The sequence below is a fragment of the Aquarana catesbeiana genome, linkage group LG01 (genome assembly GCF_042186555.1).
Source record: "Aquarana catesbeiana isolate 2022-GZ linkage group LG01, ASM4218655v1, whole genome shotgun sequence".
NCBI lineage: Eukaryota > Metazoa > Chordata > Amphibia > Anura > Ranidae > Aquarana > Aquarana catesbeiana.
In genome coordinates this window covers 978,403,779-978,547,957 of record NC_133324.1, presented here as the reverse complement: position 1 = coordinate 978,547,957, position 144,179 = coordinate 978,403,779, and the positions used below count along the sequence as shown (strand labels likewise).

Sequence of the window (144,179 nt, the reverse complement as noted above, 5' to 3'; positions counted from 1 at the left end):
CTGATTTTCATCCATATTGCCAGGACCCGACATTACATTAAAGCCGCAAGCAGTTTTAAATTACTTTTATTCCTTTAAAAATGTCATTTTGTGCAGGGACTGTTCTAAACACGGGAAACACACGCCAGTCATACTATAGACACCCCCCAGGTACGATATTCAAAGGAATATTTCACTTTTTTTTTTCACTTCAAGCATCATTAAAATCACTGCTCCCGAAAAAACAGCCGTTTTCAAAAACTTTTTTTTGCATTGATACATGTCCCCTGGGGCAGGACCCGGGTCCCCAAACCCTGTTTAGGACAATACCATGCAAATTAGCCTTTAAAATTAGCACGTTTGATTTTGAACATTTGAGTCCCATAGACTTTAATGGGGTTTGCACGAACTTTCGGTTTGTTTGCAGGTTCTGGTGAAAACCGAACCAGGGGGTGTTCGGCTCATCCCTAGTCTTTCTGCATCAGATCTTATAAAATGTTTCCTAAGAAAAGAGAAATCGTGCTTCATTTTTGTCACATTTCTTGGTAAGTAAAAGTCTGTTATCTGGTTTGCAGAAATTCATCTCAGTGTGTTATGAATTATTAATATTGATCAATCACTTCATATTTGGGCACACATTGATCGCCTGGAGAAGACCACTACTCTCAGCAGAGGGATATTTTTTCAACAAACAATGATTAAGATTCAGATTTGGGGTCAAGCATGAATTCAAGTTGAATTTTCAGGACTCAAATGGGCAAAATTTTGGTAAAATTGTCCTCACGTCCATAATGTCCTGCACAAATTTTAACGTGAATTTGATATTTAGGATTAATAATTTTGGCAGCTTTGTAAAAGTTTCCCTCTCTCCTCCTCTCTGGTTGCATAGACCCTTGGGAGTTGTAGTTTTTTCCCAGCAGAGCTCAGTCCCATTTGGAGCTGATGTACCTACATATTTCATGATCCTTTTTTTCAACACCCTTCTCCCCTTAGCATGGGGTCTGAGCCAATCAAAGGGATACAATAGACGTCAATATGGACTTAATGTGTGGACATGCTGAGACTTGCTGTCCCCAGTGCTTAATGTAAACATTTAGTCTGTACTAAAAGGTCCTGATTCCTCTATATAGATCTTTATATCACTAGAGGGGTCACCAGCAGGAGGACGAAGGTCCTAAATCCTCTATATAGATCTTTATATCACTAGGAGGTCCTGATTCCCCTGATATTAATCTTTATATGAAGTCTCTGTGCTGAAATCAGTTGGACTCATTTCATGGGGAATTTCCTCCTTTCTTCAGAATGTCTGTTGGCTCATTTCTATATTTGTGCCCACTATTATGGTGCTATGAATTTACATACAGTACTTATAAGTCAACATTTTTTTTTCCTAGTTCTGGGTTATTATCAGTAAAGGATTTTGGTTTTATAGACTTTGAAATCTTTCCTAAGAAAAGAGAAATGGTGCTTGGTACATCACGTGACACAGAGCCATAATAATTACTACATGGGTTATAGGCCACCTTAGGTGATGGACACTGGCACACCCAAGACAGGAAGTCCCCTTCCCTATATAACCCCTCCCATTACAGGGAGTTTTTTGCCAGTGTCTAAGGTGTTGGTCACGGTAAGGAAGTTCTAAAGAAAAAAGCTCCACTAGGCTCCTCACTGGGTCAAGGAATTATGCACCAGATCCATTCAAAGTGCCTTGAAGAGGAAGAGAAATGGTACCCGGGCCTCGTGAAAGAAGACACAGGGTTTTGCCCGTAATTTTCTCCCTGGAGAGCTGGAACCTGGGATCCAGCATTTTGGTCTTTCTTCCGAATATCTAACAGTTTTTCTATCATGACTTGGCCCACCGTGATAGGTGAAGGTTGGGTCTGTCTGATCTTCAGCAGTATCCTGTGGCGAGGATAAGGTAAGTGAAGATAATCCTAAGGGAAACCTATGGATTTCTTCTATTTTTAAGTAAATGGTGTCATGCCTATATTTCTCCACTAGAGGGTGTGAAAGTCTAAAAACACTTGTCTGATATCCTTATCTTGCCTCACAGTGTGGATGCTCAGTACAGCTGCAGCTCTGTTCATAGTCAGCTGTCCTCCTCCACTCTCTAGGCCATCAGGGGAATTAGGCAGGGGGATCGCCCATCTGCCAGGCAATCCCTCTAAATGGATCCTCTTACTCCTTCAACGCTCCCCCCCGCCCACCAGCTGTCTCAGAGGCGCGCGCGTGCACTTGTATCTTATAGATAGATACAATCAGATGGCGGGGAAAGAGGGGGCGGGGTCAAATCTGAAGCTGACGTGCATGTGGATTCGGCGTGCATGTTCGTAACGGCGCAGGCGCAGAGCGGCTGAAAGTTTTAAAAGCCCTCACGCTTTCTGTCTGAGCAGTCGGTGGTACACAGGAGCATCGGGGGCTTGTAAGGTGGTGGAACCAGGCACTTTTCTAAAAGGGACACATTTACTTAAAGCATCAGGCTGAGTAGATAGACATGTGCACACTGAAATATTTTGTTTCGGAATTTCGTTTTCGTCTGAAAAATAAATTTATTTAGTAACTCCCGAAATTCGTTTTTATTTATTTTGTTTTGTTAAAAAAATGCATTCGTCCGAAAATCCAAAATAATTAAGGTCGAATCTGTCATTGAAGGCTTATGGTGTCTGTCGAATGTTCTAAGAAGATTCGACGGAGTAGCTAAACTGTACGACGCCGCAATCGTACATTTCCGGTCGAATGTTCCGCCTACAAGCTATAGTAGAATTCTAATGTTGTATGACACTAGTAATAATTATATTTATTCATTATTATTACTAGTCGACCAACATTAGAATTCTTCTATAGCCTATGGGCGGAGCATTTGACCATAAATGTCCGCTCGCGGCGACTGCTTCGTCGAATCTTCATGTCGAATCTTTTCTCTCTATGTCGGATAATCTTGGACTAATAGAGTTAGGTGAGGCACATTCGACCTTTTGGCTATTGTCTCTATAATGTTGAATCTGTTCTCTCTATGTCGAATCTTTTCTCTCTTTGTAGAATAATCTTGGACTAATAGAGCTAAGGTTAGGCACATTCAACCACAGGTTCCGTGGACACAGATCGCTATTGTCAGCGTCATGCCGAATCTCCACCTATATCGAACTGTTGTCGCAACGAAAATAAAAATAAAGCATTTGGTTATGTCGGATCTTTCCGTTTTCGGATCCTGCACGTTCGTTATCATTTGTTAAAATGATAACGAAAATACCCAAAATTCAGACGAAAATGCATTTGGATGAAACCGAATGCACATGTCTAGTAGATAATAGCAGCATTTGGATATTACTGGACTAGCACTCAGCAGGTGATGCATTTGGGTTAGTACCTCTGCATTTGTGCTTAGGACTATGCGTTCCCGCAGAGGGGGCTCGGTTGCAGAAAAAGGGGGCGCAAAGGCATCACCTTCAGAGTCTGAGGATCCTGTTCATGCATCCGCAGTTCCTTCCTCTCCGGAAAGACCCAATGTAGCCAGTCAGGATGAGCCATTGGCGCTATCAGATATTGCTGCCTCTCCTAACATCTCAGCCCCTGCATACGTCACTAAGGATGTTTTTGCTTCGGCTTTGGTTGGCTTAGAAGAGAGGTTAGCCTCATTAATCGCTAAATCTTCCCAAAAAGGGGAAAAAAGCGTGTCAGATCCCCTTCTCGTCAGATCTGCAACAAATAGGGCAAAGAATAGACTCTATTGAAAAGAAAGCGGACCAGGCAGTGTCACGCATAAATCAAAACTCAGCAAGGATTCAGGATATGCAGGAACAACTGGAAACAGCGTTTGCGAAAATCGATGACCTCGAGAATAGGTCGAGACGCTATAACTTTCGCATCCGCGGGCTCCCTGAATCCGAAAAAGAGGTTCACAATTGTGTGAAAACCCTGCTGTGGAACCTCATTCCTGATATTACAGAGCACAGCCTGGAACTCGATAGAGCTCACAGGGCCCTGCAACCCCCTCGCTCGGATGGTCTCCCCAGAGACATTATCGTTAAGCCCCATTTCTACTCTGTGAAGGAGGAAGTAATGAGGAGATCCAGGGGCGCAGACAACCTTAACTTGATGGGTCATAGGATTCAGATCTTCGCGGACTTATCACCATACACAGTTCAAAAACGACGCTCCCTCAGACCATTGCTACAACTACTGATGGAAAAGGAAATATCGTACCGATGGTCCTTCCCTCTACGTCTGAATTTCTCCTACAGAAACAAAAACTATGGCTTCTCTTCCTTCGCAGAGGGAGAACACCTTCTTCTTCGTTTGGGCATGATCCCCCTGGAACCATCGCCCTCCCAGAACAGCAGGAGCTCCACTTCGTCTACGACACGACCCCCGCCTGCAAGCCCGTTACAACCTACTTGGCTGAAGCAAAGCTCTAAGCGTTCGAAAGAAAATCTTCCCCCATGATGTTCTGCAATAGCTAAGGATCAGGGCTCTGATCCGGACTTCTCTTTTTGTCATTCTCGGAACTGCAGAGTCTCTCCTGGCTCTACATTGGCCCCACTTTGGAGTTCTCCCGCATTGAGGGTTTGACTGTTTTGGTATTAGTTAAAGTTCATACCCTTTTTCATGTTTACTTAGGTCAGAGATATACAGCTCCCACATCTGCGTTGGACTGGGTTAGAGACAAAGGAATTATTTTGCCTAAATACCTATGGTTTTTGTTGAAGGGTTTGTTTATGTTACATTTTTCATCTCTGGGAGCTTTAAGGCTCTCTATATGACCTCACCAGCACTTATACTATGTGGACATTTTTTTTTTTTTTGATATCCTGATTAGTTTTAAGTAAGGGTTAGGCTTATTATCCCAGCTCTCGGTTTACACTGGACCGCCCTGCAGGCCCAGGGCCCAGGCGATGCAGTGTATCCTCCCACTTTCTCATCAAGGCTGGCAGACCTTATAACTCTTTAGTATGAGCTCACCCCGAAGATATGTGTTTATCTGTCCTCCAGGACCCCAGGGTTTGGGGGGAAGGGGGTCCCAGGAAGAGAGTGGGATTTAGGGAGCAGCGCCCAGCTATTGGCAGTCTGCTTCAGTTTTCTTTTATAATAGTGGGAATGCTCGGTTCTTATATGCAATGTTAGACTATTTTACAGTCTCCAATTGAGTTACTCTTTAGGTGGCGGGGCCGCGGTGTTACAAATGCACCTCAAGTAGAAACCTAGTGCACTGCTAGTGCATTCGGTTTCTTGATCGGCAGTCCTACTGATTGGATTAGGGTACGGTATGGCAAAACCATCCTGCCCTGGGGTATGGAGGGGGTCTGGGGATCCCTGGGTTAGTTTCATATGGTTAACTTACATGCAGAAATGTTTATAGTTTCAGTATAATGTAATCAATCTTTTCTCTTCTTTTCTCCCTTTCATCCTTTTTTTCTCCCTCCCTCTTTATCTCCATATGGGTTGGTCCGGTTGCGGCTTCCGTCTCTGGCCTTCACTCCCAGGTCACGCGTTCTCGGCATTCTCTAGTCTCAGGAACCTTCGAGTATCTTCATCTCACTGGCCAGGTAAGGTCACTCACACAAATAGGATCTCACCTCACTTACGGTATGCCTGAACAACCAGCAATTTCCCCCACCCTGAAAATTATATTGCATAACACACAGGGTCTGAACTCCCCCATTTAAAGGAGAAAAGTATTCCAACTCTATCAGTCTATGCATGCAGATATTCTCCTCTTGCAAGAGACGCACTTCCCCATTTCCTTTAAGACCACTTTCCTTCACCGACGTTTTCCCCAATTTTTTTTATCCTCAGCACCCAATAAAACAAAAGGGGTTGCAATCTGTTTTGCTAAACATATTAACCTATCCCAACCAGTGACGGTGGTAGATCCTCACGGCCGTTATTTATTGGTCTCTAGGAATATAGATGGGGAACTATATACCTTTGTATCCTATTATACACCTAACAAGCGTCAGAGGGCTTTTTTGAAACACTATTCCACAAACTTGGGCCACACCTAAAGGGCACAATTTTTGTGGGATGGGATTCTAACATAGCCTTTGACTTTTCCCTGGACAAATCCGGACCGGGTGCATCAAAACCTAAACGTCCTTCCAAACAAAGTCTCCGAATAGCGAAGCTTATCCAGGGGGCGGGTTTGATAGACATCTGGAGGGAATTGAACCCTCGGGCTAGAGACTTCACACACTTCTCAGCTCCCCATGGAACATATGCCAGGATAGACCACGTCTTCACGCGCTCCAATATAGTCCCTCTACTTGTAAAATCCCAGATAGTAGATACTCCTTTATCTGACCACTCTATGGTCACTTTGTTAGCTCGGAGACCCTCGGATCACAGTGATCTGCCACGCTGGCATTTACAGGAATCAATTCTTCGTGACCCCATACTAGCCTCTATCCTAGAGGATGCCATTAAGGAATACTTCAGTCTAAACACTACGCCGGATGTTTCCCCTTCAACGGTTTGGGCGGCGCATAAGTCTGTGATACGGGGTAAACTAATTCAATTGTCAGCTCAACTTAAAGCAGAACACAGAGCAGACACGATAAAGTTAACAGCAGAATTTCAATCCCTCTCAAAAGCACACAAACTTCATCCCACTTCTGTTTCACTAGCCAACCTAGACACAGTTAGGGCTCTTCTCAATTTGTCCTTAACTACAGCAGCAGAAAATCACCTTAGGTGGACTGGGGCGCGCTTTTACTCTCAGAAAGACAGGATGGGGTCAAAACTGGCGGTCAAACTTAACCCTAAACTTCGCCAACTAGCCTTCCCCAAAATTAAGCTGCAATTGGGAGACCTATCTCAGAACCCTACAAAAATTATGGAGGAGTTTCATCGGTTCTATTCGGATCTCTACCAACCGCATGGCCCCTCATCTGGGGAATCAAGAAACAGTTTCTTTGATTCATTGAATTTACCCGCAGTGTCCACAGAACATAAGGACCTGTTAGATAGCCCGTTCTCACCATCAGAGGTACTTGACACAATCAAGTCTTTGAAATCTGGTTCCTCTCCTGATATATGGGGTAAATCTGTGCAGTGGTTGAGTGTAGTTAGGATATGGGGCTGCTGCCTCTACAGATACAATACAACCTAAGTGGAGTGTATTCGAATTTGGTAAAAAGTAGGAGTAGTTATGGCGCTGCCCTTGTGGGGTTAGAATTTTTTTTTTCTATTAGTGGACAATTCCACTATATATTACCTGGTGTACATAACTCCTATAGATCTAGAGTATTATTCTTAAAAATTATATTTATGAGCAAAAAAAAAAAAAAAAAACTATATGTACCAAAATAACGTGAGTGTTTTAGATCTGGAATCTGTGACTGGTACTCGGTTACTAATAATCACATTGTAATAAAAGTGAAATATCAACATGAAATTATTTCCACAAAGTGCATTTGTGCTAAACCAGTGCTATAAATGTCATAAAGTGACTGCTGCTAAATCATACAGAATCATACAAAATGTCCAGTGCTATGAATTCCATAAAGTGACTGGTGCTAGATCATACAAAATCATACTAAATATCCAATATAAAAGGTGACTGATGTGTTTTTAACCAGTAATCTTGGATAGGAAAAGTTCCATTAATGAAAAAAGCCAGCACCTGGATAAGAAGTTTTCCCACAGAAATCTGTTTCTCAGAGATTGAACATCCTAAATTACTCCAAAAATAACTTTTTTTTTTTTTCATTAATGGAACTTTTCCTATCCAAGATTACTGGTTAAAAACACATCAGTCACCTTTTATATTGGATATTTAGTATGATTTTGTATGATCTAGCACCAGTCATTTTATGGAATTCATAGCACTGGACATTTTGTATGATTCTGTATGATTTAGCAGCAGTCACTTTATGACATTTATAGCACTGGTTTAGCACAAATGCACTTTGTGGAAATAATTTCATGTTGATATTTCACTTTTATTACAATGTGATTATTAGTAACCGAGTACCAGTCACAGATTCCAGATCTAAAACACTCACGTTATTTTGGTACATATAGTTTTTTTTTTTTTTTTTTGCTCATAAATATAATTTTTAAGAATAATACTCTAGATCTATAGGAGTTATGTACACCAGGTAATATATAGTGGAATTGTCCACTAATAGAAAAAAAAAATTCTAACCCCACAAGGGCAGCGCCATAACTACTCCTGGTTCCTCTCCTGGCCCAGATGGGTTCTCTACCGGATATTATAAAAAAATTTGGTGCTACATTGGCACCTCACCTCTCTAAGTTTTTTAACTTTCTCAGGAAAGGTTCCCCCATTGATCACAAAGTGTAAGGGAGATCTTCAACATTCGTTAAGATGTGGTCTATCCTGGCTGGGAAGGGTGAATGCCGTAAAGATGACTCTCCTACCTCGCCTCCTATATTTATTTCGTTTGCTTCCAATCCCCCTCCCGAAGAGCTTCTTGGGGAAATTCCAATCTGAGATAATCTTTGTTTGGGGAAACAAGGGGTATAGATGTCCATCCAAAATATTTATACGCCTGAAATCACAAGGTGGCCTGGATTTGCCAGACCTCTGGGGATACTATCAGGCAGCACAGTATCCCAAATATGGATAGTTTTCTCTAAAGGCCCGAAACTGGAATGGCTCTCTATGGAAAGGTGGGCAACACCCCTCAACACCATCGATTTCCTTTTATGGTGTGACCCCAAACAAAGGCCGGCTATAATGGCTCCTACCCTCTCACACTCTATCTCCTTAAGCACTAAGTTATTCAAACACCCCTCTCTCATATCCCCTCTAAAACCATTATCACACATTTTCCATAACCCTAAATTCCTCCCAGGATTAAATATCCAGGCCTTCTGATGGTGGACAGATAAAGGTCTCTACCAGATAGGCCACTTCTTTTCCCAAACTGGCCCCCTTACATTATCCCACTGTATACACAAGCTTGACATGCCCAAATCGGAACAATTTAGATACACACAAATCTCTCACTTCCTAAATGCCATTTGGATCACTAGACCAGAACCTCCCTCATTTACCCCCTATGAGTATTGGGTCTCCAACTTTTCAAAACTGAAGGGAGGCATCTCCTTAATATACAATGCATTACAGACGAGACTCGACAGGCCGAGCTACGCGAAGGCATGGGAGGAAGACATGGGTGGATCGTGGCCGCCAACAGTCTGGTTCAGGTTCTGGACATGTTCCTTTACAGGTATTTGCAACATCTCCCTTATTGAGGCTAATATAAAGGTTATGTCCAGATGGTACTATGTTCCCTCTAAATTAGCCTTGATCTATCCTGGGACTTCTCCTTTGTGCTTTAAGGGTTGCGGGCTAGTGGGGTCTATGATACATATTTGGTGGACCTGTCCCCGCATTAGAACTTTCTGGCGGAAAATCTTCCAAATAATTAGCAAATTAGTAAAGACACCAGTTGGACCCAGCCCCTACATAGCCTTATTTAACCACACCATCCCCGATTTAACTAAAGATCTACAGGACCTCGCTTTCTTTGTATTGTTAGGAGCAAAAATCACTATAGCTATGGCCTGGAAGAAAACTACGGTGGCTCTTCAGCCTTGTAAGAGGAAGGTGTCTTGGATAATGGCCCAGGAACAAATAGTAGCTAAGCTGAATGACAACATGGATAAATTATATGCAATATGGGAACCTTGGGCCATGTTCTCTAATATAGCTTTAATACCGGGGATGGGACCTGCTGCTGGACCTGCCCATACTCTAAACTGATCAACTCTCTACTCTTCCTTTTCTCTGTCCTCCCCTCTCCTACATTCTTTCTTTCCTCTCTCTGGTTCTTCTTAGCCTCTCAGACTCTTTTTGAAGTACTTAGTTCTCTCAATCCCATTGGATGGGGAGATCTTGGATAAGGCAGGATGGGACGTCGGGGGGACTCCATCACCGCTAGTATATTTTAGTTTTCTCTTACATATGGATCTGGAGGAAAAGGGCACCACCATTTTGTCCTCCCTTTTGGAACTTCCATTACTGGAGACAGCGAGGGATGCTGGGAGGACCCTTATCACACCTACAGGAAGATCCCATAGGGGTAGTGTGTGTGGGCCCCAGCAGGTCTTGGCGGGCTATCCTTATAAACAAAAATATACTTTTACATGGTATTCTTCTAGGGCGGTGAGGGGTCCCATCTGACTACCCTGACCTGAATACTAGGTCCAGATGTATGATCCCTAGGATTATTTTCCGGTAATGTTCTAATATTTTCCTTAGTAATTATTTCGGTTTATTAGTACCCTTATATAGCCTTTAAGTGTCCTTCTCTTTTACCTAATCTTCAGCCTTATCCTTTTGGATCTGATTGACTGTAAAGTTTTAGCTAGCAATCGCATGTAGATTTTTCAGGAATTTATTGTATTCTGCATTACGCAACTGTATGTTTTTATGTGAAATATTTCAATAAAAATCTTTAAAATTTAAAACAGTAAACTTGAGTGTGTCACCAGGACGTCGAACTAACATATGGGAACAAGAGGTTAAAACATACTATGTAAGGACCATTGATATGTATTAGTTGTGGCAACCAAGTGTGGCCGTGCTCGCAGTGTTGTTCGGAAATGTCAGCAAGTAAATCGTCAGTGCAATGAATTGGTATGATCTTGGGTGATAAGGAACATTGCGATTGTAAAATTGCTTGAGGCAGACATATTGTGTATGCATACTTATTGGCCGTATTGTGGACCTCTTTTAGTAATATCGCTATGTATAGTAGTGTCAATAAACTTTCTTTACCACTAGATGACGCCCATAGACAGTGTTTAGGATTTATAATCTCCAATAACTAACACTTATAGAGTATCAGGTATAGAGGTAAATGAGAAAAAGTTTTAGCCAACATGCTGAACAATATGTCTGCTCACCTATCCTATATCTAAAACCTTAACACTTTTAAAAAGGATGGTATAGATTAGCATATTATATAGTTGTTATTACATTGAATAAAGATACCGGGTAAAGTAGAGGAGTATTCTCCGTTCTGGGCTAAATTGATCAAGACTGCAATTATGTTCACGTCGTCCTAGTCTGGATTTCAACACATGGGGAAGTTTCACCAGTCAGCATGTATATGTGCAGGTTCCCAGTTGGGAGGGAGCCAAGACGGATTTCTTGAATCTACGTGGGGTGGAGATGGACTCTGTATTAGCGGTGGTCTGTTCGCTTTATGTTGAAAGAGTCATTGCTTTCAGTGTCGCATGTCTCTTGCGAGTGCAGCTGGCTTCGGAGCCCAGAACCTGCTTCCTGATAGGGGGTTCAGCATGCAGTTTCGTGCATTTCGGTGGTTGTATGGGTGACAAAATTGTAAAGGTATTTCTGTGCATTAGTCTATTACGGATGTGCTGGTCCAGAGTGTGAATAGAGCTATGAACAGCGGTAATTTTGCTTTTGCCCAGGACAGCTACTGTAATGTTCACCCGGAATGTGGTACTGCTGTACATGTAGTGCAAGAGGCCAAGACCAATTTAAAGATCTCTTGTGGTGTCATAGATTCCCATCTTATTGAAGGGGCCCTCGGTGTTATCAGTGATTTGGGTGTAGCTCAAGGTGGTAACTGGGTAATGTAAGGATATTAACAGATCGGTAAAACGTTTTTGAACTTATTTGACCATGTGGTATTATCCTCCTCACCTTAACGATCTCGGCATGGCCTGCAAGGTAATAGAGCTGCTGTAGGGCTGTGAAGTTGAGGCATCAGAGCTGGGATCATTTGTGTAACTGAGGGGGATCGGCGCTGTCGGAAGTGTGTAGTTTGCGTCTCCATTGGATCCTCTCTGGGTAACCTGGTGGGTGAGCTTGAAATAGTGAAATCAGCATACCAATTCGGTACCTCTACGTAAGGTATGTCAAGGGTGTGACAGAAGGCTTCCAGCTCTTCATGTACTCTGAGCAATGCTGAGCATCCTTGATAGGTTGCTGACAGCCTGCATGGGAATTTCCACCGGTATTGGATTCCTTTGTTCTTCAGGACCTCCAATAAAGGGCGCAGGTCTCTCCTGTGTCCGAGGGTGATGGCCAAGAGATCCTATTAAATGTGGATGTAATGTCCATCATGTCCCAGCTATATTTTGTTCCGTGCCTTCTTTAGGATTTCTTCTTTGAGCTTGTAGTCAGTCAGGCAACAGACAATATTCCTTGGGGGCTCTGTTTCTCTTCCTCGCGGTCTGAATGCCCTGTGAATGCTCTCCATGTCTATGGGCATTTGGCGGGCTTTTTCTAGGAGCTGATTAAACAAGGCCGTCACTGCCAGGAGTATCTGGTTGGTATCAACGCTTTCGGGGAGACCTCTCACCTGCAGGTTATGTCTTCTCCCACGATTATAAAGGTCCTCAACATGTCTCTGGATATCCTGGAGTTGCATCGGGTCTGTGTCCACTATTTGCTGGATATTCCTCATCATGGTCTGCTGATGGATGGCCTTCTTCTCCACATCCTGCACTCTTCCCGCGATTGCTTGTATTTTGTGACGGAGATCCGTGATGGCGGCAAAAGTGTGTCCTTTATGTCTGCCGCTACTGTGCGAAGATCATTCAGGCTTGGCTGCTGGTGTGTCACTTGACTGGCCGCCATAGGAGGGGAATGCGAATCAGCTGGCGATAAGACAATCTCATCCTGTTCTTGTGAGGGAAATGAAGAGGGCGCCGCCATATTAGCTCTCTGATTCCGGAATATCTCCGGGATGTTCTGGGTTACTCGTCTGCTGTTTTCTTTCTGTTTTCAGATGCTAAATCACAGTGCTTGTCCCCAGGGAGAGCTGAATAAAGGCTGTAGGCTGACGGAGCTTGAGAGTTAAGCATCCATCTTCTCTTCAAGGCAAGCCACGCCCCCAGATAGACTTTTTATTCCTCCTAAAAAGTTTTCTTTACTTTATCCTATGGAGGAAAAATTCACCAAGAAGTGGAAGGTGCCAGCAGTTGATGTGAATAAAAACCTAACTTGTTCAGTGGACAATGTCCAGGTATTTTGGGACCCAGTGGATAAAAAACTGGAATCTTTGCTTAAATCCTCCTTTGTTATGGCCGGTGCGGTGACTCAGCCTGCAGTAGCAGCAATTGGCATTTGTCAATCCTTAAAGGACCAAATGAATCAGGTCATAAGGTATGTGCCGGCTCAACAGGCCCGGGACTTAGCTGACCTACCCAGGGCCTTATGTTTTCCAGCTGATGCAATTAAAGACTCTATTCATCAAGCATCTCGCCTTGCTCTCTTGCTAGCCCAGATGCATAGAAGCCTATGGCCAAAGCACTGGTCAGCCAAATCACCGTGCAAAAGGCTGTTGACTAGTTTCCCTTTTCATGGAGAAAGGTTGTTTGGGGAAGATTTGGACAAATACATCCAAAAAATTTCAAGTGGTAAAAGTACTCTTTTACCAGTGAAAAAGAAAACTAAACGTCCTTCCTTTGAACGTTCATCCTCTCCAGGTACAGAGACAACTGCCTCCAGGCAGTCGCGACGGCCTCCGCCATCGAGTTTTCTAGGTAAGCCTCAAGCTCAAGCCCAGGGGCCGAAAAAACCCTGGGGACAAAAGCCTACAAAGCAGGGTCCGAAGGCCTCCCTTTAAAGGGATGCCCCGCTCGATCGGGTAGGGGGAAGGCTTCTGCAGTTCTCAGAGACTTGGCAGGAAGAGATCCAGGACAACTGGGTCATCTGCATAGTATCCCTAGGCTACAAACTGGAGTTTCGGGAGTTTCCACCATCAAGCATGCTCAAAGACAAGGTAAAAGGGGAAGTGGGGTAAATACCCAGGGACTTTAAAGGTGCTTTTTAAATATAGTAGATAGAGTATGTAGACATGTTTAATTTATCAATAAAAAAGATTTTTATTACAATTAATACAAATTACACAAATATGGTTAAAAATATCTCAATAAATACACAGCCAATACAAGTAAGTAATGGAGAGGATACCACTCAGTAACCATCACTCAACATGTTTCGCTCATGAGTTTTGGTATATTTTGTGGTATACTGGAAACAATAATATATATATATATATATATATATATATATATATATATATATATATATATATATATATATAAATATATATGACAACATATTTACACAATAGAGTATATAACCACCAAGTTAAAAGTATTTTATAGAGACGTGGATAAACATGTCAAAAAGCTTATGAAAAAAGTTAGCAAAAATCAATTAATTACTCAGATCATCAAATAATACTGATAATGATCTCACAAGGCTGCCAGATATTGAATAGAAATGGAATTAATAGATAGATATTCCCAGTGACTAAATATAGAAACTGTAAGTAGGTCCCATAGGTGCAAGTAAACGTCCGTTTTGGCCAACAGAAGAACTGAGAATTGATATATTTTTTTAAAGAAAAAATGAAAACAGAAAAAATACCTTATCAATCCAAAGATGCCAACAAGGTATGAAAAATGAATCCCAGGTTGACATAAAGATTACCTTGGGTAGAATCAAAAATTCTATTGTTGAAGGCACAAAAACCTCATTGCAAGCAGAGACAAGCAGATTAGAATCTCCATAATAAGGAGATACACAGCCAGCAACCTTGAAAGTGTCAGGGAGTTCATGAAAAGAAGTGACTGCATAAAAAATGCTACTGAGGAAAGATAGAGAAATAAATCAAATGAGGATAAAGTCAATATGTGTGAGCCAATCACGAATCGATCGGGATCACATATAAGACACTTACCTATACTGAAGGTTTGAACAGGCATAGAGTGGGAAGGAGATAACCTCCCCTTTGGAATACGGAGCCTACGACAGAGGAATTGCGGCGTGCCACCGCATTCTTATAGCCCTTCCATCCCAGTGGCATCTGACGTCACAACCGGGATGCGGACGTCTAGTGAAGAAACCCAGGGGTGAGCGTATGGATACGAACGGGGGCGGGGGCAACATGTCATGACACTGAGCACGTTCTTGCCCACAGTGCACATGCGCCGAGTGGAAACCCAAGGATGGGCGAACGGAGGCGGGGGCTCCACGGCATGACACTTAGCGTGTCATTGCCTACAGTGCACATGCGCCAAGTTGGTAGACTATACAGATTATGCATCATTGCATTCAATCGAGGCTGGCAATGCCATCATGGAAAACGGAATGAATCTGGGCGCAGTGAGATGAGTCAAGCACATCAAAAATCATAACAAAAGATAGCGAATACCATCTTGGAGAAGAAAAAACTATTTCTTGTGAATAATGATGTTTGGGACATATAGATTTAAAAAAAATATACATAAACAGTAGTCGGAATGCCCTATCCACAAAGAGAACCACCACAGGGATAAAACTTCTAGGGCTCCCAAGTAGGGGTGATTGATTACTCACACACTAAATGAGTGCCCTGGGCGTCCGTGTAAGCCAAAACTTCAAAAGGACGGGAGCCTGAACGAATGGGAACTGACAAAGATTCATAATAAAATATCAACAATGGTAAATATTTTAATCCACAGGCAGCCTGGAGGGAGCATAGAACGTACCAAACAAATAGGGGAAAAAGCATATATAAATACAAGAAAATTATAACATTGAAATAAAACAATTTAATATATATGTGAAATAAGAAGAAGAATAAAGTGAAAATGAAAAAACAAAAAGAGAAGGGGTTTAGAGAAATGGTTTGAAGCTAAAGGCATCATTGAGGCCAAGGTGTTTTAAGGCTGATAGGTCATGTATCCAACGTGCCTCTTGCTGTAGGAGTAATTTGTCATATTCACCTCCTCTGTCCCCAGGAGGGTTATGTTCCAAGGCAAAAAAATGCATTTTGCTACTGTCAAAGTTATGATATAAACCAATATGCCGACTTATCGGAGTTTCCATTTTCTTTTTGTGCATCAGAGATACATGATCTCTGATTCGACAAAAGAAGGGGCGTTTTGTCTTTCCAATATAAAACATTTGACATTCGCATTGCATAATATACACGATACCTATCGATTGGAAAGTTACCGAAAAATTGGGCTTAAATACACAACCATTAGGAAGCAGGATGCCTCGTGCTGCATAAATAAACCTACAAAAATTGCATTTATGGCAGGGTCTGCAGCCTTTGTTGGATTCACCAGATTTAATGGTAGAGACATTGTAATGACTGTGCACCAAGGAGTCCCTGAGGGACCGGGATCGCCTGAAAGTTATTTCAGGGTAGGGATGAGCCAAACACCCCCCTGTTCGGTTCGCACCAGAACTTAAGAACAGGCAAAAAATTTGTTCGAACACGCGAACACCGTTAAAGTCTATGGGACACGAACATGAATAATCAAAAGTGCTAATTTTAAAGGCTTATATGCAAGTTATTGTCATAAAAAGTGTCTGGGGACCTGAGTCCTGCCCCAGGGGACAAGGATCAATGCAAAAAAAATTTGAAAAACGGCCGTTTTTTTGGGAGCAGTGATTTTAATAATGCTTAAAGTCAAACAATAAATGTGTAATATCCCTTTAAATTTAAATTTCCTACCTGGGGGGTGTCTATAGTATGCCTGTAAACGTGCGCATGTTTCCCGAATAGTCTGACAGCAAAATGACATTTCAAAGGAAAAAAAGTCATTTAAAACTACTCGTGGCTATTAATGAATTGCCGGTCCAACAATACACATAAAAGTTCATTGATAAAAATGGCATGGGAATTCCCCACAGGGGAACCCCGAACCAAAATAAAAAAAAATGGCGTGGGGGGTCCCCCTAAATTCCATACCAGGCCCTTCAGGTCTGGTATGGATATTAAGGGGAACCCCGGGCAAATTTTTTTTAAAAAATGGAGTGGGATCCCCCTCAAAATCTATACCAGACCCTTCAGGGCTGGTATGGATTTTAAGGGGAACCCCGCGCCAATTCTTTTTTTTTAAATGGCGTGGGGTCCTCCCAAAAATCCATACCAGACCCTAATCCGAGCATGCAACCTAGCAAGCCGCAGGAAAAGAGGGGGGATGAGAGAGCGCCCCTCCTGAACCGTACCAGGCCACATGCCCTCAACATTGGGAGGGTGCTTTGGGGTAGCCCCCCAAAACACCTTGTCCCCATGTTGATGGGGACAAGGGCCTCATCCCCACAACCCTTGCCCAGTGATTGTGGGGGTCTGCGGGCAGGGGGCTTATCGGAATCTGGAAGCCCCCTTTAACAAGGGGACCCCCAGATCCCGGCCCTCCCCCCTGTGTGAAATGGTAAGGGGTACCCTACCATTTAAAAAAAAGTGTCAAAAATGTTAAAAATGACAAGAGACAGTTTTTGACAATTCCTTTATTTAAATGATTCTTCTTTCTTCTATCTTCTATCTTCCTTCATCTTCTTCTTCTTCTGGTACTTCTGGTTCTTCTTCGGGTGTTCTCGTCCAGCATCTCCTCTGCGGCGTCTTCTTCCCTTCTTCTCCTCTGGCCGCTCCACATCCATGGCATGGAGGGAGGCTCCCGTTCTTCTCTTCATCTTCTTCTCTTAATCTTCTTCTCTTCATCTTCTTGTCTTCATCTTCTTTTCGGGCCGCTCTGCATCCATGCTGGCATGGAGGGAGGCTCCCGCTGTGTGACGCTTCTCCTCTTCTGATGGTTCTTAAATAACGGGGGTGGGGCCACCCGGTGACCCTGCCCCCCTCTGACGCACAGGGACATGACGGGACTTCCCTGTGGCATTCCCCGTGGATGCGGAGCGGCCCAAAAAGAAGATGAAGAGAAGAAGATGAAGAGAAGAGCAGGAGCCTCCCTCCATGCCATGGATGCGGAGCGGCCCGAGGAGAAGAAGGGAAGAAGACGCCGCGGAGGAGATGCTGGACGAGAACACCGGAGGAAGAACCAGAAGAAGAAAAAGATGAAGGAAGATAGAAGATAGAAAAAAGAAGAAGCATTTAAATAAAGGAATTGTCAAAAACTTGTCATTTTTAACATTTTTGACAGTTTTTTAGTGAAATGGTAGGGGCACTTTTGTACCCCCTTACCATTTCACACAGGGGGGAGGGCCGGGATCTGGGGGTCCCCTTGTTAAAGGGGGCTTCCAGATTCCAATAAGCCCCCCGCTCGCAGACCCCCACAACCACCGGCCAGGGTTGTGGGGATGAGGCCCTTGTCCTTATCAACATGGGGACAAGGTGTTTTGGGGGGCTACCCCAAAGCACCCTCCCAATGTTGAGGGCATGTGGCCTGGTACAGTTCAGGAGGGGGGGCGCTCTCTCATCCCCCCTCTTTTCCTGCGGCCTGCAAGGTTGCGTGCTCGGATAAGGGTCTGGTGTGGATTTTTGGGAGGACCCCACGCCGTTTTTTTTTTTTATTTTGGCGTGGGGTTCCCCTTAATATCCATACCAGACCTGAAGGGCCTGGTATGGAATTTAGGGGGACCACCCACATCATTTTTTTTTTTTTAAATTTTGGCCGGGGTTCCCCTTAATATCCATACTAGACCTGAAGGGCCTGGTATGGAATTTAGGTGGACCCCCACGTCATTTTTTTTTAAATTTTGGTTCGGGGTTCCCCTGTGGGGAATTCCCATGCTGTTTTTATCAATGAACTTTTATGTGTATTGTCGGACCGGCAATGCATTAATAGCCGCAAGTAGTTTTAAATGACTTTTTTTCCTTTGGAATGTCATTTTGCTGTCAGACTGTTCTAAACATGGGAAACATGCGCACGTTTACAGGCATACTATAAACACCCCCCAGGTACGAAATTTAAAGGGATATTATACTTTTATTGTTTCACTTTAAGCATTATTAAAATCACTGCTCCCGAAAAAACAGCTGTTTTTAAAACTTTTTTTTGCATTGATCCATGTCCCCTGGGGCAGGACCCAGGTCCCCAAACACTTTTTATGACAATAACTTGCATATAAGCCTGTAAAATTAGCACTTTTGATTATTCATGTTCGTGTCCCATAGACTTTAATGGTGTTCGCGTGTTCGAACAAATTTTTTGCCTGTTCGCATGTTCTGGTGCGAACCGAACAGGGGGGTGTTCAGCTCATCCCTAATTGTGACGACGGATGCCAGTCTGTCAGGCTGGGGATCAGTCCTGGAGGAGGCTACGGTCCAAGGGAAATGGTCCAAGGGAAATGGTCCAAGGTCGAGAAGACCTTGCCCATCAATATCCTAGAGATTCGGGCAGCACGTCTGGCTCTATGGGCCTGGACGTCCAGGCTACATGATTGGCCCGTCAGGATTCAATCCGACAATGTGACAACAATAGCGTACATCAATCACCAAGGGGGCTGTCAGGAAAGGTCCCCTCCGCTGTTAATATCGATCATTTGGCGTGCAGTACTGAGGTCCCCCAGCAGGTGTCTCCTGGCAGTTTGGAGCTGTCGGAAGAGCTTTTTCCTGCTGGTATTTTGTCGCCTTTGGGCCGCAGTACTGGCGTCCACCAGCGGAGGGATCCTGGCAGTATGGAGCAGGTATTATCCTTTGCAGACAGGCGTCACCTGACTTTAATTAGCAGCTGCAGTATAAATACCCGCCAAGTGCACACACATCTTGCCTTGGTATTGTCCTTGAGCCCTGACCTGCAGCCTGCATCCCTGATCCTGAAAACCTGATTTCTGAACCTCAAACCTGATTCCTGGAACCTGTTATCCTGTTCCCTGTCTGTTTCTTGAACCCTGGACCCTGAGAGCCCATTCACACAGGGGCAACTTTGGATCCGACTTCAAGTCGCCCCAAGTCGCCCCTAGTCGCCTCAAGTCGCGCTACATGAAAAAATCAATGTAAGTGAATGGACACTACTGCAGTCGCTCCGACTTCAGAAAAGGTTCCTGTACTACTTCAATCCGACTTGAAAGCAACTTGTACCCATTGATTTCAATGGAAGTTGCCTCCAAGTCTGATCACTGTTCATACTGAGGCAACTTTACAGGAAGCAGAAAGGAAACAGAAAGTAATTTCCTCCACTAAACAGCCAGCCCCCTCCTTCTCACACACAGCTGATAAGCTCTGATTGGCCACTTGTAAAGTTCCCTGTCCTGCAGGCGACTTCAAGTTGTGTTGTAAGTTGCTCCAAGTCGTGCTGTGATTCATACTCAAGTCGTGTCCAAGTTGCCTCCCAAAGTCGCGTTGGAAGTCGTGTTGCCACTGTGTGAATGGGCTCTAAGCCTTGTATCTGACCCATTCCTCCTGTAATCCATCCATCCTCTCATTGTCCTGTTTGTTTCCCTTCCCCAGCTGCTGACCTCCCATTGACGACCCTGGCCTGGCTCTGTTTATGATCTCGGTACTCCCCTTTACTTGTTTATATTTATCTGTTACTATTTCTATTTGTGGGTTTCTGTCTGGTATTGGTTGTTGTGCACTGAGTGATATAGGAGGTGGTTGTATTTATATTTATTCATTTATCTTTAATAAATCACATATTTTCACCTTACCTATGTTTGTTCCTCTGTTGCTGTCCACACAGCTCTGGTCACACCTGTTACATGACAGAATACCAAGGCCATTCCTGACCAGAAGTGGCTGCATCTTGGTTCTGTTTACTTCAGGTGAAATTAATTTGGATGTGATTAGTTACTATGCTCTGCTGGCGTCTGAGTGGGGAATATCTCTGCCAGACACTTAAGGAGTGGACGAGTGACCAGTTGTTTGAAATCATGCGTTTAGCTCCCTCTCTGCTGGATCAGGGTTGCTTGCTGTTTGGGGATGTGCAGCCTTTAATTCACATATGTACAGAGCTGGCCCTGCCCAGTATTCCCAAAGGCCGTGATGACTTTTCTCCACCTTTTAATATTAATCAAGTTGTATCCCTGGTATGGCTTTTGGAGGATGATCCCACATACTTTTGTGAACACTATTCAGCCTGCTCACAACAAATGATCACAGAGTGCGTTGAGTCTGTTCAGTCTCTGGTCAGACAAGCAGAATGTAAACTACAATTTGTGCTACCAATACTTCTAACATGGTCTGATATGCTGCAATCAAACCCAGCCAATTCACTACCAACCACCTCTGCCATCAGACACCTGCCAACCCAAATGTCTTCTACTTCACCCATGGTAACCTCAGTCGCAGCTCAGTACACCTTGCTTCCAACCAAATATCAATACCCAGTTTCTACTCCCTGCACCTATCCTGCTTTTAACCCACCTGCCTCTTCTCCGCTGCCTGCAATCCCTCAAGAACTTCTCCCAGCTACTGTTACCTCCTCCCTGCCATATTCCAACCCTCCTTTCCAGTCTGCTTCATTCCCTACCTACAGTCCTGCAGTTACCTATAGGACTCCAGTAGCTAAATCTAAAAAGACAGAAATTCTTTCCTACCCATTTGATCGTGCCAGTAACCCAACCTGCCTCCAGCTAATCCAATCCAGTCTGACATCCCAGTGCTTGCTACCCAGTCTGACGTCCCTGTGCTTGCTACCCAGTCTGACGTCCCAGTGTCTGTTATCCAGTCTGATGTCCTGATGTCCACTTTCCAGCCTGATGTCCTGGTACCCGCCTTCCAGCCTGAGGTGCCAGTGTTCCAGCCTGAGGTGTCAGTGTTCCAGCCTGAGGTGCCAGTGCCTACCTTCCAGTCTGATGTGCCCGCTTTCCAGACTGATGTGCCTGCTTTCCAGTCTGATGTGCCCGCTTTCCAGCCTGATGTGCCTGCTTCCCAACCTGATGTGCCCGCTTCCCAACCTGATGTGCCCGCTTCCCAGTCTGATGTGCCCGATTTCCAGCCTGATGTGCCGCTTTCCAGCCTGATGTGCCCGCTTTCCAGTCTGATGTCTCATTGCCTGCTGCCCAGCTCGACGACCTGGAACCTGCTGCCCAGCCTGATGTATTCCTGTCCGCTGCCCAGCCTGATGTGTTCCTGTCCACTGCCCAGCCTGATGTATTCCTGTCCGCTGCCTGGCTTGGTGTGTTCCTGTCCGTTGCCCAGCTTGGTGTGTTCCTGTCCGTTGCGCAGCCTGATGTGTTCCTGTCCATTGCCTAGCCTGATGTGTTACTGTCTGCTACCCAGCCTGATGTGTTCCTGTCTGCTGCCCAGCCTGATGTGTTCCTGTCCGTTGCCCATCCTGACGTGTTCCTGTCCATTGCCCAGCCTGACGTGTTCTTGTCTGCTGCCCAGCCTGATGTGTTCCTGTCTGCTGCCCAGCCTGATGTGTTGCTGTCCACTGCCCAGCTTGGTGTGTTCCTGTCTGTAGCACAGCCTGACGTGTTCCTGTCCGTTGCCCAGCCTGATGTGTTCTTGTCTGCTGCCCAGCCTGATGTGTTCCTGTCTGCTGCCCAGCCTGATGTGTTCCTGTCTGCTGTCCAGCCTGATGTGTTCCTGTCTGCTGCCCAGCTTGGTGTGTTCCTGTCCATTGCCCAGTCTGACGTGTTCCTGTCTGTTGCCCAGCCTGACGTGTTCTTGTCTGCTGCCCAGCCTGATGTGTTCCTGTCTGCTACCCAGCCTGATGTGTTCCTGTCCACTGCCCAGCTTGGTGTGTTCCTGTCCGTTGCCCAGCCTGACATGTTCCTGTCCGTTGCCCAGCCTGATGTGTTCTTGTCTGCTGCCCAGCCTGATGTGTTCCTGTCTGCTGTCCAGCCTGATGTGTTCCTGTCCGCTGCCCAGCTTGGTGTGTTCCTGTCCATTGCCCAGCCTGATGTGTTCCTGTCTGCTGCCCAGCCTGATGTGTTCCTGTCCACTGCCCAGCTTGGTGTGTTCCTGTCCGTTGCCCAGCCTGACATGTTCCTGTCCGTTGCCCCGCCTGACGTGTTCTTGTCTGCTGCCCAGCCTAATGTGTTCCTGTTTGCTGCCCAGCCTGATGTGTTCCTGTCTGCTGCCCAGCCTGATGTGTTCCTGTCTGCTGCCCAGCCTGATGTGTTACTGTCTGCTGCCCAGCCTGATGTGTTCCTGTCTGCTGCCCAGCCTGATGTGTTCCTGTCTGCTGCCCAGCCTGATGTGTTCCTGTCCGTTGCCCAGCCTGATGTGTTCCTGTCCGCTGCCCAGCCTGATGTGTTCCTGTCTGCTGCCCAGCCTGATGTGTTCCTGTCTGCTGCCCAGCCTGATGTGTTCCTGTCCACTGCCCAGCCTGATGTGTTCCTGTCCGTTGCCCAGCCTGATGTGTTCTTGTCTGCTGCCCAGCCTGATGTGTTACTGTCTGATGCCCAGCTTGGTGTGTTCCTGTCCGTTGCCCAGCCTGACGTGTTCCTGTTTGTTGCCCAGCTTGACGTGTTCCTGTCCGTTGCCCAGCCTGACGTGTTCTTGTCTGCTGCCCAGCCTGATGTGTTCCTGTCTGCTGCCCAGCCTGATGTGTTCCTGTCCGTTGCCCAGCCTGATGTGTTCTTGTCTGCTGCCCAGCCTGATGTGTTCCTGTCTGCTGTCCAGCCTGATGTGTTCCTGTCCGCTGCCCAGCTTGGTGTGTTCCTGTCCATTGCCCAGCCTGATGTGTTCCTGTCTGCTGCCCAGCCTGATGTGTTCCTGTCCACTGCCCAGCTTGGTGTGTTCCTGTCCGTTGCCCAGCCTGACATGTTCCTGTCCGTTGCCCCGCCTGACGTGTTCTTGTCTGCTGCCCAGCCTAATGTGTTCCTGTTTGCTGCCCAGCCTGATGTGTTCCTGTCTGCTGCCCAGCCTGATGTGTTCCTGTCTGCTGCCCAGCCTGATGTGTTACTGTCTGCTGCCCAGCCTGATGTGTTCCTGTCTGCTGCCCAGCCTGATGTGTTCCTGTCTGCTGCCCAGCCTGATGTGTTAGTGTCCGTTGCCCAGCCTCATGTGTTCCTGTCCACTGCCCAGCCTGATGTGTTCCTGTCTGCTGCCCAGCCTGATGTGTTCCTGTCTGCTGCCCAGCCTGATGTGTTCCTGTCCACTGCCCAGCCTGATGTGTTCCTGTCCGTTGCCCAGCCTGGTGTGTTCTTGTCTGCTGCCCAGCCTGATGTGTTACTGTCTGATGCCCAGCTTGGTGTGTTCCTGTCCGTTGCCCAGCCTGACGTGTTCCTGTTTGTTGCCCAGCTTGACGTGTTCCTGTCCGTTGCCCAGCCTGACGTGTTCTTGTCTGCTGCCCAGCCTGATGTGTTCCTGTCTGCTGCCCAGCCTGATGTGTTCCTGTCCGTTGCCCAGCCTGATGTGTTCCTGTCTGCTGCCCAGCCTGATGTGTTCCTGTCTGCTGCCCAGCCCGATGTGTTCCTGTCCGTTGCCCAGCCTGATGTGTTCCTGTCTGCTGCCCAACCTGATGTGTTCCTGTCCATTGCCCAGCCTGATGTGTTCCTGTCTGTTGCCCAGCCCGTTGTGCTCCTGTCTGCTACCCAGCCTGATGTGCCACTGTCTGCTGCCCAGCTTGAAGTACCCGTTGCCCAGCTTGAAGTGCCCACTGCCCGGCTGGACGCCATGGACTTTCCCCAGCAAAGGCTAGTTGGAGAGTCCGGAGGTCGCTCCTTCGAGGGGGAGCACTGTCAGGAAAAGTCCCATCCGCTGTTAATATCGATCATTTGGCGTGCAGTACTGAGGTCCACCAGCAAGTGTATCCTGGCAGTTTGGAGCTGTCAGAAGAGCTTTTTCCTGCTGGTATTTTGTCACCTTTGGGCTGCAGTACTGGCGTCCACCAGCGGAGGGATCCTGGTAGTATGGAACAGGTATTACCCTTTGCAGACAGGCGTCACCTGACTTTAATTGGCAGCTGAAGTATAAATACCCAGAAAGTGCACACACATCTTGCCTTGGTATTGTCCTTGAGCTCTGACCTGCAGCCTGCATCCCTGATCCTGAAAACCTGATTTCTGAACCTGAAACCTGATTCCTGGAACCTGTTATCCTGTTCCCTGTCTGTTTCCTGGACCCTGAGCCTTGTATTTGACCCGTCCCTCCTGTGATCCATCCATGCACTCATTGTCCTGTTTGTTTCCCTTCCCCAGCTGCTGACCTCCCGTTGACGACCCTGGCCTGGCTCTGTTTATGATCTCGGTACTCCCCTTTACTTGTATATATTTATCTGTTACTATTACTATTTGTGGGTTTTCTGTCTGGTATTGGTTGTTGTGCACTGAGTGATATAGGAGGTGGTTGTATTTATATGTATTCATTTATCTTTAATAAATCACATATTTTCACCTTACCTGTTTGTTCCTCTGTTGCTGTCCACACAGCTCTGGTCACACCTGTTACATGACAGGGGCACCAGAAGTCACGCAACCCAGAGTGAAGTGAACCATATTCTGATTTAGACAGAGAAGCATGTACCTTGCCTATCTGCAGTTTTCATTCCGGGCATAGAGAATTGGCAGGCGGATTTCTTAAGCCGCCAGCAGCTGTTTCCAGGGGAATGGTCTCTACACCCCGATGTCTTTCAGTCGATTTGGGGTAATGGGGTACCCCAGATGTGGACCTATTAGCGTCCAGGTTCAACAAGAAGTTGATCAACTTTGTGTCAAGGTCAAGGGACCCACCAGCATGCAGAACAGATGCGTTAGTGGTCCTGTGGGATCAGTTTTCACTGATTTATGCATTTCCTCCAGTTTAGTTGATACCGCGACTTCTTCGCAGAATCAAGAAGGAGGGGAAGTCAGTAATATTAGTAGTCCCGGTGTGGCCCAGAAGATCCTGGTATACAGAGTTCGTAAAGATGGCAGTAGGGGACCCATGGTCTCTTCCACTGTGCCCAGACCTGCTTTCTCAAGGACCAGTATTCCATCCTACCTTACGAATGCTAAATTTAACGGTTTGGCTATTGAAGCTCATATTCTAAAAAATTGAGGGCTTTCAGGTTCAGTGGTTTCTACCCTGATTAATGCTAGGAAACCAGCCTCCAGAGTCATTTATTATAGAATATGGAAATCTTATGTCTCTTGGTGTGAATCTAAGAGATGGCATCCCTGGAAGTATGTCATAGGTAGGATGCTTGCTTTTCTACAGCTAGGGGTAGAAATGAAACCGGCCTTGAGTACTATCAAGGGTCAAATCTCAGCCTTGTCAGTGTTATTTCAAAGGCCGCTTGCTTCACATTCTCTAATCCGGGCCTTTATACAAGGGGTAATGCATATAAATCCCTCCGTTAGATCCCCTTTGTGCCCATGGGATTTGAATCTACATATACATATACATAATATTCCTTTGGTCCTTTTGACAAGGAAATTGTTTACTTTTTGGTAGCTATCTCTTCGGCTAGAAGAGTATCAGAGTTGGTTGCCTTTTCTTGTAAGGAGCCATATTTGATTGTTCATAAGGACAGGGTAGTGTTGCGACCTCACCCATCCTTTCTTCCTAAGGTGGTATCAGGATTTCATTTGAATCAAGATGTTATCCTACCTTCTTTTTTTTCCAGAACCTAGTTCTGCGCAGGAGAAATCTTTGCACTCACTTGATGTAGTGAGAGCAGTCAGAGTCTATCTGAAAGCAACAGCTCAGATACGGAAAACTGATGTTTTGTTTGTGTTACCAGAAGGTCCCAGGAAGGGGCAAGCAGCATCAAAATCTACTATTTCTAAGTGGATTTGGCAAGTTATTATCCAGGCTTATGGTTTGAAAGGAAGGGTTCCACCCTTTCAAGTCAGAGCACACTCTACCAGAGCCATAAGTGCTTCTTGGGCAATGCATCACCAAGCATCCATGACTCAGATCTGCAAGGCTGCAACTTGGTCTTCGGTCCATACATTCACCAAATTCTATCGGGTGGATGTAAAAGGACATGAGGATGCCGCCTTCGGGTGCAGTGTTCTGCGGGCAGCAGTATAGAACCTCGTGTCTGATGGCAGCCTGTTTTTTTCTGTGTCTCCCTCCCCTCAGATTGCTTTGGGACATCCCATGTAGTAATTACTATGGCTCCATGTCCCGTGATGTACGATTTAGGAAATAGGATTTTTATAACAGCTTACCTGTAAAATCCTTTTCTTGAAGTACATCACGGGACACAGAGGTCCCTCCCCTCTTTTTGGGATATATGTATATTGCTTTGCTACAAAACTGAGGTACTCCCTGTAATGGGAGGGGTTATATAGGAAGGGGGACCTCCTGTCTTTGGTGTGCCAGTGTCCATCACCTGAAGGTGGCCTATAACCCATGTGGTAATTGCTATGACTCTGTGTCCCATGATGTTCTTCAAGCAAAGGATTTTACAGGTAAGCTGTTAAAAAAATCATATTTTTTCCTAGTTCTGGGTTATTATCAGTAAAGGATTTTGGTTTTATAGACTTTGAAATCTTTCCTAAGAAAAGAGAAATGGTGCTTTACCTTTGTCACTTTTCTTGGTAAATAAAAGTCTATTATTAGTGCCTCAGTCTATGTTTGGGGTCATTAAAGTGGATGTAAACTTGATTCATAAAATTTGAACTGGGCACATATATCTGCAGTGTTGTCTTATCTCTCTTCAAAGCACTGTGTCCCGTAGCTGTCTTCTGCTCAGTTCTTCTGTTATCAGCCTGATAACTCCGGACAAGTTCTCTATCACATATGATAAAAGCAGTTTTGTGTTGGGGAGGGTGCTATAAATCGATTAGTAGAGCCCTGAACTATTCAACAAACAGATCGGAAAATCTCTACCTATGAGGAGTTGGGGGTGTGTGCCTTTCCTCCAATCAGCTGTCTTGGTTGTATGCCCAGACTTTACTGCAGTTTTGAACAGGAAGAGCAAATCTCAATGTGCACTTTCTAAACAGTATATAAAGGAGAAGACAGCAGATATACATGTGAAACTTATGTAGGGAGATTTCTTTAATGCCTGTGTATCATCTGAGGCTGTTCATTTCACTGGGTACATGTGAAAGTTTACATCCACTTTAAATTCTTTGCGACCGTGCTATAGCCGAATGATGGCTACAACGCGGACGCATTTTGCAAGAAGGCCTTCTAATGATATCCTCCCGTGCTTGCACTGCCTGAGCACCCCCTGTGGCTCGCATCAGCAGTGATCTGTGATCGAGGCATCCTTCTGACGCAGCTGGTACAGATCGGGGTAAAAAGCCGATCACTGCGGCTCTTTACTATGTGATCAGCTGTGTATAATCACAGCTGATCATGGATGTAAACAGGATTTGCTGGTTATCGGCAATCCTCCCCTAATGCTGACAACGCATGAGGAGAGAAGAGCCAAAAACCAGCAAATCCACACAGGGACATCCTGATGATCAATGCAGCCCCAATAGTGCCCACCAGTGCTGCCAATCAGTGCCCATCAGTGATGCCTGTCCACTGATGGGCACTTTGTCACCATCTTTCCTCCGAATATAATGCCATTTTAATATCTCTATCCCACAAATCACCCCTTCAGCTATGTAAATCAACTAACCAACTAACATCTAGGCAGGCTTCCAGACACCAACAAGGGAATCGCAGAACTAGAAAATAGAAATAGACATCTTTCACCCTCCTATCCTGCTATTGGATTATCAACATCTACACATTCCATGGTGGTTGACTTATGGTTCCCTAAGATGTGAATTGAAATGTTGGGGTGTCTTCCCAACACTCTAGGAACTGAAGAAGTTGCTTAGATAATCTACAAAATATCTTTAATGTTACAGAACAAGTCCAGTTGAATGTAGCCAGCTACTACTAGATATACCATGACCTGAACAAACGAGAACATACAGAGAAAGGTTTAATAACTTTGTATCCTTTATTTATTGTAACATTAGGGACTCTATTCAGCTAAAACAAGGATTCTTTAAACCCTTCAGATCTTCTATTGGTACACCCCAAATAATTTTTACATTTTGGTCACAAGCCTGTTTATTTTGTGATACCCGTGTCATTACCTATCATATCAAAGTTACATTGTTTTGCAATCATTTATTATATCTTCTTACAAACAGAAACGATGTAAAAAACATGCCTTTTTTATTCTATTTTGACCAGCATTAGATTTTTTTTAAAGGAGTTCAACTGTAATTAAAATGTTTACATTGTATTCTATAATATTTAAAATTACACAGACAATATGTTTCTGTCACACAACATTTCAAAGTTATTTGAAAATTTATAAGAGACAATTTTTAAAATATTTTGTGCATTTTCCTGTTGCCTGATAATGAAAAAAGTAACAAATAAAAACAAATGAAATAAAAAAAAAAAAGATAGTAATGGAAAAAAGCAAATAAAACATCTGTAGAAAAATAGTAGCAAAGGGGAGAAGTGGGAAAGGAGTTAATTAGGGTTGATTAAGATTGATTAGGATTACCTAAAAGGTAATAAGAGCTTATAGCTCATTGGAGTGCATTTTACGTTCAAAATTATCCAGTGGGGGCCCATCCATTAGGGGCGCACAGGCACCTCCCCCCCTATCCATGCGGCCGACCCCTAATCTACATGTGGAGTGCTGGATGCATGGATTCCAACCAAGGTTTTTTTTTTAAGCACATGATTAGAGCCAGAGGCTATAATTGTCTTAAAAAAAAGGGTGGGTTCGGGGCACAGAGCATGGCGCCCTGAGCCCACGCAGTTGTGTTACAATAGCGAATTAATATTTGCTATTGTAGCACTGAGTCTCCTCCTGGACAATCAGGAAGCTGGTCTTGAGACCCATCACCTGATTGGCCGAAAGGAGATCCGATCGGATTGGCCCGGAGAGAAGCCGCTGCTGCCTGGAGCACTGCCAGTAAGATGGGGTAAGTGCGGGGCCCCGACTACTGACTGACCAACTGGGGGGGGGGGGGCAGAGAACAATTTTTGTCTGCTATCTGCATGAGTCACTTCTGACAAGGTTATGCTGACACCACAGAATCCTGAGGGATGGCCTGGCCGCCCTCCAGCAGACAGAAGATGATTGACAGACTGAGATGTGTACATTTCCCTTGGAGCCTTTGTAGATAGAGGGGGGTATTTCAATTCCCCTCCACTCAGGTCTCAGATTACATTCAGCTCTCTGCTCTATACTGTGCAGTGTGTAACATCATATCCCCACCTCTTGCCTGCTGGAGCTGAGAAATAGCATTTAACCTGTGTTCTTTAGAAGTCTGTGGAGGAGACAGGGCTGAAAATAAACAGCTACAACTTATGTAGGAGGATTTGTTTAATCTCTGTGTATCACCTGAGGCCAGTCACTTCACTGGAGATATGGAAGGGTTTACATCCACTTTAAAGTGATGTCATACACAGATGGGAGGTCTCACCTTTGATCTACATATGAATCAAATATTAGATACAATTAAAAAATACAACAAACATTGTTACATTATGTTAACTCTGCCACTCTTGCTGGAAATATCAGTGGGGGAAGTAATTGCTTGTAATATCAGTGGGGGAAGTAATTGCTTGTAATATCAGTGGGGGAAGTAATTGCTTGTAATATCAGTGGGGGAAGTAATTGCTTGTAATATCAGTGGGGGAAGTAATTGCTTGTAATATCAGCGGGGGAAGGGGAAGCCGCAGCATGGGGAGAGGAGTCGGGCATAGGAGATACATCCTGAAAGCTTTGTTGAATTTTTTTAGGACATATCTCTTATGTTTAATGTCCTCAAATGGTCATGAGGGAAAAACAGAGGGTGTTATTGCTGAGCTTTGAGAATAACTTGTGTTAGCTTGTCCTAATGGTTGTCTATAAAACTTTATGGTCCTCATCGTATGTTATCCAAGTTGCAGACATTTTTATTCGTCCTCGCCTGTTATGTCTGAGACATTCCCCTACTTGTTACCCTTCTGAACACATTGTTGTATTATGTCTTGGATCTGCTCCAGGCTGCTCTCCACATTTTTCTTAGCGATGTCTAGCAGGTCATTTATCGAAGATTCACTATAGGAATCAATATATGTGGCATACTTCTGGCTCAAGTGCTTTATTGTGTCGGCATCTGAAAGAAACATGTGTATCAGAATGTATAATTAAATAATAATAATGAATGAATGATCAATTAGATTATTTTTATAAAACAACTTCTCCAGTATCTTTCAAACATGTCTGTGTGTAGTTTCCAAAAAGCATATGGAACATTTAAAGTTTATTCCCAAGAAAAAAAAAAGTCAAAATTTCTGTGCTTCAGTTCAGTTCATGCCAAAGAGATCAAAATGGTCATGTTGCACTAGTAGTTATGACAACAACGCATATCAGGGGCATGTCCCCCTTTATCAAGACTTGTTAAAAGGGGGGCATGCCCCTGAAACATGTTGTCGTCATTGTTGATTATAGAAACTGAGCTTTTCTCCATGGCGGCCAGCAGATCTGTGTTTGTTCTCGTAGTAGCCGCTTGCTTCCCCCTAGCCACCAGCAGAGCCGATCTGTCTAATCCATCCCAAGGTGAGAGGGGCTCTCCACTCGAGCTTTATCTTGTCATAGATCTTCTGCCTATGCATAGTTTTGGCCCCTCTCTGTGCACTTTGTTATCCCAGTGGAAAGCATGCACAGGTGTGAGCAGTGGTGGCCCGTCCATTAGGGGAGCATGGACACCCCCTATCTATGCATTCGGCCCCCTGATCTACGCATGGATTCCAATCAGGGGGTTGTTGTTGTTTTTTTAAGCACATATATGCTATATGTATATAGGCTTCAAAAAAGGTTGGGCTCGGGGCGCAGAGTTGTATTGTGTGACAATAGTGAATTAATATTTGCTATTGTCACACTGATTCTCCTCCCGGTCAGGAAACCAAGATCCGTCACCCAATTGGCTGAAAGGAGATCTGATTGGATTGGCCACCAGGAGGAGGAGGTAGGAGATGCAGGGGAATTGAGAAAACAGCTGCCTGCAGCCTGGAGAGAAGCTGCTGCTGTCACCGCCAGGCACATGGAGAGCTGCCTGCAAGATGGGGTAAGTGCGGGTCCCCAACTACTGACTGACCGACTGAGGGGGTGCCGCCCCTGACCCCTGTGACCCGGCAGGGTGGGGGTGTGTCGACCTCAGTTATGGAAATAAACCTTGAGAATGAGAACTTTATTTTCTTCCCATATAGGAATGTATTAAAGGTTTGTTCATGTTTTTAACCACTTGACCTCTGGAAGGTGTTATCCACTTTCATGACCAGGGCATTTTTTTTCTATTTGGCACTGCGCTACTTTAGCTGGCAATTGTCATGCAACACTGTACACAATTATAGTAGCTATAGCAGTAGAGAGGCTCCCACCGACCGGCTGGATAAGTACACAAGGAGGTCACCCTGGCAGATGACGGACTCACCCAAGGTGCGGGATCTAGACACCATAGGCGTGCGCACAGGGTGTACCACGTGTGCCTGGGCACACCTTAATTGCCTTGTGTGCCGCATATTTCCCCCTGTTTTGACCACTGATATTTCATCTCCCCCAAAAAAATGTTACACAAGCCCAAAAATTTGGGGAAAAGAAAATTAACTAAATTACACTGTCCACTGCCCTACTGACACCATCAGTACATATACACATGCATATGTATTTAAGCTTTAGGGTGCACACCCAAATGCAAGAGGCTGCACACACCTATGCTAGGCACTAAGTGGTATTTACCATAGCTCCTGATGGAGGGGATGGGTTTTTCTGCATGTTAGTATTAGGTCATAGTCCTCAGAGTCTCTACACCAGGGGGTGAGCAAGCCTGGGTCCAGTAGCAGATATAGCAGGTAGGGATCAAGCAGAAGGGTAGCCAGTAAACAAGCCAAAGGTCAGTAACAAGTGGTTTCAGGTTGGGATCAAGTGGAAGCGGAGTCAAAGGACAAGCCAAAGGTCGGCAACATATCGTAGTGGAGATAAGGACAAATGTAGGTACACAAATGCAGATCTGATATCACCTGGAGAGAGAACACTAATCTGGCAAACAGAGACATGGCTTAAATAGAAAGTTTATGGGAAGGGCAAAGAGCTCAAGGTTCACCAGAAAAAAGACACAAGGCAAGATTGTTCTAAGGGATCAGAGAAGGAGCTGTTCAGCCTCTCAAGTGGCTCAGCAAGAAGAGCCATCACCAGGCCCAGCAGAGGTTGTGGATTCAGATCCCAGTCCTGACACTCAATAAACACACAAGCAATATTACAGGACTTTTCTCCGTAAACTCACCTCCACAAGTCTGGATGTTGAAGAGAGGAAAGTGCAACACATCGGGCGTCTCATTTCCATCTCCTTCAAAGATGTAGCAACTTTTTGTTGGAGGGATCTTAAAACTTTCTTCAGGGATTTTCGGAAAGGGAATCTGGTGATCCTTACAGTATGCAACTGTTTGTTTCACTGTCTAGTAAACAAAGAAAAAATATATATATTAAAATGTGCCCAATTCATGAAAAATATCACTGATTATGCTCAAAATTAAGTGAACCACACTAAATATTTTTTAGGGTGTGTGTTATGCGAGCTGGTTGGTAAGTAGGCTTGGGTTTTTTCCTGGGCATTCCCCAGGCTTTGTTGTTACCTGTTTTAGCCTTCCAATGCCACTTACTGTGATAGCCAGCTATAGATGAGGGCGGTGGCAAGTTTTTTGTTATTATGTTGGTCCAGCAATGCACCAACAACTTTGCAGTCATTGTGCTATTTGCTGGGTGTTTGGTGTGCTCCTGTACCTTTAGGAAGGGGTAGGCTCTCCTTCAGCCACCTGCCCTCATTTTTCCATTAGAATGCATGTGCCTTCACTGTGGGGACACTCATATGTTGGTGTTAAGACCACAGATACCAGGGACGAGGCTCTGTGGCTTACGCATGCGTTTGCAAATGCGTGCGGACTAAACCCCTGTTTTTAATGCATACTGTTAGATTAGGTTAATTTGGTTGTCTGCGAGCTGGTTGGTAAGTAGGCTTGGGTTTTTTCCTAGGCATTCCCCATGCTTTGTTGTTACCTGTTTTAGCCTTCCAAAGCCGCTTACTGTGATAGCCAGCTATAGATGAGGGGGGTGGCAAGTTTTTTGTTATCACGTGTGTGTTATGATTGACATACAGTATATTATACTGTATATATTATAGTACAGGTCTGGTGATTTTCCAGACTTGCATATAAAATCTGTTTGTTTTAGGAATAAACATCTTCTTGTGTGAACATTTCTCATACAAAGACCACTGAAATGATGCTTGCACATGCTGCCCTATAATACAATGGAAAAATAGACACTATTATTGTACATTGGGCAAATGTAAAAGATTTGATGGGCCATGTGCACATTTTAGCTGCTCCCATTGTTTTAGTGGAGTTCTGGTCAAACATTGCACCCAGGCCACATCAATGAAAGTCGAAAGCTTGACCTTTATATATATTTGAAATAATGCATGTCATGTATGATACTATAGTGCCATCTAGAGTTTGCATTAGAAAATGCTTCTCTCATAGAAACTGATGTAGAAAGGAAGAGGTAAAGGGACATGCTCATGTGGTAATGTCTACCCAAACTTTTAAAATAAAAGGCTAGCAGCATAATCTGAAAGAGGAGCTTTATAACAACAACAAAAATTGAAGAAGGAACGTTTGTGCCAGAGAAGGCACATCACCTGGGGATGACACTAAATCTACACTAGGAGAGAGCCCAATTTCTGCAATTGCTTAACATAGCCTGGAGTCCTTGTTGACTACAGGGGTCATGAAGCTACTACTGTATAACCCAAGCTAAGTGATTTGTTAGTGTATCCCATTACATACAGACCATTGTCAAATGAGCCATGCTCATTTGTAGAAAGGTTAAATAGCATGTGCATGTGTGTGTGGTTTGCAGATTTGTAGTACTCTGTATGCCTTGTATTTTTTTGTCTTGTATATGCAGCATTCTTGTTTAGGAAAAGCATACAGTATTAATCTACTATGGGGAGTTCTACTTCCTTGATTTACTGCAAAGTAAATTAAAAGATACAAACAAAACAGGGAGCTATTCTCAATTCTGGCCATTTGTAGGACTAATAACCACCCTATTGTCAAAGAACAGGCATGGGGAACTGACACTGACATGGGGGACATGTAAGAGTTTCTCTATTCTGCTGAATATACCAAAATTCTTCCTGACCCCTAAACCATATCCTCATTAGTTGGGCATCCCCTGGGAGAATCAGTGATGAAAAGTGATCTGGGGGTGCCAATTAACACTTTCATGCCTAAGCCTATTTCTGATATTTGTTGCTTACAAGTTAAAATCCATATTTTTGGCTAGATAATTACTTAGAACCCCCAAACATTACATATTTATTTTTAGCAGAGACCTTAAAGAATAAAATGCCAAATGTTTAAATTTTTTATGTTACACAGTATTTGCGCAGCGGTCTTTCAAACGCATTTTTTTTTGAAAAAAAGACACTTTCATGAATTTAAAAAAAAAACAGTACAGTTAGCCCAATTTCTTTGTTTACTGTGAAAGATGATGTTACGCCAAGTAAATAGATACCTAGCATGTCATGCTTTGAAATTGTGCGCTCGTGGAATGGTGACAAACAACCGTACTTGAAAATCTCCATAGGCGACACTTTAAAAATGTCTACAGGTTACCAGTTTAGAGATACAGAGGAGAGTTTATGATATAATCATTGCTCTTACTCCAACGATCGCAGAGATACCTCACATGTGTGGTTTCAATACCATTTACATTTGGGGAGCGTGACCTACGTATGATTTCATTTCTGTGTGCGAGCACGGAACCCCCTTTAATTTTTTTTTCTACACTGTTTAAAAGAATTAAAGAAATTCTGATAATTTTTATTGCTGTCACAAGGAATGTAAACATCCCTTGTGACAGTAATAGGTGGTGACAGGTACTCTTTATGGAGGGATCGGGGGACCCCAAATCCCTCCTTTGCACTTAAAAGTATTAAAAAATGCCCAAATCTGCGTTTTTAAATACTAGGGTTTTTTTTTTCAATCGGCACCATTGGCAGCCGAGTAAACCGGAAGTGATGTCATGACATCGCTTCCAGCTTTCTAGATAGGAGACCCGATCGGAGCTGATTCCGGCTTCATTCGGGTCTTCGGCCAGCCAGCAGACGTGTCGGCTGGTCGCTCGGGCCTCCTGGTGGGATGGGAGAGCTGCGAAAGGTGGGACGGGAGGGCGGTGTAGGATAACAGCGGTACAACCCTTTCAACCCGAGAATGCATATTTACGTACGGTTGGCGTGAAGGGGTTAATGATGCAACCAATTAAGGTTGAAACTATTTTCCAGGTTTTCCCCATACAGACCTGGAATCTGGTGCCTGGTCACAAAGTAAAGCCAACTGAACTAGTTGCAGGCTTTGGGCGTGCTCCATATACCCAAAAACATCATCATTATACACAGGACGTGTGTAGAACATTCAGTCTCTCTGCCTGCTTCTGGGACCCTGCCCCTCACATTATTCAACAATTGTCAGCTTTAAAGGCGTTGTAAAGTCTTAAGGTTTTTCACCTTAATGCATCTAAGGTGAAAAACCTTCTGTGCTGCAGCTGTCCCCCAGACCCCCCTTTTTATTACCTGAACCCGTCCGTTCCAGTGATGAGCACGAGCCTTGCAGCTCCAGTCTCTGTCTCTGTCCCCATTGGCTCCTGCTGCTGTCAATCAAATCCAGTGACACAAGAGCGGGGGGCGGGGCTGAGTCCTGCTGTCTGTGTCAATGGATGCAGCAGCAGGATTTATGAGTGCGCCCGCACAGGTGCCCCCAAAGAAAGCGGCTCCCAGAGGGTGCACTCGATGAGGAGGAGGAGCCAGGAGCGCCGCCGGGACACCCTAGAAGAGGAGGATCGGGGTTGCTCTGTGCAAAACCCTTGCACAGAGCAGGTAAGTATAACATGTTTGTTATTAAAAAAACAAAAAAAAACCTTTACAATTACTTTAATTAATGAAAGCTGGAATTACTGTATACTCAGAGGAGAAGTTGGCAGCTCTAGCTGTCAAAAAAGCAACCTGACAATGTTTATAAACAAACCCACAATTATACAAAGATACAAAGTAACATATTGTTACTTTTGTATCATTCTGTTCATTAATCTGCAGATCAAAGTGATGAACTTAGATCTGATGCCAGGTAAAACAACCTGACAAGTAAAACAAAATGTTTAAATAAAATGCTCCTCTGTTTAATCCCTTATCAACCCTTAAACTGGATACACACTATACAATTTTCTGTAGATTTGTTCCTTTAGATTTACCAAAACCATATAATATGGAGGTCAAATTTAAACACTTTCAATTTGTATGCAATCAGGCAGACCTTGCACTACATAGTTGAAGGTAAATCTAAAGGAAATCCAACAACAAAAGTTGCATAGTGTGTATCCAGCGTTGGTCTCCTTCTCTCTTCAACTATTATTTTCCTGCTGATTTTTTGTTTGTACTTACTATTATTACCTATTAATATTTAACCATTTTATTTTTGTTTTGTTTGTTAATAGATTTACACGTTTAACATATAATTCTCACATTTTCATTTCAAAAAGCACAAAATTGAAAGAAAATAAATAAAAAAAAAAAAAAAAACTTGACTGCGTTTTGTAAATAACCAGAATCATTATTTTAAGTGTCATTTTAAACAGGGTAAACTATGGTATAATATGTGTACATTTTATGTGCAGTAACACTATTATTTAAATAAACACTGCTACAAAACAAAAAAAAAAAAGAGCATTTTGTTTAGTTTTGCTGCGTGTTTGATTATCTGAGAGTTACAAAAAAAATCATTGTTGCAAGACAATACCATGATAATAACACCCTGTCGCCTTGTTTGTCCTTAAAAAACAAATAATAACAATAAATGATATATATATATATATATAGAGAGAGAGAGAGAGAAAGAGAGAGAGAGAGAGAGAGAGAGAGAGAGAGATTCAAGCTGAAAGTCCAGTATTTATTTGAGGGGCACCACATGTCAGGAACATGGTTCTAGCTAGGGATGAGCCGAACACCCTCCGGTTCGGTTTGCAACAGAACTTGCGAACAGGCAAAAAATGTAACCCCGTTAAAGTCTTTGGGACACAAACATGAAAAATCTAAATTTTGCTAATTTTAAAGGCTTATGTGCAAGTTATTCTCATAAAAAGTGTTTGGGGACATGTATCAATGCAAAAAAAAAGGTTTAAAAACTGCAGTTTTTTCGGGAGCAGTGATTTTAATAATGCTTAAAGTGAAACAATAAAAATGAAATATTCCTTTAAATATCGTGCCTGGGGGGGTGTCTATGGTATGCCTGTAAATTGGCACAGTTTTCTTGTGTTTAGAACAATATCACAGCAAAATGACATTTCTAAAGGAAAAATCATTTTCTTTAGTCATTTAAAACTGATCGCAGCTATAATGTATTGTTGGGTCTCGGCAATATAGCTCACAATCATTGAAAAAAATGACATGGGTTTCCGCCCCAAGTCCATTACCAGGCCCCTTGGGTCTGGTATGTATATTAAGGGGAACCCTGCACCAAACTGTAAAAAAAAATGTGTGGGGGCCCCCCAAAATCGATACCAGACCCTTCAGGTCTGGTATGGATTTTAAGGGGAACCCTGTGCCAAATTTTTTCTAAAAAAGGCATGGGGGTCCCCCCAAAATCCACACCAGACCCTTATCTGAGCACCTAACCTGACAGGCCACATGCCCTCAACATGGAGAGGGTGCTTTGGGCCCCCTCAAAGCACCTTGTCCCCATGTTAATAGGAGACCATTGATGGGCACTGATGAGGCTCCATTGATGGGCACTGCTGAGGCTCCATTGATGGGCACTGCTGAGGCTAAACTGATGGGCACTGCTGAGGCTGCACTAATGGGCACTGATAGCCTGCACTGATGGACACTGATGAGGCTCCATTGATGGGCACTGATGAGGTTCCATTGATGGGCGTTGATGAGGCTGCACTGATGTGCACTGATGAGGCTCCATTGATGGGCGTTGATGAGGCTGCACTGATGTGCGCTGATGAGGCTCCATTGATGGCATTGATAAGGCTCCATTGATGGGCACTGCTGAGGATGCACTAAAGGGCACTGACAGGCTGCATTGATGGGCACTGATAAGGCTCCATTGATGGGTACTAATGAGGCGGCACTGATGTGCGCTGATGAGGGTCCACTAATGGACACTGATAGACTGCATTGATGGGCACTGATGAGGCAGCACTGATGTGCGCTGATGAGGCTCCATTGATGGGCACTGATGCACTGACAGGGCATCAGCAGACTGCACTTACGGGGCATCAGCAGCCCTGATGGCCACTGATAAGCACGTATAAGCTGCTCTGATGGACATTGATGATGAGGCTGCACTGATGGGCACTTAAATGCTGCACTAATGGACGCTGATTGGCACTGATGGGGCTGCACTGATGATCAGTGCAAATGTCCCCTGTCACAAGAAATCCGGTTATCAGCTTTCCTTTCCTCACACAGTGACAGCACTGAGGAAAGGATATGCAGATAACCAGCATTTGTTTACACATGATCAGCTGTGATTCACACCTGAGACCTTGTAACACTAACGAGTCACATGACACCGGGGAGGGAAAATGGCTAATTGGGCCCAATTTGGACATTTTCACTTAGAGGTGTACTCACTTTTGTTGCCAGCGGTTTAGACATTAATGGCTGTGTGTTGAGTTATTTTGAGGGGACAGCAAATTTACACTGTTATACAAGCTGTACACTCACTACTTTACATTGTAGACAAGTGTCATTTCTTCAGTGTTGTCACATGAAAAGATAGAAGAAAAGATTTACATAAATGTGAGGGGTGTACTCACTTTGTGAAAAAAAAAAAAAGAGATATATATATATATATATATATATATATATATATATATATATATATATATATATATATATATTTATTTTTGCATTGATACATGTTCCCCAAGGCAGTACCCCCCTCCCCTATGCTAGTTTTTAATCCCCCCATCAATGGGAATTTTTAGTATGACAGATTTGGCTCCCATTGATTTTAGTGGGGTTAGGGTTTGGCATCTGAACTTATTTGAAGCACAATGCTTGAACTGAACCCAAGGCAGCTCAGCTCCTTTCCCATAATTATTTAATAATGTTAATATTATGTATATAATAATGTTGTTACCTCGAATGGATCTCCTGAACTGAAGTCAAAAGACAAAATCAGATCTACTTTGCGATAAGGACGTAACACTAACGGGTACGGAGAATTAATTTCCAACCCGGCATCGATCAGATGGATTTGCTCTTTATCAAAGAGGTTGCAGTTTTCCGGAATTTTATCTACAAAATAAATCAATAAAAATAATTATAATATCCTCTGAAATGCTCAAACCATTAACAGTTGCACTACCAAAGCCAGGGAAGGATCATGTTACTAGTTTTCATGCTATTTCTTTGTTGAATAAAGAACTGAGAATGTATGCTAAACTGCTAGCTACTAGGCTGGTGGACATACTACCTTCCATCGTTCATTTGGATCAATTGGGATTTACGAAAGGTCATCAGTCCCCAGACGCTACTAGGCGGCTGATTAATGTCATACATATCTAGCCCAGGGGTCTCCAAACTTTCTAAACAAAGGGCCGGTTTACTGTCCTTCAGACTTTAAGGGGGCCGCACCGCGGCCATCAGGCGTACAAAATCCCCCATCATTGGTGTCATTTGGGAGGAATTCTGCCCTATCATTGGTATCATTGGGCTCCATCATTGGTGTCATTGGGAGGAACTGTGTCCTTCACTTGTGCCAATGAATAAAATAGCACCCCAAGGGCCAGATAAAAGCAAGCAAAGGGCTTCATCTAGCCCCCGGGCCGTAGTTTGGAGACCACTGATCTAGGCAACAAGGAAAGAAAGCCTTCTCTTCTCCTCGCTTTGGATACAGAGAAGGCGTTTGACAGAATACACTGGAAGTACCTAACTCAGGTGCTTGCTAGGTTTGGGTGTACAGGCCCAATCCACTCAGCAAAGCAATTATGGAACTGTACACAAAGCCCTCTGCTCAGGTGTATAAATACGGTATGCTATCAACCCCATTCAATATATCCAATGGCACCCGCCAGGGGTGTCCTCTGTTCCCACTTATTTTTAACTTACTAATGGCACCTAAGGCTACATTTATCACATCCTCAGATAAAGGGGTTCAAGCTGGAAAATAGAACGCATACTGTTAGCCTTTTTACAGACGATATCATTCTGATGCTTACAGAGGTGGAGACTTCCCTAGCTTTGGTGCACCAGGCTTTGCAACTTTTTTAAGACAGTGTCTTTTTATAAAGTGAATGAGAAAAAAATCATATGTTCTAGACTTAGGTTTACCAATAACAATTAAATGGTCCTCCAACAACAATTTCCCTATGTATGGAATAATAGTGGAATTTCTTACTTAGGTATCATACTCACTCCTAAGGCAGCAGATCTTGCCAAAGAAAACTATACACCCTTCTTTCATACCTTCCACTCTATATTAGATACAGTGCCTTGAAAAAGTATTCATACCCCTTGAAATTGTCCACATTTTGTCATGTTACAACCAAAAACGTAAATGTACTTTATTGGGATTTTATGTGATAGACCAACACAAAGTTGCACATAATTGTGAAGTGGAAGGAAAGTAATAAATGGTTTTCAATTTTTTTTTTACAAATAAATATGTGAAAAGTGTGTGGGGGCATTTGTATTCAGCCCCCTGTGTCAATACTGTGTAGAGCCACATTTTGCTGCAATTACAGCTGCAAGTCTTTTTGGGGATGTCTCTACCAGCTTTGTACATCTAGAGAGTGGCAATTTTGCCCATTCTTCTTTGCAAATATCTCAAGTTCTGTCAGATTGGATGGAGAGCCTTGGTGAACAGCAATTTTCAAGTCTTGCCACAGATTCTCAATTGGATTTAGGTCTGGACTTTGACTGTGCCATTCTAAAATGAATATGCTTTGATCTAAGCCATTCCATTGTAGCTCTGGCTGGATGTTTAGGGTCGTTGTCCTACTGGAAAGTGAACCTCCGCCCCAGTCTCAAGTCTTTTGTAGACTCTAACAGGTTTTCTTCTAATGCCGTGTACACAAGACCAGACTTTTCGACAGCAAAGGTCGGACGGAACAAATCCGCCAGACAATTCAATCGTGTGTGTGCTTCATCGGACCTTTGCTGTCAAAAAATCAGACGGACTTTAGATTTAGAACATGTTCCAAATCTTTCCGACGAACTCGAGTCTGGTTGAAAAATCCATTTGTCTGTATGCTAGTCTATTCTAACACTGGGAATAATGACTATAAATGAACATATACGACCATATTTGGTCAACATCAGAGGCCATATGTGGGCAATGATATCACTGCTATCCCCACTCTGTAGCTTATGAGATCAGGAATTCCTGGCCATGTAAGTCAATGGTGCTGGTGGTGACAACAGCTGTTTACCATAAATGCCTTCTTAGCAACTATTGACAGTGGGAAACTGTCATATATCAAATTTGGCTCCTGCTGAACAGTTGACTAGACAGAAGAAGGTTTGCATGTTGATCTGAATGCCTGAGCAGCCAAACATTGGACTGAACCATTGACTCATCCCTGGTCTCTACTTTTTCATCAGGAGCAAAGATAAAAGGATACTGATCATGTGACCACTAAAAGCCAATCACAGTGGTGACATGATCAAGAAGTCCATCCCACCCCCCTCCTTAAAGCAGGGTCCCCACCCTTTCAAAAATTAAAAGTCGGCAGCTACACATACTGTAGCTGCTGACTTTTAATAATAGGACAGTTACCTGTCCTGGAAACCAACGATGTCAGCACCCCAGCCAATGTTTGCATCAGCTGTCGGCTGCTCCTGCCCGCCATTGCCGGTAAAAAAAACCCGTCAGTGAAGCCTTATGGCTTCACAGCCAGGTCCCTACTGTGCATGTGCGCGCTCTTGCTGGCCCGGCAGCAGGGGAAGGAGGAGGGGGCCCAACTTCTGACGTACCTCACCACGGCGAGGTCTGACGGAAATGGGAACTGGGTACTTGTCAAAGCACTCTCCCCTCCCCCCCGAAAGGTGCCAAATGTGGCACCGGAGGGGGGAGGAATCAGATAAGCGGAAGTTCCACTTCTGGGTGGAACTCCGCTTTAAGACCCGGTTAAAGGGCAGCGCTGGGTGAGTGGGAAGAGGTTAAGAACAATGTAATTTTTTGGAGATGCAATAACTCCCTTTATATCCAGTTACTGGAAAAAACAAAAACAAAACATGTTTTTCTTGCTAAAACTTGTTTTTGAATAGAGATTTTTTTTTGCAGTTTGTGTAAAATTTAACTTCCTGTCCCAGAGACACAAGAGGATTGTCAAGAAAAATCCCCTCATAGGCAGTTGCTCATATTCAAAAGGTTCTCTTAGTGACAACCTTAACAACTTCAGCCCAGAAGAATTTGCCCCCTTAATGACCAGGCCATTTTTTCTGATACAGCACTGCATCGTTTTAACTGAGAATTGCGCGGTCGTGCGAAGCTGTACCCAAACAAAATTGACGTCCTTTTTTTCCCTCAAATAGAGCTTTCTTTTGGTGGTATTTGATCACCTCTGCGGTTTTTATTTTTTGCACTATAAGCAAAAAAAAGTGACTATTTTGAAAAAAAAACAATATTTTTTACTTTTTGTTATAATAAATTTTCCCCCAAAAATTATAAAAAAAACAAATTTCTTCCTCAGTTTAGGCCGATATGTATTCTTCTACATATTTTTGGTAAAAAAAATCGCAATAAGCGTATATTGATTGGTTTCTCGCAAAAGTTATAGCTTCTACAAAATAGGGGATATATTTATGGCATTTGTATTATTCATTTTTTTTTTTACTAGTAATCTGCAATTTTTATTGGGACTGCAACATTGCGGCGGACAGATCGGACACTTTTGACACTTTTTTGGGACCATTGACATTTATACAGTGATTAGTGCTATAAATAGCCACTGATTGCTGTATAAATGTCACTGGCAGGGAAGGGGTTAACACTAGGGGGCGATCAAGGGGTTAAATGTGTGTCCTAGTGAGTGATTCTAACTGTGGGGGGATGGGAGTGCCAGGAGGAGGAGACCGATCACTGCTCATACTTAGTATGAACAACAAATCAGTCTCCTCTCCCCTGACAGAACAGAGATCTGTCTGTTTACATTGAAAGATCTCCGTTCTGTCTCCCTCAGGAGCAATCGCGGGTGCCAAGCATTGGCTCTGTCATCGTGCTGCAAGCGCACGCGCACCCCCTAGTGGTCATAAAGCGGCTGACGTATAGCTACGGCGATTTGCCCAGGAGAGCCGACCTGTGGCGGCTGGTCCTCTAGTGGTTAAAATGTTGGAATTCTAATCACGTTTTTCTTCTAGTGACAATGGTCATCAGTGCAAATAGAGAGAGTGAATCTCCCCAATGGGAACATAGACAGGAAAAAAAAACAACAAAATGTAGAAATTCTCCCCGACTCTATCCACAACCAGAGAAAAGTTTTGGATGGAAAGCATGAAAGTATTCGAAGTGACTGGCCACCATCTTATCTCTGTAATAGGCAATTTCATTTAACTTGTCAAAGAATCTGAGCTTACTGGAACTGGAGATTGGAAGGTCAGGGAGGTCATACACCATCTAGAACTATGGATCCTATCTGGTGGTCAATAATCAGTTTCTGATTTAGAGAATGTCTCTTTGTTACAATGTCACACATACGGTATGCTCACCTTTGCATTGGTAGAGGAAATTGTTTGTTGTTCCCCATTCCCACTCCAAAAGACAAGATGTGATGTTCTTTATCACTATTAAATCCTCAATGCCTCCTAGAGAAAACAAAAAAATCTTAAAAGTGACCTGAACCATTGTCAGACAAGAGAAAATTAATACAAGAGTATTACGGTAACTTTGTGCAAAACAGCGTACAGACCCACATGTATATGACCCGCCAAATAATTCACTGGGCACCACCATCTTTCCCCACATATGTAAAATGGAGAGAATATCCAATATTTGAAGGAAGTGGAAAATAGCGTTAGACCTGTAGGGTTATCTCACTGGTATTACCATCTTATATTATTGATGTTGATGTAAAGGATCTGGTTCTGAGCAGACAGCACAGGATCTCCTTGGCTTGTGGGATAATGTAAAAAAAAAAAATTACAATTGAAGTGCCACACCACTGACTTTATTTCAGTAAAAAGTCAGTGGGACAATCCAAAAAGTATGCAAAGCATTTTAGGTGTCCAAAACTTCTCCTTCGTGAGGCCTAGAAAAAAATATAGGGATATCTCCAGATCACTTCAATATCTTCTCCTCAGTCATTTTTTGGGGGGGGGGGGGGGGGGGGTAAAAAAAAGTTTCTGCTGCATTAACTAACACTGGCCTAAGTCCTGAAAATGATTAAATCAGTAAATCGCAGATCGACTTGGTATTTTCTTACCAAGTCCAAATTCCTAACCCCTGATGAAGGCGATGTGTTCTTGGCCCCCTGAAAAGCACTAGAAATTTCCTGATATGAATCAATTATCATTAAAAATCTCAAACTCTTGGATGCTTGTTTGGTGCTCTTATTGGATTTGGGTTTTGTGTTCTTGAGTCAATGATGGAGAAGGACCTGGGTATTCTGGTACACCATTGACATAATAAATGTACATTTTAGGGGGACAGCAGCATGGTGGATTCAATAATGAAGGATCTGGGTGTTCTGTTGGATCATAGACTTAATAATCACACATGCTGGGAGGAGAACAGTTGGGGGAGTCAATGGTGGAGAAGAATCTGGGTGTTCTGATAGATCATAAGCCCAATAATAACATGGAATGCCAGGCTGCAGTTTCTAAAGCGAGCAAAGTCCTTTCTTGTATTAAGAGAGGAATAGACTGCAGAGAGAGAGAGAGAGAGAGAAAGAGAGAGAGAGAGAGAGAGAGAGAGAGAGAGAGAGAGAGAGGGAGAGGGAGAGAGAGAGAGAGAGAGAGAGAGATCATCTGTACAAATCATTAGTAAGACCTCATCTGGAATATGCAGTTCAGTTTTGGTATACCGGGGAACTGAAGAAAGTGCAGGGGAGGCATTTCTAAATGTATTTATACATGGAGATCATATCCTCCTTATGTATTTATGAATTGAGATCATATCCCCCTTATGTATTAAACATGGAGATCATATCCCCCCTTATGTATTTATACATGGAGATCATACCCCCCTTATGTATGTATACATGGAGATCATATCCCCCCTTATGTACTTATACATGGAGATCATATCCCCCCTTATGTATTTATACATGGAGATCATATCCCCCCTTATATATTTATACATGGAGATCATATCCCCCCTTATGTACTTATACATGGAGATCATATCCCCCTTATATATTTATACATGGAGATCATATCCCCCCCTTATGTACTTATACATGGAGATCATATCCCCCCTTATATATTTATACATGGAGATTATAACCCCACCCCTTATATATTTATACATTGAGATAATACCCCCCCATGTATTATACATGGTGATCATATCCCCCCCCCTATGTATTTATATATGGAGATCATATCCCCCCTTATTATACATGGAAATCATATCCCCCTTATGTATTTATACATGATGGAGATCATATCCCCCTTATTTATTTATACATGGTGATCACATCCCCCCTTATGTATTTATACATGGAGATCATATCCCCCCCTTATGTATTTATACATGGAGATCATATCCCCCCCTTATGTATTTATACATGGAGATCATATCCCCCCCTTATGTATTTATACATGGAGATCATATTCACCCTTATGTATTTATACATGGAGATCATATCCCCCCTTATGTATTTATACATGGAGATCATATCCCCCCTTATGCATTTATACATGGAGATCACATCCCCCTTATGGTGATCATATCCCCCCCCCCCCCCCATGTATTTATATATGGAGATCATATCCCCCCTTATTATACATGGTGATCATATCCCCCTATGTATTTATACATGGAGATCATATCCCCCCTAAATATATCTATACATGAAGATCATATCCCCCCTTATGTTTTTTTACATGGTGATCATATCCCCCCTTATGTATTTATATATGAAAATGTGGAGACCCCTGTTCTAGATAAAACAAGATGACATTAGTATTGCCTCATCTTATAAATGAGTCCTCCTGCATTACATACCTTTTAGAGAATCCGAAAAGGAAGAATGAAGTTGCAGGTTGTTTTTTATTTCTGGACAAAATAAAACAAGATGTCATCAGTATCATTCCAAATGTCACATGTACAGAAGAATAAGAGACAGTTTTCTGTGGAAATGTATTTCTGAATGGAGGGAAGATTTATCACACGTCATATGAAGAATAATGGAATGTTCTATACTGCTACATTGTAACCTGTCATGTCTAGTAGATGGTGTAGCTGACATAATGCCTGTAATGCTAAAAGCTTCATGAAATATGATTGTAGTTCCATCTCTTGTTGTCCATCATGAGGTTTAATCAACATGATGGATAAAATGGTACATTATGTCAAACATAACTAAAATCTGTATATCTAATGTAGCTGTGATAAGAATGTTAAGTTACAGATTATATCATTAAACATACAGTATCGGTAATATTTGGTGTATTCTAGAATCAGATTTAAATGATCACTTTATCTGTGAATGTACATCTCTCCTGTAATTACTGAGTTTTATCTGCAGGTGGCACTCTGTCATGGTTTTACATATGGGAGCTGTTGCAGTGGTCACGAGCAGTGCCACCAAAAAAGGTGATTGTACTACACTCGGGGCCCCATCAAGTCAGCAAATGGCCCTGGAGCCAAGAAGGGACCCCTTAACCACTTCCCGCCCAGCCTATTGTCAAATGACGGCTGGGCGGGACCTTTATGACTCTGGGTGGACGTCCTCTAGGAATGCTCCTCGCACGTGTCTCCGCTGGACACAGCTGATGTCTGATCAGTGTGCTGGCCTACTGCCGGTACCATGCAATTGCTGTGGCCAATCATAGCAGATCACATGGCAATTGTAAACATTGAATGGCTTTGATTTATGCCATTTGTGACAGACCTAGCCAGAACAGAGGCTGTTGGAGAGGACTGTATGCAAGCCTGTTGCCTTTTGATTATGGGCCCTGGATTTTCAATGGAACAATACTCTTTGTGAGGTGAATGAGAAATCCAGGCTGAACTGTATTAATCGGACTCAGTCGTGTATATATGTATATATTGTATGGGGACTCCTTACTGTAGATTTGTGTCCCTGAAGAGGGAGGGGGGATTCCTCCAGCAGCCCCCTGCTGATAAGACTGATTCATTCTGCTGGGACACATCCTGTGAGGAGATGCTGGTGTCATCAATTCCAACTACCTGTGTTTATGTTAATTGAATGAGCTGATGACATTGTCCTCTATACAATGTAGGAGACGGGATGACTCCTATTGGAGCTGCTATTGTGTTTATATAACTGTGTGAAGCTCGGTGACCACAAGTCTGGGCGAAAGGTCATGTCTCAGTCACCTAGGCTGTATAAAGGATTAGATAATTAGCTCATGCTAATTAAGTTACAGTTGTATTGTTAGAGGAGGTTCCAACGGCATATAAAGTCTTGTAATTTTGATTCTAAAAAAAGTGAGTTCTGATGTACTCCAAGACTGGTGTTGTCTAGTCCTTGGGGGTTCCTATAGCCAGATCCATTGGACTCGTGTTCCAGAACTTAGGAAGCGGTATACTGACGGAAGCACTCAAGCGGAGTGTGGGACATTCCGTGACATTGGTGGCAAGCAGCGGGAAAGCTTCCTGCAGTCTGGGAAATTTAAACCTCCACCTGGATCCAAGATCAGCATAGCAGACTTCAGTCACCCCAGCGGAGATATGGACCTGGCATCAGAATTCCCGGGGCTGCTGCAGATCATCCTTTCAACATACACCAGGACTGTGTCTGAGGATGAATACCTGGAGCTTAGGCAGCAAATTCGGGTGGAGCTCTGGATTGCAGCCCTCCGTCTCGCTGGTATAAAACAGGGCAAGTGCTTTCCAACCCAAGAGCAACGGGCCAGTGACCAACGGGCATTGCGGATGGCATTCCTGGGAGAGCAGCCCCAGGAGCAATGGGTGACTGAATTGGACAGGTTGGTCCAGCAGTAGATAGAGCTGGACAATCGTTATCGGGCTCTGCAATGGCACGCAGAGGAGGGATATTTAGGGGAGACGACAGAATGCTCTCCGGAGGGATATGACTTTGGCAGCCCTGGATTGCTGTGGGAGAACCTTACAGATCTTTTTATGTTTGGCGATGAAGGGGAATTTGACCTTGAGGACCTGAGAGAATATAGAGAGTCTATGCTCAGTCTTGCATGGGTCTCAGAGCTCAAACCTGATCTGGACCATTTGCTAAGGAAGGAACAGCATCTGGAAAGGGCATACAGGAAACTGCTAGAACAAGTTCAGCAGCATGCCAGAGAATCGGCAGTGGAAAATCCGGAGATTGCCGTCCCCAAACCTGAAGTGCTGACAACAGGGCAGAGCTCTGCTAACCTCTGCCCAGAAATCATAGCATCTTCTGGGTTCCATGGACAGGAGATGGTGAACCTCTATCCCCAGACATCAGTTGCAGAGACATGGGATTTGATAGACTTTTCTGCTGAGGAAGAACAACCTGATGAGCCTCCAGCAGAAGAGCTGCTATCAGGGCCAAAGTTCACTGTGTTCTGCCCAGCACCAACAGTGGCTTCGGCCTTCTTGAGAGAAGAGGTAGTCGGCCTTTCTCCCACAACACTGACAGGGACATGTAATTTTCTGCCAGCAGCATCTATGGAGTTAAAACAAACTTCTCCAGCTGAAGATCTGGTAACTGAACAGAGGGTCCAAGACCTCTGTCCCACACTTTTACCACTTCCAGAGACTGGGGATTTAATAGACGTTTCTGTAGAGGAGGAACCACCTGGCAAACCCCCAGCAGAAGTGCTGGCAACCGGACAGAGGGTCCAAGATCTCTGCCCCACACCTGCAGCAATTGTGGAGGCCCAAGGTGAGGAGGTGGCAGTCTATCGTGAGCTGCAGATCAGGCAGATCAGGATCCAAGGAGAGAATGCAGTCATCACCTCACAACTGCAGCTTGATCTGGTGTCGGTTGAAGGGGCTTCAGTCCCCACCTGTATACCCCAGGGATGCTGGGCAGTCGGCCCAGATCCCCAACAGCAGGATGGAGTGAGCCCAGTCCCCCTGTCTTCTCCCTAGCGGCAGAAAGGATTCCAGGGAGAAGGGCCAGTCCAGGCCTCTCCCCAGCGGCGGATATGTTCTCTGAGAGAGGCAGAGGATGGCTGGGTGAGTAATACTCTGTTTGGAATAATTTATTTGGGGTACTGTGTGGGTACAGGCCGTAGAGGACTGGAACTATGGACCAACTTCGGAGTCAACCCGTCTGGGGTCTCCTCCTGTGTTAGTCTCCTGCCGAAAGGGGAGAAATGTGACAGACCTAGCCAGAACAGAGGCTGTTGGAGAGGACTGTATGCAAGCCTGTTGCCTTTTGATTATGGGCCCTGGATTTTCAATGGAAAATACTCTTTGTGAGGTGAATGAGAAATCCAGGCTGAACTGTACTAATCGAAATCTGTATATCTAATGTAGCTGTGATAAGAATGTTAAGTTACAGATTATATCATTAAACATACAGTATCGGTAATATTTGGTGTATTCTAGAATCAGATTTAAATGATCACTTTATCTGTGAATGTACATCTCTCCTGTAATTACTGAGTTTTATCTGCAGGTGGCACTCTGTCATGGTTTTACATATGGGAGCTGTTGCAGTGGTCACGAGCAGTGCCACCAAAAAAGGTGATTGTACTACACTCGGGGCCCCATCAAGTCAGCAAATGGCCCTGGAGCCAAGAAGGGACCCCTTAACCACTTCCCGCCCAGCCTATTGTCAAATGATGGCTGGGCGGGACCTTTATGACTCTGGGTGGACGTCCTCTAGGAATGCTCCTCGCACGTGTCTCCGCTGGACACAGCTGATGTCTGATCAGTGTGCTGGCCTACTGCCGGTACCATGCAATTGCTGTGGCCAATCATAGCAGATCACATGGCAATTGTAAACATTGAATGGCTTTGATTTATGCCATTTGTGACAGACCTAGCCAGAACAGAGGCTGTTGGAGAGGACTGTATGCAAGCCTGTTGCCTTTTGATTATGGGCCCTGGATTTTCAATGGAACAATACTCTTTGTGAGGTGAATGAGAAATCCAGGCTGAACTGTATTAATCGGACTCAGTCGTGTATATATGTATATATTGTATGGGGACTCCTTACTGTAGATTTGTGTCCCTGAAGAGGGAGGGGGGATTCCTCCAGCAGCCCCCTGCTGATAAGACTGATTCATTCTGTTGGGACACATCCTGTGAGGAGATGCTGGTGTCATCAATTCCAACTACCTGTGTTTATGTTAATTGAATGAGCTGATGACATTGTCCTCTATACAATGTAGGAGACGGGACGACTCCTATTGGAGCTGCTATTGTGTTGATATAACTGTGTGAAGCTCGGTGACCACAAGTCTGGGCGAAAGGTCATGTCTCAGTCACCTAGGCTGTATAAAGGATTAGATAATTAGCTCATGTTAATTAAGTTACAGTTGTATTGTTAGAGGAGGTTCCAACGGCATATAAAGTCTTGTAATTTTGATTCTAAAAAAAGTGAGTTCTTGGTAGCAACAAGCAAGTGTCGCCTTGTGTTGAGCTCAGAGAGGTTGAGATATCTGTATAAAGACTGGGAGGAAGTGGTATATGACGGAAGCACTCAAGCGGAATGTGGGACGTTCCGTGACACCATTCATTGTGTACGATTATTTTGCTAGCTGTGGTTGGTTACAGTGATCACACGGTACAGACAGGGCCAATCACAGCCCATTTGTACTATGTGATGAGCTGTGACCAATCACAGCATAAAAGTATTAATGGAGGCCCAAGAGGCCAGTTTGCAGATGACGTCTGGAGCCATGTGCCGAGCCACTGCCCACAAAGCCACCATACCCCTGGTGGAATGCGCCATCACCGCTTCTGGAGGAACCAAGCCCTTAGCTCTATAAGCCTGCTGGATGGACTGGACGATTCAGGTCGCAATCGTTCTGGTTGAGGCTCACTTCCCTCTGTTACAGCCGGAACAGAATAAACAGGTATTCGGTGCATCTAAAGGAGGAACTAGCTTGTAGGTATTCCTTCAGTATTTTGCCTATATCCAGAGAATATACTTCAGTGGACCCTAGAGATCTGAATGTAGGTAGGATGATTTTTTGGTTCTCATGGAACACTGAAGTGACTTTCGGATTTGAGCCGAGCATAGGGTTGAGGACCACCTGGTCCGGAAAAAAGGTCAGGAATGGTTCTTCATGACCCAAGGAACCAATCTCAGAAACCCTTTTGGCCGAAGTGATAGCGACCAACAAGGCGACTTTTGCAGAATGATCTTTGATAGAAAGTGGGGAAGACCCCATGAAACTGAGTCCAGATAATGAGTCGAGAACAAGGGAAATATGTCATTTGGGGTATTTTGGTTTTCTTTGGGGCCTGAGTCTTGACGCCCCATGGAAGAACTGCCGGATTAGCGGGTGAACAGCCCATGATATTCTGGAGAAGGCCGATAAGGCTGAGACTTGGACTCTAAGAGAGCTGATGGATAGAGACAGATCTAGGCAGGATTGAAGGAAGCTGAGGATATCTTGGATCTCTGGATCCTTAAATGATCTGCCCGTAGAAGATGAGAATTCAACAAACTTGGCCCATATTCTCTTATATACTTTATTTGTGCTCACCTTTCTTGAGCTCATGAGCTCTCCCTCTCAAGAACCAGGCCATCAGTCTCAGTAAATGGCGGACAAGGGTGCAGGACTGCCACCTGAGAAAGAAGATCTGGTCTGAGCGGAAGAGGCACCGGGCTGAGCTGGGTCAATGTTTTATAACGAATGTTACTTTGTATTTCTCGATCTCCCATCGAATACATTATAGAGTCCACAAACTATGGGATATATTTGAAAATTGATAAATCCTGATGTACTGATGGCCGATCTCATTTCTTCAGGCCCTAAAATTCCAGGACAATACAAATACACCCCCAAAATACCCCTTTAAGGAATGTAGACACCCCAAGATATTTAGTAAGAGGCGTTGTGAGTTTTTTGAAGTTATAATTTTCTGTCACAATATTTTGGAAAATTAAGAAATAAAATAAAAGTTGTTGTTCTTACATATTTTTTTTTTTACATATTGTCACCAGACTAATACGATATGACTAGTGTGGCAGTGATTAGGCAAACTGACTGGTGGCAGTATGTAAAAATAAATAAATAAATACATAGATATATTTATGTTTTACAATTATCATGCTTGTCAAATTGCTCAAGCCCATGCAACGGCAACAAACAATGAAAATTTTACTATCTGTAGGTTTTAAAAGCAAGCCTTTACAGGTTACTACTTCAGATTAACACAGGAGGTCTGGTTCTGATGTTTATGGCGATACCTCACATGTGTAGGATGATCGCTGATTGCGTTCGTATGGGACTGATGTACATGTTCATCTTTGCGCACTAGCATGGGGGGAGAGGGCGACGTGGGCACTTTAATCTTTTTTTTTTTTTAAATCATTAATTTATTTAATTTTTTTACACTGTTGCTTTATTTTATTTTTTTAATTACTTTTATCGCTGTCACAAGGAATGTAAACATCCTATGTAACAGTAATAGGTGGTGACAGGTCCTCTTTATGGAGAGATCTGGGGTCTGTAATGAATGTACACATCCCATGTGACAGTAATAGGGGCTGACAGGTCCTCTTTATGGAGAGATCTGGGGTCTATAATGAATGTAAACATCCCATATGACAGTAATAGGAGGTGACAGGTCCTCTTTATGGAGAGATCTGGGGTCTATAATGAATGTAAACATCCCATGTGACAGTAATAGGAGGTGACAGGTCCTCTTTATGGAGAGATCTGGGGTCTATAATTAATGTAAACATCCCATGTGACAGTAATAGGTGGTGACAGGTCCTCTTTATGGTGAGATCTGGGGTCTATAATGAATGTAAACATCCCATGTGACAGTAATAGGAGGAGACAGGTCCTCTTTATGGAGAGATCTGGGGTCTATAATGAATGTAAACATCCCATGTGACAGTAATAGATGGTGACAGGTCCTCTTTATGGAGGGATCTGGGGTCTATAATGACTATAAACATCCCATGTGACAGTAATAGGAGGTGACAGTTCCTCTTTATGGAGAGATCTGGGGTCTATAATGAATGTAAACATCCCTTGTGACAGTAATAGGTGGTGACAGGTCCTCTTTATGGAGAGATCTGGGGTCTATAATGAATGTAAACATCCCATGTGACAGTAATAGGAGGTGACAGGTCCTCTTTATGGAGAGATCTGGGGTCTATAATGAATGTAAACATCCCATGTGACAGTAATAGGTGGTGACTAGGGATGAGCCGAACACCCCCCTGTTTGCAAGTTATTGTCATAAAAAGTGTTTGGGGACCTGGGTCCTGCCCCAGGGGACATGGATCAATGCAAAAAAAAGTTTTAAAAACGGCAGTTTTTTCAGGAGCAGTGATTTTAATAATGCTTAAAGTCAAACAATAAAAGTGTAATATCCCTTTAAATTTCGTACCTGGGGGGTGTCTATAGTATGCCTGTAAAGGGGCGCATGTTTCCTGTGTTTAGAACAGTCTGACAGCAAAATGACATTTTGAAGGAAAAAACTCATTTAAAACTACCCGCGGCTATTGCATTGCCGACAATACACATAGAAGTTCATTGATAAAAGGGGAACCCCGAACCAAAATTAAAAAAAAAAAATGACGTGGGAGTACCCCCTTACCATTTCACACAGGGGGGGGGCCGGGATCTGGGGGTCACCTTGTTAAAGGGGGCTTCCAGATTCCGATAAGCCCCCCGCCCGCAGACCCCCACAACCACCGGCCAGGGTTGTGGGGATGAGGCCCTTGTCCTCATCAACATGGGGACAAGGTGTTTTGGGGGGCTACCCCAAAGCACCCTCCCAATGTTGAGGGCATGTGGCCTGGTACAGTTCAGGAGGGAGGGGGGGCCGCACTCTCGTCCCCCCCTCTTTTCCTGCGGCCTGCCAGGTTGCGTGCTCGGATAATTGTCTGGTATGGATTTTTGGGGGGACCCCACGCCGTTTTTTTTTTTTTTTTTTTTTTTGGCGCGGGGTTCCCCTTAAAATCCATACCAGACCTGAAGGGTCTGGTATGGAATTTAGGGGGAACCTCACGTCATTTTTTTTTTTAAATTTTGGCCGGGGCTCCCCTTAATATCCATATCAGACCTGAAGGGCCTGGTATGGAATTTAGGGGGACTCCCACGTCACTTTTTTTTTAAATTTTGGTTCGGGGTTCCCCTTTGGGGAATTCCCATGCCGTTTTTATCAATGAACTTCTATGTGTATTGTCGGCAATGCAATAGCCGCGGGTAGTTTTAAATGAGTTTTTTCCTTCAAAATGTCATTTTGCTGTCAGACTGTTCTAAACACAGGAAACATGCGCCCCTTTACAGGCATACTATAGACACCCCCCAGGTACGAAATTTAAAGGGATATTACACTTTTATTGATTGACTTTAAGCATTATTAAAATCACTGCTCCTGAAAAAACTGCCGTTTTTAAAACTTTTTTTTGCATTGATCCATGTCCCCTGGGGCAGGACCCAGGTCCCCAAACACTTTTTATGACAATAACTTGCATATTAGCCTTTAAAATTAGCACTTTTGATTTCTCCCATAGACTTTTAAAGGGTGTTCCGCGGCATTCGAATTTGCCGCGAACACCCCAAATTGTTCGCTGTTCGGCGAACTTGCGAACAGCCAATGTTCGAGTCGAACATGAGTTCGACTCGAACTCGAAGCTCATCCCTAGCGGTGACAGGTACTCTTTATGGAGAGATCTGGGGCCTATAAAAACACTATCTGTGTTTTTGAATACTTTTGAATTGTAAATAATGGTGCCGTTGACATCTTGGTATAACGGAAGTGATATCAAAGCTTCCAGGTTACTATCACAAACAGCCGATCAAAGGTGATCCTAGGTTTGCTTGGCTGTCTAGCCAACCGGCAAAAACACCAGCTGGACACTTGGGTCATCCGGTGGGATGGGAAAGCTCAAGAATGGCATGGAAGGTGGTCGTCTGGCCAGCTGGCGGATGCACCAGATTGTTGCTCGGGTCACCTGGTGGGACGGGAGAGCCCGTGCATGCCACAGAAGGTGGCGGGAGGGGAGGGCATCCCCTCCCAATGCTTGTAATAGCAATTGAGCAGATAGTTAGCTGCTCCGATTGCTATTACAAGAGAGCTGACCGCCGGCTCTAAAAAATGGCCACAGGCATCATCCCGGTATAACCAACGAAATTCCAGCATTGTACGGGTATGTCACTGGTCTATAAAGAGGGAGTCCACCTAAAAAAAAAAAAATATTAAAAGCCAGCAGCTACAAATACTGCAGCTGCTGACTTTTAATAAATGGACATTTTACTGTCCTGGAGTCCAGCGATGTCGGCAGCCGAAGCCGATGAATTGCTCGGCTCTCGGCTACTGCTGCTGCCATTCTCTGTGAGGGAATCAGGAAGTGAAGCGTTGTGTCTTCACTTCCCGGTTCCCTACTGTGCATGCGCGAGTTGCGCTGCGCGTTCTAAGTGGTCCTGTGGACCACTAAGTGGACCTGTGTGTTTCCCAGGAGACAGCGGGGGGTGCGGGAAGGAGCGTGACTCCTGCGGGAGTCTATTCCAGGAAGTGGGTGCAAATACCTGTATTACACAGGTATCTGCACCCCCCTCCCCCTTGAAAGGTGCCAATTGTGGCACCGGAGGGGGGGAGGAATCAGATGAGCGGAAGTTCCACTTTTGGGTGGAACTCCGCTTTAAGTGGTTAATTATTGCCAGTTAAGGCAGATTACTGTTTAGTTTAGTGCTCTATCTTTCTATCTGTAGCACCCTCTACCATAGGTAGGTGCTAGAGTGAGGATTTTTTGGTAGGGAAAATGTCAGCAAATTTAGGCAGGCCTATGCTGCAAGCTAGGCCTGTTTGTTTTTGATCTGGGGGCAGGGAGTGGTTAGTGTAGCAGTGGGTGTGACCACCTGTACTTTGGTTCTGAGGCGCCTCCCCTGCTTCCAGTGAGAATATTCTGGAAGAGGGGCAGGGCCTAGAACTGGAGTGGCAGGCAGCTCATGTGAGGAGCCCTGACCAATCCCCAACTGGAATCGCCAGGGGGCAGGCCTCCCATATAAGCTGAGGTAACAGGCCACTGGGAGGAGTTGGCCGAGAGAAGTGGAGAATGAAGTACTAGACAGCAGCAGGAGGGCACCCCCATCTTGGGGGGGTGCGTCGATTGCGGGAGGAGGCCCGGGAGAGCTGTGAGGGAGCTTCACCCTTATACAGTGATGGATGAAGTCCTCACTATTACACATCATTGATGAGGAGTTCCTGGAGCAGAGGGGCAGGAGAAGCTGTAGGAACATACGGTCCATTTAAGTTTTCCATCATGGACTCGGGGCAGAGAAAGGTCGCTGAGTGTACCACAGTGGAGTGCTGGATGTGGAGACATGCCAGGGAGTCTGTGAGGGAACTTCATCCTTACGCGGTCATGGATAAAGTCCTCATCTTTACATGGTCATTGATGAGGAGTCCTGGAGCAGAAGAGACTGTGGGGAATAGTGTCAAATCGATGCGGCCCGAGGGCGCAGGATTTGCAAGCTGGACTAGTTGGGAACAGTAGTCCACCAAGTGGGTTCTTTTGCATATAGAAGAGGATGTGACAAGAAACAATGTGTTACAGAATAAGTTTGTGGAGGAGGGAAGGATTCCTGGGAGCAATAGTCTGAAGTAGTTACGCAGAGGAGGAGCAATAATCTGCATGGTGATGCAGGGGAGAGACTGTAGATGTTATACATGTGCATCATTTCTTCAAGGCTCAAAAGAAGTTCTAATTTACAAATATGATGGCAAAGTAATTTGATCTATGGGCATTCCATATACCCTTTCCCCAACCAAGTTATATCCCCCCAATAAACAAAAACAAAACAAAGCAAATTACTGTCCATTGTCTCAGAAGTAATATATGAAGGGTAGCAGGGTGATATGGTGGATGTTAGTAACTAGCGGCAAACTGGCAACACACCGGTATATATCTAACTATCTTGACAGGGCTTCAGGGTGTCTATTTGTAGTGAAGGACACTGGTTTCACTGTTTTCTGCAGGATTGGTAATTCCTAGATTGGGTTCTGGAGTCCAGTGACATTGAAAAGTCTTGGAAGGGAAGAAGCCTCTAACCCTGTGCCCGCATCCTCCACCAATTAACAAAAGGGACATGATCTGACACCATATCAATTCATTCACAGTGTTACCTACCTAGCTCCATTTCCGGGCTAACCTCCTTTGACAAATCTGCATAAAGTGAAACACACAGATAACATGTACAGAATAATACTATTGAAAAAGTTCAGTGCATAAAATCTAGTTATGAGTCTAAACATAATTAATTAGTGACAATCCATTAATAACAATATAAAATAATAAACATATAGATAAATTCCATAAAATGGTCCAGAGTCCACCATGAAATGTACTACAATATACACCTCAAAAAAATGTGAAGTGAGTAGCAAAAAAGTCCCAACTAAAGACTCCGTGTTAGATTGGAAAGAAATCCAGGGATAGCCAATTTGACTCCCAAATCCACACCAGAATGCCCGTGACCCCCTTATTTCGTAATCCTGTGTCAACAGTTTCAGTTGGTGCAGAAACATGAGGCATGCACTGCACAGATTTATGCAGGACTTCTGTCCGTAGTGTGAGACCTGACACTTCCTGTAAAGAAACTCCTTGCTGTAGTGCTTCTCTACCCTGATTCCTGTGCTCACCCATTGAAGTGCAGTTCATATGTCACAGTAACATTTTTAAACATCATATAATCAAATATGAATTATTGCCAGTTAAGGAAGATTGCGGTTTCGTTTAGTGCTCTATCTACCTATTCTTCTATTAATTGTGATGGGGCTGCACCATGTCATGGGGTCAGAAAGGGTATATATCACACAGGGTTCTCACTGATGCAGGTTTAGGGGCTTCAGGGTTTCTATTTATAGTGGAGTTCCAATGCACTATTCCCAAGACACACGTTCCTGTATAAATGGCTGTGAGTAGAGAGTCCGTGTATGCCACAGAAGGTGGCGGGAGGGGAGGGGAGGGCGTCCCCACTGCTTGTAATAGCAATTGAGCAGATAGTTAGCCGCTCTGACTGCTATTACAAAAGAGCTAACCGCCGGCTCTAAAAAACTGCATCATCCCGGTATAACCAACGAAATTCCACCATTGTACGGGTACATCACTGGTCATCAAGTGGTTAATCATTGCCAGTTAAGGCAGATTACTGTTTAGTTTAGTGCTCTATTTTGAAAGGGCTTCAGGGTGTCTATTTGTAGTGAAGGACACTGGTTTCACTGTTTTCTGCAGGATTGGTAATTCCTGGATTGGGTTCTGGAGTCCAGTGACATTGAAAAGTCTTGGAAGGGAAGAAGCCTCTAACCCTGTGCCCACATCCTCCACCAATTAACCAAAATGGACATGATCTGACACCATATCAATTCATGCACAGAGTTACCTACCTTGCTTCGTTTCCAGGCTAAACTTCTTTGACTTATCTGCATAAAGTGAAACACACAGATAACATGTACAGAATAATACCATTGAAAAAGTGCAGTGCATAAAATCTAGTTATGAATCTAAACATAATTAATGAGTGACAATCAATTAACAATATAAAATAATAAACATATAGATACATTCTATAAAAAGGTCCAAATAGTACACAGTGAAATGTACTACAATATGCACCTCAAAAAAATGTGAAGTGAGTAGCAAAAACGTCCCAACTAAAAACTGTGTTAGATTGGAAAGAAATCCAGGGATAGCCAACTTGACATGTAAATCCATGACTTCTGTCTGTAGTGTGAGACCTGACACTTCCTGTAAAGAAACCCCTTGCTGTAGTGCTTCTCTACCCTGATTCCTGTGCTCACCCATTGAAGTGCAGTTCATATTTCACAGTAACATTTTTAAACATCATATAATAAAATATGAATTATTGCCAGCTAAGGAAGATTACTGTTTAGTTTAGTGCTCTATCTATTGTTCTATTAATTGTGACAGGGCTGCATCATGTCATGGGGTCAAAAGGGGTATATATCACACAGGGTTCTCACTGATGCAGGTTTAGGGACTTCAGGGTTTCTATTTAAAATGGAGTTCCAATGCACTCTTCCCAACACACACGTTCCTGTATAAATGGCTGTGAGTATAAGTGGGTGCCGAAGTGACCACCATCTGGAACCGTGTCAAGTCAGAGCAAAAGAATGTCACCAAGAAGCGGACGTTCGTTACCTGGGAGGTGAAAGCTTGGATACACCTGTTCCCAATCCAGGAATCACCAATCCTGGAGAAAACAGAATCATCCTCCACTATGATAAAGGGCAAAAGAATATCACCAGCACACCAAGGTTCTCCAGAGTGGGTCCTAAGCTTTAATCAACAATCACATTTTTACAGCAGAGTGTAATGTGTAAGAGCCACACAGGACCCCTTTCATCAGGCATGTGATGTCACATGTGTCACATGCCTGATGAAGGGGTCCTTTGTGACTTCAAAACGTTGCAATCTGCTGTAATGATTTGATGGTCGATTAAGGCTTAGGACCCACTCTGGAGATCCTTGGTGTGCTGGTGATATTCTTTTGCTCTTATGCATAGTGAAGGATACTCCTGTTTTCTCCAGAATTGGTAATGGATCGGGAACAGGTGTATCAAAGCTTCCACCTCCCAGGCAACAAACATCCGCTTCTTGGCAGGGCACTCAGCGTGAAAGGGTCTCCACAACCTCCATCACTGGCAAAGAAAGGGAAAAGGTGAGTGCCACATTAATCATCTAAAAATGCTTCAAAATGTTATTGCAATGCTGCTAAATACATAGCCAAAAAAAAAAAAACACCACGTCTCAGCCTTTAGGCCTTACTTATGGCTCCTGGATTGGGTTCTGGAGTCCAGACACTTTGTGTCAAATCACTGTGTGTACATAACACAATGATAGAAAAAATGAAAAAATATATAATTTTCTTTAATACATATGAGATAAAAGGTAAAATATATACATGCAAACAAAATTGGTGGCTGAACAAAAAACATGTCAACATGGCATAGCAGTGGCTACTACTCATAGGTTTTGGACTTCCGTGGTGGAAAGACAGAGTACTGGAACCACACCCAACGTGTTTAAGAATCCCTTCTTTCTTCAGGGGTGTATTTATAAATGAAGAAAATTAACAATGTTCACAATTAATAATAAAAACAGGATATCAGCCACAAAGATTATAAAAAACAGCAAAGTCCATCCAGGGGTCACTCAAAAACCAAAGACACAGCAGCAGGATCAACATGGAGGCCCAGCAAGACCAGGCACTGGAACGCCCCCAGGAAGGCAGATGTATGGCAGAGGGATTGTATTATGTCCAGTATGACATCAAAAGGTCTGCTGGTGTAAAATGTCCCATGAGAGAGGGGTGTGAGCGCACACCCTAAAATTCTGAGGGGATGGCTAGCCAAATTTAGGGTGTTTTAGGGTGTGCGCTCACACCGCTCTCACATGGGACATTTTACACCAGCAGAGCTTTTGATGTCATATTGGACATAATACAATCCCTCTGCTGTACATCTGCCTTCATGGGGGCGTTCCAGTGTCATGTTGGAACATGATTTGGGGATGGCCCCTTCCTGTTCCAACATGTTAAAAGAGAAGTATGTTTTTTTTTTTTGTTTTTCCCTATTCATACTTACCTAGGTGGATGCTGCATTTGCCCCCCAGCGCCTCTGCACTAAAAACAGAGCAATTGAACACCGCTGATCACTCGGTTTTCAGAGCTCCCTAAGCAGAGAGCTGTAGACTGTCAGTCACCGCTCTCTGCTCTGCTCCTCCATGCTCACTGGAACGCTGAGCTGTGGAGGGGGTGGGGAGCGGCTCGCTGAGTGGCTAATAAGGGTGTCAGTCCAAGCACCTGGTGGATCCAGACTCCCAGTGTCGGGATGACGTGCTGCCTGGACTGATATCCATGACGTCAGCGGAGAGCGGACTTCAGTCCACTCTCGACTGAAAACGGGTCACAGGAGTGCAAAGCGAATTGCACTCCTGTGATCCATAGGAGAAGGACAGCCAAACGAGCTCAGGCTGGACTTCTCCTTTAAAATTAACACAGACATACAGCAAGTAATGAATAGACAGGTAGGTGATCACAGGAAGTTCCTCACATTTCAATTTTACTGATTATCTGGAGTTACCAAGAGGTCTAAAGTTGACTTCTTACCTCCCTTCAGCCACTGGGTTAAATTTGTGGTTATTTCTGTAAAACAATACATTCTGTTATATTATCTTTAATTGAAGAACATTAAATACATTTAAAAAAATACAATAATCAGAATAGGCAGTTTATATTTGGGGGGCTCTTTCTGGTTATTTTTTTTTCCATTCCCTGTGACCATTCTTGTCCAGTCCATAATGACATGACCTTCTCCCGTAGCCTCCTGGGAGACCCCCATCTCTCACATATCCAAGGAGTCTGTGGGAGTCCATGTGCAAAGCATGTGCCAAGGGGCGGAGCTCACATGTCATTGGGGGCCGGGCTGCCTGAACCCAGAAGTAGAAGCTGGCTGAGGAGGATCAAGATGGCAGCCAACCTGAATAGTGAATCACTGCTGGACAACATTGGATCTGCTCGGCAGGTATGTGTTTGAACAGAGGTATGGGAGGATTGGGGGGGGGGGGGGGGGGGGGGATTGGGAGCTCTTGAAAATCCAAAGAACAACATATGGACATTTTGAATGAATCTGTTCTTGGATTGTACTAGTCAAACTGGACCCCTTAAAGTAGAACTAAAGACCTTCTTTGGAAAAGTGTAAGCAGGCGGGCTATTTATTGCACAAGGTACTTTTTTAAAATGTACGCTGAGCCTGGCAGCTCAGTATACGTTCCGGCATGGTGCCTGTGTGCCGGGATGACTGAACTCCTGCACATGGGTGGAAATGACATCATCCCACATTTGAGTCCTGGTGCAGTTTATTGTGAATAGCTGCCCAGTGCACCTCCCAAAGGCATATACACTGCAATTCATCACGGTGCTCTGTGCTTTGCCCTGCCATAAAATGCAGCCTTCCCCATTTCTGCATGCGTTGCTGTGAGTTTCAGCCCATTTATATTGCATTGGCTGTTTAACCCAATATAACCTGCTGTTACACACATCAACGCATGACAACACATAGGACCTTATTTACATAATTATATTAATAGGGACTGAGAAATTTTTGAACCCATTAAGCCTCGTACACACGGTACGATTGTTGGCAGGGGATTGTCTGTTGACAGACTGTTGTCCTAAAATTTAACCATTAGTACGCTTCTTCTGACAATTGTTGTCCAACTTTCAGCCAACAAATGTTGGATGGCAGGCTAGTAAATTTTTGGCGGACACCGGTCTGTTGTCTGATTTTCGTATCGTCGGTACACAAGACAGTCACACAAAAGTGGAAAGTACAAACACGCATGCTCGGAATCAATGCTCACCAAACACCAAATTAGCAGAAGGGGGCCCAAAGGGTGGCGCTCAAGAGCTGAAATTCCTCATAGTACGTCACTTTGTTCATGTTTGTTGGCCGACAATTGTGTGCCTATAATAAGCAAGACAAGTTCCTGGCACATGCCCTTTGGACAAAAATCAGACGCTCCGTTGGCCAACAATCTGACCGCGTGTACCAGGCTTTAGAGTGACAACCAAGAAATTAGTACTTCTAGAAGTTGAGGGCAGCAATCACACCCAACATAGGTCTCTTGGCACATATTTTCTTTAAACACTCTGAGGATATGTGTGGGTGGGGCTGGGAATTGGCCAAATTGGAGGACCGGCACAGAGTCAAGAAAAGGTTAAACAATTCTTGTATTTTTGGGAGGTAACTGAACAGTCAACGAGGCAACCGTAATCTGTGATCACTAGCACTGGTACAATGGCGATAGTAACTGCGGCACACTTGCACAAACCATTCCAAATACTCTTGTACCAGAACACAGTAACTATGGCGATACAAGTACATTTAGAGTAACGAAGGCTTACAGTATCCCTCAGTACAGCATATGTCTCAAATGGCTGTCCTACATTACCGGGCACTGCATCTGTAAGAGGGGTGGCCGACCAGTGAAGTGAAGGCACAAACGGCTCTTGAGAAGACTTGCCAGAGCTTAGAAGTTTAGTCTTTTAGGCGGTGAACAGTGAAGCTTGCAGCGTTGTCCATAATCTTTCCCTCCTCAAGCAGGAACCTTCCTCTGAGGCCAACTCACTGCCCCTGACAAGCATGGTTCCTCTTCCTACACTAGCCCCTCGCAGAATGCATGCCAAATGCAATAGGCAACTGCTATTTATTAGCATTGCCAATACTAAAGATGGCTGCTGAGGACATCCAGTGTTACCGTGTCCAAACAGACCACTGCTCCCCTGATAACTCCTATGGAGCCTACAGAGGAACAATGTTTCTCTCCTCAAGCACAGCAGCACAGTAATTAGTGTCACCTATAGCTAGGAGGATCAATTGCACCTGCCTAGATATTGTTCTTTATTTCACCCATGTGACTGTCATTTTCAAATGTCAGTGGACTCAGAGACTGAAAATAACTGTCATTTAAAAAAAAAATAAGAATGTAAATTGAGTCATTAGGCATGTGAAAGAAATGCTGTAAATGAAGAATGCTTTCAGACATCGAAGTGTTAATAGATTATTTTCATCAATTAACAAAATGGAAAGTAAATGAAGAGAAGAGAAATCCATATTGAATCAATATTTGAGGTCCCCCCCTTTACCTTCTACTAGGTAGACTTGCACACAGTTTTTGAAGGAACTCGGCAGGTAGGTTGTTCTATGTTCATCTTAGAGAACTAAGCACTGATCTTCTGTGGATGTTGGCAGCCTCCAATCCTTCTGTCTCTTCATGTCATCCCAGACAGACACTGTAATGGTGAGTTCAGGGCTCTGAGGGGGCAAAACCATGACTTCCAGGACTCCTTGTACTTATTTACACTGAAGATAGTTCTTAATGACATTAGCTGTATGTTTGTGGTGATTGTCCTGCTGCAAAATACATTTCGGGCCAATCTCCTCCCTAATGGTATGGCATGATGGAGAAGTATATCCCTGTATTTCTCAGCATTGAGGACACCAGTGATCCTGACCAAATCTTGCCCCAAACTTGCAAGGAACCTTCACCCTGCTTCAGTTGCTGGCAGACACTCAATATTGTATCGCTCTCCAGCCCTTCCCCCAACAAACTGCCTCCTGCTACAGACAAATATTTCACATTTTACCTGCTGCCATTTTTTTTCTGCCCCCTCAGTTCCTAGGTTTTCTTACATAGTTGAACCACTTGCCTTGTTTCCACATAGGAGGCTTTTTGTCCATAATTCTTCCATGAAGACCATTTCTGGCCAATCTTCTCCAGACAGTAGATGGAGGTACCTGGGTCCCACTGGTCTCCTCCAGTTCTGTGCTGATGGCAGTGCTGGAGATCTTCCGATGTGGAAGGGAAGAAAGTATGATGTGTCTTTCATCTGCTGCATTCAGTTTCCTTGGCCGACCACTGTGTCTACGCTTCTCAGCATTACCCAGTCAATGGTTTCCTCAATGCTGGGAAAAAAAGGCAGATACTTATCCATCATGCCATACTATCAGGGAGGCGTGTCATTGGCCCCAACTCTATTCTGTAGTGGACACTGGACAGCCACCCCAAGCATCCAGCCAATGTCATTAAGAAATATCTTCAGTGTAAATAAGGAATCTTAAAAGTGATGGCTTGGCTCCCACAGAGCCCTCAGTATCACGGAGTCTGTCTGGGATGACATGAAGAGACAAAGGGATTTGAGGCAGCCGACATCCACAGATCTGTGCATAGTTCTCCAAGATGTTTGGAACAACCTGCCTACTGAGTTCCTTCATGTACTGTGTGCAAGTCTACCTTGAGGAATTGATGCCATTTTGAAGGCAAGGGGCAGTTACACCAAATAAAGCTGGCATAGAGATTTTAGTTGTTTTTTATTATTATTATTATTATTATTATTATTATTATTATTATTATTATTAATAATTGCTGCATAAATTAGTTAGAGAGGGGTTGGCTGTATAGATTGTCAAGCCAGGAATCCCTTCTAGCAGGGGAGGTATAATCAGTAAATGTTGAACACCTACCATGTAAGTATAACTTAACCCAATCAGCGCCGGGTGCACTGCCCCACATTCCTGCAGAGAAAAAAAAGACAGCATTAGTTCTGAATACAATGAGGATCGCAGTTATGAATTGTAAATGAACGTATAGTATTTATTAGTCACATAGCCATATACACATTAATATTCTTTAACTATGGGTTTTCTCTCCAACTGTTAAGGACAGTTATATCAGGGTTATTATCCATAAGGGAAAATCAGGAATGCATCTTCTTTTATGTTGTAAATACTAGGATGTAGCCTACCTAGGTTCGGTTTGAACCTTGGCTATTTGAATGATTGGACAAAGCTCCCAAATTTTGCCCTTCACCTCCCTCCCCCCCATGCTCATCCGGAGCTGAGCATCCTATGGCTGCCAAGCAAGTTGCGGGTGCTGGCACCAATTGTGTCCCTAGCAACCATCACTGTCACTGGCACATTGCTTTCATGGCCAGAAATCAACAAACATAAAAGCAAAGGGGTGGGGATAGCAATGACACCACTGCCCAAATATGATCACAATGATGTCACTATTATCCCCACTACTTCAATTATTTCGATAAAGACAGTTTGGTAAGCAGTCATTCAGGATCGGTCTTGTTGCACCGGGTACATCTTTTTTTGTTTTTTTTTTTCATTTTGATGAGTCGGTGAGCAGTGGGCATTGTGATTAATGATGGATTTACAACATCTGACATTTTAAGAGGATTTTTATTATTTTAATAAAGGACTTATCAAACACTTGGGTATATTTATTTCTGGGTGACATCTTTTTTTTTGCTTTGAGAATGAGTAGGTTTACAATTTTTCCCCGTACTCATTCACATGGGGGGGGGCTGGGTACACTTAAGCTCCTTATTATGTACAGTATTTCTTTGTATGCTATTTCTATCTCAAAATCAATAAAAACAGATGTTGCACATGTAATGTTACGGGCTGCAGAACTATTTTTCTTCCACAAGATGGCAGTAGCAAGTGTTATTTATTTATCTTGTGACTAAGTTTAGGCTGTGGCACTCTGGGAAATGTAGTCTGGAAAAGAACCTGAGCCACGGCCATCACTGGGAAACCAACTATGGTACTCAGGGATATCTGGGAGCAGGAAGGGTCTTAAAAATGAAATCCCAGGAAAGAGGGAGGTCAGTTGGGGAGCACGTCAACCGGAGAGAGGATGAGAGAAGTGCTGTGCAGTGCCAAGCCCTGCTGTGCTGAGTTTCGTTGGATGCTGCTGTATCCTCAGGTGGCTGGACTGAGCTGAGCCTGCTGTACCAACGACTGCTCTGGTGCCTACTCTTCAATGTCCACCTGTGATACGGGCCACCACCACCAAGGCCTGATGGGGAAATGCAGGAGAGAACCACCAAGGTACTTGCCATCTTACCTACCATCAGTGATGATCACCTTATATCTTTTTCAAGCTCTACCTAAACATACAGTATACCTGTTTCCTGTCCAAAAAAATGAATCCTCTCTTAATTCAGTTTTTTTGGGCTAGTAAGAAACCGAGAATTTCCCAACGCTTATTGACATTATCCAAACGAAGTGGCAGCTTAGCCTTTCCCCATCTTTTGCAATACTACCGTTCCGCCCACCTTGTCAGGCCTATTGACTGGTGCCAGCATACAAGTTGAAAAACAATCGACCGTTCCGAATTCTGTGTGAAGAAAAAGCTGGTTGTTAGGCAGTGGGCCGGGAAGCTGGCCACCCGCATCCTTAACAACCTCCGAGTCATCATCTGTCAATGGGCTTCTCCACTGACAGATGAAAGTAAAGATAACAAACATTTTTTTTTTTTAAATGGCGTAGGATTCCCCCCCATCTATACAAGGGACCTTTGGGTCTTTAACTGACAATTGCGCGGTCATGCAATGCTGTACCCAAATGAAATTTGTGTCCTTTTTTCCTACAAATAGAGCTTTCTTTTGGTGGTATTTGATCACCTCTGCGGTTTTTATTTTTTGCGCCTTAAACAAAAAGAGCAACAATTTTGAAACAAATTAGATTTTTTACTTTTTGCTATAATAAATATCCCCAAAAATGTCAAATTTCATCATCAGTTTAGGCCAATATATATTCTTAAAAAATTGCAATAAGTGTATATTGATTGGTTTGCGCAAAAGTTATAGCATCTACAAACTGTGGGAAAGATTTATGGCATTTTTATTATTATTTTTTTTTACTAGTAATGGCAGTGATCTGCGATTTTTAGCGGGACTGTGTCATTTCAGCGGATAGATCGGACACTTTTGACACTTTTTAGGGACCATTGACATTTATACAGCAATCAGTGCTATAAAAATGCACTGATTACTGTGTAAATGTCACTGGCAGGGAAGGGGTCAACACTAGGGGGCAATCAATGGGTTAAATGTGTTCCCTAGTGTGTGTTTCTAACTGCATGGGGATGGGACTGACTGGGGGAGGAGACATATCGCTGTTCCTACTTACTAAGAACAAACAATATGTCTCCTCCGCTCTGACAGAACAGGGATTTGTGTGTTTACACATGCAAATCCCCATGCTGGCTCTCGTGCCCCTGACCGCGGGTGGTCGGTGGTGATCACACCCGCCGGCCACAGGCATCAGGTCCCCCACCTTCCCGCGGGTGCGCGCCTCCGGTGGCTTTTAAACGGAACAAGGTACCCATAGGTTGTTTTGCACAGCCGTGCCATTCTGCCGACGCATATCAACGTGAGCCAATGTGCCAATACACTTTGTGATACTTTTATAACGCAAACCTGCCAATACAGTTACGAATCAAAATTTAGACAAAAATTTTGTTATTCAGAGATTTGGCTGTATCCGAATTTCTGAATCACAATAGTTAAGAATTTCAACAAATCCGATTTGTTTACAGATTTCAACAAATCCAAAATAAATTATAACAAAACAAATTATTCAAATTAGAAAAGGAATTAAAAATTGAAAAATAATTTGAATTCAAATTTGAAAATTTAATAGAATTTGGAATTGAATTTGAAATGGAAAAATATTGCAATAAATACAGTAATGTAAAAAAGTAAAATAAGATGAGGATTCCTGCTTATACTGCTGTTTAGAATACAACAGAATAGAATAGCATACAGCAGCAGCATAGAATAGAATAGCATATATAATATAATAGAAAATAATAGAATACCATAGAATATATTCTATTCTATTTTAGTCTGTTATATAGAGTAGGAAGTCAGAATCATCATTGCATTTCACTTTTATACCTTACTATATTTATTGCAATGTTTCTATTTCAAATTCAAATACATTTTCAAATTTGATTCAAAATAAAGAATATATGAAATTAATCCGAATAAACGAAATTGATCCCAAAAATGAATTGGTCTAACATATCGAATATGACAAAACAAAATTAGTAACTTAACAAACTAATCTGAAACCAGGGGCAGATCCAGGGGTGGGGGGGCAAGGGGGCAATTGCTCCCCCCGAGAAAATAGTGAGCGGGCCGAGTGGCCTGCGGGTGAGCGGGCAGGCAGTCAGGTCAGTAGGCGGCCGGCAAGTGAGCAGAGCGAGCGAGCAGGCCAGTAAATGGGCTAGTGGGTGAGCAGAGCGGGCAGGCAATCATGCCAGTAAGCAGGCCGCTCGGTGAACTTGAAGGCAGTACAGTGAGCGGGCGGATGAGGGACCAGAGAGATGACATCATCTCTCGCTGCCTGCCCTCACATGTGCTGAAAAACTGGGGAGAGAAGCCTGTTTCTCTACTGTCACTGTTGTTGCAGGATAGTGACAAGCTGCATCTGGTGGCAATTAACGTGGCAAGTGACAAGCTGCATCTGGTGGCAATTAACATGGCAAGTGACAAGCTGAATCTGGTGGCAATTAACATGGCAAGTGACAAGCTGCATCTGGTGGCAGGCAATGTGGCAAGCGACAGTCCGCATCTGGTGGCAAGTAACATGGCAATTAACGTGGCAAGTGAAAAGCTGCATTTGGGCTGCATCTGGTGGCAGGCGATGTGGTATGTGACAAGCTGCATCTGGTGGCAGGCAATGGTGGCAAGTGAGAATTCGCATCTGGCCACAGGTGACGCGGCTAGCGACCAGCTGCATCTGAAGGCAGGTGACGTGGCAAATAACAAGCTGTATCTGGTGGCAGGGAATGTGACAAGTGACGATCCGCTTCTGGTGGCAGGCGACGTGGCAGGTGACATGCTCAGGGGACCCACTGATTCTGGATTATGATGAGTTGAACTATTTCATTTTATATTACAATGTAATAATATAAATAATGTGCTTCAATCATCCTGACACCATAACAACCATGGTGCCGGGATGATTGAAGCATCAACACCAGCCATTGCCCCGACAAATTGCCCGCAAGGACCTTATTTTCTGGCAGTGCCCCTCCCGAGACTAGACTCTGGATCCGCCCCTGTCTGAAACAAACCATATGTTTCCATTGTGACCATCTCTAGTCTGTTATTCTTTTATAGAGTTTTGAGTCTATGGAACTCTTGTAAGCCTGCTAATATTTACAGAAAGGTATACTGCTGGTGTCAGTGAGGTTGAGGCCTCACACAGGGCTGGCAAGAGCAGGGGACCCAAATCTACCAGCAGCTCTTGTAGGGGTAGCAGTAGAGAGTAACTAGGTGTCCCAGGAGCCGCACATCAAGTCTCAGCCTGAACCCCCACCAGGCCATGCCCCTCAATCCTTTCATTCCACCTACCACAGTTTACTCTTGCAGGGGTAGCTCTACATATATAGAAAAGTATTCCTGTAACAATGCAACTATTCTGATTTGGTGCTATGATAAATTGCACAAGTAAGAATTTTTGCCACATTAGTTAATGACCATTTCTGATTTGGCTTACCTTGAAGATATATCAAGTCATGTTCAGGCAGCTCTTCCAATAAGTTTCCTCCTTTAAATTTACTTCCCAGATACTCAGTCTTTACATAGGAATTGTAAGCAGGAAATCCTGATCTGTGTGGGGTGAACTCAAACCAAGCTTCTGAAATGAGAAGATTTTACTCCAGTTATTGTCCATCCAGAAATGTCTCCTCTACACACTGAAGAGTCATCTCTATTTCTTCTTCATTGCAAACAATGTCCTTCCAAGCGTCATTAAGGACAAGAAAAACAAACAGCAAATAAAAGAGCAATTGTAGAGCTGCCCGTGTACTAGAAGAGTTTTGATTGAAAACTGTAGTTTTCAAAATATTCATCTGATTTTTTAAATGATTGGTGGAGTCAAATCAACGTTTGTTTTTGACTTCACCACATTTGAAAGAGTAGGATGGAAAATTTCTCTAGAATAAACTAATTTATTTTATTTTTTATTTTTAATCAAATGTATTGTAAAACTACACACACAAAACATGTCCCATCATTGAGAAGAACATATCATATACCATCTTTGGTACAGTGCCTTGAAAAAGTATTCATACCCCATGACATTTTTCACATTTTCTCATGTTACAACCAAAAACATAAATGTATTTTATTGGGGGGGGGGGGTGGCCTGGATGGAGACCGAGATGGCAGCATAAGTTGAGAGCTCCTGCAACCTGTGGATCAAATCTTGCCTTTTAGGGGAGCCTACACCTCTGAACCACCATGAACAGATCCACCCGGAGTTAATCTACATCCCAAGCAGTTATTGACTCAGGTACGCAGCTGAGCAGAAACATCCCGGAGCTGTTCCGGACCCAGCGCATGTCTGCACTCGTGGCCTCACAGGCCCAGACCCCGAACTGGCTTTGTTTGGAACCCGATACACCGATGTCGGGAGGAATGGGCCCAAGTGCCGGGCATGCTCACCCCCCTAGCTTGTTTGACCTAGAAACAATGGCCGCTGACATTAAAAACACGGTCACAGCTGCGATTGCAGACCTTAAGTCGTAAATCCAAGCCGTGGCTCACCGGATTGACGATGTGGAACAAACCACCCAGACACATGCGGCCGCCATTCGTCAGGTTCAAACCACCTATGACTCCCAGCTCTCCCATCTCCTGGACCTCCACAGACATGTTGAGGACCTCGACAATCATGGCCGAAGATACAACATTAGAGTACGGGGGTCCCTGAGAGTATTGATCTGGGCTTCCTGCAACAAACCATATGCACAATCTTTAATGACTTAATTGACAGCCCAGCAGACTCTCCCATTGATATGGAGAGGGCTCATCGCACTTTGCGCCCTCAACCCCATGATAATGAAGCACCCAGAGATGTGATATGCTGTGTGGTTAACTTTCCACTCAAGGAGGAAATCCTCCATAAAGCAAGAGATGGGGGCCAAATTCTCCATAATGGAGCAGAAATCAGACTCCTCCAGGACTTGTCCCAGATAACGCTGCAAAACAGAAGAGCCCTGCGCCCCATGCTGGAAGCTCTACGTGCCAGGAATATACAATACCGCTGGAAGTTTCCTTCCAGGCTGTCAGCATCCACTAGGGGCCGCTCTGCACTACTCCGCACTCTGGAAGACTTACAAGGTTTCTGTGAACAACTCAATCTTCCACACGCTGAACTTCCGGCATGGTACGCACTTTATTTCCCCTCGGAACCCTGTCTCTCGGTTTCCCTTAATCCATCACTGAAGGCCCAACGCCACAGATCCCGCAGACACAGAGCTGATCCGGTGCATCACGCTATGACCTCTATCAGCACAGCCTCTTTTTTTTTTTCCTTTCCTTCCCTCCCCAGCTCGGCTTTCTTTTCTTCCCATCCTCTTTTTCTTTTCCCCCTAGTTTTACTTAATTTTAATGTTTTTTTTTTTTTGCTGAGTGGATCCACCCCCGCCCCTCCAGGGAACATCCCCACCACCTTTCTAATATCCGCTTACTCTACCTTTAATAACAGCGGCCCCGACACAAACAGTCTCACAGGGTCATATAGGAACAGTCACCGGATATGCCTTCCCTGACGCTGAAATGCCTATCCCTTAATGCTAAGGGCCTTAACCTACCAGAAAAATGGTCCCAAGTCTTGTCATCCCTTTCCAAACACAAGGCACACTTCATTTTCCTGCAAGAGACCGACTTCCGTTCAGACGCCATACCCAAACTATCTAATCATATCTATCGAACAGCGATACATGCCACCAACCCTGACTCCAAGACCAAAGGAGTCTCTATACTAATCTCTAAGCATGCTAACTTCCAACTATCTGATTCCCTTATCGATCCAGAAGGCAGATATATTTTTCTTAAAGGTTCCTATGCCTCAAAACCGATCACACTGGCCAACCTGTATTGTCCAAATGACCACCAAATCGCGTTTTTTAGGAAAATTTGCGACCTCTTCATTCCAGACAGGTATAGCACTTTTGAGAGGTGATTTTTTTGTCCCTCTGAACCCTTTACTGGACCCTTCCATGGGCACATCTACCTTGACGAACAAAGCGTTATGCCAGATTAAACTACAGTTTCAATCCCTAACTTTACACGATGTATGGTGCACCTTGTTTCCCTCAGATAAGGACTACACCTTTTTTTCGGCCCCACATCAAAAATACTCTAGGATTAATTATTTCTTCCTATCTCAGTCAGACTTATTGATGATACAGAACCGATGTTTCTATCTGACCACCACCTGATCAAAGTCACCTTATCTTTCCCCGAAACCTATTTTAGAACAAAGTCCTGGCGTTTGAATCCCTCCCTGCTCAAGGACCCCTTAGTGACAGACCCTATCCATACATGACTTCAGCAATACTTTTTGGAAAACTCAAATCTGGAAGTCTCCCCAATCTCCCTCTGGGAAGTGCATAAATATGTAATCCGGGGGGGAACTGATTACTTTGGCTACAAGCGCTAAGAGACAACACCAAGAGAATATCAATAATCTCATCAGGACAATGAAATCCCTCAAAACCTCTCACAAACTGACCCACGCACAGGCCACCTTACAGGACTTAACACGTACCCGAGCCCTTCTTTTAGAGGAGCTAGGCAAACTCACCAGAAGATGGTACATCCTTGGCCAGAGGATCTTCTATAAACAGGGTTTTTTATTTCAATTGATTAGCATGTGAACAATATATTTTTTTATGCATATATAGCTCATTTATTACTAAGCACATTGCACTTTGGATGTGGCATTCAGTAACACATTTTATTTAAGCATATAGAACCCATTTATTATTAAGCACATTGCACTTTGGATGTGGCATTTAGTAGCACATTTTTCTGGATATACGGAATTATATGTATTATTTTTTTTGGATTTGAATCACATGTACTTGGCACCTTTGCATATGATACCGATAGGGTGAACGCATATATTGTTATATACCTAAGCGCAGCGCAATTTTCTTTATTTATACCTACCGCACGGCCATGAATACGTGATCTGCGTTTGCAGCTGGGTATTTATTTCTATATTTGGTTTGTTTCTTCAGTAGGGCATTGGATTATTGTGGCTCGCAAGATCTTTCCTTTATTTTTAATATTTACATGGTGTGTTCAATAAAAACATGGTAACATTTAATTCTCTGTGTGTTTTTAGTTTAAGCAGACTGTGATTGTCTATTGTTGTGACTTAGATGAAGATCAGATTACATTTTATGACCAATTTGTGCAGAAATCCATATCATTCCAAAAGGGTTCACATACTTTTTATTGTAACTGTAGTTTTTTTTGAAACTATTGATGTTCCCCGCTGAGACCATCGCCTGTGGAAGGGAATTCCACATCCTAGCCGCTCTTACAGTAAAGAACCCTCTACGTAGTTTAAGGTTAAACCTCTTTTATTCTAATTTTAATGAGTGGCCTATTGTGGGGTCACCAGTACGGTATTTATAAATTGAAATCATATCCCCTCTCAAGCGTCTCTTCTCCAGAGAGAATAGGTTCAGTGCTCGTAACCTTTCCTCATAACTAATATGCTCCAGACCCTTTATTAGCTTTGTTGCTCATTCTTTGTTCTCACTCCATTTCCAGTACGTCCCTCCTGAGGACTGGTGCCCAGAACTGGACAGCATACTCCAGGTGCGGCCGGACCAGAGCCTTGTAGAGTGGGAGAATTATCGTTTTATCTCTGGAGTTGATCCCCTTTTTAATGCATGCCAATAGTCTGTTTGCTTTGTTTGCAGCAGCTTGGCATTGCATGTCATTGCTGAGCCTATTATCTACTAGGACCCCCAGGTCCTTTTCCATCATAGATTCCCCCAGAGGTTCTCCCCCCAGTCTATAGATTGCATTTATATTTTTGCCACCCAAATGCATTATTTTACATTTTTCTACAATGAACCTCATTTGCCATGTAGTCGCCCACCCCATTAATTTGTTCAGGTCTTTTTGCAAGGTTTCCACATCCTATGGAGAAGTTATTGCCCTGCTTAGCTTATTATCATCCGAAAATACAGAGATTGAACTGTTTACCCCATCCTCCAGGTCGTTTATGAACACAATAAATAGGATTGGTCCCAGCACAGAACCCTGGGGGACCCCACTACCCACCCCTGACCATTCCGAGTACTCCCCATTTATCATCACCCTCTGAACTCGCCTTTGTAGCCAGTTTTCAATCCATGTACTCACCCTATGGTCCATGCCAACGGACCTTATTTTGTACAGTAAACGTTTATGGGGAACTGTGTCAAATGCTTTTGCAAAATCCAGATACACCACGTCTACAGGCCTTCCTTTATCTAGATGGAAACTCACCTCATCATAGAAGGTAAATAGATTGGTTTGTCAAGAACAATTCTTCATGAATCTATGCTGATTACTGCTAATGATACCGTTCCCGTTACTAAAATCTTGTATATAGTCCCTTATCATCCCCTCCAAGAGTTTACATACTATTGATGTTAGGCTAACTGGTTTGTAATTCCCACGGATGTGTTTTGGGCCCTTTTTAAATATTGGTGCTACATTGGCTTTTCTTCAATCACCTGGTACCATTCCAGTTAGTAGACTGTCAGTAAAAATTAGGAACAATGGTGTGGTACTTACTTGACTGCGTTCCCTAAGTACCCTCGGGTGCAAGCCATCTGGTCCCAGTGATTTATTAATGTTAAGTTTCCCAAGTCTAATTTTAATTCCGTCCTCTGTTAACCATGTAGGTGCTTCCTGTGTTGTGTCATAAGGATAAACACTGCAATTTTGGTTACTGAAGCCCCCTGATTCCCTCGTGAAGACTGAGGAGAAGAATAAATTCAATACCTTCGCCATCTCCCCATCCTTTGTAACCAGATGTCCTTCCTCATTCTTTATGGGGCCAATATCGTCTACCCTCCCTTTTTTACTGTTTACATACTTAAAGAATTTCTTGGGATTTTTGTTTTGCTCTCCTTCGCTATGTGTCTTTCGTGTTCTATTTTAGCCGCACTAATTGCACCCTTACATTTCTTGTTGCATTCTTTATAAAGTCTGAATGCTGATGATGATCCCTCGACCTTGTATTTTTTGAAGGCCTTCTCCTTTCCTTTTGTATGCATATTTACATTGGCGTTAAGCCATCCAGGACTTTTGTTTGCTCTTTTAAATTTATTACCCAATGGGATGCATTGGCTAATGTCCTTATTTAATATGATCTTAAAGTAAAACCCATCTCTTTTCCGTGTTCAATGTTCCTAAGATTGTATCCCAATTCATGCCTTCTAACAAGGTTCATAGTTTAGGGAAGTTGGCTCTTTTGAAATTCAGTGTCTTTGTATTCCCCTTATGTTTCCTATTTGTGTGATTTATACTGAAGTCAATTGACCTGTGATCACTGTTTCCTAAATTGCCCCATATTTCCACATCCGTGATCAGGTCTGTATTGTTGGTAATCAGTAGATCCAGTAACGCTTTATTTCTAGTTGGTGCGTTTACCATCTGACCCATAAAATTCTCCTGCAAGACATTTAGGAGCTGGCGAGCCTTAGACGAATGCGTGGTTCCCTCCACCCAGTCTATGTCTGGATAATTTAAATCCCCCATTATGATAAAACTTCCCCTCCTTGCTGCTAATCCAACTTGTGATAGGAGATCCGTCTCCACTTCCTCCCTCAGGTTAGGGGGCCTATAGCATACTCCCAGTATTATTTTCCCCTTAGCTTCATCCCTTTGGAGCTCTACCCATAAGGATTCCACCTCCTCCCTAGCTTTTTGGGTTAGGTTTTATAGCAGAAAGAAAAATATATTTTTTCTCAAAATGTTTATTCTTTTTCCGTTTATATAGAAAAATTAAAACTGCAGAGGTGATCAAATACCACCAAAAGAAAGATCTATTTGTTTGAAGAAAAAAAATGATATAAATGACATTCGGGTACAGTGTTGCATGAGCACACAATTACCACTTAAAATAGTGCAGTGCTGAACAGCAAAAAATGGCCTGGTCATGAAGGGGGTAAAACCTTCCGGAACTGAAGTTGATATGGAAGAAGTATACGGATGCAGAGGGATAATGGGCAGTCCAAGACTGAATTTTAGTTTTCATTATTCCTCATCATAGAGGAATCATACATCTCATATGGTGAGGAGATATTAAAGAGGAGTTCTAGCCTGAGTGAAAAAAAAAAAAAGAAGTCAGCAGCTACAAATACTGGAGCTTCTGACTTTTAATATAAGGACACTTACCTGTCCAGGGAGCCCAGCAATCTCGGCACCCAAAGCTGACCCATCCCCCGCCACCGGCATCCTTACTAAAGGAGAACAGGAAATGAAGCCGCGCTGCACTTTCTGAATGGTCCCGCTGTCTTCTGGGACCTGTGCGTCTCCCAGAAGGCAGCAGGTGGGGGGAGGAGGAGGGGCCGGATGTTTTGTAGATCGCTACACAACGATGCAATGTGCCAAATGTGGCAGCGGAAGGGGGGAGGGTGCAAACAAACATAGCTTTCACTTTTGGGTGGAACTCTGCTTTAGGAATGCCGCTCTAGTAAAATCACCTGCGTTGTTTTGTTGCATTTGACTCTTTCTCACAGCAGCGTAGATGGGATACGGGTTTTCACCGTTCTCACACGTTTCCTTGCGACTGGACAGCTTTCCTTCATTGATCTGGAGATGAAAGAGAAAAAAATTACCAGTGTGTGTACCCCAAAGTTCAGTGTTATTATTGGTGTACCCCAAAGTTCAGTGTTATTATTGGTGTACCCCAAAGTTCAGTGTTATTATTGGGGTACCCCACGGTTCAGTGTTATTAGTGGTGTACTCCAAGGTTCTGTGTTATTACAGGTGTACCCAAAGATTCAGTGTTATGAGTGGTGTACTTCAAGGTTCAGTGTTATTAGTGGTGGACCCCACAGATCAGTTTTTCATTCAACCCACTAGTAAAAAAAATAAAATAAAAAATAAAGAGTCATCTATGGGCTGCTTAAGTCTTATTACCTTCTGCTCCCCAGGCCTTATTCAGCAATGTTGTCCATCACCTTACTTGTCTTCGAAATTTGTTTAGTATTTAGCAAAACTGAACTGGAAGTAACAAAAACCTTTTAATCAGTCCTTACTAGGGATGAGCCATTGATGCAGTCCAGAGGCATAACTAGAACCTTCAGAGTCCTAGTGCAAGAAAGCATGAAGGGCCGCCCTGGCCCCGACCGGGGCCCTTTCCACTGATCCAGGGACCCTTTACTCCCATCGTGGGACCCTTTATCCTGGTCCCCCAGCGGGCCACCTTCCTGTCATCTTGGGGTCCTCCACAGTGGCAGAACACTAGAGCCCAGTTGCAAGTGAGACCTTTGCGACCCTGGTAGTTCCGCCACTGGTGTCAGTAGTTTTTTATTTTTGTTGTTTTAATTTTTTGTAATTTTTTACCAATTTATTTTTACTTTTTCTTTATAGTTTTATTTTTTATAATTTTTTACATATTTTTTAGGATGCTCTTTGGGGGGCTTGGGTGAAAAAAAAGACAAAAAACAGACCCCTGATGTCTCGCTTTTGAGACAGAGAAAGGGACTGAGGACATAGTCCTCAGTCCCTTTCTCTGCAGCCTCAGCTGCACAGATTGAATGAACAGGAATAGCTCTGTACAGAGGTTCCACATTCATTCATAAACTGAGGCATAGTAAACACAGTTTACTATGCCCCAGCTATGAATGAATAAAAAAAGAAAAAAAAAGTCAGTGATCAGTATCAATCACTGACATTTATTAAGACAAGAAAAAAGGCCAGTAAATGACACATTTACTGGCCCCTTCCTAGCTCTCCTTCCTGACAGGTCCCCTACAAGGGGGGCCAGGGAAGCACACAGGGGCCCAGGGCAGCAGGACAGGGATAAAGAGGTGCCATGAGCAGCATGTGGAGGACCCAATGCCCTCCATTTCCCTCCACTGAATATCAGAGGGAAGGAGAGGAGGAGCGGGCATTCAGCAGCTACATGGAGGGAATGGTTCCTCTACATCAGGGGTAGGCAACCTTGGCACTCCAGCTGCGGTGAAACTACAAATCCCATCATGCCTCTGCCTCTAGGCGTCATGCCTGTGATTGTCAGGGTCTTGAAATGTCTCATGGGACTTGTAGTTTCAAGACAGCTGGAGGGTTGAGGTTGCCTATCCCTGCTCTACATGGCACTGCCCCCACCACCTTCCTATCCAGGTGTACAGGGGGGCCACATGGAGTATAGGGCTGGGTTGTGATGGCGACTCCTATATGTTTGTCCCTAATTTAGTCCAAACCTGGGTTCAGACTGAACTTTGGCTTTTCGGGAGCTTATCATCATATATAGAAGCAATATTTCTACCACTTCTATATATGACAACTTCCCACTGTCACTGGTTGCACCCATTGCATTCCTATCAACCTTTGACATCACCAGCATGTAGGCAAGTGCAGTCTGCTTTCTCTGCTGCAGGTGGCATTTAACCATGGCAGCATTGCAGAGGGAGAGGAAGCCATGAGGAACATGGTTCCTCTATAGCGGGGGGTTAGCAACCAGTAGATCTCAGATGACTGGTAGATCAAAGTCTGGGCTTGCTGATCTGCCATTCCAGAGCATAAATTCCCCTTCATCCCAGTATAAATCTTCCCCCATGCTGAATTCCCCCCTGCCAGCACAAATTTTTGTTGCCCCCCCCTCCAAACTTAAATCCTCCCTCTCTGCAAATCCCCTCAGCACAACCCCCCCAAAAAAATCACCCCTCCTAGCATAAAACCTCTACCCCCTCAAATGTCCCCTCCAAGCACAAATCCACTCCAAATCCCCCCTCCTACTCCTAACACAAATTCTCCCTCCTCCTAGCACAACTTCTCCCCCCATCCCCCCTTTCTAGCACAAATTCCCCCCCCCCCCCCAATTTCCTCTCCTAACATAAATACCCCCAATCATCCCTACTAGGACGAGTCCCCCCCCAAAAAAAAATCTCCTCCAAGCACAAATCCACTCCAAATCCCCCCTCCTACTCCTAACACAAATTCTCCCTCCTCCTAGCACAACTTCTCCCCCCATCCCCCCTTTCTAGCACAAATTCCCCCCCCAATTTCCTCTCCTAACATAAATACCCCCAATCATCCCTACTAGGACGAGTCCCCCCTCAAAAAAAAATCTCCTCCTAGCACAAATTCCCTCCCCCCTCTACCATATCACCTTTTCTAGCACTAATCCCCCCTCCTAGCAGAAATACTCTTCCCCATGCAACTAAGGGCCCATTCACAAGTGCATCAGGCACTGCTGCTCCCCTAAAAAGCGATCCAACCATGTTTGACAGACGGTCAGGAGGTGATATATTGCTTCCTCACCACTTGATGTAAACCTATGATTGCCGTGCAATGCATGCAATTGCAAAATGGTAGTAGGGCAATTGGATGTTTAAATCAGGTGTGAGGCGGCAACACTGCCCGTTGATCTTTGACTTCTCCCATGTTGTTCAGGTAGATCTCCACCTCTCTAAGGTTGCCTGCCCTTGCTCTAAAGTATCCCGAGTCGCTGTGACAGCCATGCTGGCCTCTCATGGGACTCTGGTGGCCATCTAGTGTGTGGCAGAGTCTATTCAAGATCCTGGCCCCATGGTTTGGTGCACATTCTTGCAAAGTGGCACAGTAGGAAAAGAGCACCCGTCTGTCAGGGAAAGTGATAGTGGCAGGGAAAGGTTCCAGATAACTAGGGACAGGCTAGGGACTCTCAATACTGCACTGTAGCCTCCCCTTTGGGATCTAACTGGCCTGAAGACAGACAATGTTGGTGCATTTTTGCCCGTTGCCTCTCTGCCTTGAGCTGAACTGTTAGTGTTACCCTAGCAGCGCTCTCCTGCTGGGGCTGTTGGCATTCTCTGCAATACAACTTCTGAGTTTATCTGCAAACAGACTCTGTCTTTTTTTTTTCTCATGTTTTTACTGCTTTTAAATAAAAAATGAAAACATTCAAACAGTAGGTACAGACTGACAGTGACAGTAAGACAAACATTTCAATGCTACAGTACTAGCAGCCAGCAAGTGTAATGCCCCGTACACACGGTCGGATTTTCCGATGGAAAATGTGTGATAGGACCTTATTGTCAGAAATTCCGACCGTGTGTAGGCTCCATCACACATTTTCCATCGGATTTTCCGACACACAAAGTTTGAGAGCAGGCTATAAAATTTTCCGACAACAAAATCCGTTGTCGGAATTTCCGATCGTGTGTACACAAATCCGACGGACAAAGTGCCACGCATGCTCAGAATAAATAAAGAGATGAAAGCTATTGGCTACTGCCCCATTTATAGTCCCGACGTACGTGTTTTACGTCACCGCGTTCAGAACGATCGGATTTTCCGACAACTTTGTGTGACCGTGTGTATGCAAGACAAGTTTGAGCCAACATCCGTCGGAAAAAATCCTAGGATTTTGTTGTTGGAATGTCCGATCAATGTCCGATCGTGTGTACGGGGCATAAGGATGTTCAATCTCAGGTATTACATATAACAAAGGCAAACATAAAACAAAAGACTGAAAGAGGGGAAAATTAAAACTAATAATATAAAAAATGCATCAATCCTAAACAGGCAGAGTGCAAGAGAAGAAAATAGAAAATATTTTAGATATCATTTTGGAAATGAATGAAAAAGTCTATAATGTTTTTCTATTTTCTTCTCTTGCACTCTGCCTGTTTAGGATTGATGCATTTTTTATATTATTAGTTTTAATTTTCCCCTCTTTCAGTCTTTTGTTTTATGTGTGCAAGATCGGCTGTGTCCGATTATCGCATATTCAATACTGAGGGGTCATGTCCGGATTGACTTCCGGTGTTAGGTTGAACATGCCTTGTTTACAGTTGCCATGGTTACTTACCTTGACTAAAGCGCGGGTGCCCACGTCGTATCCTCATCTGCTGATGAAGTCCCCGCCCACTGGGATGCAACGCATCCAGAATGAGGATACGCCGTGATGTCACCCGCGGCCACTGCGCATCCGCACTGCTGTTCGGAGATTTCCACCGTTCCTGTTTGCTTTTTACTTGCACTAATCAAGTGTTTACATGTGAGTGACACTTTTTTAGCATTTAATAAATAGTTGTTATACAGAGAGCACTATTTGTTGCCATTTTTATTCTATATTACGGCCATATCGGAGTGTCCAGTACCGGGTTCCTGACGGATGCCATGTATGCTGTACCCCACTTGGTTATATCTTAAGGCGCTTTGTGACCCTCTGTAACTAAAGGGTCCATTCGATCAGGTGAGAGGCCATCCTATACCTTGGTGGTGGGCTTCCCGTATCACTTTCTTGCAAGCATGCTGCCTGCCCGCACTTGAGGATTATATATGGACTACTCATATGGACTCAGTAATTTTATATTGTGATTGTTCTCAATGTGCTTTTTATTTGGTTTTAGCGCTGCACTATCTGCTGTTTTACTGCAGAACAACTGTAACCTGTTAAAGTCTACGGTAAAACGACCACCCATTCAATCTGAGATTAATGTTTCTGATCTCTCACCTACCAACCCGTTCCTCCCAACAACAGTTAGTGCACCTCCACTTCCTCTACCACCCACTTACACACCCCTGTATCCTATCATACCTGTTTGCAAGGTTTCAGGGGATGACAAGGAAATAATTCAAATAGCCGCCCTTGCTATAGGTAACCCCACACACCCGCCCGCAACATCACCACCCTTGCCTCAACAACAGGTACTTATACAAGAACAGGCAAGTGGTGGCTCAAGCTCCGGAGATTCTGATGTAGAAAGAGAGGCAGGCTCAGAAATAATTGTTAAAAAAGAAAGTGTTAGAAACCCTTATACAAAAAGTAGAAAATATCTCAGATTAAGTTGCTGAATAGGGATGAGCTTCGAGTTCGAGTCGAACTCATGTTCTACTCGAACATTGGCTGTTCGCAAGTTCGCCGAACAGCGAACAATTTGGGGTGTTCGCGGCAAATTCGAATGCCGCGGAACACCCTTTAAAAGTCTATGGGAGAAATCAAAAGTGCTAATTTTAAAGGCTTATATGCAAGTTATTGTCATAAAAAGTGTTTGGGGACCCGGGTCCTGCCCCAGGGGACATGGATCAATGCAAAAAAAAGTTTTAAAAACGGACGTTTTTTCAGGAGCAGTGATTTTATTAATGCTTAAAGTCAAACAATAAAAGTGTAATATCCCTTTAAATTTCGTACCTGGGGGGTGTCTATAGTATGCCTGTAAAGGGGCGCATGTTTCCTGTGTTTAGAACAGTCTGACAGCAAAATGACATTTGGAAGGAAAAAACTCATTTAAAACTACCCGCGGCTATTGCATTGCCGACAATACACATAGAAGTTCATTGATAAAAACGGCATGGCAATTCCCCACAGGGAAACCCCGAACCAAAATAAAAAAAAAAAAAATGATGTGGGGGTCCCCCTAAATTCCATACAAGGCCCTTCGGGTCTGGTATGGATATTAAGGGGAACCCCAGCCAAAATTTAAAAAAAAAATTGACGTGGGGTTCCCCCTAAATTCCATACCAGACCCTTCAGGTCTGGTATGGATTTTAAGGGGAACCCCGCGCCAAAAAAAAAAACGGCGTGGGGTCCCCCTAAAAATCCATACCAGACCCTTATCCGAGCACGCAACCTGGCAGGCCGCAGGAAAAGAGGGGGGGACGAGAGTGCGGCCCCCCCCCCTCCTGAACCGTACCAGGCCACATGCCCTCAACATTGGGAGGGTGCTTTGGGGTAGCCCCCCAAAGCACCTTGTCCCCATGTTGATGAAGACAAGGGCCTCATCCCCACAACCGTGGCCGGTGGTTGTGGGGGTCTGCGGGCGGGGGGCTTATCGGAATCTGGAAGCCCCCTTTACCTAGGGGACCCCCAGATCCCGGCCCCCCCCCTGTGTGAAATGGTAAGGGGTTACTTACCCCTACCATTTCACTAAAAAACTGTCAAAAATGTTAAAAATGACAAGAGACAGTTTTTGACAATTCCTTTATTTAAATGCTTCTTCTTTCTTCCTTCATCTTCTTCTTCTTCTGGTTCTTCTGGCTCTTCTGGTTCTTCCTCCGGCGTTCTCGTCCAGCATCTCCTCCGCGGCGTCTTCTATCTTCTTCTCCTCGGGCCGCTCCGCACCCATGGCATGAGGGGGGAGGCTCCCGCTCTTCTCTTCATCTTCTTCTTCATCTTCATCTTCATCTTCTTCTTCTTCTTCTTCTTCTTCTTCTCTTCTTCATCTCTTCTTCCTTCTTCATTTCTTCTGCGGGCCGCTCCGCATCCATGCATGGAGGGAGGCTCCCGCTGTGTGACGGCGTCTCTTCGTCTGACGGTTCTTAAATAACGGGGGGCGGGGCCATCCGGTGACCCCGCCCCCCTCTGACGCACGGTGAATTGACGGGACTTCCCTGTGACGTCACGGGGAATGCCACAGGGAAGTCCCGTCATGTCCCGTGCGTCAGAGGGGGGCGGGGTCACCGGGTGGCCCCGCCCCCCATTATTTAAGAACCGTCAGACGAAGAGACGCCGTCACACAGCGGGAGCCTCCCTCCATGCCACAGCATGGCTGCGGAGCGGCCCGGAGAAGAAATGAAGAAGGAAGAAGAGATGAAGAAGAGAAGAAGAAGAAGAAGAAGAAGATGAAGAAGAAGATGAAGATGAAGAAGAAGATGAAGAGAAGAGCGGGAGCCTCCCCCCTCATGCCATGGGTGCGGAGCGGCCCGAGGAGAAGAAGATAGAAGACGCCGCGGAGGAGATGCTGGACGAGAACGCCGGAGGAAGAACCAGAAGAGCCAGAAGAACCAGAAGAAGAAGAAGATGAAGGAAGAAAGAAGAAGCATTTAAATAAAGGAATTGTCAAAAACTGTCTCTTGTCATTTTTAACATTTTTGACAGTTTTTTAGTGAAATGGTAGGGGTAAGTAACCCCTTACCATTTCACACAGGGGGGGGGGCCGGGATCTGGGGGTCCCCTTGGTAAAGGGGGCTTCCAGATTCCGATAAGCCCCCCGCCCGCAGACCCCCACAACCACCGGCCACGGTTGTGGGGATGAGGCCCTTGTCTTCATCAACATGGGGACAAGGTGCTTTGGGGGGCTACCCCAAAGCACCCTCCCAATGTTGAGGGCATGTGGCCTGGTACGGTTCAGGAGGGGGGGGGGGCCGCACTCTCGTCCCCCCCTCTTTTCCTGCGGCCTGCCAGGTTGCGTGCTCGGATAAGGGTCTGGTATGGATTTTTAGGGGGACCCCACGCCGTTTTTTTTTTTTTTTTTTGGCGCGGGGTTCCCCTTAAAATCCATACCAGACCTGAAGGGTCTGGTATGGAATTTAGGGGGAACCCCACGTCAATTTTTTTTTTAAATTTTGGCTGGGGTTCCCCTTAATATCCATACCAGACCTGAAGGGCCTTGTATGGAATTTAGGGGGACTCCCACATCATTTTTTTTTTTTAATTTTGGTTCGGGGTTGCCCTGTGGGGAATTCCCATGCCATTTTTATCAATGAACTTCTATGTGTATTGTCGGCAATGCAATAGCCGCGGTAGTTTTAAATGAGTTTTTTCCTTCAAAATGTCATTTTGCTGTCAGACTGTTCTAAACACGGGAAACATGCGCCCCTTTACAGGCATACTATAGACACCCCCCAGGTATGAAATTTAAAGGGATATTACACTTTTATTGTTTGACTTTAAGCATTATTAAAATCACTGCTCCTGAAAAAACGGCCGTTTTTAAAACTTTTTTTTGCATTGATCCATGTCCCCTGGGGCAGGACCCAGGTCCCCAAACACTTTTATTGACAATAACTTGCATATTAGCCTTTAAAATTAGCACTTTTGATTATTCATGTTCGTGTCCCATAGACTTTAACGGTGTTCGCGTGTTCGAACAAATTTTTTTCCTGTTCGCATGTTCTGGTGCGAACCGAACAGGGGGGTGTTCGGCTCATCCCTATTGCTGAATTACAACAGAAACAGAGTGGTTCAGGGAGTAGTCTAACCCCAAAGAGAAAGGGTGACATTAGACAGAGAGTGACAAAGATTGCAGCAAAACAAAAACTAACTAAAAGGAAACAGGGACCCCCCCCACCACTCAAATGGGCCAAGAGGAAGCCACCTCTTCGGCAGATACGATCCTTGATAGTGCGTGAATTTGTCACTGGAACTGTCCCCTTACATTATTCATTCAGGATAATACCTTCATGCCCGTTAAATCTTTTGGGAAGAGATTTAATAGGAGTCTTAGAAATTGAAATTTTCTTGACTCAAAGAGGGGGAGTAATTATAGAATCACCACTGTTCTTTCAAACTGAAATCCCTCCCCCATTTCCACCGGACCACCCCCTCTGGGCTAAAGATAGCCTTGATGTAGGATACATTTCCTGTACCCCTTACAAAGCCAGACTAAAACAAGGAGTATCCGCAGTTTAACACAAGCAGTACCATCTCTCCAAAGAGAAGGAGGAAGGCATGAGACCCATTATTGACAATTCCTGAAACAAGGAATTTTAAGACCCATCATATCGCCTAATAACACTCCCATAAACCCAGTCAAAAAGAGTGATGGATCATACAGGTTTGTGAAGGATCTCCGAGCCATGAATAACCTTGTGATTGCCCCTATTCTACCTGATGTGCCATCTCTCATTACCTCCATACCTGCCTCGGCAGTGTGTTTTTCAGTTATTGATTTAAGTAATGTTTTTTTCTTCGTCCCTGTTGATGAAGAGACACAACTACTACTATCTTTTTCCTATAGAGGGCACCAGATAACCTGTAATTGCTTGCCATGGCTAAATAGATTCACTTGCAGTCTACTCAATAGCTCTCCAGGCCACCTTACAGTCTTGGGGGCCTAGCCATGGTTCTGTCCTTCTTCAGTACATCAATGACCTACTGTTGTGTAGTCCCTCCCAGGAAGCCAGTCAGAAAGATTCTGTTTTACTGTTAGAACATTTAGCATAGACATGTCACAAAATGTCTTAAAAAAAAAAAAAAAAAGCTGCAATGGTGTCAGGATACTGTTGAATATATTGGTTTTACTCTGCTCCATGGTGAAGGGAGAATCAGTCACAAGAGAGCTTCTTAGGTATGATTGGTTACTGTCGCCAATGGATATCTGATTGCTCCTACTATGATAACTTGCTGAGACAAGCTGCTCTACCTGACAGTCCTGACCTTGTCAAATGGAATGATGCAATGGTTAATGCTTTTGTGCATCTTAAACTGCTATGGTAACAGATCCTGGTTTGGGATTACATGATTATTGTTAAGTGTTTCATTTGTTTACAAGGGACAACTGTAAAACCATGGCTGGGGTTCTTGCACAAGAGCATGGAGGAAAGCTGAGACCTGTAGCCTTTTCTTTCTAGAGTAGTCTCAGTTCCGGTACAAGGCATGCCGGCATGTCTGAGGGATTTGGCCTCTTGTGCCATGGCTGTAGAAATGGCTACATCATTTACATTAGGTCACCCTACGGAAGCACGCACACACCGTACTGATGACATCAAAGGGAAATGCATTGGTCGACGCCACTGCTAAACAAACTGCTTTGACAGTCCCAGCTTTTATTAAAATGCCCCCGCTCTTACATCCCCAACTTTGCCCTGGGAACAGGTTTTGCAGGACCTACAGGCTATGGCTTCACCAGAAGATCTGGCCTATTGGCATACACATGGTCTGACAATGAGTCCTGAGACTGGACTCATTGCCAAAGAGGTGAAACCAGGCATACCAAAATCAAGTGCACCTTTATTCATCTCACAGTACCATGGCATAGAAAATAAAGGATGGAAAGGTACAGCTGAAATGTTAACAAAAGACTTTGCAAATAGAATGGAAATTCCACATTCCATATCACCCACAGAGTTCAGGTTTAGTGGAAAGAATAAACCGAACGATTAAAGATAAAATAAGGAAGGCTACGGGTGACACATTTGCCACATTTTGTCTCTGGGCGCCGCCACCAGTGGCTAAGGCCCAATTTTTCAGCCCCTGTTTAACAGGGGCGTGTAATTACAATTTTTGATGCAATTCTTTGCAGCAGGGCTCGTTCCTGTGCTCCAACTAAAGTATCTGTGAGGGGTTGCAGTGTTGTGGCACCAACACCAGTGCCTAAGGCCCAATTTTTCTGTCCCTGTTTAACAGGGGCGTGTAATTACAATTTTTGATGCAATTCTTTGCTGCAGGGCTCGTTCCTGCACTCCAATTAAAGTATCTGTGAGGGGTTGCAGTGTTGTGGCACCAGCACCAGTGCCTAAGGCCCAATTTTTCTGTCTCTGTTCAACAGGGACATGTAATTACAATTCTTGATCTAATATTTCACAGCAGGGCCCGTTCCAGCACCCACCAAGAGTAACTGTGAGGACTTACAGTGTTGTGGCTCCAGCACCACGACCACCACCACCAAAGGCCCAACTTTTCTGCCCCTGTTCAACAGGGGCATGTAATTACAATTCTTGATCTAATATTTCACAGCAGGGCCCTGTGAGGGCTTACAGTGTTGTGGCCACGACAACACCTAAGGCCCAAATTTCTGCTGAGTATATAGGGCAGGCCCCTACTTTCAAACATCCAACTTACAAATGACTCCTACTTGCAAACGGAAGGAGACAACAGGAAGTGAGATGAAATCTACCCCTAGGAAGGGAAATTCTCTCCTGTAAGAGTTAATATGGGAAAAACTTTTCTCCTTTCCACTGATGCTTTATCACCAATCCTTGTTTCACTAAAAACTCAAAATTTTCTAAAAACATTTGTCATTGGGACAAAAAGTGAGGTGAAATCTTCTGAAGAGGAGCACAGACAGCAAAACAAATGTCACAGGGGTGATAACCCTTCCCTATGTTTTCCAAAAAGCTTAAAAACAGATTTTTTGGCTGGAGCTACACTTTAAAAATGTATCAGTTTAAAATTACAAACAGATTCTATTTAACAACAAACCTACAGTCCCTGTCTTGTTTGCACCGCCTGTATACTGCTGTTCAGGGTATATAGGGCCTGGGGGCCCCACACCTTTCCTTTTTTTAATTTGGGTGCGGGGTTCACTTTAATATCCATACAAGACCCAAAGGGCCTGGTAATGCACTGGGGGGTACCCATGCCATTTGTCTCACTGATTTTCATCCATATTGTCGGGACCCGACATTACATTAAAGCCGCAAGCAGTTTTAAATGACTTTTATTCCTTTAAAAATGACATTTTGTGCAGGGACTGTTCTAAGCATGGGAAACGCGCGCCACTTTACAGACATACTATAGACACCCCCCGGTACGATATTTAAAGGAATATTTCACTATTTTTTCACTTTAAGCATCATTAAAATCACTGCTCTCGAAAAAACTGCCATTTTTAAAACTTTTTTTTGCATTGATACATGTCCCCTGGGGCAGGACCCGGGTCCCCAAACCCTTTTCAGGACAATACCATGCAAATTAGCCTTTAAAATGAGCACTTTTGATTTTGAACGTTCACGTCCCATAGACTTCAATGGGATTCTAACGTTCGTGCATATTTTTGGTCCGTTCGCAGGTTCTGGTGTGAACCGAACCGGGGGGTGTTCGGCTCATCCCTACCAATCAGCTTATTCCTTTTGTTTCTGAGTCACACTGCATTCCTGAATCTTTTTAGATTCAGTTGAGGAGGAGACTGAGTCAGGTCTCGTGACTGAGGGAGTGGACTGGGGTAAGTACAGGACTTATTAGAAAAGCAAGCATAGGATTATTAATCTTTATTTCCTATGAAAGTACGAATCAACGAAAAAGGCAATCTCACAAAAGTAACAATTACTAAATTATAAGTAGTGTACCGAATAAACGAAAATTATTATCTAACAAAATTACGAATCATTTTGTATCAAAGAAAATATAACTGTTACGAAAATACGAATAAGTCCGAATATGAAACTTTACGTCTTATGAAATTACGAATCATTAGACTAACGAAATTACGAATATTTCGTATCAACAAAAATATATCTATTACGAAAATACGAACGAGTCTGAATATGAAAACTCACGAAATTACAAATCGTTACAAATCAACAGAAACGTAAAGATGTCTATTTCACACCAATAACCCAGAACTTAATACAAATTTAAATACCGTCTTGAATAGGGGAGCTGGTACCAACAGCCCTGTGAGTTTTGTTTTAAACCAGTTGACCATGGCCGCCGTTTCTGAAAGTTTTCAGGATACTATAAGCCAACAATCATTTTCCCTAGGGAATAGTGTATATGTGTGTTGTGGCAAGGAATGCTATCCATGGATACCGGTTGCGACCCGTGGGTGGTGTATTTGGCCTCATTGATTCCAGTGATGGGAATCATAGGGGATCAAAAGGTAAAGCACCATCATCTTTTGAAAGCTAGTGCATACCCCAGGTACCCCCTTAAATACAGAGAAAAGAGTTGTTTTCTGGGCATGGTTTCCCTCCTGGACATTCCCCTGGAAGGGGAATAGAACTGATGAAAAGATTGAATAACTACTCCAAAATTATGGATAAAATTATGGAAAAGAATTCTGTAGACATCAAACTGTTAAGTATTGAACAAAGGGCTATTCGTAAACAACTAGATATGCACAAACTTTCTAGTCCCCTTTAAGGGACTAGAAAGTTTCATGATTTTTTTTGGTTCAACTTTCTCTTGGTTCCGACAGGCAGGAATGTTTTTTAATGTGCCTGGTTTTTATCCTTGTTATATATTCATATACATACATATATAACCCACCAGTTTATGGATTCAGGATTCTCAACCAGGCAGGTTGAGGGGCTCCAGTTTATTTCCTTATTTGGGAGGAAACTGGCTTTTCAGTTTCCTCATTGTTTATTAAAATCTGTTTTGGGATCTGGAGCCTGGGGATTTCTTAGAGATCCGGGTGGGATGAAATCCCCAGTCCTGGGTCCAGGTTTTGGGACTCACCGGCACTCTGATTGTTCAGGTGTGTGTGTGGGCCTGATAGCAGAGTCAGGACCATGATTCTGGGCTCCACCCAGAGAGACAGGAGGTCTCCAGGAGTCCAGGCTTGCAAGGGAGTACCCAGAGAGTACAGGGGTGCACTGAAGTATCCAGAGAGTGCAGGTGTGCACTGAAGTATCCAGAAAGTGCAGGTGTGCACTGAAGTATCATTTTTTCATTTTACCTTACAAACTGTCCTAAGTGCTGTTAAGGTTCAAATGCCAAATTCAGGGTCCTAGATAATGTAAAGTTTAGAGCTCCACTCTGGAGCGTTCCCGACCTCCCTCGAGCTCAGCTCCAGGGGCGCCGGAAATTTAGATTTCCCCATGACCTGGGGGATAATAATGTATCTCGCATTCGGGGCCCAGAACGGGTAGTCTTGGTGCTATGAGCATGCCCTATGTTCGTTCTGGGAGTCCTCCCTCTCCCCCCCACCGAGGGGGGGAGATACACCAGAGGGAGTTCTGGTGATTTCTCCCCTTTTATTTCTTTCACCCACTGTTCTACAGACAAGTTACTATTAGCTGTGTTTAATTAATGTTACAGTTTCACATAGAAGAAGGGGACCCCCTTTGCACCTCCACCTATCCCATAGTAGCAGCTTCCCTGTTTCTGTGGGATGGGTTGTCGGCCCTCATCACGGGGCAGCCGATGTTTTTCGGTAGAGGTTTGGCAGGAGTGTTCCATGCCAAACCTGATTGCTCTTCCCAGAAAATGCCTCTCCCTGTTATGTCTACTCTCCTCTCTTCATCTACCTCTAACGCTTCCTCTTTTTCTAGCCAATCAGGTTGGCGATGTGTACCTGGTTCCAGACTCGGATCAAAACCCGCCATACACACAGATCTTTTTCCAACAGAAGAAGACGGCAATGGGTAAGTGACGGTAGTTTCGACAGCATTCCACCCCTCTGTTCTCATGGCTAACTCAAACCCAACAGGGACGGATCTCAGGAAAGCTACACAAAATGCTCAGGGACTAAACTCCCCCTGGAAATGGAGGAAAGCATTTGAAAACTACCACTCCCTAAAACTAGACAAAGTTCTGCTTCAAGAGACGCACTTCCCGGCCCGATACAACCCCAAATTCCTACACGCATATCACCCAACATTTTAGCTAGCGAACGCAGAAAACAAGACCAAAGGGGTAGCAATATTATTCTCAAAGCATAGTAAATTCTCCCCCATCGAAGATTACAGAGACCCGGAGGTTAGATTTCTCCTAGTTAAGGGAACAGTGGAGGGACGGTTATACTCCATAGTATCCTACTACGCCCCCAATAAGGCACAAATTAAATTCTTCCAGTCTCTCTCAAAACCCTGAACCCCCTCTTGGAGGGCACAGTCATCTATGGAGGGAACTCAAAGTTTGCTTTTGACCAGGGGCTAGACAGGTCTAAACCCCCCCGACCCAGTTGACATGCCCCACTAAGGTGAGTCTCAAAATAGCTAGACTATACCCACTATTCCTGCCCCCACCAGTCCTATGCCATGATTGACCATATCCTGGTTTCCCCAAGCCTCATCCCTTCCCCCTTAAATCGACCATCAAAAATACTGTCTGGTCAGATCACTCGTTGGACATCAACAAATTCGGAAAAACTTTTGCAACCCTAAAAACTAAACATAAGAAATGTCCTACAGCCAATCCAAATAAAATACTCAAAGCCTTCCATGAATTCTACACCAAGCTCTACAAGACGACCCCCAAGGACAAGGGCTCAATAATCTCTAACTTTCTGAAGGACCTTCCCTTACCGACCCTATCTACCAAATATAAAAATCTGATGGAGGCAGCCTTTTCAGTTGAGGAGATAATGGAGGTCATAAAAAATCTCAAGAAGGGTTCAGCCCATGGACCCAATGGTCTTTCAGGACCTTATTACAAGACATTTGCTGGCACTCTTGCCCCCTACTTGGCAAAATTTTTCAATGTAAAAGCCCTGGGCTCTCCCTTAGACCCTCAACTCAACACTGCCTACAGTACATAACAGTATTACCCAAACCGGACAAAAACCAGGAAGAGGTGGAGAACTATAGACCCATCTTCCTAATAAATAATGACCTAAAGATCCTAACAAAAATTCTCGCCAAACGCCTAGCTACCTTCATTAGCCGGTACATCCACAAAGACCAAGTGGGATTAATCCCTGGTAGACAGGGGCCAGACCAAATCAGAAGAGCTATAGACATTGTTTCCCTACTACAATCTAGCTGGGATAAGGGCCCCAAACAAGAAGGAATGCTATTATCCCTTCATTTACACAAGGCTTTTGACTCGGTCGACTGGCCTTATATTTTCACCCTCATGGAGCAATGGGGATTTGGCCACTCCCTCTACTCCTCCCTGAAAGCTATGATTCTCCTCCATGGACATTACTCAAAACCTCTTAGTATAGCTAGGGGCACTAGATAGGGCTGCCCTTTATCCCCCTTAATTTTTGTTATTGTGATTGAGTCCCTGGCGATTGCCATACAACCCCAACATCCAAGGAGTAACTTGCGGCTCACAAATCCATAAATGCGGCCTTTTCACTGAAGACATGCTGCTATTTATAACTTCTCCAATTACAACTCTTCCCAATCTTTGCAAACTATTGAACGAATTTACAGCTGTCTTGGGCCTCCGGGTAAACTACACTAATTCCCACGCTCTAAACATTTCTCCTAAACCAGAAACAGTCACAACATTAAAAAGCTCTTTTGAGTCAAGTGGAGTGACCTCCATTAAATACTTGGGGATCACTCTCATGGCCAAAATAGAACATTTTTACTCATCAATCAAACTTCCCGCTCATGTACTAGAAACTAGAGTCTGACCTGAAAAGCTGGGCCGGGGGGGAACTATCCTGGCTAGGAAGAAAACACTCTATAAAAATGACGCTCCTCCCCAGACTTCTCTACCTATTCAGATCCATTCCAATCAATATAAGGAAAGATCATATGAAATCTTTCCAAAGGAAAGTCAATAAATTCATCTGGGGGGGTTCAGACCACAGGATACCCCAAAAAACCCTATTCCAACTTAGGACATGGGGAGGGTTGGGTATACCATGCCTGTTATGGTATTTTCAAGCAGCAAGAATAGCACAAATTTCCAATGTGTACTTCAGACTTGTAAAACCGGATTGGGTACAAATAGAGAGACAGGCAGCCCCCACCTACACCTTAGATTATCTCCTATGGGTCCATCCCCCAGAGATTGCCCCCCAATATTATTGCCTATCCTATCACAAACCCTGACTCTATGGGATAAAATGAGACCTGAAACCTCACTGACCTCTTAATGCTGGCCCCTAGCTCATATCTTTCACAATTCAGACTTCATCCCCGGTCAAGACATTAAATCCTTTAAATGGTGGTTGGACAAGGAGTTCTATCACATCAGCCACTTTTTCACTCCCTCAGGACCAATTACCCTGAGCTTCTGTGCTCAGCAGCATGAGATTCGGACCTTGGAACAATACAGATTTCAACAAATACAACATTTTCTCCATAAGATCTGGAAGGGGAAACCTGCCCCACCCAGATTCACGCCTTATGAATTATGGTGTGGACAGGCCGCAGAACAGAGGGGTGGAATCTCCATCATCTACCAGTCACTTGCTCACCAGTCTTGCAAAGCCCCATATATGGTGGCTTAGCAAAATGATCTTCAAATTCAATGGGATTTGAAGAGATGGCAAACCTCCTTTTCTAGATCCTTCAAGGGGATTAGGAACATCTCCCTAATCAAATCTAGCCTTAAAGTAATGATCAGATGGTATCTCATCCCCTCAAAGCTGGCTACCATTTTTCCCACAGCAAACCCTCAGTGTTTTCGTGGTTGCCAACTCATAGGCACCAATGGCCCACATTTGGTGGGAGTGTCCCAGAATTAGGTTGTTCTGGAAAAGGATGTTTCCCTTGATCCAAAAAGTGACAAGTTACCAGCTCCCAAGAACCCCAGCCATTGCTCTCCTTAACTTGAACCATGCTAAGACGTCTAAGGCAAACAGCAAATTGATCAATTTATGCTGCTAGGGGCCAAGCTGACAATAGCCAAAGCCTGGAAACAACCCAGGGTCTCCTTAGCTGCCAAACGAAAAATCTTGTGGATTATGTCCCAGGAGAAGTTGACTAGCATCTTAATAGATACAACCTCTATATTTGAAACTATCTGGGAACCTTGGGCCCTGCATGTGGGCATCTCTTTCATCCCTGGAATACAGGTCTAACAAATGGTCACTATCACTTAACCAATACCTCCCTTCCTGTTGATTGGCTCTTCTTCCTCCTCTTTTCTCTTCTCATGACTAACCACTTTCTTCTATTCTTTCCCTTTTCTCCCACACTATGGCCCATTATAACATTCAAAGTGGACCCATGGGTCAGTTACCCTAATGACAGTTTGACAAATGGTCCTTCCCACAAGGCATTTAGGTTTGATTTTAGTGCTTCTCTACCCTCCGCAAGGCCCATCGCCTCACCATGGATTGTTGGGGTGGTCCTCTGGGCACAGTATATTCCCATTAGGGGTGCCGGGAGTACTTCCCCCAAAGATCTGGCTACAATAGTCAAAATGCGAGATGGCCTCTCAAGGATTACGAAGCCAAATCAGGGTTTGCTGTCTTACTATTCTTTGATCGCTTGTTTTACATGTAATCACAACGGTTTTTCATTGCCTCTTGGAAATAGTGTATTTCATGTTCTTTTGTATTTAACAAATAAAAATCTTTGAAAGAAAAAAAAAAAAAAAGAGAAACCAGTTGGTCTTTAAAGGTGTCACACCTCCTTTCAGAATGATTACCAGTGCACAATTAGTTCAAATACATTTTTATTACAAATTTTTTTTTAAAAATGTAAAGTTGGGATCTACATATCCCCTTTAACCCCTTCCAGCCCAAGGACGTCATATGATGTTACTGACCTCCAGTGGGGATATCTGGATGACGGGTGCAGCTGCAGGCATCATTCAGATATCACCTTTTTCCATCTGCGATTCTCTGCACCGTAAGAACAATCATGGCAGCAGTTCAGCCGCCTGATCGTTCTTACAGGCGGCAGGGACTTCTCCCCTCCCGGTGCTTCCCCGGGCTCGCCCGTGCCACCGGCGACCCAGGGGAAAGAATCCGGCCGATGATCTTAGAGATTTCCGGTGACCAGATAGTGCCCACTGCCCAGTCATCTCTATGACTGTCGGAGGCCCGGGCCCGATGTTATGACGTCATGTCTGGGCCGCCGAAGTAAACAAAGCCCAGATCTCAGCTGGAAAGAAAGAGATCTGTAAAAATGTTTTTGATCTCGGTCGTTCCAGCCTGGAGGAGAGATGTGAGGATTTATAGATCCCACATCTCTCCATAAAGAGGACCTGTCACGCACTATTCCTACTACAAGGGATGTTTATATATCTTGTAATAGGAATAAAAGTGATCAAAAAAATTAAAAAATTAAAGAGAAAGTGTAAACATTTAAAAAAAAATAAGTAAAATAAACAATAAAAAAATAAAGCGTCCCCGTCTGCTCACGCACAGAAACAAACACACACGCAAGTCCCATCCACATATGTAAATGCCGTTCAAATCACACATGTGAGGTATCACCGCATGCGTTAGAGCGAGAGCAATAATTCTAGCACTAGACCTCCTCTGTCTAAATTGGTAACCTGTAAAAAAATTTAAAGCGTGGCCTATGGAGATTTTTAAGTAAGAAAGTTTGGCGCCATTCCACAAGTGTGCGCAATTTTAAAGCGTTACATGTTGGGTATCTATTTACTCGGCATAACAACACCTTTCACATTATACAATAAAATTGGGCTAACTTTACTTTTTTTTATTTTTTAATTCATTAAACTTTTTTTTCCAAAAAACAAACACATTTGAAAAATTGTTGCACAAATACTATGTGACATAAAAAGTTGCAATGACCGTCATTTTATTCCTTAGGGTGTCTGCTAAAAAACATAAAATGTTTTGGGGTTCTGAGTAATTTTCTAGCAAAAAAATTATGATTTTTACATGTAGGAGAGATAAATGGAAGCGGATAAAAACATTAGGAAAATAGTAACAGCATTTAATCAAACCCAAAACACCGGGAAGGTAGAGATCCCTCCTTGTGTATGTATATAGTGAACTTAAGTGGTTGTTAGAGAACCTCATAACATAATAATAGTCTGTAAAGCTGTATACAAGAAAGGAATAACTGAGACCGACGCATTTCACCTTTGTCGGCTTCTTCAAGGGCTCAGAGGGGTGCAATGAAAATGGGATAAATTGTAAAATGGATTGTGATTTAGAATGGTCCAAAGAGGAGTCTCTCTCTATGTAACCAGACACCAGAAAGGGAAGGAGCATATAGGCCAAATGATTGCACAACCCAGGAAGCTCCGCCAGGGGGGCTACGAAACACAGCCCCAAAACAGAGGATGTGTATCAAAACACCAGCATAAATAGTGTATATATGTATTCCCATTGGAAGGCAAAAATGGGCAGCTTCATCAAAGCTATATAGGTCTGAGAATATCCTTGTTGCGAACCTCTGCTCAAACTGACAACATTCCTCTGAGATGGTGTCCTTCAAATGGATAGCCTATATAACTTTGATGTAGCTGTCCATTTTTGCCTTCCAATGGGGATACATACATACATACATTATTTAGGTTGGTGTTTGGATAATCATTTTGAGTGGGGTTGGTGCCCCCTTTCCCTCTTCTCCACTGTTTTGGGGCTGTGTTTCGTTGGCCCCCTGGGGGAGCTTCCTGGCTGGTGCAATCGCTTGGCCTATATGGTCCTTTCCCTTCTGGTGTCTGACTACATAGAGAGAGACTCCTCTTTGGACCCTTCTAAATCACAATCTAATTTTCAATTTAACCCATTGTCATTGCACCCCTCTGAGCCCTTGAAGAAGCCGACAAAGGTGAAATGCATCGGGATGAGTTGTTACTCCCTTGTGTGAAGCTTTACACGTTATTATTATGTTATGAGGTTCTCTAACAACAACTCAAGTTTATTGCATACAAACACAAAGAGGGATCTCTAACTTCAGGGTGTTTTGTGAATGCCGGCCGGATCTGCCGTGAATGGTCATCTAGGGGACACCAATGCATATGATCATAAAAAAAAAATGAACAAGCCAATGAAACCCCTGTGAATCAGTATTTATTAATGAGTGTCATGGGGCTATAATTGAAATTAGAAATATGTATATTAAATTATGGAACCACTAGAATGACTAATTAAATGGCGTTATTATTAGGCTGAGATGTTATAACGTTTATGAGGATGATTTTGAAACTAAGTGGAAAAATGAAATGAAACAAAATCAAGATGATATTACTAATAGATAAGTGAATTGATTATTACTGAGGTAAATGAATGGACCAAATGTCATGATCTTCATGGGAAAAATGATGATATATTATGTTGATAGAACTCTGAATTGATAAAAGCTATACATGTGTATATATGTGGAGGTGCAGCATTGGCTTATCTCAGACCCTGAGCAAGGGGTTGTGTCACCAGAACAGCGCCAAACCTACCATTTAAATTTCACTATTGCTTATACTCAACTTAGGTGGTTGTATTGGTAGGGACAGCCGTTCCCAAACATTCAGTCACAGCCATATTCGTGTATAGTATTAAAATTAAAAAATAATGTGTCTGCGCTAGAAAAAAATCACTACACTCAAAGTGCAGTATTAATAAACATAAGCAACCTGAGTGTTGAAATAAAATATAAAGTGCACAATACTATATAAACAGAGAATGTGAATGATCAAACAAAGTGACATATCAATTAAAATAATAAATAAATACTGGAGGGTATAGCAAATGGTGAATAAATAAAGTCCAAAAACGTGAATATCCAATGATGTAAAAGTGCCCGAATAAATTAGTCCCAAAATTAGGTGATTTTCACATATTCTATCTTCCAAAATGTGCCACCAAGAAACATGCTGTAGTGTCTTCCAGCCGCCCCCACAGGTGTATATGCTCACCTTCCTGTGTGTGACACAGCGATTAAACTATGCCAAACAAAGCCTTGGAGCCACTCCTGTGCTCATTAGGAACCAGCTGTGTAAACTTCCAATGTTCTCAAATGGAGATGGTTTATGCAAGAGAAAAAAAAAAAACTCCATAGCGCAATATGTAGGTATAAAGCATTTAATAAAATAATTAGCTCCCCTGTCTGGGGTACTCACATATTGTGGGTGCGTGAGTGCACCAACCATATCAAGCATAAAACGGATAATCTCCCGGTGTGGCGTGCGGTGTAGCGTGTGTAACGAAAAGACTCCTTCTCTCTCTCTGCTGACAGCTCCGTCCAGGGCCTGGACGGAGCTGTCAGCAGAGAGAGAGAAGGAGTCTTTTCGTTACACACGCTACACCGCACGCCACACCGGGAGATTATCCGTTTTATGCTTGATATGGTTGGTGCACTCACGCACCCACAATATGTGAGTACCCCAGACAGGGGAGCTAATTATTTTATTAAATGCTTTATACCTACATATTGCGCTATGGAGTTTTTTTTTTCTCTTGCATAAACCATCTCCATTTGAGAACATTGGAAGTTTACACAGCTGGTTCCTAATGAGCACAGGAGTGGCTCCAAGGCTTTGTTTGGCATAGTTTAATCGCTGTGTCACACACAGGAAGGTGAGCATATACACCTGTGGGGGCGGCTGGAAGACACTACAGCATGTTTCTTGGTGGCACATTTTGGAAGATAGAATATGTGAAAATCACCTAATTTTGGGACTAATTTATTCGGGCACTTTTACATCATTGGATATTCACGTTTTTGGACTTTATTTATTCACCATTTGCTATACCCTCCAGTATTTATTTATTATTTTAATTGATATGTCACTTTGTTTGATCATTCACATTCTCTGTTTATATAGTATTGTGCACTTTATATTTTATTTCAACACTCAGGTTGCTTATGTTTATTAATACTGCACTTTGAGTGTAGTGATTTTTTTCTAGCGCAGACACATTATTTTTTAATTTTAATACTATACACGAATATGGAACGTGATTGAGTGTTTGCAGCTGGACTCCACTGTTCACTTATTACTCTATAGGCATTTGTCCGTAAGTGGCTCGCAAGGTTTTTAGCTATTATTCTGATTCAGTCACAGCCATCTGCGCAAGATCATCAATCTCTTCAGTCATGGATAATGCCAGGATGGCCGAATCATGTTGACTTATTTGTGGCTGAACAAAAGCACCTACCAAGGATATGACACCTACAAGAAGTTTACCACAAATTCTTTTATAAAAATAATAATCAAATGGACAAAAAACTCAAACCAGATGGTGAGTAGACCAGGGTGGAACCCTGACCCAAGAGCCTTCCTTCCCAAATAGCAGTCCTCCCAACACTCGCCTTATTCCTACTGCCCCCTCCCCAGAAACCACCCACCTACCCCCCCCAGTTAAAACCACATTACCCCCCTCCCACCACCAATAAACAGTGATATGACAGCCCCATGGCTATACATCTTTGCACTGTCTTCTACTATAGTCTGCCCACATTACTTCACCTGCACTAGCCTAGGGTCCTACCAGCTGCATTATATGGACTCTTATTCTGGATGGAGACATGCTTTAAAACAGAAGTATGGGATTTTTTATCCCATATTCATACTTACCTAGGTGGATGCTGCATCTGTCCCCCGCCACCTCTTTACTGAGAACCGAGCCACTGAACATCGCTGATGGCTCGGTTCTCACAGCTCCCCGAACGGAGAGCTTCTGACATTCAGTCAGTGGCTCTCCTGCTCTGCTCCTCCACTCTCATTGGAGCTCTGAGCTGTGGAGGGGCAGGGAGCGGCTCGCTGAGAGTCTGAGACCGCCATTAGCCCAGGCAGCTGGCAGATCCAGACTATCTAAGTCGGGATGACGCGCTGCCTCGACTGATCTTGGTGACATCAGCGGAGAGTGGACTTCAGACAGCTCTCTGCTGAATACGGGTCACAGGAGTGCAAAACCAATTGTACTCCTGTGACCCAGAGGAGAAGCCCAGCCAAAGAAAGCTCAGGCTGAAATTCTCCTTTAAGGACTTCGCAGGCTGGGCCTGGCTTTTAGCAGATGGTGTTGAGTATATAGTAGGGCAGCATTAGACTTGACAATGCAGGAGGACTATTAGTGCTGACAGGGGATTTATTACTGTCACAGTCCTGTACGCACTGGGAAGCAATTTGGCTTATATGAGACTATAGCTATAGCTGACAAGCTGAAAACATACCTTCATATCCTATCAGGATATATTTAAAAATCTATTCTCCTGCGCTCAAGTGGTAGACCTGGAGATGTACAGTACAGATAAATTCCTTCTATGCCAGCGGCCTTGCTGCCCCACTCAGGACTATGGGTATCCTTGAAACTGTAAAACAGTAGCAAGAGAAGGGTGCACTGACCTAGTGCATTACCAAAATAAGGTTCATTCCAAATAAAAATGACAAATGGTTGTACTCACAGTGTACATAGGCATATCACAGCAAAAGCGAATGCCTTCAGGTCTGATATGGTAAACCAGCAGTGAGGGAAGACCAGGTGGCTTCTGTAGTGGTTGACGCGTTTTGAGGGAGAACCCTCTTCTTCAGAGCCAAAATGAATCATTTTGGTTCTGAGGAAGGGGTTTCCCACTCAAAACAGCTTTTGCTGTGATATGCCTATATACACTGTGTGTATGTGAGTACAACCATTGCCCTTTTTTTGGAATAACATTTATTTTGGTAATGCTCTAGGTCGGTGCACCCTTCTCTTGCTACTGTTGGCCTATCGGTATACCCTGAGCATATACAGTATATTGGCGGGGTGTAGTGTGGTGCTAATTGGGAGGGTAGGTGGGTGGTTTGCAAGGAAAAAGTTGGAATAGGGGAGAGTGGGGAGGACTGCTTTTTGAGGGGGAGTGCTTTTGGGTGGGGTTTCCTTCCTGGTCCACTCACCATCTGGCTGTTTGAGCTTTATGTCCATTTAATTATTATTTTCAACAAAGAATTTGTGGTAATAATCTTGTATTCATTATATTCTTGGTAGGTCCTTTTGTATATTTATGCATGTTGGAGACACCTCCCTTTATACATATAGGGTTGTAGACACCACAACTGTACCATCTTCATTAATCAAGGATCTAAAGTCAAGTCACCCCAGAGCTAAAGGTTCTCCTGGGTTCCAAACCTTAGAGAGGACCCACGTGGGACTTACTGTGTTCAATGCATGGAAGACAAATGTATAGGCCCATAAATCTGTCAGAGAGTACGAGTCACCAAGAAACGCCTTTTTTATCCACTCCCATGAAGATTCCCGTTCAGTCTCCGATTTCATTTGCTCACGTAACTGATTTACCAAATCTTCCATAGATGAAAAGTCTGACCAGATTTTTTTCGAATACAGAGAGGACATACACCTGGAATGTTAAAACAGTAAGTTAAATGTTTGATAGGCAAGATATTCATTTAACATGCTTTATCTGGATGAGAATTGTTCTTCATTTGTTGTCTAATCACTTGATGTCCTGAGGCCATGTTGAAACGTCCCAGACTTCAAGTGGTTGAAGCAATCTCATGGCTGCAGCTGCATAAGTTTGGTGTCAATTTTTTCAGCCAGTGTTCATGTATTTAGTAAAAGTGATCGAGGCAGCTCTACATCCTCCCGATCATTTTTACAGTAATCAGAAGGGCAGCCCCCCTTCACTGGAAGTGCACTACGCAAAGAGTGCAGGGTTCAGGAGTGCACCATGTACAAGCTGCAAGGCTCAGGTGTGTGCTACGTACAGGGTTCATGAGTACAATATGTACAGGGCGCAGGACACACAAGTACGCTATCTACAGTGTGCAGGGCCCAGAAGTGTGTTTTGGACAGTATGCAGGGTACGGAGTGCACTATGTACAGAGTACAGGACTCGGGAGTGTGCTATGTACAGGGTGCAGAGTTCAGAGATACACTATGTACAGGGTGCAATATTCAAGAGTGCATTATATACAAGGCACAAGACTCAGGAGTATGCTATGTACATGTCGCAAGGCTCAGGAGTGCGCTATGTACATTGTCCAGGGTTCAGGAGTACAATATGTACAAGGTGAAGGACATCTTTTTTGATTGAAAGCTCCACTCAAAAATGCGAGTTTGATTGTTTTTTTTCTGCCTGTAGGAGGATATACCTGAAGAAGCCTGAAAAAGCCATAGTGTGCATGGACACATTGGCTAACATGGAGGGGTGTTTCCAGGCAGAGAAAAAATGAGAGCTCATAAAAGCTCAAAAGCTTGTAGGAGCCGCTTCTTTGGGCTGCAGTGTGCATGAGTCCTTAATGTGTGTGAAAAATGTAAAAAATATTTCTGGAAGGCAATGTGGGAAAAAAAACAATAGCTGTTATGTTATGCAGTTAACAAATTGCTTTGTAAATTGTTATAATGTATATACCATGTTGATCCAGATATACCAGCGATGTATGTAGCGGCACCTAAAAGGTTGTGCTCAGATAGTTTGGAAATCGTTCCCAGAAAACCAACCATGGCACGGAGTCCACCCCCAGATCCCAATACCGCGATTACAGGAGGGTCGCAATTCTTCAGAAAAAAAGAAAGAAATGATGATCACCATAAGTTATGTTACAGATGGAATATGTAGCATGTGCATCCGCAGAACTTTTTTCATTATAACATTATCATGGTCAGAGACTGCAGACATGGCACAAGAGATGATCAGAGACTGCATACATGGCACAAAAGACTGTAAGAGTCTGTATACATGTGGATGGTGACAGAGAGAGAAAGGGGGTGACAGAGAGAGACAGAAGGGGTGACAGAGAGAGGCAGAGGGGGTGACAGAGAGAGACAGGGGGGGTGACAGAGAGAGACAGAGGGCGTGACAGAGAGAGACAGAGGGGGTGACAGAGAGAGACGGGGGGTGACAGAGAGAGACAGAGGGGGTGACAGAGAGAGATGGGGGCAGAGAGAGACAGAGGGGGTGACAGATAGAGACAGAGGGGGACAGAGAGAGACAGAGGGGGTGGACAGAGGGGGGTGACAGAGAGAGACAGAGGGGGGCAGAGAGAGACAGAGGGGGTGGGCAGAGGGGGGTGACAGAGAGAGACAGAGGGGGGGACAGAGACAGAGGGGGGGACAGAGAGAGACAGAGGGGGCAGAGAGAGACAGAGGGGGTGACAGAGACAGAGGGGGGGACAGAGAGAGACAGAGGGGGGACAGAGAGGGATAGAGGGGGCATAGAGAGACAGAGGGGGGGACAGAGAGAGACAGAGGGGGGGCAGAGAGAGACAGAGGGGGACAGATAAAGATAAAGGGGGTGACAGAGAGAGACAGAGGGGGGTGGACAGAGGGGGACAGCGAGAGACAGAGGGGGGACAGAGAGAGACAGAGGGGGACAGAGAAAGGCAGAGGGGGGTGACAGAGAGAGACAGAGGGGGGTGGACAGAGGGGGGTGACAGAGAGAGACAGAGGGGGGACAGAGAGAGATAGACGGGGTGACAGGGAGAGATAGAGGGGGTGAGAGAGAGAGACAGAGGGGGGACAGCGAGAGACAGAGGGGGACAGAGAGGGATAGAGGGGGTGCAGAGAGAGACAGAGAGGGGGACAGAAAGAGACAGAGGCGGTGACAGAGAGAGACAGAGGGGGTGTAATGAAACGTCCCACATTCCGCTTAAGTGCTTTCGTCATACACCGTTTCCTCCCAGTCTGAATATAGATATCAGATATTTCAACCGCTGACAACCAAAAACAAGGCAATGCTCTTTGGTTTCTCACCATGAACTGTTTATTAGAACAAGAATACAGTCATATATACATTTGAAGAGGAAGTTCCCCCCTCCTGCTCATATTACTCTAACAATACACCTGCAACCAGAAACATAAATTAACATGAGCTAATTAACTAATCCTTTAAAGCATCCGATGTGACACCATCAGGGATGGACTTATCATTGGGCTTGACTGGGCTCAAGCCCACGGGCCCCGGCCAATAAGGGGCCCCGCCCGTTTCGAATGCCGCCGAAATCTGTCGAGATACACAGGACATCTGGCTCTGTATCTCGGCGGCCCCATTTTTAAACTGAAAGGCTCCACTGACAGGTCTGCAAATGACACTGGGGCAAGGCTACACTGACAAGGCTGCAATGACACTGACAAGGCTGCACTGACAAGGCTGCAATGACACTGACAAGGCTGCACTGACAAGGCTGCAATGACACTGACAAGGCTGCACATGGACACTGACAAGGTTGCATTGATGGGCATTTAAATGTAAGCTTTTTTCCTTAAACTTCCCTTCTAAAAGTTTTTTTCCTTAAAATTCCCTCCTAAACTTGGGGTGCGTGTTATACGCCGCCACGTGTTATACGACGATAAATACGGTAATGATCATTTTATCCATTTTTATTGCTTTTATTAATCGTGGACCCAGGACGAATACCAGTACAGTATCCCCCACTTATACGCTTATATTATCTACTTTTGTGAGTAGCCATTTGGCTGTTTTGTCTTGTCCAAATAAACAGAAGTTCCTTAATACTGCACTGAGTCTGGCGCACCTTGTCCTTTTCTATTTATGTTTTATAGAGCTGTGCATATGTATAGAAGGTAGGGCCCGAAAGTGACTCAAGCCCAGGGGCCCCCACCACCCTAAGTCCTGCCTTGGACACTATGCCCACCTGGCCATTGTTGTGATTAATCAGGATTTCACTACAGGTCAGACTTGTTGTCACCGAGCTTCACACAGTAGATTATACATTATCATAGGTATAAACACAGGACACCTTCTCACAATAGCAGGAGCTCCAGTAGGAGTCGGCACCATCTCCTACATTGTACAGAGGCCAATGTAATCAGCTCTTTCAATTAACATGTCCAATTCAGAATCAAACAAACCAAGAACAGTCTTTATATATATCATGGGAGATGTTGTGGATAAATATTACTGTCCCATTTTAAGTAATCCAAGCGACATTTTCTCAGTCACCATGTGCCCCTAATGGACACAGGGTCACTTAGACATAGGAGGTGCATAGGGAGCTAAAACAAGGGTTTTCCAACCTCTCCAAGGGATTCTGGGTTCAACAGGCCCACCTAGAGTGACAGAGAAAGACAGAAGTGGGTGACAGAGAGACACAGAGAGGGAGTGACAGAGAGAGAGAGACGGGGGGTTACAATGAGAGACAGAGGGGGTGACAGAGAGAGACAGAGGGGGTGACAGAGAGAGACAGAGGGGGTGACAGAGAGAGACAGAGGGGACGAGAGAGAAAGGGGGGTCAGAGAGAGAGACCACTAGTTCTGTATGGAGTCCCTCTAGTGCCCCTATGTCCCAGTGGTGTGCGTAATGCTCAGTACAATACCTTGCAGGCCAATAGGATGTTCATGATGGCCAGCAGCTGGCAAGACCCATTTTCATTCTGGGTGAGGACAGAAGATGCTTTGTTCCTTCGATCAGATCTATGATGTGACATGGAGCGGTCCCTGGCTGCTTGCATTTCCTGCCCATCCTTGTTCTCTGAACCTCTGGTCAGTCTGTCCTCCAGGCCTGGGAGCCGTGAGGAGGTTTAAGGAGTTCAGGGGTTCCAGGCTCTGGGAGGTGCCGGGTACGCTGTGCCTGTTGTTCCTGGCATCTTGCTGCTCTCCTTTCCCGCACCCTCCATTTCCTGGGCCACTCGCTCATGCATAGACCGGGTGATGTCATCCTGCCCACCCCTTGAGGCCTCCGCTATCCCACTCCTCGCACCAGGTGTCACTGGCCCTGCTAAACTGTGTACAGGTGTGAACAGGGCTGACCGCGAGCGCTAGGATAAAGGACTTAGTGGGGACCCCCCAAAACGGATCCCTGATTCCAGGGGGGGCGCTTGCCCCCCCCCTTGCCCCTACCTGCGGACGCCCATATGTATTGGGCAGTAATAAGAAATTAACACAGCATCATGTGGGGTACATGTATGGAATAACTTAACAACATGTGAAGATATCTAATAGTAGAAGGCTAAAGGGAAATCTCACTTATACAAAGGTCACTTGGTCTGTTTTTGGTTGTTCAGCATCAAGTTTACAAGACAAATACTAGAAAATCTTTACCTCTCCAACATTCATGCCTAAGGATGAAAGGGTCTCCTTTACTTTTCCCTTTCTTGCATTGACGGATTTGCGTTCCCCATATGATCTGTTAAGTAGACAAAAAAAAACATGAAAAAAGTGTTTACAAACAAAAAAAGTTTCTGTAGAGCCAAGACTTTTTTCCTTCTGGATAAAGCAGGAAGTCATTATGCTTCAGTCAGTGAGTGAATACAAATTATAGGGTTTCCTCTGGAGGTTTCTAGGGGTTCCTTGACTTGTGGCCCATTGACCTTCCATTTAATGGTGCTTGTAGCCAGGTGCTGGATGATAGAAACATGGAGAAGGAGACATTATTCTCTTTACAATCAATTTACTTCCACTTCCTGCAATTGTGCTTCACTATCCTCTCCAGTCAGCAGAGGGAGAACTATAGCCAGAAAAGCCAAGCCAGAACACTGGGGATCATGGGATTTGAAGCCCAGGAAATAACCCATATCGTGGAATTTATAGGCTCTTTGCACTATAATTCCCAAGAGACACTGGTGCATGAGAGCTGCTTTTCTGAGACTGTACAGCTAGGCTCTTCTTCTTAACCATAGGGGAACGATGAGAGCACACAGTGGCAGCCCATCCATTAGGGGTGCCCGGGCGCCGCCCCTCTCTCCTAGCCACCTTCTATTTGAACAAAGGATAGATTCATGCATAGCATGAATCTATCCACGGCCGCCGCTGCCACCCCGTATTCAGGCACTCGACCCCTTTTAGGATGCCGGGCGCCTGAATTCCAGTGGTAGGAGTGTTTTTTTGAAGCACCTGATTAGAGCCATTGACTCTAAAAGGCTTCAAAATAGGATGGCTCGTGGCGCAGAGCATTGCACTACGAGCACACCCAGGTGTTACAACAGCGAATGATAATTCGCTGCTGTAACACTGATCCTCAATCCAGCCAACCAGAAGCGGGTCTGATACCCGTTTTCCAATTGGCCAAGAAGAGAAGACTCCCGATTGGCTGCCGAGGAGGAGGGAGGAAACGGAAGTCACTGATGCCCGTGGAGGAGGAGCTGTCGCCGCCGCTGCTGCTGCAGCTGAAGAACAAGGGAAGCCGCCGGTGATGCGCTGCATAGATGGGGTAAATGCACACCCACCCTAAGACCGACCAACATGGGTGGTTTACTGTTTGCCGCCCCCCCAAAAAAATGACCACTTGCCACCACTGAGAGCACATCTTCTGCATACTGACCAGACTGTTGAGAGGCCAGACCAATGGAGACATCCAAGGCAGTGCAGCACAGACCGCAGCTACAGCATCTATACTGTTTCTGCAGGGTGACCAGAGCATTACTGATCTACTTCCCACCACTGAATCTCTGGAGGCATTCTGTGGAGAGACTGAGGGCCCCTCTTCCTGCAGTGAGAGTTCACAGCCACACCACAGAGACTGGTGAGAGGACCATACCCATTGTTCACACTGCTAGCAGGGACTGAGCTACTGGAGGCAGGACATTAAGTATACTGCACCTGTACCACACCTATACCATATCTTTACTGCATCCTTACTTTTTTTTAGGGGGGGGGGTTTGTGTGTGGGGAGGGAGTTGCCTGTATACAGATGTGGGGCAAAGCTGTGTGTGCATACAATGTGTGTGTCTACCGGTCTGGGGAACTGTGTGCATAAAGGAGTGTGTACAGGTGTAGGGGTGATACGTATGTACAGGTGTAGGGGTGATACGTATGTACAGGTGTAGGAGTGATACGTATGTACAGGTGTAGGGGGTGATACATATGTACAGGTGTAGGGGTGATACGTATGTACAGGTGTAGAAGTGATACATATGTACAGGTGTAGGGGTGATACATATGTACAGGTGTAGGGGGTGATACATATGTACAGGTGTAGGGGGGATACGTATGTACAGGTGTAGGGGTGATACATATGTACAGATGTAGGGGTGATACATATGTACAGGTGTAGGGGTGATACGTATGTACAGGTGTAGGGGTGATACGTATGTACAGGTGTAGGGGTGATACATATGTACAAGTGTAGAAGAGATACATATGTACAGGTGTAGGGGTGATACGTATGTACAGGTGTAGGGGTGATACGTATGTACAGGTGTAGGGGGTGATACGTATGTACAGGTGTAGGGGGTGATACGTATGTACAGGTGTAGAAGTGATACGTATGTACAGGTGTAGGGGTGATACGTATGTACAGGTGTAGAAGTGATACATATGTACAGGTGTAGGGGTGATACATATGTACAGGTGTAGGGGGGATACGTATGTACAGGTGTAGGGGTGATACGTATGTACAGGTGTAGGGGTGATACGTATGTACAGGTGTAGGGGTGATATGTATGTACAGGTGTAGGGGTGATACGTATGTACAGGTGTAGGGGTGATACATATGTACAGGTGTAGGGGTGATACGTATGTACAGGTGTAGGGGTGATACGTATGTACAGGTGTAGGGGTGATACGTATGTACAGGTGTAGGGGGTGATACATATGTACAGGTGTAGGGGGTGATACGTATGTACAGGTGTAGGGGTGATACGTATGTACAGGTGTAGAAGTGATACATATGTACAGGTGTAGGGGGTGATACGTATGTACAGGTGTAGGGGTGATACGTATGTACAGGTGTAGAAGTGATACATATGTACAGGTGTAGGGGTGATACGTATGTACAGGTGTAGGAGTGATACGTATGTACAGGTGTAGGGGTGATACGTATGTACAGGTGTAGGGGTGATACATATGTACAGATGTAGGGGTGATACGTATGTACAGATGTAGGGGGTGATACGTATGTACAGGTGTAGGGGGTGATACGTATGTACAGGTGTAGGGGTGATACATATGTACAGGTGTAGGGAGTGATACGTATGTACAGGTGTAGGGGTGGTATGTATGTACAGGTGTAGGGGGTGATATGTATGTACAGGTGTAGGGGTGATACGTATGTACAGGTGTAGGGGTGATACGTATGTACAGGTGTAGGGGGTGATACGTATGTACAGGTGTAGGGGGTGATACGTATGTATAGGTGTAGGGGTGATACGTATGTACAGGTGTAGGGGTGATATGTATGTACAGGTGTAGGGGTGATACGTATGTACAGGTGTAAGGATGATACGTATGTACAGGTGTAGGGGTGATACGTATGTACAGGTGTAGGGGTGATACATATGTACAGGTGTAGGGGTGATACGTATGTACAGGTGTAGGGATGATACGTATGTACAGGTGTAGGGGTGATACGTATGTACAGGTGTAGGGGTGATACATATGTACAGGTGTAGGGGTGATACATATGTACAGGTGTAGGGGTGATACGTATGTACAGGTGTAGGGGTGATACATATGTACAGGTGTAGGGGTGATACGTATGTACAGGTGGAGGGGCTGAGTGTGTACAGGTGTGAGGGGGCTGAGTGTGTACAGGTGTGAGGGGGGCTGAGTGTGTACAGGTGTGGAGGGACTGAGTGTATACAGGTGTGAAGGGGCTGGGTGTTTACAGGTGTGAGGAGGGCTGAGTGTATACAGGTGTGGAGGGGCTGAGTGTGTACAGGTGTGAGGAGGGGGCTGAGTGCATACAGTTGTGAGGGGGCGCTAAGTGTGTACAGGTGTGAGGGGGGGTGAATGTGTACAGGTGTTGGGGGGCTGAGTGTGTACAGGTGTGGGGGGGCTGAGTGTGTACAGGTGTGATGGGGCTGAGTGTGTACTGGTGTGAGGGGGGCTGAGTGTGTACTGGTGTGAGGGGGCTGACTGCAGACAGGTCTGAGGGGGGTTGAGTATGTACATGTGTGAGGGGGCTGAATGTGTACAGGTGTGGGGGAGGGGGCTGAGTGTGTACAAGTGTAGTGGGCTGAGTGTGTACAGGTGTAAAGGGGCTGAGTGTGTACAGATGTGGGGGGCTGAGGGCATACAGGTGGAGAGGAGCTGAGTGTGTACAGGTGTGAGGAGGAGGCTGAGTGTGTACAGGTGTGGAGGGGCTGAGTGTTTACAGGTGTGAGGGGGCTGAGTGTGTACAGGTGTGGAGGGGCTGAGTGTGTACAGGTGTGAGGGGGGCTGAGTGTGTACAGGTGTGGAGGGGCTGAGTGTATACAGGTGTGGAGGGGCTGAGTGTGTACAGGTGTGGAGGGGCTGAGTGTGTACAGGTGTGAGGGGGCTGAGTGTGTAAAGGTGTGAGGGGGGCTGAGTGTGTGCAGGTGTGGGGGGGCTGAGTGTGTACAGGTGTGGAGGGGCTGAGTGTGTACAGGTGAGAGGGGAGCTGAGTGTGTACAGGTGTGGAGGGGGCTGAGTGTGTACAGGTGTGGAGGGGCTGAGTGTGTACAGGTGTGGAGGGGCTGAGTGTGTACACGTGTGGTGGGGCTGGGTGTGTACAGGTGTGAGGAGGGATGAGTGTGTACAGGTGTGGAGGGGCTGAGTGTGTACAGGTGTGAGGAGGGGGCTGAGTGCATACAGTTGTGAGGGGGCGCTAAGTGTGTACAGGTGTGAGGGGGTGAGTGCATACAGGTGTGAGGGGGCTGAGTGTGTACAGGTGTGAGGGGGGTGAGTGTGTACATGTGTGAGGGGGCTGAGTGCATACAGGTCTGAGGGGGGCTGAGTATGTATGGGTGTGAGGGGGCTGAATGTGTACAGGTGTGGGGGAGGGGGCTGAGTGTGTACAAGTGTAGTGGGCTGAGTGTGTACAGGTGTAAAGGGGCTGAGTGTGTACAGATGTGGGGGGCTGAGGGCGTACAGGTGGGGAGGAGCTGAGTGTGTACAGGTGTGAGGGGAGCTGAGTGTGTACAGGTGTGGGGGAGCTGAGTGTGTACAGGTGTGAGGGGGGCTGAGTGTGTACAGGTGTGGAGGGGCTGAGTGAGTACAGGTGTGGAGGGGCTGAGTGTGTACAGGTGTGAGGGGGCTGAGTGTGTACAGGTGTGAGGGGGGCTGAGTGTGTGCAGGTGTGGGGGGGCTGAGTGTGTACAGGTGTGGAGGGGCTGAGTGTGTACAGGTGAGAGGGGAGCTGAGTGTGTACAGGTGTGAGGGGAGCTAAGAGTGTACAGGTGTGGATGGGCTTGGTGTGTACAGGTGTGGAGGGGCTGAGTGTGTACAGGTGTGGAGGGGCTGGGTGCGTACAGGTGTGAGGGGCTGAGTGTGTACAGGTGTGGAGGGGCTGGGTGCAAACAGGTGTGAAGGGAAGCTGAGTGTGTACAGGTGTGAGGGGGCTGAGTGTGTACAGGTGTGAGGGGGGCTGAGTGTGTACAGGTGTGAGGGGGGCTGAGTGTGTACAGGTGTGAGGGGGGCTGAGCGTGTACAGGTGTGGAGGGGGCTGGGTGCGTACAGGTGTGAGGAGGGGGCTGAGTGCATACAGGTGTGAGGGTAGCTGAGTGTGTACAGGTGTGAGGGGGGCTGAGTGCATTCAGGTGCGAGGGGGACTGAGTGTGTACAGGTGTGAGGGAGGAGGCTGAGTGTGTACAAGTGTAAGAGGCTGAGTGTGTACAGGTGTGGAGGGGCTGAGTGTGTTCAGGTGTGAGGGGAGCTGAGTGTGTACAGGTGTGGAGGGGCTGAGTGTGTTCAGGTGTGAGGGGGGCTGAGTGTGTACAGGTGTGGGGGGGCTGAGTGCGTACAGGTGTGAGGGGGGCCACAAAGAAGAGGAGAAATGAGGGGTGGAGATCAAAATCTCTTTAGTGAAATGATCCTGCAGAAACTCAATGGTCACAAGGGAAGGTGGCTGACACAGCACAGTCTATGGGGAAGCGCCCTGTTCCTCCCGTACAGGAAAGGTGTCTGTGCAATCACAAAATTATTTCAGTGGCCGATTCTAAGCCAGAGAATACTTCCCCAGCTGTATGTACAGTGTGCATTCTGCATTAGACATGTGCTATTCGTTTTGGTCCAAGTACAAATTTGGACGCATTTTCGGTTATTTGGAGATTAGGGGCATGCTGGGTCTGTGATGTCACTGGGGGCGGGGCCATCTCACCAGGTCAATTTAATTGTGAATTGACTATTTTTTTTCTTTAGAAATGTCATTTTTTCTGCAGCAGGTTCTTTATATGGTACATATGTGCTACTTTACAGGCAGATTAATTGTTCCCACTTTAAGTGAAACAATAAAAATGAAAAATTCCTTTAAATATAATGCCGGGGGGGGGGGTCCACTTAGTCTGCCTGTAAAGTGGCACATCTGTACCATGTATAGAACTGCAGCAAAAGAAAAAAGGAGTCAAATCACATTTAAATTGACTCGCAGTTGCAATTGCTGGCCTGACTATTTAAAAAAAATTATGAAAAAAAAATAGTTGAGGTCCCCCCAAGTCAATACTTGGCCCTTTGGGTCTGTTTTTTTTATTTTGACACACCCTCAAAATGGGGGGGTCTGCCCCCCCACTCTGAAACACCTTGTTCCCATGTTGATGGGGACAGGGCCTCTTCCCGACAGTCCTGGGTGGTGGTTATGGGGGTCTGTGGGCAGGGGGCTTATCAGAATCTGGAATCCTCCTTTGACAAGAGAGCCCCCATATCCCACCCTGCCCCGCTATGTGAATGAGTATGGGGTACATTGCATCCCTTCTCATTCATCAAGTGTCAAATTAAAGAAAAAACAGTAGACTGTTTTTGACAATTCCTTTATTAAAAAAAATAAATTAAAATTAAAAAACAATGTCCCCTGATGTAGATTTATTGTCAATCATGACTTCAACCACACCGCCGAACCCGGAAAATAAAAGCTCCGCCTGTGACGAAAGATGACCACCGGGGAGCTCGTTCACCCCCCTTTCCAGACCTGCATGCTTGGATAAGGGTCTGTTATGGATTTTTGGGTTCTCATTAGAATCCATACCAGACCTGAAGGGTCTGGTAAGGATTGGGGGGACCCAACGCTGCTTTTTTCCCACAGTGTTCTATTGTTGGCATTGTTTTGTTTACATTACAGCTGTCAGTGCCGAAGCCCGCTGACAGCTGATGAGTCATCAGTTGTTAAGCACTACGCGCCCGCGCTATAGCCGTAAGATGGCGACAGCACGGCGCTCAATTGCTGGGAGGGCGTCCCTGGACGTCCTCCTGTTTACTTCCTCCCTGCACACCGCCGTAGGCGTGCATCGGAGGAAATCTGTGTTGGCCGTGTCCCTTGGACACAACCAATCAGGGATCGTGCTAAATGGCCAATCACAGCGGCCACTTAGCACTCGATCGGATTGTCCAATGTGAGATGATCTCATATGTAAACATATGAGATCATCTCTCATTGCTGGCTCTTCCTCCTCACACAGAGACTGCGTGTGAGGAGGAAGAGCGATCTGCAGCTGCAGCGTGAGTGTTTGAACACTAACACAGTGCCACACACACAAACACACACATGCCCACCTGTTCCCAGTGCCACCTGTCCCCAGTGCCACCTATCAGTGCCATATGTCACCAGTGCCACCTGTCAGTGCCATCTGTCCCCAGTGCCACCTGTCTCCAGTGCCACCTGTCCCCAGTGCCACCTATCAGTGCCATATGTCACCAGTGCCACCTGTCTCCAGTGCCACCTGTCCCTAGTGCCAACTCTCCCCAGTGCCACCTGTCAGTGTCACGTGCCATCTGTTATCAGTGTCACGTGTCATCAGTGCCATGTATCAGTGCCATCTGTAATTAGTGCCACCTGTCAGTGTCACGTGCTATCTGTTATCAGTGTCACGTGTCATCAGTGCCATGTATCAGTGCCATCTGTAATTAGTGCCACCTGTCAGTGTCACGTGCCATCTGTTATCAGTGTCACGTGTCATTAGTGCCATGTATCAGTGCCATCTGTCTTCAGTTCCACATCAGTGTCACGTGTTATCAGTGCCACATATTAGTGCCATCTGTCATCAGTGCCACGTATTAGTGCCATCTGTCATCAGTGCCACATCAGTGTCACGTGCCATCAGTGCCACATATCAGTGTCATCTGTCATCAGTGTCACGTGTCATTGTCCTGGTGCTCCAGGGCTTTCAAAAGTGTAATAGGTAGTCAACAAGTTAGATGTGTAATTTATGCTCCTAGAACATGTGATGGTGCTCCCTGCATGTTGGGCCTCTCTATGTGGCTAGGCTGTGAAAAAGTCCCACACATGTGGTATCATAATACTCAGGAGGAGTAGCAGAATGTATTTTGTCATTTGTGGTATGCATATGCCATGTGAGAGAAATAACCTATTACAATGACAATTTTGTGGGAAAAAAATCTTCATTTTGCAAAGAATTGTTGCAAAAAAATTACAATATCAAAAACTTCACCATGCATCTTACTAAATACCTTGGAATGTCTACTTTCAAAAAAGGGGTAATTTGGGGGGTATTTGTACTTTCCTGACTTGTTCGGGTTGCAAGAGATGAGATAGGCCGCCAGTACACCAGGTGTGATCAATTTTTTTTATGATTTGCACCACAGCTTGTAGAATCTCTAACTTTCACAAAGACCAAATAATATCCACTAATTTGGGTTATTTTTACCAAAGATATGTAGCAGTATAAATTGTGGCCAAAATTTATGTAGAAAAATTAATAATTTGCAGAATTTTATCACAGAAACAAAGAAAAATGCGCTTTTTTTTTCAAAATTTTCGGTCTTTTTTCATTTATAGCGCAAAAAATAAAAAACCCAGAGGTGATCAAATACCACCAAAAGAAAGCTCTATTTGTATGAAAAAAGGACAAAAAATGAATTTGGGTACAGTATTACATGACTGAGTAATTGTCATTGGGCTGTCTGTTTTTTTGTTTTCTTAGATATTTCTTAGATAAGGGGAATATAGACTGGTTGGGGCATTGAAAAGGTAGTGCAGTTAGTGTAGGGTCCTGTTCAAAAGTCCACCTTGTCATTGTGGCAGGCTTCATATTTTTTGGCCAAAATATAATTCATCACTGTTATATCTTGAAAGCACCGATGACTTGGAATACACTTTTCTTTTCCATTTACTAATTTATAAGAGTGTGAAAATAAAAGTAGGTGCACTGAAGGAATCGGTGGGATGGCTAGTGGGCGGATTCAGTGGAACCTCTCAAATATCCCACTTGCAAGGCATTTACAAACTCAAGTGGACTGGCTATGCCCTGAAATACCTGGACACTTATATTCTTCCACAATTGAACCAAGTCTTCCCTCTTAACCTTTCACCTCTCCTTTCAGAGGTCCGGATGTTACTTCAAAAGTAGTAATCAGGCCTGTTCTCCTGGTTCGGCCTCTGCAACATTTTAAAGATGTCCATTCTACCTAAATTTTTATATCTTTTTCAAGCTCTACCTAAACATACAGTATACCTGTTTCCTTTGTCCAAAAAAAATGAATCCTCTCTTAATTCAGTTTTTTTGGGCTAGTAAGAAACTGAGAATTTCCCAACACTTATTGACATTAACCAAACGAAGCAGCGGCTTAGCCTTTCCCCATCTTTTGCAATACTACCGTGCCGCCCACCTTGTCAGGCCTATTGACTGGTGCCAGCATACAAGTCGAAAAACAATCGACCGTTCCAAATTCTGTGTGAAGAAAAAGCTGGTTGTTAAGCAGCGGGCCGGGAAGCTGGCCACCCGCATCCTTAACAACCTCCGAGTCATCATCTGTCAATGGGCTCCTCCACTGACAGATGGAAGTAAAGATAACAAACATTTTTTTTTTTAAATGGCGTAGGATTCCCCCCCATCTATACAAGGGCCCTTTGGGTCTTTAAATGACAATTGCGCGGTCGTGCGACGCTGTACCCAAACAAAATTTATCTCCTTTTTGTTCCCACAAATAGAGCTTTCTTTTGGTGGTATTTGATCACCTCTGCGGTTTTCATTTTTTGTGCTATAAACAAAAAAAGACCCACAATTTTGAAAAAAAAAAATTTTTTTTTTACTTTTTGCTATAATAAGTATCCCAAAAAAAAATCTTGATCAGTTTAGGCCAATATGTATTCTTCTTCATATTTTTGGTAAAAAATAAAAATCGCAATAAGCGTATATTGGTTGGTTTGCGCAAAAGTTATAGCGTCTACAAAATAGCGCATAGATTTATGGCATTTATATGATTTTTTTTACTAGTAATGGCGGCAAATAGCGTTTTTTTTGCGAGACTGCGACATTGCGGCATACAGATCGGACACTTTCAACACTTTTTTGGGACCAGTGACATTTATACAGCAATCGGAGCTAAAAATAGCCACTGATTACAGTATAAATGTCACTGGAAGGGAAGGGGTTAATATTAGGGGGCGATCAAGGGATTAACTGTGTTCCCTGGGAGGTGTTTCTAACTGTGTGGAGGAGGGGACTGACTGGAGTGGGAGAAATATCGCTGTTCATAGTTACATAGTTACATAGTAGGTGAGGTTGGAAAAAGACACAAGTCCATCAAGTCCAACCTATGTGTGTGATTATGTGTCAGTATTACATTGTATATCCCTGTATATTGCGGTCATTCAGGTGATTATCTAATAGTTTCTTGAAGCTATCAATGCTCCCCGCTGAGACCACCGCCTGTGGAAGGGAATTCCACATCCTTGCCGCTCTTACAGTACAGAACCCTCTACGTAGTTTAAGGTTAAACCTCTTTTCTTCTAATTGTAATGAGTGGCCACAAGTCTTATTAAACTCTCTTCTGCGAAAAAGTTTTATCCCTATTGTGGGGTCACCAGTACAGTATTTGTAAATTGAAATCATATCCCCTCTCAAGCGTCTCTTCTCCAGAGAGAATAGGTTCAGTGCTCCCAACCTTTCCTCATAACTAAGATCCTCCAGACCCTTTATTAGCTTTGTTGCCCTTCTTTGTACTCGCTCCATTTCCAGTACATCCTTCCTGAGGACTGGTGCCCAGAACTGGACAGCATACTCCAGGTGCGGCCGGACCAGAGTCTTGTAGAGCGGGAGAATTATCGTTTTATCTCTGCAGTTGATCCCCCTTTTAATGCATGCCAATATTCTGTTTGCTTTATTAGCAGCAGCTTGGCATTGCATGCCATTGCTGAGCCGATCATCTACTAGGACCCCCAGGTCCTTTTCCATCCTAGATCCCCCAGAGGTTCTCCCCCCAGTGTATAGATTGCATTCATATTTTTGCCACCCAAATGCATTATTTTACATTTTTCTACATTGAACCTCATTTGCCATGTAGTTGCCCACCCCATTAATTTGTCCAGGTCTTTTTGCAAGGTTTCCACATCCTGCGGAGAAGTTATTGCCCTGCTTAGCTTAGTACCGTCTGCAAATACAGAGATTGAACTGTTTATCCCATCATCCAGATCGTTTATAAACAAATTAAATAGGATTGGTCCCAGCACAGAACCCTGGGGGACCCCACTACCCACCCCTGACCATTCTGAGTACTCCCCATTTATCACCACCCTCTGAACTCGCCCTTGTAGCCAGTTTTCAATCCATGTACTCACCCTATGGTCCATGCCAACGCACCTTATTTTGTACAGTAAACGTTTATGGGGAACTGTGTCAAATGCTTTTGCAAAATCCAGATACACCACGTCTACGGGCCTTCCTTTATCTAGATGGCAACTCACCTCCTCATAGAAGGTTAATAGATTGGTTTGGCAAGAACGATTCTTCATGAATCCATGCTGATTACTGCTAATGATACCGTTCTCATTACTAAAATCTTGTATATAGTCCCTTATCATCCCCTCATGATCACTAGGATTCCTGTTCCTGATCACTAGGAACAGCAGATCTCTCTACTTCCCAGACAGAAAGGGGATCTGTTTGTTTATGTTGACAGATCCCTGTTCTGGCTCTCTGTGGCGCGATCGCGGGTGGCTGGTGGACATCACGGCCGCCGGCCATGCGAATCGGCTCCGGTGGCCGTCTGACCTATGCATTCATTTCAGTCTGGGGAATTTCCCCCCTATGTACCACATGGGTCTCTTATTTGTCCTGACCATTTATTCATTAACCGCTTAAGGACCGCCCCACGTACATATACTGCAGCAGAGCGGCCCTTAAGCGCAAAATTACGTACCTGTATGTGATTCCTTCTTCTGGGTCTGGGGCGCACACCACCGGCGACCGACTTCCGCTGTGATTGGACACAGTGGGAGCCAATCAGCAGGTCCAGTAGACCTGATGTCCGCTGGGACCCACCAATCTTTCCCGAGGCAGACAGAATGGCAGTCTATGTAAACAAGGCAGATCTCCGCTGTGTGACAGGAGAAGACAGAGATCCTGCGTTTCTAATAAGCAGAAACACAGATCTGTCTCCTTAAAGCACAAGCACCCCCCCCTACAGTTAGGAAGCATCTCCAGGGTACACATTTAACTCTTTGATTGCCCCTGATGTTAACCCCTTCCCTGCCAAGGTCATTAGTATGGTGACAGTGCACATTTTTTTTTAGCACTGATGACTGTATTACTGTCACTGGTCCCCCAAAAAAGTGTCAAAAGTGTCACTTAGTGTTTGATTTGTCCACCGCAATGTTGCAGTCCCGCTATAAGTCGCTGATTGCTGCCATTACTAGTAAACTGAAAAAAATAAAAAATATCTCGTAGTTTGTAGATGATAAACTTTTTCACAAACCAATCAATATACGCTTATTGGGATTTTTTTCTTTACCAAAAAAATTTAGCAGAATACAGATTGGCCTAAATTAATGAAGAACTCAATTTGTTAAATTTTTTTATTGGATGCGCTTTATAGCAGAAAGTAAAAAATATTTATTATTTTTCAAAATTGTCGGTCTTTTTTTGTTTATATACTAACAAAAGAAAACTCTATTTGTGGGGAAAAAAGGACATTGATTTTATTTATGTACAGCGCGCAATTGTCAGTTAAATTGACGCAGTGCCGTATCGCAAAAAATGGCCCACTCAGGAAGGGGTCAAAAGCTTCCCGGGCTGAAGTGGTTAATGTTCTTTTACTGGATATGTTTTTGTTTTTTGTTACAGTGAATGCTGATATTAATTGTATATTCGAATGTAAAATATTAAATTTTTTCTATTTAAAAGAATATACAAAAAATACAAAAAAGTTAAATGACTTGACTTACCCGTCTACAATGTCGACATTTTCCTGTGGGAACACAAAAGACACATTGTGAGGTTCAGAAGCAGTTCTGGTGATAGAAACCAAACAACAACAACAAAAAACAATTTTCAGAATCAATGAAAAGTTCTGGTGACGCCGGAGGACGTTTTGCAGTTTGAGGCCCATAGACATCGGCTTTTGTTCCTCTCATTTTATCTCCACAAGTCAATGGAAATTCCAAAGCAGTTGGCAGGAGCTTCTTGTAAAGGAACTCAGAATGATTTTGACAGCAAGGTAACGTTGAACCTGAAAGTACGCTGAGTGCGTTTACACAAGCCCCTCCCCCACTGACCACCCAGAACAGCCGGGAACTTTAAAATGACTCTTCCAGTATTCTTCTAATCAGTAGAAGTGATTCAGGGAACTTTAAAGCCACCCAGTCACTTCTACTGATGGCAAGTGGTCCTCAGGACACAGCTAGAGGATTCAGAATATTGTGCAATTGAGGATCAGGGTATTGGCCCTTTAACGTAAAAAATTGGGGACCCAGTGTCCTCGGTTGCTGGAGGTGAGAATCAATACTGGGGTACTGGGGGTGGGGGGGAGATCAGTGGTGGCCAGTGCAGAAGGGTATTTGGAGGGGACAGGAAGCAGAGCTGAGAGGCAGAGAAGCGGAAGCAGAGGGGGGTATTTTAGGTGAATGGCCCTGATCACCGGCTTGTTAGCTGCTAATCAGAGCTATTGTTTTGTTCAGCAGAATATATTGAACAGTTCTGCTTTTGGTTCATGGTCCCTGGAGTGACCATGAGTTTATAGCAGAAGGAGGAATGTCAGGTCAGTACAGCATACAGACCTGGCCATCTGAAAGCAGTGCTGTAGCTCTGTATGCCATATGGACATGGCAGTAAAAGGGTTAAAGAATACCCCATGTAAAAAAATAAATAAAACAACTTATGGGTCTGCTATGGATTTTAAGGGAGACCTCACTGAGGGGTCCCCCTAAAAATCCAAACCAGACCTTGAATCTGAGCATGCACCCTGGCTGCACTGGACCAGACAGGGGGGGACACCTCCTGAACAATGTCAGACCACATTCCCTCAACATGGGGGGTACCTTGACTACCCCCTGGTAAAGCAGCTCACCCTCATGTTGATGAAGATAAGGGCCTCTTTCCCACAACCCTTATTTGGTTCAGATGGTGCCAAGTGCGTGTGGCAGCAACCAGGTGAGGAATGCAAACACAATGTATCTTGCCTACAGTCAAGCATGGTGGTGGGAGTGTCATGGTCCGGGGCTGCATGAGTGCTGCCGGCACTGGGGAGCTACGGATCATTGAGGGAACCATGAATGCCAACATGTACTGTGACATACTGAAGCAGAGCATGACCCCCTCCCTTTGGAGACTGGACCGCAGGGCAGTATTCCAACATAACGACCCCAAACACACCTCCAATACGACCACTGCCTTGCTAAAGAAGCTGAGGGTAAAGGTGATGGACTGGCCAAGTATGTCTCCAGACCTAAACCCTATTGAGCATCTGTGGGGCATCCTCAAACGGAAGGTGGAGGAAGGCAAGGTCTCTAACATGCACCAGCTCCATGATGTCATCATGGAGGAGGGGAAGAGGACTCCAGTGGCAACCTGTGAAGCTCTGGTGAACTCCATGCCCAAGAGGGTTAAGGCAGTGCTGGAAAATAATGGTGGCTGCACAAAATATTGACACTTTGGGCCCAATTTGGACATTTTCACTTAGGGGTGTACTCACTTTTGTTGCCAGTGGTTTAGACATTAATGGCCGTGTGTTGGGTTATTTTGAGGGGACAGCAAATTTACACTGTTATACAAGCTGTACACTCACTACTTTACATTGTAGCAAAGTGTCATTTCTTCAGTGTTGTCACATAAAAAGATAGAAGAAAATATTTTCAAAAATGTGGGGGGTGTACTCACTTTTGTGAGATACTGTATATGGTCATGTCTATTTATGGTCAATGACATCACCTGGGAGACCCTGCTCCCCTTGTATATAAGAGCTGTCATCCCCCAGACCGGTCATTCAATGGGTGACAAAAAAAGGTGTAGGACATGGGTGCTCAACCTGTGGCCCTCCAGCTGTTGCGGAATTACAAGTCCCAGTGAGCCATTGCAATCCACTGACAGTTACAAGCATGACTCCCAAAGGCATGATGGGATTTGTAGTTCTGCAACAGCTGGGAGGCCACAGGTTGAGCACCCATGGTGTAGGATGTGTCTTGGGTGTGTTGTTTTTTTCCTGTTGGCAGCTCAGGAGTCGCCAGACATCCTGATGGATGTAGATCTGCATCACTGGACAACGTGATTGATGAAGGTTTTACAAAAAGGAACTTTTTCAGGGTATTTTTATTTATTTTATTTTTTTAAATAAAGTACTTTTCAGATGTGTGGGTTTCTTTATTTCTAGGTTGCAACTTTTATTTGTGACTGAGTATGGGTACACATTTACATGGGGGGGCATATCTGGATGCCTCTTACTGTTAAAGGGGGGTTCCAGATTCTAATAAGTCCCCCATGGACCCACACAACCACCAGCCAGGGTTGTGGGGAAAAGCCCTCATTAACTCTTGACAAGGCACCCCCCCATGTTGAGGGCATGTGACCTGGTTTTACACTGTAGGGAGGGGGGTGCATGCTATTCCCCTCTTTTCCTGGCCAGCCAGGCCCCATTCACATGCATGACTGCACATTTTTTCATGTGTTTTTTGTGTGGCACTCATAAGGCAGCCTATTCATTTCAATGGGCTTCCCTACATGCGCCAAAGAAGCTCCTACACCTTTTTTGGGCATAAAGCTTCACACATTTTATTACCCCATATTGGCATGTTTGTCCTGTTTTTTGTCTGGCCACTAGGGATGAGCCGAACACCCCCCTGTTCGGTTCGCAGCAGAACATGCGAACAGGCAAAAAATTCATTCGAACATGCAAACACCATTAAAGTCTATGGGACACGAACATGAATAATCAAAAGTGCTCATTTTAAAGGCTAATATGCAAGTTATTGTCATAAAAAGTGTTTGGGGACCCGGGTCCTGCCCCAGGGGACATGGATCAATGCAAAAAAAAGTTTTAAAAATGGCCGTATTTTCAGGAGCAGTGATTTTAATAATGCTTAAAGTCAATCAATAAAAGTGTAATATCCCTTTAAATTTCGTAGCTGGGGGGTGTCTATAGTATGCCTGTAAAGGGGCGCATGTTTCCTGTGTTTAGAACAGTCTGACAGCAAAATGATATTTCTAAAGAAAAAAAAGTAATTTAAACCTACTCGCAGCTATTAATGAATTGACGGGTCTCGGCAATACACATAAAGGGTCACCGGGTGGCCCTCAGTTATATAAGCACTGTCAGAAGAACAGAAGCATCACACAGCTTCTAGGGGTTCTCCTTAATATCCATACCAGACCTGAAGGGCCTAGTATGGAATTTGAGGGGACCCCCATGCAATTTCTTTTTAAAATTTTGGTTCAGAGTTCCCCTTATTATTCATACCAGACACAAAGGGCCTGGTAATGGACTGTGGGGGAATCCCATGCCGTTTTTTTCAATGACTTTTATGTGTATTGCCGAGATCTGACAATACATTATAGCCTCGAGTAGTTTTAAATTACTTTTTTTCCTTTGAAATGTCATTTTGCTGTCAGACTGTTCTAAACACAGGAAACATGCGCCCCTTTACAGGCATACTATAGACACCCCCCCAGGTATGAAATTTAAAGGGATATTACACTTTTATTGTTTCACTTTAAGCATTATTAAAATCACTGCTCCCGAAATAACGTCCGTTTTTAAAACTTTTTTTTGCATTGATTCATGTCCCCTGGGGCAGGACCCGGGTCCCCAAACACTTTTTATGACTATAACTTGCATATTAACCTTTAAAATTAGCACTTTTTAATTCTCCCATAGACTTTTAAAGGGTGTTCCGTGGCTTTCGAATTTGCAGCAAACACCCCAAATTCTCCGAAATTTGGCGAATTTGCGAACAGCCAATGTTCGAGTCAAACTCATGTTTGACCCGAACAGACAGCCCATCCCTACTGGCCACTTATGAAATGCGTAGATGTGAATGCATCCTCAGGGTCTGGTATAGATTGTTAGAGGGGCTTCCAATTATTTTTTTTGCGTTAAAATCAGTATCAGACCTGAAGTCTCTGGTATGGTTTTCCTGGGGATCTCACACTTTATTTTTTATTTTTATGTGGGAGGTACCCCCTTAAAATCCATACTAAGTTCAGGTCTGGTGTGTATTTTGGGAGGAGTGGGGGGGCTCTACGCAAATGTGTTTTCTTTTTTATTTGTGTTGTAGCAAAAGTGACATTTACAAAGTACAAAATGATACAGTTTAAATTGCTGACACAATATCATCATTATTATTATAAGTAGTAGTAGTTGTAGTAGTAGTTGTAGTAGTAGTAGTAGTTGTAGTAGTAGTTGTAGTAGTAGTAGTAGTAGTTGTAATAGTAGTTGTAGTAGTAGTTGCAGTAGTTGTAGTAGTAGTAGTAGTAGAAGTAGTTCTAGTTGTAATAGTTGTAGTTGTAGTAGTAGTTGTAATAGTAGTATGTGTAGTAGTAGTAGTAGTAGTAGCATTAGGAATACTATTTTTGCTCATAATAATTAGAATAGTTAATCCTATATCTATATAGTAATTAGTAAGTAGCAGTGGCGGCTGGTGCTCCATTTTTTTGGGGGAGGGGGGCGGGCAGCAAACAAACCACCCGACCCCCACCCCCGTGCATTTGGTCGGATGGATATCATATCCCTATGTCCCTATCTCTATCCCTATCATACCCTTCATGTGGGTCAGTCGGTGGGCGGTACTCATGCAGTCAAGCTCTGGCTGTGTTGGCGGCGATGCAGAGCAGAGAGATCGCTCCGATGAGGATGACCATCTACCGCATCTCCCTGTACATCCTCCCCAGTGCCGGCCAATACGGTCGCTTCTCCTCTCATCCAATTGGGTCTCACAAGCAGGAAGACAATAGTTAATATTAATGTCACACAAGTGGGTGGGGTCAGGGTGCAATGCTCTGCGTCCGAGCCTACCCTATTTTGAAGCCAATTAGAGCCTCTGGCTCTAATCATGTGCCTCAAAAAAGAAAAAAACACCCATTGGAATCCATGCGTCCGGCACCCTGCATGTAGATTAGGGGGGGCGGCGATCAGTGTGATGAGTATACAATGTATGGGTGTGATGAGTATACAATGTATGGGTGTGATGAGTATACAATGTATGGGTGTGATGAGTGTGCAATGTATTAGTGTGATGAATATACAATGTATGGGTGTGATGAGTGTACAATGTATGGGTGTGATGAATATACAATGTATGGGTGTGATGAGTATACAATGTATCAGTGTGATGAGTATACAATGTATGGGTGTGATGAGTATACAATGTATCAGTGTGATGAGTATACAATGTATGGGTGTGATGAATATACAATGTATGGGTGTGATGAATATACAATGTATGGGTGTGATGAGTGTACAATGTATGGGTGTACAAGCAAGGAAGTCTCATTCTTGAAGGTGGGCTGGGAAGGCTTATTGATGGAGGTGGGGAGGGAGGGCTCATTGATGGATGTTTTGGTGTGATTAGTATACAGTATGGGGGTGATGAGTATACAGTGTATTGGTGTGATGAGTATACAATGTATGGGTGTGATGAGTATACAATGTATCGGTGTAATGAATATACAATGTATGGGTGTGATGAATATACAATGTATGGGTGTGATGAGTATACAATGTATGGGTGTTATGAGTATACAATGTATGGGTGTTATGAGTATACAATGTATGGGTGTGATGAGTATACAATGTATGGGTGTGATGAGTATACAATGTATGGGTGTGATGAGTATACAATGTATGGGTGTGATGATTATACAATGTATCGGTGTGATGAGTATACAATGTATGGGTGTGATGAGTATACAATGTATCAGTGTGATGAGTATACAATGTATGGGTGTGATGAGTATACAATGTATGGGTGTGATGAATATACAATGTATGGGTGTGATGAGTATACAATGTATGGGTGTGATGAGTATACAATGTATGGGTGTGATAAGTATAGAATGTATCAGTGTGATGAGTATAAAATGTATCAGTGTGATGAGTATACAATGTATGGGTGTGATGAGTATACAATGTATGGGTGTGATAAGTATACAATGTATCAGTGTGATGAGTATAAAATGTATCAGTGTGATGAGTATACAATGTATGGGTGTGATTAGTATACAATGTATGGGTGTGATCTGTGATGAGTATACAATGTATCAGTATTTTATATTAAATATTGTTTTTCTTTCTCAATTTTTTTTTAATTTTTAAAATAGATAAAAAAATAAAAAAAACACAGAGGTGATCAAATCCCACCAAAAAAAACTCCATGTGAAAAAAAATGATATAAATTAGACATGTGCAGAATGAAAAAATTAGTTTTGTTTAATTTAGTTTCAATTTGTTATTTACATTAATTTGTTTAGTTAAATTTAGTTTAATTTTTTTTCGGAATTAGTTTTGTTTATTTGTTTTTGAATCAATTTCAATAGTTTTCCCAATTTCCAGAAAGAATAAAAAGAATGGAAAATAAAGGAATAGAACAGAAAAAAAAAATATTTTTATTTTTCTATTCTATTCCTGTATTTTGGATACTATTTTATAGTCTTTGGAAATTGGAAAACTATTCAGATTCGAAAACGTTTCTAATTTGAATTTTGTCCAAAATGTTTTTCGTTATTTAGGATACATTCAAATTTGGTACTATTCTAATTTGGAAATTCGGATACATCCGAATTCCCAAATAACGGAAATTTGTCCAAATTTTAATTTGGTACGAAACGAACCGAAACATGTCTATTATAAATGTCATTTGCATACAGCATTGCATGACTGCGTAATTACTGTAACAGTTAAAGTAGAACAATACTGAAATGATTTGGTATCACACTGATAGAAATGAATAGAAAGTCACTCACCTCATTGGCGGCCATTGGAGATGAAGGAAGGTCACCGCTTATCTCTCAATATGTAATTCTGATAAAACAAAATGCAGTAGTAAGACTTGTGAAGAGGATGATCTCAGATATACAGAAGACAGGATGGAGATGGGGGTACCAGTAATCAGATGATGGTAGAAGTGTGGTTGGGAAGGTTTATTGGAACGTGTGTGATTTTTGAGTCTTTTATAATCCATATCTGATGTAATATGATTGGGTGGTTCTCAGACTCCTCCCATGAAGTTATCAGAACATGTCAGGCGCTGTTGGTGAGGCTTTTTAAACAATAACTCTTCCAAGAATCTGCAGGCTGCAATGTGATAAAGATTTTAAACACCAAAACAGCAAAATAGACAACAAAAAAACGTGTAAATGATATGTGAAAGTCCATAGCAGTCCAAAGTTTAAATCAATATACTCAGGTTTGCCAGTATTTTTTACTATGGCGATCGTTGCAATATTTTATGTCACGCGGTATTTGCACCGTGGTTTTTCAAACGCAGCTTTTTTGAAAAAAAAAAACTTTAATGAATTTTAATGCAACAAAAACACAGTATATAACACAATATATAAAACAATTTTATGGTAAAATATGAAAGATGATGTTAGGCCGAATAGATACCTAACATGTCACGTTTTAAAATTGCGCACGCTCGTGGAATGGCGACAAACTTCGGTACTTAAAAATCTCCATAGGCAATGCTTTAAAAATGTTTACAAGTTACCGGTTTAGAGTTACAGAGGAGGTCTAGCACTAGAATTATTGCTCTCACCACGTGTGGTGCAAATACCGTGTGCACGACTTACGCTTTAGATTTTTTTTTTTTAAATTTGATCCCTTTTATTCTTATTACAAGGAATGTACACATACCTTGTAATACAAATAAGGGATGGCAGGTCCTCTTTAGGAAGAGATCTGGGGTCTATTAAACCCCAAATATCTACTTTACCTTTTTAAAGTAAAGATAAAAAAATGTAGTCTTTTGCTTTAAAAAAAAAAAAAAGAAAAGAAAATGTTTACTTCCGTTCTAAACCGGAAGTGACGTCATGCTTTTGTTCTGGTCCTCCAAGACCATAGAGGTGATCAGAGATCTGATCTCTGTATGCCACTGTGACCAGCTGAACATACCGTTGGATAATTTCTCGGATTTGCCGGTAAACACAGTAAGCCCGAGAAACACTAGTGAGTGGTGGAAGGAATGGAGGGGACAGGGGGCGGCGTCCTCTCCCGCTGCTTCTTAAAGTGATCCAGTGGCTAATGAGCCATTTGGACTGCTTTCATGATAAAGCCAGCCACCAGATGAAAAAAAAAAATACTAGAGTTATGGCTGATAGTTTCAGCCATAACCACGGTAAACCACTTGCAAACCACAACGTACATGTACGTATTGCGGTCAGCAAGTGAGTATAGTACATTGTGTTGCTGTCCTATTTTACTGCACTGTACAGGAACGCATATAGATTATAGAGGCTGGGATAGGTATAACCCATACAACGCATTCAGGGATTAACAACTTGGCTAGTGATTTATCCATTTTTCACTTGTTTGGGGATTACACCTCTAAGTAGTGGCGGTGGTAGTTATCTATGTGGCTGTAGTGGTGTTATAATACATTTTTGGTGGTAATGCACAAGGAGCTTGCACCCTGTTGTGTGTGTTTTCTTTCAGTTTACTGAAGATTTCCCGATCTGTGGAGGGCTGCTCCTGAGGAAGCATTACTCACCTAAACATTTGCATTGAGTGCTGGAGTATTTTTTATGGATTTAGAAGTGTAAGGTTTTGACAAGAGCCAGATTGTAATATCTACATGAATGGGCCAGAGCAACTTCAAAACTGCAGCTCTTGTGGGATGTTTCTGATGTGCAATCGTCAGGATAGACCAAAAGTGAAGAAAGATAGAAATTGAAAAGGGTCATGGCTGGCCAAAGCACATTTATGGAGGTTGAGAGGGAAGGCTCATTGATGGAGGTGGAAAGGGAAGGTTCATTGATGGAGTTGGGGGGGAGGCACATTGATGGAGGTGGGGGGGAAAGCTCATTGATGGAGGTGGGGAGGGAAGGCTCATTGATGGAGGTGGAGAAGGAAGGCTCATTGATGGACGTGGGGAGGGAAGGCTCATTGATGGAGGTGGGGAGGGAAGGCTCATTGATGGAGGTGGGGAGAGAAGGCCTTGTTAAAGGGGGCTTCCAGATTCCGATAAGCCCCCCGCCCACAGACCCCCACAACCACCGGCCAGGGTTGTGGGAATGAGGCCCTTGTCCTCATCAACATGGGGACAAGGTGTTTTGAGGGGCTACCCCAAAGCACCCTCCCAATGTTGAGGGCATGTGGCCTGGTACGGTTCAGGAGGGGGGGCGCTCTCTCGTCCCCCCTCTTTTCCTGCGGCCTGCCAGGTTGCGTGCTCGAATAAGGGTCTGGTATGGAATTTAGGGGGACCCCCACGTCATTTTTTTTTTTTAATTTTGGCCGGGGTTCCCCTTAATACCCATACCAGACCTGAAGGGCCTGGTATGGAATTTAGGGGGACCCCCACGTCATTTTTTTTTGGTTGGGGTTCCACTGTGGGGAATTCCAATGCCGTTTTTATCAATGAACTTTTATGTGTATTGTCGGACCGGCAATGCAATAGCCGCAAGTAGTTTTAAATGACTTTTTTTCCTTTAAAATGTCATTTTGCTGTCAGACTGTTCTAAACATGGGAAACATGAGCCCCTTTACAGGCATACTATAGACACCCCCCAGCTACAAAATTTAAAGGGATATTACACTTTTATTGTTTGACTTTAAGCATTATTAAAATCACTGCTCCTGAAAAAACGGCCATTTTTAAAACTTTTTTTTTGCTTTGATCCATGTCCCCTGGGGCAGGACCCAGGTCCCCAAACACTTTTTATGACAATAATTTGCATATAAGCCTTTAAAATTAGCACTTTTGATTTCTCCCATAGACTTTTAAAAGGGTGTTCCGCGGCATTCGAATTTGCCGCGAACACTCCAAATTGTTTGCTGTTCGGCGAACTTGCGAACAGCCGATGTTCAAGTCGAACATGAGTTCGACTCCAACTCGAAGCTCATCCCTAGTGGGGAACAAAGGCTCATTGATGGAGGTGGGGAGGGAAGGCTCATTGATGGAGGTAGGGAGAGCTGACACATTGATGGAGGTGGGGAGGGAATGCTCATTGATGGAGGGGAGGAGGGTAGGCTCAGTGATGGAGGTGGGGAGGGAAGGCTTATTGACAGAGAGGTGGGAAGAGAAGGTTTGTTCATGGAGGTGGGGAGGGCATGAAATCTTTTCCTGGACCAGAGCTGTCATTTTCTGGGATTGGTGCTGGGGGAAGCACCAGATAGAACATGGTCTTTGTTACATTAGCTACAATAGGGTAGACAGGAGACATCCAGGGTCTAATAGACCCCGGGTCACTCCATAAAAGGAACACATATGTTACCACACAGGGGGCTATTGGTCCCCTATGTGATAGCAATAAAAATGATATAAAAATAAAAATTAAACCAAAAATGTTTTAAGCATATAAGGAGACATATAAAAAAAATATATGCTCGAGTATAAGCTGAGTTTTTCAGCACATTTTTTTGTGCTGAAAATGCCCCCCTTGGCTTATACTTGAGTCAACACTTTTCTGCAGCAGAAAATTACATTTTCTGAACCGACTTTGGGGACCCGTATCTCGGGGCCACTTGGTGCTAGGAACCCCAAACTTGGTGTGCAAACCCAGTGGAAGTAGCACTACAACATACCCAAAGTTCCTAGCACCAAGTGGCTCCGAGATACGGGGCCCCAAATTTGGTTTGGAAAATGTCATTCTCTGCTGCAAAAAAGTGCTTGACATTTTCGAGATACGGGGGCCCCAAAGTCGGTCAACTGTGTCCATCTGCAGCAATGTAATTTCAGGACCCTTTGGGTCCAGAGACCCCAAATTTTGGCTGCAGCTAGGGGACACCTAGGAACCCTTAACTACCGATTTTGAAGTTCAGGGGATCTATGGCTGCAAATGGGCACAGTGAGGCATGCAAATGGGCACAGTGAGGCTGCAAATGGGCATCGTTGACCCTCTTTTCCACTTACAGTAGCTGTGCATTTCTCACCCTAGGCTTATACTCGAGTCAATAAGTTTTCCCAGTTTTTTGTGGTAAAATTAGGTGCCTTGGCTTATATTCGGGTTGGCTTATACTTGAGCATATACGGTATATATATATATATATATATACAAAAATGCGTGCGTTGGGGCACTTAAGTATGAAATTTGTCCAACACATGGTATATCTCTACAGCAATAAGTTTAGCACCAGTGCTCCTGCATAACTCTAAATGGATGACCTGTAGGGGCGCACACAATTTTATAGTTTGACATGGGTAGCTATTTTTTTTGGCTCAACCTCATCTTTAATATTTTACCAAAAAACATTAGGTAATAAATTGCACTTATGTGCCTAGAAATTAAATCCAGTGTATTTTTTACTGAAATGTTCCCTTTTATAAGCAGTTTCACTAATGTTGTGTAACATAAAAATTAGAACCACGGGAGTAGACATGCGTGAGAGTTCGGAGATGGCCGCCTGAGCCCGGAGCTCCGCACCACGCCAGACCAGTGGTGCCCGCAGCACCTTCCAGCTCTATCCAGGGCCAACCTCGGTAAGGGATTTGTTCCCCCAAAACCCCTGGGGAACACCTCTGAATGAAAAACCTGGCCTTCAGGTGTAACCTGGAGCCGGGTTTTGAAGCATCCACCCGGGTGTACCAAGATGGCCAATGCAGCCTCCGCAGCCACACAGCCTCATGCTCAACACACAGAAGGACCTCTGGAACAAAAGCAAGTGTTAACCCCTGTCACTCTAAACTATACCCCCACGACACATGTATATGGCCAGCAGGCTATGACGCCCTCACCGGCTTCCACAGCATCCCTACTCAACCACACCTTTGGAGACCATGCTTTCTCCCCTGCAGGGCCTGCAGTATCCACCTACACTGACTTTCCTAACCCTGGCATCCCAGCCCAAGACCATACCTTTAACTCAGCTGACATTTACCACAAACTATCAGCCATTCTGGATAGGGGATTGGCGGCCATAGCCACCAAAATCACGGGAGCTGACCTCCAAAATATAGGATCCAGGATAGAAGCAATTTAAAGCGGGGTTCCACCCAAATTTTGAACAATATCTGTATGTATTCTCTTCCTTGCCTAGATGCTGACATGCCCTTTAAAAAAATTTAAATCGCCGTAATTACCTTTTATTTTTATATTTTTCTTTGCACTTCCTGGTTCTCCTCCCGTGGGAGTAGGCGTGTCTCTAGCCTCTCCCAGACTCCTGGGAGCTAATCTCAGGCTTCCCAGGATGCCACTGAACATGTGCGGGAACGAGCGGTGAATGCTGGGAGCACAGCATTCACCACATCCAGGAAATAAATGCTTGTTGGCTTCAAATGCCCACAATGAAGATGGAAACCGCCTGCAGTGAATAATATAAGTTATTCTTTCCAACGAAATCTGACACAGGCGGACATATTACACACACTATGTGAGTATGTAATGCTGAGAAGAAAAGTTTGTGAATGAACTCAAAAAAAAAAAACGATAGATAGGTGGACCCCCGCTTTAAAGCAAACTGGATCAGCCTGAAGCAGTATCTAACCAGAACTCTGACTTTATCCAAACCCTCCATGAACTGGACACTGCTTTATCGTGCATAGATGACTTAGAAAACAGGTACAGAAGGTATAATTTCAGGATCAGGGGACTGCCGGAGATGATCCTGGATGTCACAGCAGCGACCCAAGACCTAATGAAAACATTGATACTGAATGTCCCACAACACCGCCTGGAGCTGGACAGAGCCCATAGAGCCCTTGGACCCCCCAAGAAGGATGGCTCCCCCAGAGACATCATAGCCAAGCCCCACTTCTATGCAGTTAAAGAAGCGGCTATGAAATAATCTCGAGCCATGCCCCAGGTGACATGCCAAGGCCACCCGGTACTAATTTTTGCAGATCTCCCACCCTCTACTATCCAGCGCAGACGGACCCTGAAACCACTGCTGTCTGCTCTATCCCAGAGGACATCAAATATAGATAGTCTTTCCCTTTTGCAGTAAAATTCTCCTATAAAGGCCAAAATAAAGCCCTCTCCAGCTTTCTCCACAGGAGAAAAGCTCCTATTAAGCCTGGAAATTTTTTTTCCAAGAAATGGATATGGAAACATCATCCTCTACTTCAGGATCCACCAAAAGGCCGCCACTTGCAAGTCCATTGACCCCCCAATGGAACAAGCCAAAGACACATCTACGACAGATGTACGCACAATTGCTCTCCATGAATAGCCCTCTTCAGAGAAGTTCCGGTCTTGGTTGGATGTCAGCCCACACATTTGACCGCTCGCTTTTTGGATTTGACTGAATCCATTTCCAGGAGTCATCTCTCCTTTGTTCCTCCTATGTTCCTCCTATGTTCCTTCAACAGTTCTGTATTTGTTGGACAGTTTTCCCTTGGCTACCAGAAGCGGGAATCTCTGCGGCCCACTCTCCACTACTGCAGAGGGAGGACAACCTCACGGAACGGGCTAATTACTTCTGCACTGGAGCCATATGGGCTAAATTTGCTGGCTCACCCGGTCCACTTTCCCTCCCCATCTTTAATATCAGGGTGGGGGGTCCCACCATGGATGGGTCCTGGGTTCATTTTATCCCCCACTACGACTATAATTTTTTCTTAATTAATGGTTGCAGTTTTGGATATAATGTTTGCATTATACATGAGTTAAACTGTTATATTTTTAAAGGGCGCCCTGGTTTGGGGTGGCTCCCATGTGCTTCCTCCTATCCCTTAGACTCCTTCCTGTCTCCGGGGGGATAGGACATCCGAGCCTTGCTAGTTCGGATATACTTTTTGTTTTTTCTCTTCTCCTTGTGAGATGGCACCCAGGGACTTTTTCTCCCCCCGGGGTCCAGATACCCGCCTAGGGAGAAAACCTCTTCTCTTACTGTCCCTCTTCTTCTTCCTCTTTCCTATTCTATCTCCTATGAAGCATCTCCTATTTTATTTCTTACAGAAAATCACCTCACCTGGTTTATGCAGTTTACTAGATATCCCCAAAATCTGGTCAAAGGCACTGGAGACTGAATGAGTCCATTCTCTCTGACCCCATTAGAGTCACTATGATAGATAAATCATTGCAGGAATACTTTCACTTTAACAATATTGGTGGAACCTCTGTGGACACCTTGTGGGCAGCCCACAAGACCTTCATCAGAGGGGAAATCATTTGCCTGGCCAGTCAAATAAAACAAGAAAGGGTGGCCGACATCGAGAAATTAGACAAAGCTTACGCACCGTTACGGGCCCAACACAAAAAGGACCTGTCTACCACTACATCGGCCAAACTTGATAAAGCCAGGCTGGAACCCAACTTAGCACTCCCGGTAAAAGCTGAAAAACAAATTCGCTGGAACAAAAATAAATTTTATACCCAGAAGAACAAGCTGGGTTCCATGCTGGCAGCCAAATTGTCACCCCGAATTCAGTCTTATGTAATGCCAAAGATAAGAATCCCAGGACATGGCGCCACAGCTAACCCCTCAAAAATTTTAGAAGCATTCCATGATATCTACGCCAGTCTGTATAGTCTCCACACCTCCAATAATGACGACTCCTGGATGGTCTCCCCATACTTTCCAGAACACAAAGACATTCTTGAAGCATCCTTCACTGAGGGGGAAGTGTTGTGAGTGATCAAGGACCTTAGGAGGGGCTCAGCCCCTGGACCAGACAGACTTTTGAACCCCTACTACAAAACGTTCGCTAACACCCCTGTTCCTTACTTAACAATATTCCTTAACGACAAGACTCAGGGTGATCCAATGGACATACAACTCAATACAGCATACATTTGGTTATACCAAAACTGGATAAAAATCCGGAAGAAGTTAGCAACTATCGTCCAATATCTCTTATTAATAGCGACCTGAAAATCCTTACCAAAATTCTAGCCAACCGCTTAGCCTCCTTCACTAAACCTTACATCCATAAATATCAAGTGGGTTTTATCCCAGGCAGAAAGGGCCCTGACCAGATTAGAATGGCAATTGACATAGTTTCCATGCTCCAGTCCAGACCACTTGGGATGGGGGACCTAAACAATCGGGCATGCTTCTTTCTTTAGACCTACACAAGGCCTTTGACTCAGTATCCTGCTCCTACATCTTTGCTCTCCTAGAACGCTGGGGTTTTGGCATACACTTCATGGGCTTAATCCAGGCTCTATACTCACAACCTAAAGCTTATATCCGACTTCAGGGATACTACTCCAAGTCAATATTTATAGCAAAAGGAACCAGACAAGGTTGCCCACTCTCTCTGCTAATTTTTGCTTTAGCAATTGAAACCCTAGCCATCTTAATTCACCAAAACCCAAACATAAAAGGGGTATCATGTGCCCCCCAAACACATAAATGTGGCCTCTTTGCAGGCGATATTCTTCTATTCCTCACCTCCCCTATAACCTCCGTCCCAAACTTATGCCACACATTAGAAGAGTTTGCTAAGATATTGGGCCTCCAGGTTAACTACTCCAAGTCTCAAGAACTAAACTTTTCTCTACAGCCAGACACTGTAGTCCTAGTACAAAAATCCATCAAATTTGAATGGAGCGAGTCTTCCATTAGATATCTAGGAATTAATTTGACAGCTAAGACTGAAGCCCTCTATGCAAGTAACTATCCCCCCATGTACCGTAAACTTTAATCAGACCTCATGTCCTGGTCCAAAAATAACCTATCATGGCCGAGGAGGATAAACTCTATAAAAATGACGCTGCTCCCCCTCGACTGCTCTACCTGTTCCTCTCCCTCCCCATCCCAATTAAGAGGGATCGCATCAAATCCTTCCAAAGCAAGGTACTGAAATTCACCTGGGAAAAGTCTGGTTATAGAATCCCTCAACAAGCTTTATACTCACATAGAAGAAAGGGAGGTCTAGGCTTACCTCAACTTCACAAGTACTATCAATAGTCTATTCCAGATTTGAGAAACCAGACTGGGTACAGATAAAAAAAACAAGCAGATATTCATTTACTCAAGAAGAGCTCTTTTAAGTAGTCACATCCCTGTTGTTTTTCGAAGTCAGGTTCGGAATAGGCTACTTTAACTAACTTCAGTGTTCACCTGCCGGGGTCCCCGGATACGGGGACCCGGGGGTCATTAGGGGGAAGACATGAGAGGCCTCAGGGACACAACGGAAGAGATTGGTAATGGGACTGACAGGCTCTTCCACAGTGTAATCCCATAGGGGTGGAGTGCTTTTAGTCCGATTGTTGAGTCAGATATCCCTCTTTTTGGATACTGGGCTCCTAGACTCCCGTACACTCTGAGTCTTACTCAGACTCTCAGGCCTCCCTATAAATAATCTTTGTAGGTTGTCATGAAGGCTATGTTTTTCCTCGTGCTTGAATGCATTTTTTGTCATTCTGCTGTCAGTATAAGCATAAGAAATGTTATGTACTTCCTTATCTACTGTGTCTGAATATTTTTCCAATAAAACAAAATTTTAAAGTGAAAAAAAAAAATGACTGATTCACAGCAGTCCCTTAAAACAACTGTTATGTGACATTGATATATGAGAAATTCTTTGGTATACTGGTACTGTTTCACTCTGTATCAAAATATTGGCATTGATGTATAGTTTAAAGCTTTTTAAATAACATGTAAACTTTTGTCACTTCTTTTTACGTGTGTTTTTAATAAGCAAAAACATGACTGCTTTATATTGAAATATTGCAATATGACTGTGTGTGGGTTATGACACTATAAATAATCGGTGCTGTAAAAACCTGAAGTGTGTTAGTTCAAAGAACATCTAATGACACCCTTCAAAGTCAATGCAAATCACCACATATAGAACTGCTGTTGTGCTTTTGTCTTAAACCAATGGAACAGTTGTTTGTGCTGTATGGTTTTGGAAATGTTATTGCTCCCCCCAAATCAGGTGTCACTGATGATATACAAAACTATGCTTAGCTAATGCAACTTGTCAACTCAGAAATATAATACTCTTTCCTATTAAGAGCCAAACCCCCCCCCCCAAAAAAAAACATGCTATACCCTGGATTTCCTACTTTTTGAGCCCTCCCGAAAAACTGCCCGAAGATTTTGGCCCCTACCTTGTCTCATTCTTTTGCCCTTTGAGACACTATGCGCTCTTCAACACCATGGTTTCAGCTAGTAAGCCGCTAACACATCTATTTAACAACCCAGACTTTCCCCCGGGAATTAATATTTTAGCTTTTAAATGGTGGTTGGACAAGGGACTGTACCGAACTGGAAATGTTTTCATGGCTACGGGCCCTTTTACCCTCAATCACTGCATCAAAAAGCTGGACCTACCCATTTCTGAACATTTCAGGTTTGGACAAATATCACATTTCTTGCACTCACTCTGGAAGGATAAACCGCTCCCACCAAGGTTCACAGATTATGAACTTTGGTGTGGACAGGCCATGGATCAGAAGGGGGGAGCTTCAATCAGCTACTCGTCACTTACTCTACCTAACTCCAAATCTTCCTTTACGATTTCCTGGAAGTCTATTTTCCAATTTCAGTGGGACCTGGGGAGCTGGCAAGCAGCTTGCTTCAAGTCTTTCAAAGGTATCCTAAATACAACTCTGACGGAAGCCAGTTTGAAAGTGCTCTCTAGATGGTACTATACCGCCTCTAGACTGGCCTCTATTTTTCCTTAGGCAGATCCTCTATGCTTCAGAGGTTGTCAACTCTCAGGTACAATGGCCCACATATGGTGGGAATGTCCCAGAATATGCCTCTTCTGAAAAAAAAATGTTTAACCTTATCGACAGGCTGGCGGGTTGCCTGATTCCCAGAACCCCAATGGTCGCCCCTTCTTAATGCCCAGATATCAAAGATCTCCAAGCCCACTCGCAGGCTAATCCACTTTATACTATTGGGAGCTAAACTTACTGTGGCTAAAGCCTGGAAAAAAAAGAAAATTTCAATGTTGGCCGCAAAAAGGAAAATATCCTGGATAATGTCTCAGGAAAAATTATCCTGCATACTACTAGACACAGCCAATGAATTTGAGGCCACCTGGGAACCCTGGGCCTGCCATGTTGGCATCCCCCTTGTTACTAACATACCGCCAGAATAAAATATACTCAGCGCTTGATGAGATGCATACTCTCTCTTTTCTCTTCTTTCTCATCTCTCACTCTGAGTTTCTCTCCCTTTCCTCCATCCCATCTCCTTCACTTCTTCTTTCCTAAACATGAGAAGTGTTACGGTTTAGTGAGAAAGATAGAGTTTAAATAATTCTAAGCTTAAATATTTAGCAATTACCCCAGTGTTATACCCATATTTGATGGTGGATTTGGGGCCGTATGCAGGAGTTAGAGATTCCCCTTCTGGCACCGGTTGATCCCATTTGGGGGGGGGGGCGGAAGATGTGGGATCCTTCCCACGTTGGGCCTGATCTTACCACTGTAGTCCGTGGTTTGTCATAAACCTGTGGACCAGAATAACTCATGGGTTATGGGCTATAAATATGCCTTTGCTTAATGTGAATTGTGCAATTATCACACTTCTTTGCTTCTCCTATTGTTTTCATATGTATGACTTTAACTTTTCAAAAATACATTTTTTTGAAATAAAAATTAGAACCATTAACATTTTATTCTCTGAGGTGTCTGCTTGCAAAGTAATAAAATATGTATTTTGGGGGTTTTAAGTAATCTTCAGGTCTAAAATTATTTTTAACCACTTACGGACCACCGCACGCCGATATACGTCCTCACTTTGAAGAGGAATATCATTGTTATGGCAGCAGCTAGCTGCCATAACCCGGTATCCTCTTCTTCGGCCGGCGGGTCGCTTTCAGATAAAAATGGTCTCTTCAGTGGATTCGCTGCAAGATCACTTTTATCTGTGGCAGTTGAGGGCCCCCCTCCGCCGCTGACCAGATCCGTTGGCAGCAGCGGAGGCGATCGGATGTTACCCCTTGCTGGGTATGGAGACGAGTAAGGGGAAGATGGTCCACACCCGTCTCCATAACATTGCAGGGCGGAAGCGACGTCAAAAACGTCACTTCCCCCCATAGCTCTTAAAGGGCCATTTTTTCCTTTAATAATAATTTTTTTTAAATAATTTAATTTTTTTTTAAATGACAAGACTTTTTTTTATTGCATTTTAGTGTAAATATGAGATCTGAGGTCTTTTTGACCCCATATCTCATATTTTAGAGGTCCTGTAATGCTTTTTTTTCTATTACAGGGGATGTTTACATTCCTTGTAATAGGAATAAAAGTGACACCATTTTTTTTAAAAGAACAGTGTACAAATAAAAAATAAAAGGTAAAATAAATAAGAAATTTTTTTTTTTTAAATGTGCCCTATCCCGCCGAGCTCACATGCAGAAGCGAACGCATACGTGAGTAGCGCCCGCATATGAAAACAGTGTTCAAACTACACATGTGAGGTATCGCCGCGATCGATAGAGCGAGAGCAATCATTCTAGCCCTAGACCTCCTCTGTAACTCAAAACATGCAACCTGTAGAATTTTTTAAACGTCACCTATGGAGACTTTTAAGGGTAAAAGTTTGTCTCCATTCCAGGAGAGGGCGGAATTTTGAAGCGTGACATGTTGGGTATCAATTTACTCGGTGTAACATTATCTTTCACAATATGAAAACAAATTGGGCTAACTTTACTGTTGTCTTATTTTTTTATTTAAAAAAGTGTATTTTTTCCAAAAAAACTGCGCTTGTAAGACCGCTGCGCAAATACGGTGTGACAGAAAGTATTGCAACAAATGCCATTTTATTCTCTAGGGTGTTAGAAAAGAATGTATAATTTTTGGGGGTTCTAAGTAATTTTCTAGCAAAAAAAAAGTTTTTAACTTGTAGACAACAGATCTCAAAAAGAGGCTTGGTCCTTAAGTGGTTAAACCACTCACCAAGTATGTGATCCCACACTTCCAGCTCTGGGGCGAGCATACAATCTGCCGGCGGCTCACTTTCACTGTGATCACACACATCAGGAGCCCAGCGCCGGGTACCGCAGACTCGATATCCACCGACACCCTCCGATTGTTCAGTACACAAGCAGATTGCCATTCTGTCAGTAGCGAAGGCTTTGATCCTGTGTTCCTGCAAAGCAGAGACAGGGATCCATGGCTTACCTTAGTAAAAGCACCGGCTAGGAACACAGTTAACCCTGTGATCGCCCTTGATGTTAACCCCTTCCCAGCCAGTGTCATTAGTACAGTGAGAGTGCATATTTTTTAGCACTGTTTACTGTATTAGTGTCACTGGTGCCCACAAATTGTCAAAAGTGTCAGTAATGCCGTGTACACACGACCGGACTTTTCGACAGTTAAGGTCCGACGGAACGAATCCGGTCGTGTGTGGGCTTCATCAGACTCTTGAAAAATCAGACGGACTTTAGAAATAGAACATGTTTCAAATCTTTCCGACGGACTCGAGTCCAGTGGAAAAATCTGTTCATCTGTATGCTAATCCGACGGACGAACAACGACTCAAGGGCAGCTATTTGATTCTGGCTATGAACTCCCTCATTCTGGTCCGGTCGTACGTCATCACGTTTGAATCAGTCGGACTTTGGTGTGATCGTGTGTAGGCAAGTCCATTTCATTGGAACTGTGTCGAAACTGCGTCGGAACTCTGTCGAAAGTCCGTCAAAAAGTCCTTCGGAGTTCAGTCCGTCAAAAGTCCGCTCGTGTGTACACGGCATTAGTGTCCCATTTGTCTGCCGCAATTTTGCAGTCCTGCTGTAAGCTGCTAAATGCTACCATTACTAGTAAAAAATAACTAAAAATCCCAGTATATATCCCATAGTCTGTAGATGCTATATCTTTTGCATAAACCATTCGATATATACGTTTATTGGGATTTTTTTTTTTACCAAAAAACATGTAGCAGAATACATTTTGGCTTAAATTGATGAAGAAATTAGATTTTTTTTCATTTATTTTTTATTGGATGTGTTTTATAACAGAAAATAAAAAATATTGTTTTTTTTTTTAATTGTTAGTCTTTTTTTGTTTATAGCGCAAATATGACCAAAAGAAAGCTTTATTTGAGGGAAAAAAGGATATTAACTTTATTTGGGTACAGCGTTGCACAACCGCACAATTGTTAGTTAACCACTTCAGCCCCGGACCATTTGGCTGGCCAAAGACCAGATCGTTTTTTGCGATTCAGCACTGTGTTGCTTTAACTGACAATTGCGCGGTCGTGCGACGTGGCTCCCAAACAAAATTGACGTCCTTTTTTCCCCACAAATTGAGCTTTCTTTTGGTGGTATTTGATCACCTCTGCAGTTTTTATTTTTTGTGCTATAAACAAAAAAAGCGACAATTTTGAAAAAAATGCAATATTTTTTACTTTTTGCTATAATAAATATCCCCAAAAAATATATAAAAAAACTTTTTTTCCCTCAGGCCGATATGCATTCTTCTACATATTTTTGGTAAAAAAAAAATCGCAATAAGCGTTTATTGATTGGTTTGCACAAAAGTTATAGTGTCTACAAAATAGGGGATAGTTTTATGGCATTTTTATTAATATTTTTTTCTTTACTAGTAATGGCGGCGATCTGCAAATTTTTTTGTAACTGAGACATTATGGCGGAAACATCGGACACTTATGCAACTGTTTTGAGACCATTATCATTTGTACAGCAATCAGTGCGATTAAAAATTTGTAACTGTTACTGGCAGTGAAGGGGTTGTTTACATCAGCATTTCCCCGTTCTTCATCTCCATGAGGCAATTGCGGGTATCCCCGTGGACATCGAGTCCACGGGACCCGTGACCACACTCACGGAGGTCGCGGCATCGCGCTTGCGCCCACAATGCCACGTCTTAAAGAGCAATGTACAGGTACGTTAATATGCCTATACGTTGCATTCTGCCAACGTATATCAGCGTGAGCCGGTCGGCAAGGGCTTAAAGGAACGCAGTGCTGTATCGCAAAAAATGGCCTGGTCATGAAGGGGGATAAATCTTCCAGAGGTCAAGTGGTTAAAAAATGTAAACCAAAAATTTTAAAAATGGCTCCAGGACTCAAGTGTACCTCTTCATTGCACACTGCCGTTGTGGAAATGGTGGAGGGAGGATTTGGGGGGGTTAGACAAAAATCCTTCCACCAGCCCTGCATGTAGGCCCCACCTCACAACTTACAGGACTGCTACTGACGGTTATGGTGGGTGGTCATAATTTTAAGGCTGGTTAGTATATACAGTATCTCACAAAAGTGTGTACACCCCTCACATTTTTGTAAATATTTTATTCTATCGTTTCATGTGACAACACTGAAGAAATGACACTTTGCTACAATGTAAAGTAGGGAGTGTACAGCTTGTATAACAGTGTAAATTTGCTGTCCCCCCAAAATAACTCAACACACAGCCATTAATGTCTAAACCGCTGGCAACAAAAGTGAGTACACCCCTAAGTGAAAATGTCCAAATTGGGCCCAATTAGCCATTTTGCCTCCCCGGTGTCATGTGACTCGTTAGTGTTACAAGGTCTCAGGTCTGAATGGGGAGCAGGTGTGTTAAATTTGGTGTTATCGCTCTCACTCTTTCATATTTCCACATGGCACCTCATGGCAAAGAACTCTCTGAGGATCTGAAAAAAAGAATTGTTGCTCTACATAAAGATGTCCTAGGCTATAAGAAGATTGCCAAGACCCTGAAACTGATCTGCAGCACGGTGGCCAGGACCATACAGCAGTTTAACAGGACAGGTTCCACTCAGAACAGGCCTCACCATGGTTGACCAAAGAAGTTGGTCGACTTTTTCAGCCAGCAACATCAGATGCGTGATCTTGTTGCAACACGTAGCAAAAGCCTGTAGAATAACCCTACACCTTCTTTCCCTTGACATTAAGAAGGCATTTGACACGGTCTCTTGGTCATATTTGCACTTTATCCTTCAGCGTTGGGGGTTTGGCCCCAATTTTTTTTTAAATGGATATCCTCTTTATATGATCATCCCCAGACTTATGTTAAATATTATGGTTTTCGCTCGGAACGCTTCCCAATCCAGCTGCCCACTTTCTCCCTTAATTTTTGCCCTTGCAGTAGAACCCCCGTCAATCCTGTTAAGGATGAACCCCGATATTAAAGGCCTAGAAGTCGCCTCCAACCACCACAAGCTATGTTTATTCGTGGACGATGCCTTACTTTTTGTCACCTCTCCATGTACAGCTCTCCATAATCTACTACTACAACTATTGGATAAATTCACACTGGTAACAAGGCTGGAGGTCAATCCATCCAAATTAAAGGCTCTCAATGTGTCCTTGCCACAGAAAGATTTCAGCCAGCTTCAAGAAACATTCCAATTCCAGTGGTCTACTACCTCAATACCGTACTTGGGGATTACATTGTTGACCCCTCTCACCTTTATTGGGTAAACTACCTCCCAATGCTGTTTCAGAGGAAAAAAATTACAAAAAGAAAGGAGAGCCCGGAACAGCAGCATGCAATGCCTAGGTGCAGGGCGTGCATGACTTTGGGAGCAGTAGGGTTAACCAAGCTGGTAGGAGGGGTTGGAGTTAGCCGAGGGGGAGGTATTAAGGGAAGCCTTAAATGGGTAATCCCGCCCTGGGGGAGTAACAGAAGAGTGGAGGAAAGTTCAGAGCAGCATGGCAGAGATGGAGGAAATGTTGGAGCAGCTGAAGGCAGAAGCGGCTGTGAGAGGGGCGGCCTGGCTACAGGACACGATCGCGGAGGCCATCCAGAGAGCGGGGCCAGCTCCGAGCGGGGGTGAGATCAGCACCAGCAGGGCGCGGCGTTCACGGCCACCCGAGCGGTTCTCCCCTGAACAGCGGAGGACGGATCAGCGGCAGCCTAGGGGTCCGGCCGGACTCCCGGTGGGCCCACCGGCGAAGCGAATGGCGGGAGGAGCAAGCGGAGGAGCGAGGGGGTCCTCAGCACAGTGGCCTGGAAG

At 44.1% G+C, this 144,179-nt stretch overlaps 1 protein-coding gene across 1 annotated transcript; it reads right to left on the bottom strand.

Moving 5' to 3' along the window:
- Positions 1-28,433: 28,433 nt before the first annotated feature.
- Positions 28,434-127,351, bottom strand: LOC141123532 (cytosolic phospholipase A2 gamma-like). The gene is made up of 16 exons (XM_073612061.1): positions 127,164-127,351; positions 120,161-120,183; positions 107,191-107,275; positions 103,544-103,689; positions 102,328-102,529; positions 77,749-77,857; positions 70,740-70,880; positions 65,898-65,948; positions 61,982-62,017; positions 59,238-59,273; positions 57,982-58,017; positions 46,743-46,793; positions 44,285-44,380; positions 39,714-39,871; positions 32,789-32,960; positions 28,434-30,622 (listed from the first exon to the last, which is right to left on the bottom strand). Exons 1-16 carry the CDS (start codon positions 127,176-127,178, stop codon positions 30,456-30,458), a joined length of 1,524 nt encoding a protein of 507 aa, XP_073468162.1. The 5' UTR covers positions 127,179-127,351; the 3' UTR covers positions 28,434-30,455.
- Between the last annotated feature and the right edge of the window lie 16,828 nt (positions 127,352-144,179).

Excerpts from the sequence above, each read along its gene's own strand:
- LOC141123532 (XM_073612061.1), bottom strand. Across the intron at positions 62,018-65,897 it reads GGTTAAGTTATACTTACATG|AAATAACCACAAATTTAACC; the intron begins GTAGGTGTTCAA and ends ATTGTTTTACAG. Across the intron at positions 39,872-44,284 it reads TTTCCTCTACCAATGCAAAG|ATAAAATTCCGGAAAACTGC; the intron begins GTGAGCATACCG and ends TTTATTTTGTAG.